Here is a 144,179-nt window from a genome sequence, read left to right as displayed (position 1 = left end):
AAAACCCTGACTGCTTTTTACGTAAGATTTCCTGTGCAAATGCCATTACACATCACAAGTCCCCAAAACACCGTTGCATCTTAATTGATCTTTCCAAAATACCTTTTCTTAGAAAACCCACTGCACAATGGCAGGAAAAAACCCAAAACATACACACCTCTCCTAGTGATCTGCGAACCTCTGTCATTACACTTTGTATATCCTCCTTTGTGCTGCAATATTCTCCAAGGATCCATAATGCTCCTCGATAAATCCTAAGACAAGAACAGTAATTTAAATCATGCTTTCGTGACATGCTCAAACTGGCACTAAGAAAAGTGATTTATCAGGTAATAAAGGCCAGTCTTGACAAATTCAAAAGGACACAACTGACAAAAGCAGGTTAAATCAAAAGCAATTATCCTTTAAGCCTCAGTAAACTCATGAACAAGTACATCAAAATACATCAAATTAGATATATTCTCTGCTACATATTTATTTCCATCTGTGTTAAACCTAACATACGTAAAATTAAATTTCATTGTGATCATAATGAAATACTCCACTGCATGCGAATAAAGTCAGCTCTAAATTCTCCATTTAACTGAGACAAACTAATTTTTCCATTATGCAGGAGAAAATGAAAAAACAGAACAAGAATGAAGATTAGGAAAAGAATAGCAAAGCTTCGGAGGGATTTTTTGCCCCCACTTAATGAGATTACAATGGAGATGGGATTCAGAGTTTTCTGCGTATTAGGAGAATGACAGAGTGCTCTTCTGATACAGAGAAGTTCTCATATGACTTAACCTTTACATATCCATCAGCAAGCAAGGTTTTTAGAGCCCTAAAAGGTACTAAAATAGCTCTATAGTTTGTAAAGCTCAGTCTATGTTAGATTAGGTTTTCTAATAAATGTACAGTATTTCCACTTGCCTACAAGTGCAAATTCCTTAGGAATTCTGTTTTAATAAATATATTACTTTATGTTTGGCCTTCATCAACAACAATATTTTCTAGCAAGTGGCATTACAATTATCAAGTGTATTACAGAAATTAAAATTGAACTTATTTCGTCTATTCAATGCAACAAACACCCAATTTATCTCTTGCACAAGCAGGCAAGGAGAAAGCTGTACATAGAAATCCTCTACTTAAAATATCTCAGCTCAGAGTCAGTCTGTGTAGGTAATGTGGATTTCGGTACATATTTAATGACAATATACATTCAATGCAAGTGAGGTGCTCCCAAGTCTGTTTGATATCAGATTCTGGACTCACTTGACAGATTTAATAGCATGAAAGACTTCAAGCATCTTCTCAACAATAAGAGGTCTGAGGTTTTCAAATCTCTGGATCGCTTCCCGCACAAACTCCAGGACATCGGCGGCTGCCGCTTCGTTGTTATCACTAAGGAACTCCATCAGCTGCCACAAAAGATTGAACATCAGCACAAACAGCAGCACAGAGAAGTTTGTACAATAATACTTCCCTTCTATGTTCAGAAAAATAAAACTCCTTATATATCTCCAGTGAAAAAAACCTGAAGTCAAACTATCTTAAGTACATTCCAAACAAGTAGCAATTGTAACATTTCCAAACTGTTTTTCTAGTGATACAAATTATTGCACTTTTAAAGGTTCTCTTCAGCTCATGTTCTTCAAAAATACAATAATAGTCTCAGAAGACAAATAATTACAGCATCAAAAGTCCTATGTTTCTTTAAGAATTAAAATCAGCATTGGTTCTTGTGAGGTTCATTATGAGGCCACTATTAGGAACACCTGAGCTTCAGCAATTCTGCAGGTGCTGCGTATAGGTGTAACACATGTAATGAGAATATAATGAAATATTTGCATACCACTGGAATAACATTTGCAGCCATGTCTGGGAAGCGAACACTACAGGAATGCAGGGTCCGAACCAGGAGCTGTCTGTACTTGTCTGTATCTTCATGTTCTGTCACATTATTAGTTTTAATCACTTCCTTCTTCAGAACAATCACAAGCTGCAAAGAAGATCAAATCAATTTTTTTTTAAAATGACATTTTTCAAAAGAAAGAAAATACTGTAATGAATCAAAAGCACATATAATTTACCTCCTCCACATTTCTTGAAGACACAAGATCCAGAGCCAGCTGAAGGGTTTTTTTGCGTACTTCTAGATCCGGGGTGCTCAACACTCTGAGGATGTCCATAACTAGATCCTGAAACAATAACAAAGTATTTTGCCATTTTAAATTACTTCCTTTTCATACAATTCTGATTTTCAGTCCTCAATGATTTTCAAAGCCTTTCTGGATACATAATATATGATCTACTGACAAGCAAGCAACAGGCATTAAAACTTCTCAGTGTTCATTTGATACATTCTACATTTACATAGAAGTCTCCTGTGCAGCTACACCATTAAACCTTACAACCAGGAAAGCATTTGTCATTGTTAATTCTCATGCAGACAATAAAAGCAGCCAAGTCATAAACACAGAAGTCCATTCAATATGTTTTTACCAAAAACATAACAGGAAATTGAAACTTCAGAAGTTCTTCTCTCCATACACTGCAAAAAGCTGGGAGCTTTGTTACTGAAGGCTTTTCCTTCCAAAAGCTTACAGGAAAAGAGACAGCCCACATACCTGCAACACTCGTTCGTGGGAGGGATGCTCCTTCAGCTCAATCAACCGATCCAAAACAATCAGTTTCACATTATTATCACTTTCTTTAATAATCAAATCTATGTAGCATTGGGCAGCAGCCTAAAATTAAAAGAATCAAAACTCGTTTTTTTAGTCATGAATAGGATAAACTGGAAAACTTCTGAAATTGAGGAAAAGACTCCTTCTATTATTTTATTATTAAAGCAGCTAGTCAGAGTTGGCACAGAAATTAACCTGATAAACAGACTTTAAAATTTTTTGTCCACCATGTTATAAAAATCATACGTGAAGGCTCACAATGGCATCAACTTACAGTACACAGATTTGACTTCAAATTCAACGAAAGATATAAGATAGGTTATCTAACATGTTTTGGGTCAGCTGTGAAATATGTGACAGGGCATGAAAACCAACTTAGAAGAGTTGGCAGTGTTAGCCTACCTAGATTAGGTTTTAATGACAGCTTCTATTTACAGTGTGTCTGCTTAACAAAAATGAGCATGGCAAACCAAGAATGCTAGAATTCATACTCTGTCCTGACCTTTGGAAACTACTATTTACAATGCTCTAAATCTATGTATAACCTATCTTTTAAATTTCCATACAAATTCAAAATTTCAAAGTGATCCTCAATAATCAGCTATAGAAATATAAAACTAAGAATCCCAAGTCAATCAGTAATCAACACAAATCTTCACTGCTTTATGCTTCTACCCTGGTCTGAAATGAGTCATTCATGAGCAAAAATTTTCATCCAATCTCTGAAACCTTCAGCTGTAGTCTGCTTTGCTAACTAGGTCAAGTAGATCATAGGTTGGTCCAACAGTCTGCACAGTATTCAAGCTTGTCCCCTACCAAAGTGATATGAAATCCACTAGTTCCAGGTCTGCTCAGTCTTTTTTTGTAACCAGTTCTAAGAGATACTTTAAGACAGTGTTTCACATGAGAAGCGTTACTAAAACCTTCCCTCCTAAGTATCAACACGCAGCACACAGTGCTCACTTCAGCGCACTAGAAGCTATTGAAGAGCTGAAATCATCACTTTCATACCTTGATTGCTGTGGGTGCACTGGAGAGTGTAACCAGAGTACCTGCAGCCTCATACTTCACTGCAGGACTCGAGGACTGCAGCAGGTTGTAGATGCAGCGAATGAACCGAGCTCTCTCCGATGGATTCGCGTGACAGACCTCGATAAAAGAATAATCCACAGTTGGCACACAAAGAAAAGAGCAATCCTACAGCTCACCTGCTCCACTATCTTACAGAGAGGAGAAAATTAACCAAAAGGAGACAACCTTTTCTGGTAACAGGAAGTGTCATTCGTGGCTGTAAAAATCTAATTGCAAAAGCTCTTCAAAAGCTGTTCTCAACAACTCTGAGCAATGCTACACGGTCTTAAAATCTCCCAAAAGGAAGGGCAGAGCCTCTAACAGCTTCTGTAAGAGATGCCCTGCTCATGCCCACAAAGACCACTCTGATAATATTGTCCCCACTACAGCAAATCTGGTGAGACTTATTGCTCTGTACAGTGCACACTTGAGATGTTTATCATTTCAAGAGACAAATCTTATTCAGCACTATTAAGCAATGACATATTCCTGACATGGACAAGAAGCCAGCTAAATCCCCTTTCCAGTAACATTCTATCCTTTTTAAAAAACAGTCTAATATAATTCTGTAAATTAACATGTGCATTTATCTTAAATGTGCCACAAGATTTCCCTTTTACCTTGTAAATTAGTTCAACAATAACCAACTGCAGTATGTCACCAAAGGTCTGCACTTGGTCAATACAGGTACTCAAATAATCCAAAGCTCGATCCTACACAGAAGATAAAATATTTTATGTTATTCAGCATTTTCTCACTCAGTTGAATTTTAAATCAAAACCCATTCTAAAAATCAAAATACCAAACAGCCTTTATACAATGCTTCACCCATTTAGGAAAACACTGTAGACCTAAACAGAAAAATAATCCATCCTGTCTATAGAGGGCAAAAAGAGAGACAAACTCATGGTAGTTAGGAACAAAAGGCAATTGCCTGTAGAACAAGTAATCCAAAACATTAAACAGAAATTGCCATGCAACTACAAAAGCTTTAGAACAGCAGATAATGGAGTGCTTCTCAGTGTGGTTATGCTCACATTTTTCAGCACCTTCATCATATAGAGTAGTTCTCCTTTAGAATAAAGAGAGCACTAAAGACCTACATTATCAGTACCAAATATCCCACAAAAGCATTAACACTATCATACATGGGTTTTTTTATGAATACAAGTAGTTTATACTACCAACAAACTACTGGCTAGTTACCCAGCATATTTACAATTATTAAACCAAATTACTTTGAGGGCAGGTATCCTTACCTGATCTGCATGAATCAGCATCATAAATGCGTTTCTTTTGCAGCTTGCATCTTTCTCATTCACCAAGAAATCATGGATCAGTTCAGGAGCATCAGGTATAAGATGTTCAAAGTTCCTTTACAAGAAAATAAACATAATTAAGAGCTACTGGCACAGAGCAGAACCCAAGGATGCCCATTAAATAGAGGAGAAAAGGCAAACAAACCTAAAAATTCCTAACACCACACTAGGGAGTGATAAATATTTGAGTTTTCAAAACCTAAGGGCAGTGCTGGTGTTGTGCATGCAGGACTGTGCCCTGTTTGTGCACGTACCTGTAGATGGTGTAAATGGCCAGCACGGCATTCCGGCGCACGTAGCTGTGCCGGTGCTCCAGGCACGCGCGGATGGCCGGCATCAAGGGCTCCAGCAGCTCTGCTTCCTTCAGCTTGCAGAGAAAGCGCAGAGTGGAGCCTCGGATAAACTCATTTGGGTGCTGGAGATCCTAAAAGAAACAGGAAACATATCTGAAATGCCAGACTCTCCAGATGAATGCACTTACCACCTTCTCCCATGCTCAGCTCTCCCATGGTACAAGTTCCCAACATCCCCAACAACATCTCACTGTTTTCTCAAGAAATGCTTTCCTAAAGCACTCCTGTCCCAGAATATTTAAAAATATGTATTTATGTGCAATAAAACTTAGAAAGCCTGTAGGATTTTTTTTCTGCATTATATTTTTCCAACCCATTCCCAAAGTTGAAGCTCCTTAATATCTTTAAGGTGTTTCCCAAATATACCACGATGGTGTACTTTTATGACCCACGGCTTGTCCCAAGATGCTTGGAAGATGGTAACCATGTTACCCCTCACTTTTAATGTTCACAGACAAGGAAACAGAGCACTAACTTTTTTTTAAGTTGTACCAGTAAAAGAATACAAAACTCCTTGGTAGTAGGTCTGCTGCTTATCTGCAGTTACCAGCTCTGAAGCACTGAGACACAACTGACAGGAAGGAAATGCTGAGCATAAACAATGTTTATATTTATTCAGTAACACAAAATGCTACCCCTTCTACAAAGATCCAGCAGAGGAACATAACCAATGAAATAAACAAGAGGCTACCTTTCTGTATGCATCACACACGAGGATCATTTCCTGCAGGAGCCTGCCATCTGGAGTGGTCTTTGGCACGATCTCCCAAAAGACGAGCAGCAGCTTTTTGATGGTATGGTCTTGGAGAGGCAGTACAAAACGTATGATGGTCATCAGGAGCCCAGGCAGTTTCTCACCATTCAGAATCATAATGATTACTTTCTTCAAGGCCTCTGTCTTCAACTTGACATCTCCTTTTTCTGCAGGGGGAAATGAAGTGAGGAAGGCTGACATGTCACAGCTACTTTAATAGAAATATTGATCCTCAGTGTCAGAAGAAACAAACTCCTCTGAAGGAGTGAAATACAGCATATCAATAAAATCTATACCTTTACTTCTATTAAAGGATAAAGAAGAAGCAAGAGATATTTAAAAATAAGCATGGAATTCATGGAATAATCAGAAGATCAATACATTGGAATTGAAAGAGTTCAAATTCCAAGGCTGTTTTAATGCTTAAATTTGTACCAGAATACTACAATGTGCTCTAGTGTCACACATATATCAGATACCAACACTGCTGTTTTGGCCAGCACATTCCACAGTGCATTGAACAAGTGACAGCACAATTTGTTTCTTATTCCAAAAAAATCTGCTCAAATCTGCCTTAGCCCAAGCAGGCATTACTTAAAACTCTCTCTCAAAAAAAAAAAAAATTCAGATTTTGCACAGACTGTGGAGTACACTAAAGCACATAAAATAATATCATTGAGTTTCTCAAAACACAGCAAACAGAGGAACATACATCTTCCAGAACTCAACAGAAAATAAACATGAAACTGACTTGTTTTAGCTTACCAAATGTAAACAAAACTCTAGGAAAGGCACAATGAGAGAACAGGTAAGATGGAGTATCCTTCAAACGCTGTCAATACTTGCCTAGGTCATTTTTTAAGCTGATTTCCGAAGGTGGCTCTGAATCCATGGGAACGTTGATCAACGTGTAACACACATTCTCTGCAGCAGTCATGGCTCTTGGTTACAGGAGTTCTCTCAAGGGAAGAATTCTTTTCACACAAATGTCAGACAACCTAAAAACCAAGCAAACAAAATCATCCCAAAGTTAAAAAATTGCATTAAGAAACACAAAAGCATTATTATAACTGACTTAATGACTTGAAGGGATTGCTGGGTTTCTTGAGAAGGCACATGCAAAAGCCTTCTTGCCTTGCTGTTACCCTAAAATATTCCTGTGAGCACCACAAAGATGAAGAGCATAACATTTTTCAGAGACAACAGAAAAAAACCAAAATCTTTCCAATATTTTGGGCACAGTCAGGGATAACAGACTGAAGGCAAATAAATGCAGCAGCTTCTCCCTCCTTGAGTCATTCCCAGCTGTATATTCCCACTACCTTCTCTGCACTCCAGTGCCCCTCCAGGTGAATGACCCAAACTGCATAATCAGCTGAAAAACTTGACAGAAAAAAGAGAAAATGAAAAGATAAAGTTCTGGGCTCAATTAACAAGTTGAATCAGTCTATGCAGGAAGCTTTGAAGATGAGTACGAGATCCAAGAGAGCAGAAACCAAGGATGGGAGAGAAGACTAAGTGATAGAGAGAGAAGCATTTTACCTGCCAGAGATCATCAGATCAGCTCAACTCTACTGTCTCCACTAGACACTAATGAGGAAACCAAGTCTTTTCATGGTGAAAAAGGACAAGAAGGCTACATATCTATCAAAGCTGCTGTGTGCCTGGCAGTCCAGGTAATGAAATCTGCTATTAAGCTCAATTCTCATTCTCGGGTTTGTTTTTTCTTTATGTAATAGATATCGAGGACCAAATCAACCCTTTTGTTGTATCAATCCTCATTCTCATGTTTGTTTATTCTTTATATAATAGACATTTAGGATCAAATCAACCTTTTTATTCTATTTCTTAAGTAATGAAAAATGCTCAAGCTTGAGCTTGCTTGGCTAATGCTGTGATACAAACCACAGCAAAGAAAACTGTTACTGTTTATTACATGAGCAATTTTGTACTTTCTACAGAAATTGTGTCAAAAATAAATCAGCTTTTATTGATATTGGTTGTCTCAAAGTCTGAGAGTCTTTCTCATCAAATGGGCACCCAGAGAACGTCACCCTGAACAGGGAGTAGGGAACTTGTGCTGAGCTGAGCTGCTGGCCCTTTCTCCACACAAGAAAACAACTCACATCGATCAGCACCACAACAACCACCCCAAAAAATACTTGCAATACAGATTTTTTAGGGAAACATTCCTCTTTCTGTTATGAATTCTGCATTTTAAGGCCTAGATCCCTCAATCTTGTTGCTTACAAATATTTACATAAACCACTCGTTCATGAAATGACTAGATGTGGCACTTAGGGCCATGCTCCAGTTGACAAAGGTGGTGATCAAAGGTTGGATTTGATCATCTCAGAGGGCTTTCCCAACTGTTTTCTTGCCTCAGCAGCAGCTTTTTTGCTTACATTTCCTATGCTGTTATCCAGAATTCCTGCCTCAAAGCCCTGCAGCCAGCACCTTCACCTACAAGAAGGACTCACACAGACCATAAAGTAGATCCTTGTGAAAGCAGGGCAGGTATCTTTACTCACGCAAAGATGTCAGCTGCAGAAATTTCCAAAATTACAGTCAAACATATCTCTGAAGTGTGATAAATGAGTGCACTTTGGGCACTGAAAACCAGCAATGAAAAAAAACTCTCCTAAAACACAGAGCTGGGAGATTTGGCAGGGAGAACCACCACCCAGTTTTCCTCCTTGCAAGGCACAAAGACTTGAAATCAGAGAAATTGAGAGCCCACACGGACACAGACGTAGGTGCTGCTTTAACTCTCCAGCAGTAACATCTCTGTCACCTGTGGTGAGTCACTGAATGGCTGGGGTCCGAAGGGACTTTAAAGATTAATTCATTCCAAGCCCCCGCCCATCACCAGACCAGGTTGCTCAGAGCCCCATCCAACCTGGCCTCGAACACTTGCAGGGATGGGGCACCCACAACCAGACCTCGAGACCCAAGGAAATCGAAAGTTGCAGAGTTTACAGAGGCCAGAGAGACAAAAAGCCACGCCTGCTCGCCACCTACATCCCCAGGGAGCCTTAGGAACGCGGACACCTAATGAACTAAAACCCTGAGAATGCACCGCTCTACTGACGCACAACTATAACACAGAGTGTTCAAAATGTTTACTAAAAAATCCCGACAAATTTCCAGCTGGCTGAGGGATATTTCTCCCTTAATGTCCCAGTTCCTACTTCCACTCCAAACCCGGGTATTTTAAGCTATGAGGAAAAACTTCCCTCAATGCCCGCGTCCGCCTGCCATTCCCCTGAACAAACCCCGAGATCCGCAGTTCTCTCCGCGCCACAAACCCTCCCACAGCCGCCCCGCGCCCCCGGGGCCCGGCCGGGAGCCACCGGGAAGATGCCGGCGGGGCCCTGAGGCCTCGGGCCTTGCGGCGCCCAGCGGAGAAGCGGCGCCCGCCCCTTCCCCCCGGCCCCGCGAGGCCGCCGCGGGCCGGCCGTGCGGCTCCGTACTGGACGGTGGGGTCGGGCCGGTCCCGGTGCGGAGCTGAGCCCGCGGCGCTGCCGCTCCGGCGATGGCTGACGTGGAGGCGCGCCCGCCCCGGCCACATCGCGCGTACGGCGGCCGCGGCGGGACACGCCTCCCGCCAGCGCGAAAGGGGCGGCGCCGCCGCGCGAGGAAAGGGCGGCGCCGGGAGAGGCTGCGCCTGTGACGTCACGGACTCGAGCGGGCGGCGGGGTTTTCCCGCGCGGGGGGATCCGGGACCCTCGGGATACGGGAAAACAGCGGGAAACAGCGGCCGAAACCACGATTAAAAACCCCGCACGGATAGATACAGATTTAGATATTAGATAGATATAATCTATCTATCTATCTATCTATCTATCTATCTAGATAGATAGATATAAATATAGATATATCTAGATAGATATAGAGATAGATATTAGATAGATATAGATATTAGGTATAGATAGCTATTAGATATAGATGATAGATACAGATTTACATATTAGATAGATATAGATATAGCTATTAGATATAGATGATGATAGAGATAGATTAGATATATACATATAGATATAGATGGAAAGCAATTAATAAATAACAAAACAAAAAAAAAGAGTAAAAGGAAGGTAGGAAATGGTAAAGTGAAAAATAAATAAGAAAACAAATAAATGGGTGGGGGAAAAAAGTAATTGGGGGAAATTAGTAATGAACTGGACAATAGATTATGGGAAATGAATAAAGAAGAGGGTATATAAATAAATAAGGGAAAAGCAAAGGGAGGGAAAATGGGGGGGTAAGCAAGGGGAGAGAAAAAAACAATGGGGGAGAAGCAAAGGGAAAGAATAAAACAATGGGAGGTGGAAAAATGAGCAGGAAGCAAGCGAAAGGAAAAGAAGGAAAAAAACAATGGGAAAAATAAATAAAGGGGAAAATATAAATAACGGTGAAAAAGTAATTTAGGGGAAAATGAAAATTAGTAAGTGAAATGAAACGAAAATGAGTAAAGGGGGAAATAAATAAGGGAGGAAATAAATAGAAAAATAATAGGGGAAAGATGAAAATAAATTTAGGAAAAATAAAAGCAGCTTTTTCTAGTGCTTAAAAACCAAATATGCAGCCTTGGCACTGCTGTTTTGCTATTTTCATGACTGAACTATTTGTATGGATTCAAGACATTATTTAAAGCCTGTTTAAAACAGTACCATGATTTATTAATTTTTGTTTAATTAATAAATATTAATAAATGATTAGTCTGCAAGTTCCAGGCCTTTTTTTTTTTAAGTACACCGAACAGGCTATCAGGTCCTATGTGGGTCCACTCCAGAAGACTGTTCCTTGCTATTTTCAATGCAATCACTGGGGAGAATAATTATACTGAACTCATTGTTGCTTACAATACAGCATCCCACCCAGGAAGCAGCAATTCACTGGGCTTCCCTGGCAGATGACCCTGAGGAAGGCACTGCTAGTCCCAAATTTTGTGGCATTCAGCTTAAATCCAAAGAGCACCAGGTGCAGACCAAGCTGAAGAGACAAAGCCCTGGAGACCTCTAAATGGAACTTCTGGTGGTTTTTTGTTACTCCAATTCAGCCCCCAGTGAGCTAAAAGCCCTGTTCTGCCCCAAGGCTGACTGATGGCTCTAAAGAAACACCGACAGTTCTAAAAGAGCTGGGGTTGAGTAAATCCCCCCAAAAAACCTGACCACAAGCTGGTTGTCAGCTTCATGCTTTTTCAGCCTCATAACCACAAATGCCTTTTCAGCTGGGACAAGCTGACACAGGGAAATGATGTTCCCTGTTTGCTCCATGACTATTTTATGGTTTCATAGGCATTTTAAGATCCTCTCAGTTCTACATGGTAAGCAAACGCTCTAACAAATGATCAAACACAGAATGGCAGCTTGATATGACACTACTATTTGTAAACAGCTGTTTTTTCAGACTGAAAAAAAATCAAACTCACAGCAGAATCCGAGGAAGTGATTTATTTCCACTTGTCTTTATGAGTTAAAGACAGTATCTTTTCTTTATAAAACAGTATCATGTATTATTTAGAAAATGATTACACCTTTCTTGTCCAAGTTACACCCAGATATGTCCTCCTGTCTATCTTTTAAGGATAGGTGGGTGGGTTGGTTTCTTTCTTTATGAGCAATCCTCAGAATGTAGCGTCAGAAAACATATATAGGTGAGGATAAAGTTACCAGCAAATGGATAAATGTTCCTGGATAATTATTCATTAACAGAGGAACTCATCCACCAACTAGTGCTCCATCGGCTCCTCTGCCTTCTCCACTGTTTCTTCAACGGGCGTAACCGGCTTAGAGAGAGGAAAAAGAAGTATTTTAGGAAGGCAGAAGACAACACTTGACAAATCAGCTTTATCCCCATTGGAGTACCATGAGTGGTAAATGCAGCTTGTGTAAGCCAACAGCTCATGAATTACTGTTATCCGAATTAAACACAAGCAGGACACAGTTGGTAATTAGGAGACTATGGAGGCGTCTTGCAAAGGGCATGAGAAACATATGCAACCACTTCTGCTGTAAAACAGTGGAAACTTGTACTTGATCAGAGATGAGGAAAGAAGATGATATTGGAACAGCCTGGCATAAATCCAGAACAAACTGATTTAATAAGCATCTGAGTTACCAGTTAAGATTAGAGAGTGTTCCTATAGTAATTATGTATTTTAAAAATCGCCTTCCTAATACTCTGTTACAGTAGTAGAATTAAATTTATGTTAAACACAGTAGATCATATCTAATTATTGTCTTTCAACTAAGCCTATTTATTCACATCTGAACCACTCACCTTTCTCTGTGGTCTCTCCTCAAGACCTTCTAGGAATGGTGCTACATCATCATCATCATAGATAGTAAACTCCATGTCTTTGCCCACAATTCCAATTGAAACATTCTGTCAAGCAAAGGGTTGGAAGTAGTGAGAAGCATTTTCCTGCAATTAACTTTGGCTTTACAGCTTTCATTTACAAAAGCTATCATATTTCAAAATCTTCTAAGTAAAGGCATTCAAGGGTTTCAATTTCTTTAATTTTGTTTTCTTTTTCATAACACACAATTTCTCAAAACCGCCTATTTTCATCTCATTTTGATTTTCAGTTATTTTAAGACCTCTAAAAAAACATGGCGAGCTAAGAATAAAAATACATGAAAAATGGTAGATAATTGGATATCCTTAGAATTTTCTTCTTCAACGGGTCCTCAATTCATTGTCAAAAGTTTTTGTAGCTTTGTGATGCTGGATGCTCTAGAAGCTGTTGGTGCATTACCTTCACTCACTGCCCAGGTGAATTACTGACTGTGCTTACAATGCAAAGCTGGGATTCTACAGCTGCAGATAATGCAACTTAACCACTGATCAAAGCTTAAGATAGAGTGAAGCCACCAAAGAAATAATGTTTTATTTAGTGAAAGCATCATTTTTGTGAAGAAACTTAAATCTGAGATGAACACAGAACAGTAGATAAACTGGTGACATGAAATGAAGATATTATCTACCAGTATTCAGCTTCAAAGCTTCAGTACCAGCCATACTTCCAAGAATTTTGTCACAGTTACTTCCAAGTAACAATAGCAAAGGAAACCTAGTCCTTACCTTGGTGGTTAGATCCTGTTCAGCAGGAAGAGTCTCTCTCAGGGCTCGCAGTCCATGTTTAACTAGCTCATTAAGATTACCTTAAAATAGAATCAGAAAGACATTGACAAACTATACATTATTACCTCTAGACACTCATTCCCCTTCTTCCTAATCCTAGTTGACAGCTCCAAGATCAGCTTGGGTCAACTTGACTCCCAGACTTCCTCTCCTTTCTGAGCAGAGCTAGTTATAAAAGTTTTCCTTGAGAAACCAGCCTTCCCCTATATTTGAGGCCAAGTGCATCCATTTTTGACCCCTGCCTTGATTTAAGTTTTTTTCCCCCCAAGCAGGTATTCAATGGTTCCTCATCATCATCCCATACAAAAATAAATTCACCACTTTAAATGCAGCACCTAAATACTTGCCCTGACATACTAACCCTGCTCTGCTATGGAAACACTTTTCCTGAGTTAAAAAGGGCAGAGGCTTTTAATGTTTTTCACAGCTTTTCTTTCCATTAGATGAAATAAACACCCACGTGTTAAGACATGAAAATCTCAGCCATATTCTCTAAAATTTTGTCTTCATGCAGATTTACAGTTATGCCAAACTCGGCTCACAATACTTCATCTCACTCAGTGCAAAAGGATGGAGTGGCAGCAGGAGATAAATTGCAGAATTGATGAATACCAGTGGGTAGAGAGAGCTCCATTACTCACAGTCAATGAACTCAGTCATGTGCCTCTCCAAGTAAGTTCGTGCTGACTGTGAACGAGCACCAATGGACATTGCTTTGCAGTCAAAATAGTTTGCAGAGGGACAAGTCTGGAAGATGTGAGGGCCCATGTCCTACAAAGAGAGAAGAAAAACCCCACAGAATGTTAAACAAATATATAAATTCACACCAAGTCTGCTGCTAGAGCACAAAATTTTCTAAAAGAGTTTTGCTTCGTGGTACATCACACCTACATGTGTGCACAGAAACATGTTTTATATATATTTTATAGTGCTGATCATATCACTGATCTTATGCAATTCCTTCAAAACTGTTGTTTAAAAAACCACAACAACGATTTTTAAAAAAAACTCAAAAACCTCTTTTTCTCTACTTCTCTCATCTGCAGCTTTTAGATGGACAGGATGGCTGGCACAAAAAAGTTTCTTTCTCTGTTTTACAAATTGCACTGTGCTTAAGTATGCTCCCACTTTATGGCTTGCAGCAGGTATTTTACACACATTCTGTCTTACCTACAAAAAAGTAAAAACTTGCTGTAGACTAAACCACACCATCTAAAATTTCAGGCAATATCAAAATTTCCTCCAACCATCCTCATGTCAACAATCTTGAGGACAGAGATTCTCTGTGTGCTGCATTAAGCAAAATGTTGTTGCTAAACAAGTGAGAGAGAGGCCAGTGGTGATTTCCACATCCATTTTTTTTTACTGGAAGTTTTAAAAATAATAGTTTGTAAACATCCAAAATCAATTGCAAAATATTTAGATAAAAAAATCTCATCTTTGCACCTTAAAATACTCAGTAAGTGTAGGAAGGATTAGCTATTAATTAAAACTTCTGAACTATTTTAGGGTAAGATACAGAAAATTATTTCCTTATTCAGAGAATTTTGACCAGTCTGCCTCTTCCATCTTTCCCTCTCAACATTTATTTGTTGCATAAAGTTTCCCTAAGCACATTTTCCTGCAGATCAATAGCAGCCAGAGCAGCTTACTCACATCATAGCCTGCGATGAGCAGTCCTACTCCATAGGGCCTCCTGCCGTAGCGCTGAGTTGGAATCTGGGTTTCTTAGGAAAGCTAAGGAAACAATCTCAAAATTATATGATAATTACCCAAGAGTTTTCCTAAACCAAGCAGAGATGGACCAAAATGCAGCCTTATGGGATGTTCTCCAAAAGTATACACAAGCAGCATGAACAAAGAATTGTCCAAAAAACTTTTTCAACTCTTAAGCTGTGACAGATTAAAGTCATTTTATGAAGGAGTAAAAAGCTATAAAAGTGTAACAAGTGTATAAAAAAAGGATACTGCTTCCAATTAGTGACACTAGACGAGAAACTGGAAGAGGTCTATCAAACACAAATCTAGAATCCAAACACTCTTGACGCATGAAATTGCTAGGGAGCAAAAATACAAAAAAAAAAAAAAAATTAAAAATTCAAATCAGTGCATGGATCAAAGACACAATGAGGTTTTGTCTCAAGGCTTGTCTGTTAAGGTAAGCATTTTTGTTTCAATTCTGTTCATGAGAAAAAGGGTCAAAGGCTTTCCATTATTTCATTTCTACATGACCTATCATTGTTATTGAGAAAGTTGACCACAGGTTTGATAAAGTATAAACTGGGCATTTCAGCCATACAAATGCAAAGAAAGTAGAAGTTCATGCAGGCAACAGAAGAATCCTCTGGATAAATGGCAAGGTTAAATGGTAACTTAAAACTTATTTCAGAAATCCTTTGCAGCCCTTCTGATCCAAGTTGCTAAAAGCAAGCCCCCCTGAAGCCTACACAAACAGCACTGTATGTGTTTAATAACTTTCACGAATGTGTGTACACAGAAGCAGCTGCCAGAGGAAAAGATGTGATAGAGTTTCTCAGACTGCTTGGAAACTCTCTCACGCTGAGGAAAGCAGACAGGACTGTTTTACTTGTAACAAAACCAAAGAGCAAAATTTTAGGCCAAACAAATGAGATTTCTGCCAACTAGTTAAAAACTTGCCAGAATTTTATGCTGAGGTCTTTGGCATAATACAACATTAAGCTGCAACTCAAGACTAATCCTTAGCAAAGCAGTAAATGTCATTTGCAATAGTCTGAATGAACTTTCCCTCATAATTGCAGCACTGTGTATGTCAACAAGCAGGATACTCACCACAAGAGTCTTGCATCGGCAGTAAGTCCAGCAATGGAGATACCAATATGGTTGTCAACGTACAGGATTTTTTTCTGATGAGCTGCCAGCTCAGACTGTGCTCTCTATGCATAAAAGAAGAAAGCTATGTGGCAAACTGAACAGTCTGCCAAGCACTGTGGAGAAATCTGCTAACATTTATAGCAAGAACTGAATATGTTCATGAAACAATAAAAAAAATTGAATTCATAAACTTGCAACAGGAGACAAGAAAAACCTAATTCCACTTCAGTTCTCTCAGAACAAAAGAAAGAACAGATTCAAGTTTTGGGAAAAGAAAGGAATAGATTTACTACTTAATAACAAATTAAAAGAAAACAAAAGGAAAGAACACATCTGTTAAAGGAAAAAAAAAATCTTCTCTTCATTTCCTTCACCATTTTGTGAAGATCTGCTTTGCATAGGTACTGGAAGTATTTCAGTCCTCAAGCAAAGGGAATCTGCAATTGCATTTACATTTCATGTCTAAGTACAGACTGCACAAAACTAATTTGCCAGACCAAAACTTTTCTATGAACATTATTGTCCCCACTGAGAGCAGAGTTCAGCAGTTACCTTGAGGGCCACCAGGACAGCGTGTGTTTTTGACTTCAGCCCCACAGTAGCTGAGCCTTGTTTCACTGCTTCCATGGCATATTCTATCTGATGAATTCGGCCCTGCAAAACCAAGTCAAAGGTCATCAATCACTCTCTAGTTAATCCTCTGAATCAGTTTCCAATTTTGCATTTTCAGACCTTTGATGTCCCACCCCAACGGGGACACTCACTGCACAACAGGTTAAATCAGAACGTGATTCAAAGACAGACAGAACTTCCAGCTGAAGTTGGACACTTAACTTTTAATCGGGTTTGCTGAAGAAATTAGTCTTACACAATTGTTGTGTCTCACCAGCCATTCCCCAATAACTTCTGAACAAGTTATTGGCCAACTGCACGTCTGAAACAGGAGTAGAGGTCTCAAACAGGAGTTGAGGTCCCTACAAGTTCTGCAGAGGTGGCCAGGAGCTTTAGCGTCCATGTAACAGAACCACTAAGGGTTTTCCCATTTTCAGCACTCCAGCCCATGTCAGACAGCCAACACGGGCACTCCTATCCTGCAAGCACAGACACCATGGAGATGCATCCCATCAGTTGGGAAGGAGTGGAACACAGTAGCTGTTATGGTGAACGTGCAAGGGACGATCTACAGGATACTACCTTCCCATAGGTTGTTGGGGATTTTTTGCTTAAGGTCCTTTATTTAAGTCTACTAGAAAGACCCTAATGCTGAATTTCATCCCCTGTTGCAACTGGAATTTCAATAACATAAGATATTTCCTGCCCAAGAGCAGCACTGAATTGCTGTGACGTGTCCAACATGAATTTGTCAGCTGTCAGGAATGATATGCAAGACTGTAAAAATGTGAAACCACTTCAAGTTTTTAAATCTCCTATTTTCTTTTCTAACATATTAGAAAACATCTCCCAGTAAAGTATGATTTGCTCCTGCATTGACAGTGCCAAAAACTATTACAGCATCACATCAGTGCCTCAACTCCAAGAATGGATGGAGTAGCAATTGCATCACAGTAGCAATTTTAAAGGTCTTTTTTTAAGAACAAACCCAACACTATTAATATTTTCAAGGCAATTTAAGAAAAACATAGAAATTTGTGCTGTTGATATTTTGCAGTATCTGCTAAAAGTCTCAAGAGAATGTTATAGTTTTAAAAGTAACTTCTAAAGTAACAGATAAGACAAAAAAATTAAAGTTTGTGATACAGAACCTGCCAGAGAAACAGAATCATTAAGAAGGATGAAAACAGCTCAAAGACACCAACACCTTCAAAGGCACCTACACCTATCATAGTATTGAGTGAAAAAAAAGGGAAATATTCAAGATTGCCTTCATGGGGAGTGGAAAGGATAGAACACTCTCTGTTGCACTGTATGGAAAATGTATCTCACATGCAATAGTGCTACATGATGAAGAATTTCAGTAGCCATACAAACCCACAAACTAATGATACATTAGCTTTATACTAATGCAATTTGCTACTCATATTTTAAATAAATCTCCAGTTTTCCTGAATACATAAAAGAGTCTTCTTCCAAGGCTCTGGTCTTCTGTAAGCATCCTGTCTTAAAATATCCATAGTGAGAGAAGAGGCAATATTAAAAGCCTCAGCTGACAGTGGCTTTTAAAATTCCAGAATATTTACTTTCAACACAGCCTGTGTAAGTTTCAGAACACACAATCTATGCTTTCAGTACAAATACACAGTGTGAAACTGATTCAGAAGTAGTAAAATTTCAAATTCAAATGCAAATCTCACTTGAACCTCCCAATTATAAACTAAATAGCTCCTTTCCCATATTATCTAGTGGACAGAAGAGAGAAAGAGCCAGCAATGGCTTAACTTTGGGGAGACTGAAACTGTTTCATGCTTTGTGTACCTTACTTACCTACTTATTGTAGCTCTGTGAATGGATCATAGAGTCATGGAATGGTTTGGGTTGGAAGGGACCTTTACAAGATCATCTCGTCCAACCACCCAAAGATGACAGCATCTCTTTTGCACCTCACAAGTACATTCAGAGAGCAACTGCATTAAGCACCTGGAGGGAACAAGGCCCAGGTAAGCAGCACTTAGGTTCATACACCAGCAGACAGGGATGTGCTGAGAGCTTTCTGGACACCTACAGCCTACAAAGGGAGAGGGGAGCAGCCTGCAGGAAGCTTCAGGCACCTGAGCACAACATTTGTGACTGTAATACCACTGCTGTGAGGTGGAGAAAACCCAAAAATGAAGTTAAAACCCCAGTGAGCAAGTGTATAAAGGTTTTACCTGTGGGCTCCAAACTGTGACATCATTGTCGTACTGGTTGCGAAACTGGAATGAACAAAATAAAACTCATTAGTATCCCTAATAAGCTAACAGAGTGCTCCTGGAGGAAACCCTGGTTTTCACAGAATCCCAGCACTACAGAATCATTAAGGTTGGAAATATCTCTGATACATCGAGTCCAATCTGTGACTGAACACGACCCAGTTAACTAGGCCATGGCACTGAGTGCCACATCCAGCCTCCCTAAACACCTACAGGGATGGTGACTCCACCACCTTCCTGGGCAGCCCATTTCAATAACCACCCTTTCTGTGAATAAGTTCTTACTTTGTTAAATTCCTTTTGTCAAACTGTTAAGTGGAAGGGATCTCTAGAAATCATCCAGTCCAGCCCCCCCTGCCAAGGCAGGGCCGCAGGAGCAGTGACACAGGAACACATTCAGGTGGGTTTGAATGTCTCCAGAGGGAGACTCAATGGCCTCCCTAGGCAGCCCTTCCAGTGCTCTGACACCCTCAGTGTAAAGAACTTTTTCCTTATGTTGAGGTGAAACTTCTTTTGTTTCAGTTTATGGCCATTGCTCCTCATCATGTCACCGAGCATCACTGAAAAGTGTCCGGCGTCCGGCACCATCCTCTTCGCCCGCCTTTGAAATACCTGTATGCATTAATAAATCCCCTCGCAGCCTTCTCGCCCAGACTGAACAGGCCCAGCTCCCGCAGTCTCCTAACAACAGAGATGCTCCAGACCCCTGGAGAGATATCTACATGCATCCTCACAGGGCCTCGGAAGTCTCCGTCCCAGGGCCGAAGCAGGGCAAGCTCCCCGCTCCCATTTGTTTTCACGCCGGCAGCGAGGCCCAGTCCCGCCCGCGGCCCCGCGTGGCCCGGGAACTGCTTACTCACGGGCCCGCTCCCTGCCGCCCGCTCTCCCGGCTCCCCCGTGTCGGCTGGGCAGGCCGGGCAGGCGGCGGGGGTCCCCTATCCCGGGCCGTGTCCCCTGTCCCGCCCCGGCGGCCCTCACCATCGTCCTGCTTCCCGGCGGCGGCGGCGGCGGCTCCGGGCAGCGCGGGGCAGCGAGCGCTCCGGGTCGGGAGCGGGCAGGCGGCGCCAGTCGCGCCCCGAGTCATCGATGGGCCGCGCCTGCGCACTGCCTCTGAGGGGGAGGCGGCTCGTTGAAGGCCGATTTAAATTACCGAAATTGTTTTGTTATTTTTAAGCTTTCTGATAATAAAAAAAGTTTATTTGGTTCGGAAACGACTTCCTTTCCTCACCGTTTTTGTGTGGGAACAGGATGTATAAACATTTTATGAAGAGAGCTGAACAGCTTTCAGGTCTCCCAGAGGTTGCAGTAAATATTCCCGCAGCCGCTCCCCAGTGCCGCTCCCCAATAACTTCCTACGGCAATAAGGGACTCCCCAGTGGAACTTTGGACCCCCCAAAGCTCCATTCATTCCACCCACGGGAGCAGAACAACACGCAGACATTTCCCCTCATTTTGGCACAACCGCGTTAGTTTTGATAGAAGGCTAAACCACGCCAAGACTCCCCATTGTTCTGTATTTGTACAGCGAGGAATATCAGCAGCCACGGTTTTAGCGATAAAAAAGCAGGATTGTAAAACTTCGTGGAGAATATTGGTAATAGCTGCATAAATAAAGAACTTTTGGGAGCTCTATGAACTGTTGCAGGTTTATTAAATAACAACGGAAGTATTTTTCCCGAGTAATCTTTCCCCCTTTATTAGATGGATAGAAGAAGATGTAGCCAAACTCGAAGTCATCAGATGCCCAGCTATTAAAAATTTATTCTGAAGCGAAGGGGTTAGGGTCCCGTGGCAGCAGGAAGGGGGGCAGGGGACGGGGTTCCTGCTGCCGCAGGGCTGCAGGCAGCACAACTGCTCTGTATTCCCAGGGCAGCAGTGCAAGAGGATGCCGGAGACAGGAATAATCTCTAGAACGGGGAAATGCTTACGGTGGGAGGAAGTCATTCACTTCCTTCTGGATGCTCCTTCTTGCCCTTTAGGCTCAGGACGAGACCTCTACAGGCAGGGCTAAAGCCAGAGGGTTGAAGGTGTATTTGTGATTTCACCTCAGTGTGCTGGTGGTGTTAAAGAGCTCACAGCCTATTTCTCATTTAAACTGAGGGTGTAAGGTGTCGATCCAGAAGACGAGAAAGACAAAATCAACAAGGCAAAATCTCATAGCTCTTTCTCAGATAACAAAAGCATCACACCAGAAAAGAAGTATTTTGCATATATTAGAAATTTAATTGCAGAGTGAAAAATCGAATGATGAGCAGCAATCAATATATTACATCGGGACATCACAATATAAAAGAGTACAGGACTGAAAAGTAAAGATAAAACTATCCTCACATTTAAATGAACTACTTATTAAAATATCTAAGTTAAGAGAAAATAATATTTTCTCCCTTTTGATTTCACAGTTGACAACCTGATAACCAGGATGACTTCAGAGCAATGAATACACAATTGATAGCTGTATGAAAACAAGTTCAGTGCTCAGTAGTGTCCAAATTAAATGTAAGGAAGGAGAACAAAACATAAAGCATTGCTGTGCCACTATATAAATCCATACTGCATCTGATACTGTTGAACATTGGCCATGACTCGTTTCCCACCTTGAAAAGATGTGGCACTGGGAAAAGTAGAAAGAAGGAAATTATGGAATAGCTTCATATAAAGGATGACAGTAAGGAGTAGAAGTCCTCAGTGTAAATAGCAGATAAAGGAGGAAAGGCTTTGAACTCTTGCCAAATCACAGCTGGCACAGAGATGCTGAATAGATTCAACACTTCTCTCTGTCCTGCAGCTCTGGTGCAGGGTGTCTTTAAAAGCCAAGCCAAGGGGGTATTTCTGGGTCTTGTCATACCTGTGCTGTGGAAACCTCTGCACCTGAATACATCATGGGCTTTTGGTCACATACTGAGAGAGCAACTGGACAAATTCACAGACTAAACAACTGTCGGAGTCACCAATGCTGCTGCTACAATGTTTGAGCTAAGAGCAGCAGTGAAAGCATAGCTAACCTAAACCATGCATATACAGTCTCAAGAGAAACTAATGAGCCTGTTTTATTCTACGCTGTGTTTCCAGCAGAGTTATAAACAGCATCTGACATCTGAGCGATGACAGGCATTGCTCTGCAGAGATTAATGTACAGCAACTGAAAGGCAAGGCCATTATGCCTCTGCTTCTGCTGATTCACAAGAGGAAACAACATTCCTGCAAGTTCCTTTTTGGGATACCACTCACCATCAGCCCACATTAACCCCTGTGTGCTATGCTCCTAGTTAGATGGAGTATTTTGACAAAAGACTGGCTCCTCTGAGGTCAGTGGTGAAACTCTGGGAGCACTCCCAGGGGGTGCACGTTGTGCTGCTTAGGCACAGCAGACTGCCAAAGGAGGAAGGAAGAAAACTGCTGTGCCAGAGTAAGAGACAGACTGAATGAAGGCAGTGCCTCCATCCCCTTGGAGAAGAGGAAGGATAGATCCCAGAGAGATCACAGAGCCACTCCTGTCAGATGGACAAGTGGTTGCCCACAAATAGCAGTGCTGTCATAATGTGCTCAGGACTGAGCATTTTGACTAAGTTATTTTGAGAACTGTCTTACTGCCTTGACAATGTGAACAATCCATATTTGGATTTAATACAGGTAAGAGATTTGCTTCATTAATAGATATATGGTGACAAGACTACTTAATTAATTAATTAGAAGCCTTGGTGTATGAAATACGTAGTATTTGATGACATTTTCATCAAGTAGGTTAAGACTAAAAATAAAAATTTGGCAGCAACTATGAATGTACATACTTGTTTTTAGAATCATTGAAAGACAATCTTGGAAGTTCTTACAAAGAAAAAAATCTATCATTTTGTATTAATACTGTAAATAGGAAAAAATAACCTCTCTATATAAATTATACCAGATTTCTTTCCTATTCTTGTGCTGGCACATTAGTAGAGATGCAGACATTTCAGTCTCTATGACAAACTTGTATTCATGTTGCCAAAGGCATTTTTTTCCATTTTTAAACTACTGACCAATTTAAATCACTGGAATGTTTTGTCAGGAGAAGTGTTAACTACATGCATTTTAAAGTCCACTCCTTACTTTTTTTAATCCATAGCTTTTGTGGACTGACATCAGTTGACCTTTTCAAGACAGGCCTGCAGGGCAACTAACTTTGCTTGATCATCAAAGCTGGCTAGGAAAGACGAGGCAATGCTGAAAGCAGGTTTAAATAATCCCTGTGGAAAGAGAGCTGCAGGAAAGAGTCTGGCTTGTTCTGTCCAGTTCTGGAACAAACACGGGCACAAGGTTCAACACAGCAGAGCTGTTGTAGCATATCCTGGTCATGGAAATAGCTTTTATTTGCAGGTTCTTGTTTGAATAGGCCAAAAATATATTTAAATTTAGATGGATATTATTGCTAGTTATTTCTTGGACCTGAAATTTGTTTCTTCACTATGAGTGAAGAAGAGTTTCTGTATAATATGCTTTTATTGTACAAGAAAAATGTACTTTGAACTGTAAATTGCTTGCTAGCCTAGAAGTTATGCTTTAAACAGCATACGTAGAATTGTCTGAGTCATCAAAATACAACTGAAGAATTATTATCATAATTTATGGAGAATTGTGAAAGAAATTGTTGTAGTTATCAGAAAATCTGCTAAGCTTTTCATTTCAATGAAAAAGAATGGCAGTTACTAAGTTTCTGTGGATAAAAGATCCATTTCAGTGGGCATATAGCTGCATAAGCTCTTTCAAATATATTAACTGCTCTATTGATTCATATTGTTGGAGCTATTTTTGAGTATACCTGAATCAAAACCAAAGCATCATCAAACCTTCAGCAGTGGATATATAACACTTTGAGAGAGAATGGTGAACAGATTCACGAATAAAGACTATATCAGGTTGAAAATTTCTCCCTATGAAAGAATCATCACAGATAGGAAATAACAGCATGGCACAGAAATGAAGCCATAAGACCACTAATGGATCCCATTTCCTTACCACTGACATTGTTGTCATATTAAATTAATGACTAGACAAAGTATTACCTTCTTACTTATGCATTTATATGCCATAAATATTTTACAATGAGTGCTTATATGTAGATCACACAATAAAATGTTCACAATATTTTTGCTGCATCTGCTGGTGCCAAAAATTTCTGCTTTAAAAATGGAAAGACACTTACATACAGAAACAAATTTTCTGGAGGATATTAAACTAAAAAAAAAAAAAAAAAGAAAAAAGAAAAAAGAGACAGAGAAAAAGCCCTAGGAATGACATACTATCCATGGCAAAGCATTAAGGATTTATGTGACACTTCTCTTTATTTGAGGCATTTTCAAGTTCTGTGGGAGAGATAAACATTGTAATAATTGCTGTTTAGGCAATGGTTCTGGTATTTGTAGACCACATTTTTTTAAAAGTGATTCAGCCTATTCTTACTGTGGATTCAATTTTTGATTAGGAAAGACATCAATAGAGAATTAATATGCAGGAAAAATAAATGTTTGAGTAGGCTTTAGTCTTAAAAATCGAGCTGTCATCAGCCAGGTTTATTTTACTTTTTGCCAAGCTCCTAATTTTGCTACATGGATTTTAACAGCTTTGCTGTCATGCATATCCCAATTTTCGTAGAACAAATTTTGTTTGGCACTGTCATCCTTATTGCATGTATTCCTAAACTAACAACAATGCAAGCAGAAATTTAAGCCTGTCCTGACAAATGTGAGAGAGCTTCTGGCACAGTTGTGTCCATTGTGATAATTCTGACAGATCATGGAACTCAGACACTGCACCACACATGCTTAAATTCTAAAGAAATTCCATTGATGTAAGGATAATTCTAAATCCAGAGTATTTGGCACAACCCTTGGCTTCTATGCCTGGTCCCTGGAAGGATTCAGTCATGGGCCAAAAGGGCTCTAAATTAATTCCAGACCACCTTGATGTAAGCCTGCCTTGAATGTAGTGAGTGAATATCTAAAAAACTCTGCATTTGTTATTAACATATCAGCACAGAGTCACATATCTGCATGTCTGGTTTTGATTTTAAGAAGTATGTATCAAATAAATTTGTGACTACAGATGTCTCATTCACAACAGATTCCATGGCACGAAAATATTTTTTAAGCTGTGTTTATCACATCATTAAGCGAATGGGAATAATGATTATTCAGACAAAAGTTCTTACCAAATGAAAGGTTTCATACTTGGAGCACGGAAATTAAAAAAAAAAAAAGAACAGATTGTGAAATCAGAAGACTATTCCTGCATTTATATAGACCCTTTCAACTGTGTTATGATACTTAATAAACACAGGAAGATATTTTCCAGGTTGGAAATTGAATGCATGCCTTAGAATTTTGAAGGGACCAGTGATAGAGGCTATCAATTTTTTGTTATGCAATTCAAAATGCATTACATCAATACAATTACCAGAAAGCCCTGGACACCTTCTTGCCTCACAGTGAGCATTGAATATGAATGGATTTGTATTTCTTTCTGTATTGCAGAAAATCACATGGGTGAAAGTTACAAAATAATCTCCTCTCAAACAGAACACTCCTTTTGTCAAATTCTGCATTCTCACTATTACCTTTACACAATACTCAGCACATTATTTAGATTCGTTTCAGGCAAAAATACTCTTCTTACCACTAAAGCTAAATATTAAGTTAATTTGTTTAGGATCTTATCCAAAAAAATCACATATACAATGTAATTTGAAGTATTCCCTGGGGCTGCTTCCCTATCAATAATAACCAAGTTTCACCCGTGTATGTAGCTTGGCCTTTCATAATGTAACTTTCTTCTAAAGTGACACCAGTATATGTTTCTAATACAAATCAGACTCATTAATCATTTCTTCAGCATATATTCAACCTGGATTTTAAAATCCAGTTTCGGGGTTACACTCTTTAGAGCATTACCAATGGGGTTTTTTTGACTGACTTACATCAGTTTTACTTAGATCTTGAACATGTAGTTGGTACTGCCAAATTTAAAACAAATTAGGAAGGCATTTAAAATACATTTAATTTCTGCTTTTATTGAAATATATTTTATTTCTGGTTTTATTTAAAGCTGACAGTTACCTGATTAAATCTCCAAATTCTGTGTCATACCATCTGCCTAGTGAGTTTAAAGGATTAATCTAGATACTGAGTATCACCCTCCAGCAACACATTTGGAATGGTCTTTTGGGTTTTGGCCTAAATCTGATTAGCCACAAAGAAGGAAAGAAACTGAAAAGTAAGTCAGGAATTGACATATAACAACTTCATTATGCATATTTGTATTTTAACAAAGTTTTTAGTAACACAGCATTGTGCAACTGTAGTATACCAGTAAAACAACAGCAATGCTTCATTCTTGGGAGGGGTTTACCTCTCCTTTAGCGGACTTTTGAGCATTGATTAGAAACTGACCAACTTTCTCTGGTTTCCAGCCAGGGATGAACTCATTATACACTCACTTCTGCAAAGTGAAGTGAATGTGAATTTCAGAGAATGTTTCTCAGCTCATGAAATGCCATTTCTTAATCTGCACTGCTGCATAAGCATTATCACCGTTTTGAAGTCTTTTCTTGAAATAGTTGGTAACTTTTCAAACATATATCTGCCTTTGCATGTGTTCTTCTATACTTTGTCTTCCTTAATGCCTACTGTTCTAGGATTAGGCTGGGTTATGAAGGATCTGTGATGAGCATTCACAAGTACTTCAAAGTTCAAGTGACATTTCTCCACTCCAAAGTGCTGAGAAGCATAAGAAACAACTATAATACTCAAAACCTACTTGAAAACTAGCAGATAATTGTTATTAAGAAAACCTTTCAAGATACAATTACTATTGTAGCATAAAAAAACCCAAGGAGGGTACTAGCCTGGAAGTGCAGTGCTAAAAGAGCAGTCAAATAGATTGAGCTGCTAGAGGAATCTAGCACCATCCAGGAAATAGAGCTGAATTCCTGACAAGGAGGACAAGGAAAAAAAAGTAGTCTTTTCTGTGTGTCACATGGAAAATTAAGTTTACTTGGCCAAATACATTTGCCTTTACTTGTTCTTCTATTAATTATGGTATTTCTCTGAAGAGAAAAAAATCACTCTGGGCAGTAAAAAAAAAAAAAAAAAAGACATGAATGCATTTGTCTCCTTTAACAATTGACTACAAAAGAGTCTGGAATCCACTCTGGAGTAAAAAGACTGGCATTTCCTATTCGCACCCATGGGAAGAGTAGGTCTTGGTGGTTAACCATATTCCTTGTAGAAAAGTCTTGAGAACATTGGCATGGACTTCCTGCATATGATATGGATGCTTGACTGACCTAATCTGTTTCCCAGCTCATTCAAGAACCCGGGCAGATTGCTAGCAAATGTGTCTGATACCTGATATATTTACTTCTGGAGAGGACAGCATACCTCCTTCCCATCTCAAGTCTCTCAGTCACAACTTCTAGCCAAAGAAGCAAAAGTCTGCTACTAGTACCTGGGAGAATGGTTTTCAAGTTAGAAGAACATTCAAATAATAAAGTTCCTCAGACTCATCCAAAAGTCTATACTTAAAAAAAAGACAAAACTTGACTAAACAACCAGTAGAGGAGTAAGTAATTTCCTATCACTTCTGCTTACTTCTGGTATGATGTTCCAGCTCACCCCACTTTGTGGACTGCAATGATCCTTTGGAAAAGATGCTCAAGAATCTCTTTCTTTATAATGGCTTTATTCTTCCTGGAAATACAGAAGCCAAGAAAATTGCCTAAGAAATAAGGGGACAGTGAAAGCACAGACTGCTGTCCCTGCTGTGTCATGTGAGGCTTGCAGGATTGTTCTAGATGATATATGACCCTCAATAATTGGAGTGTCAAACTTCTGGCAAAAATCTTTAGGCAGTAATCTGATAAAGGTCACCAGATGGTCAAAGATCGTGTGGATATAGTTTGAGAAGCACACAAGGTAGTTCCATATGTGGAACTGAAATGAGGCTGAAGAGTCCAGTCTTTTATGGAGCACAAGTAACTCCTGAGTTTTTAGAGAAGTAGCCTTGGAAACTACTTGTGGTACACTATGGGGAGCTGAAGATGTTGGTCAGAGGGACATCTTAAACTATATGATAACAGGCAATAGCCTATTATAGGGCTCTCTGGAAAACACATAATGTGATGTTGAAGGTCTGAAAAGCTTCTCCAGTTGCCACAGTGGAGCTGACACACTACTAAGGTCTCATTCAGGAATCAGAGTCCCAGGTATGGGGTTTTGTCTTTGGAATACTGCTTGTTCCCAATCTGATTGAAGCAGAATGCTCAGAAGCAATTCTCTAGTTGTGTTGGTGGGATAATAAGGTGTTTTGATATTTGGTCCTGAAGAAACCCAAAACTCCTGACAGTAGTGCTAATGATCTCAGTGGGTATAAAGAGAAAATTGCCAAGGAATATTGGCTATCAGTGTAAAGGGAATGATCATCTGAGATTAGGAAACAATTGTCAAGATCAATGCACCTCTCAAGACCCTGGAGCAGAACCCCAAAAAAATAGACTAAAATGCCAGCAGTAGCCAAAACCCTCTTAGCTGTAAGAAAACTGAAAAAGTTTCCAGGTTGGGAGCCATCATTCCACAATGTATGAAATAAGGAATAATTTTGATTCAGTGGACATTTCAACTCAATTGGCAGAAATAGATTTTTGGTTATTGTCCCATTGTCATCAGGGGGCTGATACTTATGCCCTCCCCTGCTGCCATCAGTAAGATTATCTGGCCTGGAGCACTGGTACAGATAAGGCCCTCAGGGTGAACAGAAACAGATCAGCTGATAAAGAGAGTGTGGAACCTTTGCCTCATTCAAACAACATGTCTTTAGGTTACTCCTAATCATCAAGAAAGCTTTTGAAGAGGTGAGCCCTGCAAGTCCTATAGCCTGTCTGTATGGAAAAATGAAGTTAAAAGCAGGGGGAAAAAAATGGTGGGGAAGGAAGAAAAACAGATGGCAGGTTTCTTATTGGAAGAAAGAGCTTTTGACTCTTGGAACATATTGTCTGCATTCCATATCTAAAAATTTTAGATTTGCATGTGTGAACTATTCCTGGTGATTAAGCAATTAAAAATTCATGGTAAGTACTCCATTCTACTGGTTAAGGTTCACATAAGTTAAACTTCTGCAGGTCCTTTTGTCACTTAATACAAACTTTTCAAGTAACTTGAAAAGCTTAGCCTGACTTCACAAACGTCTTCTAAACCATCATGTCCATTTATAAAAATAGTTTATCTATGTTTCAGGTTAATACAAACTTAACCAAATGGCTTGTGGATACTGCTGTGGCAACTGGAACCTTATTACCTTTCCCACAGTAATCAATTATATACTCATTTCACTTACGTCCCAGGTCAATATATTCCTTTATCTACTATAAAAACAAAGGCTTTTAGCTAGACCTCTGAGAAGCATGTTTATAGATAATTGTTGTCCAAAGCCTGAGTATAAAATAGATATATATTAAAGCAGTAGTCCTGCCTATCCTCTCAAAGGCCTTTTTACTTTGTTAGGCAGTAAAGAATCAGGCCTCTCAACTGAAAAGCTGAAAATTACCTAATTATCTTAACTTACATGCCAGATTAATATATTTTACAGCAATTCGAGGTTTTTCTGTTCAGAAATATGCTAATTTCACCATTAGATTTGGTACAGACCTGTTTGTGGAGGAGGCCTGACTAAGGAGGGTAACTGGATAGGATACATCTCAGGCTTCCAATTAACACCACACCTGTCTCATGTATCTTTTAACAACTAAACTATTGAGTCTGGAAAAATATCTTCTTCTAATATATCAGAAAGCACTGAAAATTTAACTAAACTTTTCCTTAAAACTAGAATGCTGTTTTCTTTTTCCCTCCAATCCTTTCAGAACTCACATAAAAAAATACATCAATCATGGGAAGGGGACATGGTAATAAATAAAAGCAAAACTTAATTTATGTGTAGCTGATGTATTCCTCACTTTCAGCATTAAAGAAAGCAAATATGCCAAGTATGTAATATTTTAATGATCAGGACTACTTAAACAACTTCACAGTAAGAAATCAAGGCCAATACTGAAGATCATAAAATCTTGTTTAGACCTGAACGTTAACAGTACCACCTGACATGTAATGATCACTTTTTAATTTAAAAGTGCCTCAGAATTAACAGCAGCAATTTGAATATATGATGAAAAGAACTTTGGCTAAAGTGTATCACTCAGCTGCTTTGGTATCTGGGTAACCTCCTGGTACATAGCTTTTTTGTAATTTTCAGATATCAAATCATTAAAGTAGTGTGTAGTAGTTTAAATCCCAAAGATTACATACATCTAGGAGACCTACATTTAGGGAACTGCTACTTTGCAATAAGCCTACAATAATTAAGTACTAAATACCAAAGTGGCCAGGAATCACAAACTTTCAAACGGTTATCAAGCACACACTGCTACTAGGCAGTAATTATTATGAATTTTAGAGTCTTTGTAATTAGCAGCAGTCACAGAGAAACAGATTACAAACAAGCAATTTTTATAAATCAGTAAGTAAACAATAATAAGGGGTAATACAGGTTCATGTTCACTTCATTTACTAATTGTATTGTTTGTTCACTATGCTTTTCTCTCTAACAATATATTGGCATAATACAGTATTCATGTTTAATAAACATTCTAATTGTAGTAAATATAACATTTTTAATGTAGCAGTAAAAATAAATAAACATAGCACTGCAGTTGGTTGTGGGTTAGTACTAGTCAATACTATAGCAGTGTAATTTACTATGTGATGTCTATTGCTCTGGAAAAAATACTTGAATGTTGACTAAATAAAGACGTCTGTAACTCATTTCATGGTCAGTGTTATGCTAGTAGTTATAAGAAAATAAGATATATGTGTTTCATATCACTTGCAATTGATATAGTATTTTTTCCGAATGTAAATAAAATTCCATCAAGTTTGAAGTAGGCAGATTTTCAGGTTACAAAAAACCCTTGAGACCGTTTTTCCCATGCTTTTATAAAATCTTACATAGTCACAGACTCATTTTTATTGGAAAGGACCTCTGAGACCTTGAAGTCCAGCCTTTGACTTATCACCATTGTGTCCACTAGACCATGGCACTGAGTGCCACATGCAGTCATTTCTTGAACACCTCCAGGGATGGTGACTCCACCATCTCCCTGGACAGCCCGTTGCAATGTTTGACAGCCCTTTCAGTGAAGAAATTTTTCCAGATTCAGGTCCAACCTGAGCCTCCCCTAGCACAGCTTAAGACTGTGTCCTCTTATCCTGTCACTGGTTGCCTGGGAGAAGAGGTCGACCCCCACCTGGCTACAACCTATTTTCAGGGAGTTGTAGAGAGCTTTTAGATGACACATAATTTAACAATCACAACAGGAAACATTATGGAATGGCATAAATGATATTGATAGGAACTCAGTTAATGATGTAAACTGAAACACAGTTCTTGGCTCATACAGTGTTTGAGTTTCTTATATTAAGCATCAGTCATTGCTAGCTCGTTACTACTAATTGAGCATAAGTGCAAAGATATCATAATGTCAACTTCTGGGTTTCCCTAATCAGCTTGGGTAAAAACCTATTGCTGTGTCCAGTTTGCTTCCTTTCAACCTTTCCTTAAAGGTTGTTGTAAATTCAAATACAAAAAACAAAAAACTCCAAAGCAACGGAAGAACCCTTCTAAATGTGTTGCTTTTGCTATTGCAGGTCAACTGTTATTCTTTCATTGCAAGGTCCAGCAGGTGCACATGGCTGATTGTTTCTACACCATTACTTTGTATACCAGTATGCTCGACTCATTTTAGCTATAAATAAGCACAATAAAATTTAATCAACAGAAGTTAATAACTTGCATTATCTTGATTTAGAATTATACAATTTCTGTAGCATACCCTTATTTTTACTTGTGTAGTCAGTTCTGACATGCTGTCAACAATTTTCTAAAAGATCCTACTTATTAAAAATATCAACTAACAAAAATACACATCTTGGAAATATTTAAACACATTTCCACATCCAACTCTTCCTCCTCTTACTGTAACATCGTACATTAGGATGATAAGCACTAGTTTTGAGTACAAAAATAGTCGAGTTAAATGATCCAGTCACTTATGCGTTACTTGATCTTGTGACACTGCTTTACCTCCATTTGTTTGCCTTTGACAACTAAATACATTTGGATTATTTACAAATATTGAGGGTTGTGTCATTGTGCTGTACAGAGGTGACAAAAGCAGCAACCCCATCAGAATGACAAAAACATTTCACTCAGTGTGCAGCTACTTATGTGGTAAATTCTGAGCTGTCTTAATGAGTGCTTCTTTCAATAAACTGTGGTTCACAGAATTGGAAAGGACCCACAAGGATCAAGGTTCAGCTCCTGGCCCTGCACAGGACACCCCAGGAGTCACACCCTGTGCCTGAGAGCATTGTCCAAAAGCTTCTTGAGCTCTGCCAGGCTGGTGCTGTGACCACTTTCCTGGGGGGCTCTTCCAGTGCCCAAGCACCCTCTGGGTAAGGAACCTTTTCCATATATCCCCTGGCACAACTTCATGAATGAATGGCCAGCAGGATCTTCAGCTAAGATGCTAAGAGCTGGCTGATAAATTACTGCACTTTTACACAGTATTGATTATAAATGCTAAGCAATCATATTGTATTATATGAGGAACAAAAGGGACTTTTAGCTACAAAAGTAGACTTAAATAAGAAAGATTATTGAGCCAAGTTGTTTGAAACTGGAACACTTTCACTGCCTGTGATGTCTTCCTGAACATCATAGAAGGCTCAGGTTATGTGTGATGAGCAACTTGCTCTTAACAAGTTATAAAAATAACATTAACCTAAGAAATGCAGGTGCTTAGGTTTTAGAAGACAGACATAAACCACATCAATGTATAATTTTAAAACGAGACATTTTCTGTCTCCTACCACAATTTATTCCTGTCTGCTTTTTTACTCAGATGAATTCCTTCTGTGATTAGAATGACAAAATACTTCCACATTAATGAGCTAATTAGCTTAATTGCATAATTTTGCTGTATTTTTAATCTCATGTGGAATCTCTAGCAGATATAATTACTAAGTCACAATTACAGGATTCTGTTACATTTTTTCCTTCTTTGGAACATGTTTTTGTTCTAGAGATTGGCTTACACAGACTGTCTTATTAGTCCTTTGTTGCTTTGAATGCTAAAACATAAATAGAGAAGACCAGAAGGCTTAAAAGTCCAGATTTTTTTATTCAAGAGGTAGGATACTGTACGTATTTCCACTATTTGTCAGACATCTGCAGCCTGATACTTCAAGTTGAAGGTTTCAGTATTATTGAACTATGAGCAAAACAATTAGTCACTCTGTTTATGCTGTTTTCTTCAAGGTCCAAACTTGTCCAATACTTAGCATAAGAAAACATAATCAGAAAAGTCTGATGATTTTCTAAATACATTAAGGTCTATAAGATTTTCATGCACAAAACTGAATGGAATAATACAGTCAAACAAAACAGTTGAGATTATATTCAAGCATGTGCTGAAACAGGCCAGACCCTGAAGAGGTATAATTCAGCAAATTTCTTTACTGGGTTATTCTATGACTCCTGACAGTATAATGCAATTTTAGCAATTTAACAGAATTTAAAAGAATGTTAATTAACAAGTACCTGTCTTACTGATTAAAGGTCAATAAAATGGGTATCTGAAAGACCTGGAAATGAGGGAAGCTCACTGAAAGACTCAGCTCATTTTTTCCTTCCCTCTCCCTCCCAATAAATGACCTGATGCAGACTGATTTTAATCTTACTCAGAATATATTTATGTATCTGATGCTCAAGTATTAAGTCAGACTTCTCTGAAAAAGCAAACCAGCTCCCTAGTTAGGTTTAATTTTTAACTCTATTAATAAGCAGAGTCCATAAAATGCTTCTATTTCAATTCAAGACAGAAATTTCAATTAGCAAGTTAAGGACTGAATTGGCATTGAAATATTAATATGTATTCTTAAGTTTAATGCTATTTTACTGAAGGTGGAGATTTTATAATAAAAGTCGATTCAGCATAAAATAAACTTTTTATAGAAATGCTACATATAAAGAAAGTCACCTTCTGTTTTGTTATTAACCACCAATTTAACTTATAATATGGGATGACAAATTGTACTTGAATAATTGGGTGAAAAAGTGAATTTTGGTAATGCTTGATGAATTCCTACATTTTTATTATTAACCCCCCCTGCCAAACTATACCACTATTCTCTAAATAAACTCATGTAAAAAAAAAATTAGTACCATATATAATTACATAGTTCTCAAGTTCTTAAAGCCAGAACTTTGACAGCTATTTGTTGAATGTGAATTATCTTTATTTTTGCTAGGATGTGGACATCCAAAATCATGGTGCCTTGGAAAAAACAATTGCCAAAGACATCTGAGTTTATTTAAATGTGTATTTTCTGATCAACTTCTCAATATTTTTTTAGTTTATACTTTATATATAGCATAAAAATGTTGTTTTAAAAAGTTATGCAATTCCATGAAAATTTTCTGTAAAACTAATATAAAGTGTTAGATAATTAATTGTATTTGAAGGGATGTGTAGATTATACATGGCCTAACTGTTGAAATAACATCAGCATCAATATATTCTGTTTGTAAAACACTAAAAATAATTGTTGAAGTTTTTACCCTCTAAGTGAGAGCCTGGGCACGATTGAAACATATTTCAGCTGTAAAAGTGCACCTCACTATGTTCTTACCTGGGGTTGCACATATTGGTCCATTTCCAAAGAGTCACAGTTTGTTCAGATGAGGAGGATGATTGTCGCCCTGATTTTTAAGAGTTTTCTAAAGCCTTCTGAGTTTACATTCTTGTAGAGAACTTTCTCACACAACTTTCTGTAAACAACCTATTGTTTTGCATTCTTTCATAGAGGCGGAGAAATTTGATGTACAGGTAGTTTGTCCAGTGTCGTTGGAGAGGTGGCACGTTCACCCTCCAATCCACTGGCACCTTTTAAGAACTATAAATGATTGGAGTCAGAGGAAATAAATTAGTCTCTTCATCGTGACCATAGCTGTGGTGCGTAGTTTTTCCTTGTGTCATCTGGTGACAGATGATCCCTTAGATTTAAAAAATAAAATAGTGGAAGCATCGGATATAGTACCAAAAGCCAACATGCTGCTGCTTCTTCTCATAAAAATAAAAATATGGGCATAGGAAAGATTTTTGTCCTTGTAGTTTCTAAGAGAGTTCATGTTAAATTAACTTGATACAATATTTCTGATATTCACTGATAGTTTGTCAAAGATCATCTCATGGATATTTTCCTTCACTAGAAATGGGAAATCTCATCTAACAATGGCCTTCCACAGCATCTCCAACTTTCCAGGGCTTTCCAGTGCATTGCCCATGCTTTTTAAACTGACAAGCACAACAACCATTAAAGACACCTTATCATACAAGAAACAAATTACTTTTTATTACTCTTTTCCAGTTTTCTTTCCCATGGGCCTGTTTTTTGAGAAATTCAACCAGAAGATGTAATTTTTAGTAACTCGGTCTTTGCTGCCACATGATGAAGATCAGTGTTGTAACTTACTTTGAAAATGACTGCTTTGCTTTATGTGGAATGCAACTGAATCTCTCTTTGTCACCCTTAGACATGACAGATTAACACCTAATTGCAAGAATACTGACACCATGCTTAGTGAATACATTTGCACAAGAAGCCTCTTTCACCAGTATATTTTGAATTCCTCCAATAACTGCATTTTGCCGTCTCCTTCAGGAGCTTGATCCCATAATGTCTGGTGGTCTACAAACCACCACAGCTCTCTCTCAGTCTTCAGCACTGCAGATGAACAAACACCTTAGCAGCTGATACAGGCTGCACTTAAGAGAGAACACATAGCACATGGAAAACCAGGAGATGATCCAGGCAGCTCCAGTTGCTGGCTGAAGCACATGTTTCTACAGAGTAACTGCAGTGATTGCCACCACATGAACTTAGAAAGGTAAGGCACAATGCTGGTTTTTCTCCCAGCATTGAAGTTGGTCAAAACTTTTGATTTCCCTTAAGTGAGCCACACTTTAATGGATTTTCTGGAGGCAAAATGTTTCTTTAGTTTGTTGTTTGCTTGGGTTTTCAGGTTTTTTTTTTTGCTAATTGGTTATGTTGTAGTAATGCTGTTTCCCTGTTCATTCAAGCACTGATGTACAACTGATAAAAAAGTTGAGGCAGACAAAATTACTGCCTATGTAATCTTGTCTTTAAATTAATTGAAAAATTAACTCTAGTATTCAAAGACAAGTCATTTTAAAACATGGTATTTGGCCATCAAATTCCTGAGGGATATAAATGAAAGAAAAGCAGCAAAAGCAGTAACAAATCAGAACTTGCACACAAAGTTCCCACCTTCCACACTTCCCACTTTTTCTTTCCTATGCTCTACATCTCACCAGTAGTCAGGTAGTAGAACATTATTCCCTGAACATGGCATCAATTTACTGATTTTTTGATCATACACAAGACCTTCTACACAAATGATCCCAGATTATGATGAGAAAACCAAAAAGGAGGCTCTAGAAAGCACTGATGTGTCTCATAATTTCCTGGAGTAGTACTCTGTTAAAGTTTCCGAATTAGATGCCAAACTGATAATTCCTTTCCCCATGAAAAAAAAGGGCAAGGACTACAGTCAGGGCAGGTTTATATGCAATAACAATCAGATCTGATTGCTATTGATTTGATGCTTAACAGTATGAAATGCTTGAAAAAAAACTTTAAAGTGGACTTCCTAGAATTTACCTAACATTTCTTTGCTGATTCAAAAGAAAGCACAGAAAGGTTTTATGAAGAGAAGAGCTGGTCAACTATATCCAATGTTATTAATCAGGTGCAAAAGCCGTCCACACAGTGAGAAACTAATAGGAATGGCAGCACTACATTAGGAAGGAATAATCAAATATCTGTATTTCATGTGTCTGAAGAACACAAGAAAAAGGTGCTTTAAGGGGAAAACAATAGCAATTCTCAACAGAGCTGATCTCTGTGCATATCAAGATTACAGGGCAATGGCAAAAAAAAAAAAAAAAAAAAGGGCAGTAAAACCAGAAGGCAATTATTAAAACTAAGAAATATTAAAATGGATGTGGTAAGATTTAAAAAAGTTCTGGATGTGTGGGTCAAAAGCAATATGCTGAAGAAGATGCCAAGATTACAGCCTTGAGTAAAAAGAGTCATTGTTATTAGCTCTTTCTAGTTATTCTACACTTGAACAGAGAACAGACAATGCAAAAATAAACCAGTATTTTGAAATATAAATAAATCTCCATTTAGAAATTACAAAATAGAAAATTAAGATATTTGTTTGTGTAGAGGTCATAATATCACTAACTACTGTTGCACAGGTGCAGGTATTCTATCATATGGTGCCTTAAGTATCAAGCAATTCCAGAGAGGCAGGAGGTCCAAGAGGACCAAGGGCTGAATCCTGCCCTTCCACCACAAGAACCACCTGCAGGTCCAGGCATCTCCATCCTTCCTGCAGGTCTCTGTGTGAGGCTCCAGCTCCCTCCTGTGCCAGGGACACTTATTCCAGCTGGTGCAGCAGCCACCAAGGCCTGGGGCACATCCCTGGCATTGCTGGACAGCCTCAAGCAGGGCCGCCCTTCACTGAGCACCATTGCTGTCTCTGGGCCTGCATTGCGCCCCAACTCCCAAGATCCCAAAGACATCAAAGAATAAGAATAAGCAGCTCCTTGGGATGGCCAGAAATTTGAGCAGCAATCATGGGCCAAGCCTCTTCTCCTGCCTAAAGGCAACTTTCTGATGAGGCAGTGCCAGCATTCTCAGAGATGGGAAGGACATGAGATGCGGGCTGCCCTGGACCGTGTCCTGTAGGGTGACCCGTGGGGTTGGCGATGTTACCGTCCCAGGCCCCACAAACCAATCCCCCAGCCAACCAGTCAACGGTGCCCAGATGAAGTAATCTTCCACACCAGGAACAAACAGGAGCGCACTCCGTGTAGAATTCCAACTGGCTTTTATTTGAGGGTTGAGTAGAGGGTCCACAGGGGTAGGATGAAGGTAGGCTGGGATGGAGGCAGGTGAAGCAGGAGGGAGACAAACTGAAGGAGGAGGGATCCAGGGATGGAGCACAGGCTGACAGAAGAAGCCGAAGCTGGAGCCGAGAGCCCCGGCAGAGGGTGGATACAAAGTATATAAACCAGAGGAAAGTAGGAGGGGATAGGGTACAATAAACCAATGGGGACAGGGGTAGAAGGAGGAGTTGAGGTGGGGTGATATACATTTAACCAATGGTGTAACATGAGGGGAGTGACTGTCACACAGGAGCCAATGGGGGAACGGGGAGAATAGAACTTTCTGGGCTTTGGGAGTCAGTCCCAGGTGACTGGCAGGTAGCCAGGTAGCCACATATTACTATGCGGGAGCAGGGAGCCTCGGGAAATTGACACAGTTACTCACTCTAAGTTAACAAAAGTATCCTCCCAAGGCATCCCAGGCCTGCTGCCCTCAACACCGACTCCCACAATGAGAGAGCAAATGCCAACAAGGATTTTAAGCTGTGCCGAGGGACGTTTGGGTTGGACATTCAGAAGAACATGCGCCCAGAGAGGGGCATAATGCATTGGAATGGGCTGACTGGGGCAGTGGTGGACACCCCGGTGTGGGAGGAGTTCAAGGAAAGAGTGGACATGGCCCTCAGTGTTCTGCTGGAGTTGCCATGTTGGGGATGGGTCCCCAGCTGGGCTCAATCATCTCACAGGGCTCTCCCAAGCCAATTGATTCCACGGTTCTGTGACAACACAGCCTCTGGGGCCAGTGGGGTGCCTGGGAACTGTCCCCAACCTGTCACTGTGTCCAGAGCGTGAGCAGAAGTTGGCACAGAGACACGGCCAGAGTTTGTGCTGAGCTGGCAGCTCAACCTACAGCAGCACCATGGCTGGCCATGGCTCCCAGTGGCTTCTGAGACTCTACATGCTCCTGATGCTGATCCAGCCCCTCAGCCCTTCCAGCCATCCTGAGGGGGACATGGGCACCTTGGGTAAGCTTCCTGAGGACATGGAGCCATAGGCCACGGGCCCTGAGACAACCACCTTGGGGGTCATGGTGGCAGGTTCTTTGGTGGACTTAGTCCTGGAGCTGCTGCTGACGGGAATTGTCCTCAGATGCTGCCTTGGCACAAGGCTCTGGAGATGCTGGGGAGAGTGGCTGTGCGTTACTTTTCCCGGACCCGGTTGGCTCCCGAGCTCGTGGCTTGGGCGCCACGACTTCTCGTTGGGGTCAGTGCTGGCCACTACTTCCGGGCACTTCTGCGGCTGCGCCCCTGGGGTGGGCTGGCTGTGCGTTGCCGTCAGCACGAGGGAAGGAAACAAAGAGGCAGGAAATTCGTCCAAATCTGTCCACGTGGCAGCTGGATGCTTTATTGGTCGCGGAAGCCATGATGGAGAAACCGTGGCTGGTCCCAACCTCGCATGGACGAATCTGGCGCCAAGGCTGGGGAGCTGCAGAAGGATATAGAGGTGCGACAAGGGAGGACGGGAGCTCTCCGCCCAATGAATACAGACGCCATGGCAGTGACGTGTGCCACAACGGCCAATGGGAACACAACAGGGGCAGACACGGGGCTCCCAGAGACGGATGGGGGAGTGGTCACAGGAGTGGCAGGGGGGAAAACCCAATGGCAGGCAGCCTTGGGCTAACTTCCATGGGGGGGGCGGGGGGAAACATGGGGGATACAAGCTTGACATCACTTGCTAAACTACATTTTAAATTTAGTTTAAGGTCTCTAGGTGCAAGTTTGAGTGTGTAAATGGGGACATTCACACAGAAGCACTACCAGGTGGTAGGTTTGGCCTTTTCAGTGAGTTTCCTTTTGATTTTTTCTTTCACCAAATTAAGGAAAAACCAAACAAAAGTGACTTTTTAGGTAGAGAAAAGACATGGTCGGTTTTTAAGAAAGCATTTTATTCTGCCTGTACAATAAGCTATTGGGGAAAATGTGAGCTTTTAGTAGAATGTCACTGTGCTGTTGCAGTTGTTCTACCACTGTGATGAATAACAGGCAGGTCTGTAAGACTCCTGTAGCTCATCCTATGTGAGGGTCATTGACCACTTATCACTGAAGGGATCACTGGGAATAATGACAATGGAAAATGTGAAGATAGCTGGATAAATAAATACTTGCAATTTCCTTAGCCAGAAAAAAAAACCAACCTTCAAAACAATGCTATAAAAATAGTTATCCTCTGAATTAGAAGAATTTAAATTAACTGTTTTATGACTGCTTTTGGTTCATATTCTTATGTTAAATATTATAATTTCTATCTGAAATATTCATCATTATTATGCTTTTCTAAAGTGAATTACAAAATAATATACACCCATCTTCCCAAATAAGTGTTTACAAGTTTAATCACTTAGGAAGCAAAAGGAACTCCACATATCTCAGGATCAACAGAAACTAACAAACACAACTTGACAGCGTATATTAGATTGTCAATAAAGTCAGTAAGTATTTTCCACTGTAGAGATAGATACCACCAGTTTATGAATTTTGCTAGTATAGATTTAGTGAAGAAAAAATAAGTTTTTACTGCCAAATCAGTTTTGAGTTGTTCTGTTCTACTGCCAGTAAGTTGTGGGTATAAACACCATATTTTAATGTCTCATCCACGAAGAATTCCACTTTAAAATTAGGTCTGGTTTTGAGTTTGACCAAACAAATGAAAATTCTCTATTAAAACACAGTGATGGCAGCAGGGTCAGTCTTTGCAATGAAAATCAAAGATTTAACAGTATTTTCCTGATCAGATCTCCCGGGCTGAGTATACATGGTTATTGTATACTTGTATACAATATATAAGTATGTATGGCCTTTGCTGGCAGCCAAACTTCCACCCAGACATTGGCTCATTCCCTCCTCTCAGGAGGAAAAGAAGAAAATAAGAAAAGCAGGAATAAGAAAACTGCCTCAGCATACAGACAGGGAGGTCACTGATGAAACAGACTTAACTTGGAAAATCTTATTTATCACAATTTAAAATGAATATTTAATTACATTACTGTTTATTATTATTAGATAGAAACAGCCAACTTGACTCAAATCACTAAGCCACCCATCTTGTTTTGGTACTGAAACTGGAGGATGACAAAAACAAATATTACATTCCCCTGACATGAATGTCTTCAATTTTAATAAAAAGATGTTTTTCTGTACTTGTTTAAGAAAAGCTAATAAAAAAGTTATTTCCTTATTCTAAAAATTATTCTGTTACAAGGAGCAATTTAGTTAATGCTCTTCTAATTTACAACAGACACTGAAGTACTCAAACCAAGTTTTCTTTATACTGAAATTCATTATTAGATTGGAAACTCCTTAAGACAGCGTCCTGTAATGTGGTAGGAAGAGTGTTGTTAGGCAACAGAAACATTACTAAAGAACAACTATATTCCTATTATATTTTGGAATGTATATATTTCTTCAGCACACATATCACTGAAATTAAAGCTAATTAATTAAGGATAAATGATCTGAAAAAAGATGGGAAGGTGGTAAAGTATACTGTTAATACAAAGTTACTGACTGAGAGAATGTGCTTACAGCCTCACAGCGCTGATTTCATAGGCAGGTGAAATTTACTGTAGATAACTGTAATGTAAACACAGAAAAAACCCTAATCTTACCTATAAAATTATCTAGTGGATGTAGATGTTAACAATCAGAACACAGAGCCTGGGATCTATATACTTAACACTGTGAAAACAGCGTTCAATGTTCAACAGAACCACTTTCAACAATGCTTGGTTTATCTGCTGTCTCACTTCCCTAGCAAAGCAAAACAAATGAGAGACAGGAATTATAAAGAAAGCAAGCAGTATTTGGACTATGCTTCTGGCTTGAATACTGGGTATAACTCCTGGTCTCTGCTCCAAAAGCATATAGTGGTGCTCAAAAAAAGAAAAAAAAAGTAGTAACATGAATCTGAAAAAATATGCCCAAACTCCTCAGCTTAGAAAATAAATGCAAGACTGAGGAAAGATATAAAATCATGAATTCAAGAGACAAGGTGACTAGAGAGCAACTGTCCATTGTTTCTATCAAAATGAGAAGAATATAAATTAAGACAGGTAGGAAACTTTGAAAAAAACAGCCATATTTCACTCTTGCATAGTCAAGTTGCATTGAGTAAGGACCTTTTCTTGTACTACTCTGCAGATGCTAAAAACCTATGTGGATTAAAAACCTACTAAGAACTGTCAAGAATAAGACGCCACTTGTGATTCAGAAAGTGCTGAAGCCACAGATGGTTGCATCCATGGTGTTTAGGGATCATGTGATCTCCTGTCTCTGTAGTCTTCCTTAGGCACTTCCCAGTCTCCACTGCTACAAATATACTCAAAGGTGTTTAAATGAAGATTACACCAGTGAATTATTTCTGGAATGCATTTATTTATAGCTGAATTCAAGGGAATAAAAAAAAATATATGCATAAAAGCAAGGTATTTCACAGCCTTAAAAGCATTTACAAGTATACTTGATTGTGGTCCGATTTATATCACTAACATATGAATACAAGAAAATGTAAGAATATAATCCCAAAGGAACTGCAGATTCTCCTTTTTTGAAAACTTTTTAGAACCAATATGATGGCACAGAATCTTTGTTAATTGTACCAAGTCAGTAGAGAACTTTTTTCTTTCTTTCTTTTTTTTTTTTTTTTGAAAAAAGAGTGTAGGGGTATTTCTAACAGAAGAAGATACACTATGGTATTAAAATTCCACCAGATTGATCTGCCTTTTAAAAAAATAAATCATTACTTATTTCCCTCCCATATACAGGAGTTACTCTATTTGCCATTGCATACTGCATTTGCTGTCAGGAATCACACTTGACAATTTCTGTTCATGGCCAACTTTCAGGCCCGTGTCCTGCAGCAGCCCTTCCTGCCACCCCACAGCTTCCACAAACCAGTTGCTACTCGGGGGCTGTTCAAAGGGAGGGAATTACAAGCAAGGGCACCAAATAATTTCAAGAGTTCCTTGTTTCAATAAAAAAAAAGCAAAATGTGCAACCACTGACTTACCTGAACTGATTTCTGAACCAATTTAAGTAAAGCAGTACAATATTATGTGGAAACATGGCTCAAAGGACCTTTGTTCTAAGTAACAAGGTAAACATGCAGAATTATAATAAATTTAGAAGTGTTTAGCAGTTACTTTTCCAGAAAAAAACAAACAGAATAAATGAGCAAAGGCATTACTCAAAATCCCATTAGCTGCCTGTTTTCCCTCACAGCAGTTTAAACACTTCCAACGATCCGTTCCAAAATTATTATTTTGATCCATTCCAAAGGTATTAGCTGTGCAAATAAACCTGGTCGTGCAACGAGGTCTAGTCTGTAACTTAGTTAAAAAAAAAAAAAAAAGTAGATAATTACTCTAATCCATACTTACTTCTCGGGTGCTAAAAAAAAAAAAAAAAAAAAGGAATAAAAAGGAAAAAGTGATGCTTCTCAGAGGGAATACACTTCGTTACTCTGTGTGTGCTTTACAGCCCGTACGAACAACTTTTCCGCGGCATCTCGAAGCTAGATGACAAGATAAAGCACAAAGTCGCGCCAGTTCAGCGTTCCTGCCCCTCCATCGCTTCCTCATCGTCCCTTGCTGCGGCGCCTGGCGGGGGCCGGCCCGAGCCCCGCACGCTGTCCCGGGGGGCGGCTGGGCAGACACAGATATACAGATTTATATTTTAAAAAAGATCGCGGGAAGTGCGGCTCCCGGGGCCCGGGGAGGAGGGAAGGCGGGGAGGCGGGCGGCAGGGAGGGAAGGGAGGGGAGGGGAGGGGAGAAAGGAATTGGGGCGGGCGAGGGGGCTGCTCCCCGCCTCACCCCCACCCCCGCTGGCTCCGCCGCGGCCGCTGCCGCTGCTGGGCGCTGGGAGGCGGCAGCGAGTGCCCGCCGCCGGAGCCGTTTGAGGAACGCGAGCGGACGAGACAGACTTTTACCTTTTCTCTCTTTTTCCTGTCCTCACCCACCATGCCGCGGACGCCGCTGCCCGCGGGGGACGAGCGGCGGCTCAGCCCGGCGCCCTTCTCTTGAGGGGATGCTGGAGACGCGGCCGGGACGCAGCTAGCGCGACCCGCGCCTCTCCGCCGTCCTCCCCCTGCCGCGTCCCCGACCACCATGAGGGAAGAGCGAGAAGCTGCGGAGGCGGCCGCCTCCCCCGCCGGGGCCAGCAGAGCCCCGCAGCGCTGCCCGCAGCCGGACGGCGGCGGAGCGGCCACCCCCGCGGCGCTGCCCGGCAGCGCGGAGAGCCTGCGGAACGGATACGTGAAGAGCTGCGCGACCCCGCTGCGGCAGGACCCCCCGAAGAGCTTCCTCTCCTTGCTGCTCTTTCCTACCGCCTCCTCCTCCCGGGCTCGGCTCGCCCTGGGCGTCCTGGCCGCCGCTGTCCTCTCGCTACTGGCCTTTCCCGGCCGGGGCAGCGCCCGAGACCAGCAGGACGAGAGCAGCTGGCGGAGCCCGCGGCCGCTGCACGCCTTGCTGTGCCTGACCCGCTTCCTCAGCCCCCTCTTCAGCATCGCCTGTGCCTTCTTCCTCACCTGCTACCTGGTCGGCGGCCGGCGCGGGGAGCACGGCGGCGGCACGACCCGCTGGTGGCTGCTGGCGCTGCCCCTGTGCTGCTACTCGGGGGACTTCGTGGCGCTGCAGTGGCTGCTACCCGCGGAGGGGCATGAAGAGGAGCCGCAGATGTTCCTAGGAAGGCTCCTGACGGTGCTGGTCTCGGTGGCGGCGCTAACCCTGCCGCAGAGCTCCCTGAAGTTGTGCCGGAGCCTTCTCGTCCTGGTGTTCTGCAGCCTGGTATGGCTGGTGTCGCTCAGCAGCCTCCAGGCGCTTCCCCCAGCGCTCGGCCCGCTGCTGGCCGGCACGGTCGGGGTGGCAGGCTGCCTCCTGGCTCTCTGTGGCGGGGAGCACGGCATCTTCTCGGCGCAGAGCCGAGGAGCGCACCACCAGCATCACCGCCACCCGCGGCTCCCCAGCGTGGAGGAAAAAGTGCCTGTGATCAGACCTAGGAGGAGATCTAGCTGCGTGTCCCTAGGGGAAACTTCGGTCAGCTACTACGGCAGCTGCAAAATGTTTAGGAGACCCTCGTTGCCTTGCATTTCCAGAGAGCAGGTAGGTTTCTCCGAAACTTGAAGGAGAAACTTTCGGAGGAATGAGCGCCCCTCCATAGCTTTTCCTGACTGCTGTATGTGTCTGTGCTGGATGTCTGTTCACTAACAAACTCCTGCTAGAGGAATGGAGGAGAATGTTAGTCCCTTAGCGGGTTTCTCAGCTCGGTTCTGCAGAATCGATATAACCCTTTATTTCTGCGTGGGTGCTAAATCATAACGTATTTGCTGTAGAACAGAAGGCTCGCTCAATTTTTGTGCAATCTCAATTATTAAACAGCCGTTCTTATTGATTAGAGCAAAACCTCAAACCAGTCAACTTCAGCTATCAGTTACTGTGTAATTTTTTTTTTTTTTTTCCGAAGCCCCCCACTTCCTCGGCGTCTGGCAGCCTTTCCGAGAGAAAGAAACCACAGCTTTCTAAGCTGCCCGGCACTTCTGGTTCTTCCCGCTTTCTATCGACAAAACCATTACCAAGTGCTAAAACCAGGTTTTGAGGGATATTATTTATCGAGTGCTGGCGTTGTTTGAGTGGCAACTGTCCTTCTGCCCTGCAGATTACTGTCGTTTGTTCCCCCCTCTCCCTCTCTCTCACCCCCTGCTCCTCGCTCCACCTAAGTTAACGTTAGTTTTTGGTTGATGGGTTTTAAGAAACTTCTTTTTACTGAAGAGAGAGCTGTTCAGTAGGGGTTGGAGGGATGCCCGAAACTCTCAGTTTTCTTGAATGGAACTCTGTTGGTTTCTACCTCCCGGAAAACTTTTCAATGAGTCTTGTTTTTTGTAGCGTAAAGCCCCGTGTGTGGGGGGGAGTTTGTTTTTATTTGGGTACTTGCACGTCAACTGCAGGAACATCGAGTTGTGTTGGAACTGGCCCGAGGCTGCTGCAAGTGGATTATCAGCCCGTTGTAGGAGGCAGAATGAGGGGAGTGTATTTAATAAACGCGCAAGTGAGCAGTTTCTGCGAAGTGATTGTTGCTGCAGAATCCCCCGTCAGTTAATGTCGTGGCTGAAACTCATCGGTGCCAAATGAAATTTTCTAGTTTTTCCTTGACATTTGTTCTATAATGCAGGTCTTGTGATTGACTGCGAATTAGGTCTGAGGAAATACGAAGTGAATCTGAAACGGTGGAATAGTTTTCGAGCATTTCCCCCCTGAGTTTGCCCAACAAAATTAATACAGTAATTGTTTACGGTGATTAATCCAGTAATTGTTTCTGCATAAAAGGTTAAAATGCAAGTATGCTGTGACAGTCTTCAGAAATAACTCATTCAGTACGTTGCAGATTATCTAATGCATACAATGAAAGAAACATTAAAATATTTTACTAGCAGTTAAGATATGTAGGGACTATCATACAATAATTTACTTTCTCTGTTCCCATCTGGATAGTAAATGCTCTCCTTTGCTGTCACATTTGTCTGTAGCACAGAAATCTCAGAAAATGTGATTTCATTAACCTTTCTAGATGATAGAAGATATTTGTTCATACGCAAGTTACTAAAAGCTTCCTTTGACGTTCAGCTCACTTCTTAAAGGCATGTGCATATTTCAAGTTAGGGCATTCATTATTATTCAAGTAACATCATAAATGTCAACTATAACTAAATACGTAGGATTTATTGGCAATGCTTAAATCATATGTGTTCATAATAAAATGTAACTTTTTGGTAGACTTCCAGAATTTGATATCTTTGTTATCATTAGATGTGAACAACAAAGAGATATGAAGTTCTTAATTTTCCTAATAATCTATTATGCTTTACAATAAATATTTGTGCTTTGTTACGCAGAGTTTAAATGAGATCCACAGATACATGTTCTCTGCTGTATTTTTATATGCAATTTTACAAGGATAACACAGGTTAAATCCTCTGATCTCCTGTCTGACTTGGAGAGAGATCAGACATTGCAGAACTAATAAGACATCAGTTGTTTGGGCAGGGGTAAGGAAGAAGTAAACCCATAATGTGTGACTTTATTTGAATAAAACAGTACAAGGTTTTTATATTGCTTCCTTGAAACTGAAGGAATGTGTGTACTTAATGCTTTTCAGAGAGCATCTATTGTGTGGCTTTTCTTTAAGGGCTGATTACACATTTTGCAAATCTTTATAAAGCAGTACAGTGGTTCTTTTCCAATATTAATATTTCGACGAGTTGAGGATGAACATTGTTAGGAAGATGCTGATGGTCCACCATGACAGAAATACCTTAATGAATGAGAGATATGTTATTATTGTGATTCTATTAGATGTATTTTGTGTGATTGTCACAAACCTCTTATATGTAGAAGAAGTTTATGTCAAATATAGAATAGCAGGTCAATGGGATACCCCAAGGGGCATCTGGTCCTACCTTTGTTGGCAAAATCATTGCCTTGACAAGTTGGCCCAGCACCCTGTCCAGCTAAATCTTAAACTTGTCCAATGCTGGGGGAATCCATTACTACTCTGGGGAGATTATTTCAGTGGCTGATTGTTATTATTTTTAAAAAAATCTCATTTTGTGTAGATTTTAGTTATTATTTGATGAAAATAGAGAATGTTAGTATTGACCTTAAATTTTCAGTAACATGTGGATTTGAGGTTATATGTACTCTCTATCTAGCTTAAGTATACAAGAAAAGAATTATATTTATTTGATTGGGTTGTTGGTTTTTTTTTAGCCAACAATTCCAAGGGGTCTGTGTCCATGGAGGGGGTGGGAACAGGATGGAACACTAACACGCAGGGGAATGTACAACCAGCAGCACATGCACACAGAAATTGGATGGAACAATCATTTTATTTTTTCTGTAGTACAAGTGGAAAGAGGCCCTGTAAGCATGATCCTGTAAAAGCTTGCAAATTTGAGTAATCCTCATGACAAATACTTAGATATTGCTTTCTGGACTTCAACAGGTATGGTAGCCATAAGGCTGGAAAGTTGGTAAAATAAGATTATTCTTACAATTTCTATGAGTATCTATATCTACTTTAGCAATCAAAGTGTCTAAATTAATGTTGTGTGTGACTCTTCTGCAGTACATATGTCTAGCAACTTAGTTTGAGGTGGGAGGAAAGAAACTTGAACAGATGATGTCTTTATGTTTTTATGTAAGTATATTTAAATGCCAATATCAAAATATATAAATACACATTGTGGGAAACAATATGACTCAAATTACAGCTAAAAATTTTGCAAAGGCAATGCCTATTCTGAACTCTACTACATTAACACTTTTGCCAATAGAAATTGATATGATTTTAGCAGTAGACAGGCTGTTTGTATTCTTACTTCAATATTCATCTCTGACACGGAGAGGAATTGCAGTAAGACTGCAGTATTAGTTGGTATTTCAAACTTTGTGTAGGTCATATTTAGACTGCAAGTATTAATTGGATGGTAATCTGTTAGCTCTACCTATTGCTACTGATATCAAAGGGTTTATCTTTATTGACTCTTGCACATTTAGCGCTTAATTTTATATATATTTTTTTTGTCTGAAAGCCAAATCAAGGAATCTAAAAAGTGCTCATCAGTACTGCAGATCTTGTAAACATTATGTCCTGAAAAATATGGTAGTAAGACTTTTTTTTTCTTTAACTTGATAGTGGACATGTATATGAGAGCAAACACCTATGTGTAGAAAATCTTACACAGGAGCTTCAGAACCCAGAAAGAATATTCATATTTTTCCTTGAGTAAAGAATAGGCCTCCTAATTAAATACACATGATACGTGTCCAAAACAGTCTGCAAACAGAGCTGACACACACTTTTTCTGGTTATCTGACTAGGTTTAAACATGTAGGAAAGCTGGGATATTTAATGGACAAAGACTGCTTTCATGTTGTACTCTGTTAATTACAGGAAGAATTGTCTTGTGGTTAGAGTTGGATTGACCACCACCTCTCCCCAGTTTCTGTTCCAAGCTATCTCATATCTTTGATGTATTACCTTAGAACATCAGGACTTGATTTCAGGAGTTTGAAATATTTGTGTAACTTGAAATTAATGCAATTCCTTATTTTCTCATGAAATTTACATCTGTGTCTGTTCCCTATTTGTGAAACAAATTACACTTTGTCCTTAAGTTTTCAGGGCATAAACTTCCTAGTGCAGAAACTGTCTGTTAATGTGTATTTTATAATCTGATACTGAAACAGATTTTTAGTATCTGTTACACTCAGATGCTGTTTGCAACCCAGAAACAGGTGAACTTTTATCTGTTGAGTGCAGCCAGTAACAAAATATAATTCTCCTTTCTTTGTGTTTTGACAAAGCTCTTTGCTGTTTGAAGTTTCCCACTCATGATTCCAATGACTGTTACCTCAGCTGTACCTACATAGCAAGATGTGTTTCTATTGTTCACCAAATCTTCCTGTCTCTGGATTTGTCTTATGGGGAAAAATCAAGGTAGCAGTGTGTGTTGAGCTGTGAATGGAATAATTTCCAATGGGATGCTGCAGCTGAGTGTGAGGAATATGCAAAGAGGAGGATTGCATGGTGAAAGAAAACAGACTTGGAAAACTGTTTCTGCAACCATATTTTGGGATGAGTGGGATTCTCTTGTTTCTGTCCAGTTCTCTCTGATGTTGGCAAAATATATTGAGCTAGATGAAAGGTGAAATGAGAAGTAAAAGTTGGTAAAACTTTCTCTTTCTCTCTTCTCTCTCTCTTCTCCTCCTCTTTCTCTCTCTCTCTTTCTCTCTCTCTTTCTCTCTCTCTTTCTCTCTCTCTTTCTCTCTCTTTCTCTCTCTCTTTCTCTCTCTCTTCTCTCTTCTCTCTCTCTTCTCTCTCTCTTTCTTCTCTTCTCTCTTTCTCTCTCTTTCTCTTCTCTCTCCTCTCTTCTCTCTCTCTTTCTCTCTTTCTCCCTTGTAGTATTATACCACAAAGAAAGGATGACTGAATCATGGTTTGCCTGTAGAGAGGTCAGAGTTTAAGATGTTATCCTCTGGCACCGTTTCACCTGGGACCACTGAGAATGACAAGAAGGGTTTTAGGAAGACTGAGTGCCCTTAAGAACTCTGTTGGCTGAGTTTAGCTTAAGCTGGCTTTCAGATATCCAAGACTTGGTGGCAGTTTATATTCTGCCTAAGTCAAAGCAGGCAAGAAGAGTGTCTCTGAGCTGTCTGTGTAGCAAAGCAGTTTGACTGTTGCTTCAGGTGTGTTTTCCTGGAAAGAAAATATAACTGGAGAAAGGAAGGAGATCAAAGACCACTGCTGTGGAAATGCTGGAGAAATTTGTTGGAAGGTGAGGGAAGCATGTTACAGAGCACTAGTAGGAAAGAAATGAAAGAAGCTGTGAGACAGTTCCAACAACTGCATGATTGACTGTGTTGAATTAAAGTAGCAGAATAAATTGCGTAAAGTACTAATATTCAGCTTGGACCAGGAAGATGTTTTAAATTTATGAAAGAAACTTGAGAGATGAAAAACAAAAGGTGCCCAGAAGAGTGTCTAGAATGAAAAAGAGGAGCAGCTTCCATGCTGGGGTTTGTGCACAGTGTATTCTGGGAGATTAAATATGAAAGGGAAGAGAATGGCAAGAAATTTGGTATATTTTCCTGAGAAAAAACTCATATTTCGACACTATGTATGTCTGTGCATGTATATGCCTGATAGTACTATTCTAATAATTGAACTTGAGCAATGGAATTGATTGTAGTAAATTTGCCTTACAAGATCAAATCCAAGCAAATTTTATGAAGAGAACATTAATGGGAAGTGAAGAAACCCTACAGAATATGCAGGGCAAGTCTGCAGTGTGAGCTGAACTCTCAGAATCCCCATGACAGTATCTCATGTCATGAGTGGACACCAGAATGATGCAGGTGGGGTGGGGAGTCTGTCACAGCCTGAGCCCTATGTGACATTTGGTTGGAAACTTATATTTCTTAAAAAAGTTTTTTTATTCCTGTTTTGCTTTTCTGATACTTTAAAATGAAGACTTCATGCAGCCTTAACACCCTCTAAAGTAATCACTGAACAAAGCCAAATATAACTCTTAGATACCAGTTGCTGAAGATGGGAAAGAGTAAATCTTGTACTTTTGTGCGAAGATTGAGGATTACAGGCAGGGAAATTGGGGGATGTAGTCTGTTCTATTGTTGATGTAAAAAGTTCTGTCTGCCAAATGAGAAAAGAGAGGACAGACCACAGGAGGGTACAGACATAGAATATTTTGCTGGAATCTCACTGGTTTTTTAGGATAAAACTATGTGGAGAGCAAGCTCCACATAGTAAAGAATAGTTGAAGATGAGAATAAAAGAGAGTGAAAGGAAATGTTGAATTTCAACATGCCCTTTCCAGTGGCTGAAAAAAAAACAATGCTCAACAAGATGCAACAACACTGCAGAATAAATTTTAATGGTGAAAAAAAAAAAAGGGGACTTTCCTGCAACTCAATAGCAGAAATGAAAATTTAAGGTTAAAACTAGGGCTTGGATTGGTCAGTGCAGACTGTGCAATGTCTGAGTGATTGTTATTGAAGCATAAAAAGGATCAATAACTTTAAGAATCCAGTGGCAGTAAAATTGTGCTAGAGCCTTCAAAACAGACAGGAGCCATGAATGTTACTAAATGAGAGTTCACAGGGTAACAAGTAAACTGGCAGATGATGATATTTGGGGAAGGGAAATGTTACCGATATTTGTGAAAGAAATAGGTCAGGGAACTCTGTGCTTAAGGAAGACCAGAGAAGTGAATGGCCTTATTGATGAGTGTGGCAAAATAAACTGTTCTAGGAACTGGAAGGGCCATAACAAGGCATGACTGCTGAAACAAAATGTCAGCTTCCAAAGCAGTTTTGTATTTGAAAATGGATCATTCAGCTGGAGAAGGACATCATTTATATCAATACGGGCAGCTGGTAAGGAGTAAGTTTTGATGTGTTGGGCCATCCTCACTTTTTCACACAGAGCTTTTTTATGTAGCAAATTCCTTTGAAACAAGTGCAAATTTACTGGGAGAGGGCCAGTCCAGGGCACTGATACTCAAGTAGTTTTTTATATCCCTCTATTTGTTTGATAGTTCAATATTTATGAAAAACAGTGCTGTTATGCAGAACATTCGTGACAACCAGTGTTCACTTCAGTTTGTACAGGGGTGTGTGAAAAAAACCTGGCATATTTCCAATTCAATGCCTGATAAAATGGTAATGTTGACAATTTTGTTACCAAGTATTGAGTTGCCAACCTTAGTGTCCCTTTATGCAAACCGAAATACCGTCACTAAGTTAAAGGCATGTTTGCAGCAAATGTTCCATTTGTTGCTCATTTGAGAAATAAAAGTTTGTTTTATGGAATATGAAAATGATATTTTCCCTCTATAATTTCCTATTTTTAAGTTATTCAAGATACTGTAGAAAGGGTACCATATGAGACTGGATTTGAGTGCTTTGGATTTGGTTTTATGAGGAAAATCACAGGCTTTTTGGTGTGAAATAGCATTACAGGTATGTTGGTTTAGCTGTATCCATGCTGATGATGGTCACAGAAATAGGAATGGAGTTTAATTTGGGGTGAGTTCATTCATTATGCCCAAAGCAGCCAGTGCTGCTCCCTCACACTAGGAGAACTGTATCTCTCAGAGGTGGTGATACAGCAAGCCTGTGTCACACCTGCCTGTTAATATCTACTGTCAGGATGCTTTTGTCAGCAAAGCTCATGAAATAGAACGAGCTTTTCTGAAAGTGTGTGAAAGCTTAAGTTAACAGAGGGAAATTCCTTCAGTTTTATGGAAATAACAGCTTTATTATGACTCCCTGCATAGGCACTATGGTATTAGCATGTCTCTTTAACCTTCATTACTGGTCTTGTTTCATTTGTTTTTGATTACTTAATGCCCTTTAAGAAGATAGGAGCTAAATTAAAGGGTAAAAAAGACATTCTTTTACTGGGTTTACTGTCTGCATGGCTTTTTTTTTTCTACTATAACTTAAAGCTAAAGTCTTGTGTTTCCATTTAGCGTATTTTTATTTTTCTTAGAGTCAGTTGATATCGCATGTTCAATCACAACATATTTATTTTTTCCTCCTAAGTATTGTTGTGTGATACCTGTTTGCCACTTCAAGAATATAATTTTGTTTGTTCTGCCTAGTAGATTCTTTAAAAAGAATTCTAAAATTGAGTACTCTAAAGTTACTGATTTGAGAAGTACAGAGTTTTTAAAGCAGTTTTTTTCTAGTACCCTCTGGTTGTCCAGCAGATTTTCCACCCTTTCACAGGAGGTGTTGATACACCTGTTTTTCAATATGTGATGACTGCTCAACAGTGGCCCTCAGAAACCTCATTATCTTCTGTGTGAAGGCTGTGGGGTGGCCAAGGAACCTCACACCGTGTGTGCCCTACAAGCAGAGATGGCCTCTCAGCTGGGCTTGTACCTCTAAAAGTGACCTGACTCTTTGTGAGCTTTCTCCTAGGCAAGGATAGATCTCTGTGTTCATAGGATGTCGTTAGTAGTTAATAAAACCCAGTGTCCGGTTAATGATACTAACTTAAAAAAAAAAAAGAAAAAAAGGAATGTGTTTTGAGAGAACTCTTAAGTGATTATTATGTTGATTACTGTTCACAGTGGTCTTAATTTCATTTGATTTGTCACCTAGACAGTGTAATATGCAAATACACTCACAGGCTCTTCCATACCTGCTCTTGCAATTCCCTAGTTTCCTATACATTCTCCCTCCCTCATTACATAGTATGAAATTAAATTTCAGTTTATTTCAGTTTATTTAAACTACATTTCTGCAGATACAAGCAGTTATGTTCCGATGTGTGAGTAGAAAGGCAGGGAAGTTCGTGTTGAAACCTGAAAGTGTGATTAGCAGGCTGGAGAAGTTTAGATCCTGCTGTGCCTGTGAAAGACCATCTGCTCTGGCAGCGAGTGCACTGAAGGAATTGGAAGGAGTAAAGGCAGCTAGCACAGCTTTCCTCTTGGCCAGTCGGATCTGCAAGAAGCAGACTTTATTTTGCTCAGGGAAAGATGAATATTGGACCAGGTTTTACTGTTTCCACTGAGATTGTCCATACAAAAGGGCACTGAGACACAGATGTAAAGAAATCATTAATGATGACATGATTATTCCTAACATGTTAGTATAGAATAGAGCAGTATATTTCATATCGTAAATAAAAAATGCAAACAAGCTTGTCTTATCCACCTTGCATGCGTCCTCATTCTGTCCTTGTTTCAGCTAACTGCATTTTTGGGGCAGCAGAGTATCCTTTGGAGATCACTTTTGGGGAAAATGCTCACAAAGCAGATTTCCAATGAACCTTGCAGTGAGAGAATTTCTATAGATTATTTGCACAGATGTTTAGGCATCTTCTAGGTTTTTTTAGGTTTTTTTTTTCTTTTTTTTTTTTTCTAGTAAAAAAGCTGTGGAATGTTACTTAGGATCTTTCTAATGATTAAAGAACTGTAATATGTCTGTCTGAAGTTAAAATGAGTTATTACCATTATGTAAATGACAGCTTTTTGCTGCTATGGCAAAGCACAATTGAAAGTATTTTAAGTATCTGTTAGCTTATTTTTAGGCAGTTGTAGAAGACATTAATTAGAATTTTTATCAGCATTTCTTGCTAGTTTTTATTCAGCACAGCAGAATATTTCCATGCCCTCATAATACACAAAGTCTAATTTTTCCTTCTATTTGGAGTCTCTGCTTGAACAAGTTGGATTGAGAAGGAAGAGTTTGGAACAGCTTTTGTGTTAATGACCAGTCTTTTTCTTTGTCATTGCTGTTACTTCATTTATTTTTCATAACTGGCAGCCTGTTCATTATATGCCAGAGAATTTCAAAGAAGTTTGAGAATAATAAGTTTGCAAATGATTTTTCTATGATGTCAAGATGAAAATAAGAAAATGGGAGTAGATGAGCAGAGGCAGATGTGATGCTGGCTATAGCTTTTAAGTGTGGTCTGTGTTTTCAAATCCTCTGAGGCAATGACTGTCAGAGACATCTGCAGAATGGCCTGATGAAAAAAACAGTACTTTATCCTGCATGTGATGGATAAGAATTTTTTATGAAGAGCAAAAATCAAAACTAGATAAGAGACCCTAAGCTTCAAACAGTCTTATTAAAACCAAGTAAAACTCAGTGCTTACATGTAAAATTTGCATAACTCATTATTAGGCATAACCTTTCAGAACAAATTAAGTTAGAAACTGATATTACACCTGTAAACATGAAATTGATATCTTTTTTAGGAAAGTGTCTCACAACATTGGAAAATATTTAAAGTGTGTTACATGTAATAAAGAGATGCTATTTCTGGTATCTGCAAAAGTCAGTGCAGCTTCAGTAATGTACCTCTAAAGGTACATTTAGTCCTATGTAATTTGTCTTTTATGAGAGTAGTTGCTGTCAAAATCTCCTTTCTAAAGATTTGTAAGTCTTCCATGCTTGCCTTAACACTTGTTCTTGTAGGAAGCTCCCTAGAGTCAGCAGAGCACTTAAGCTTTCAAGTGGAAAAGAACATGTGTTTTGCAGTGTTTAAGGATTGAGATTATAGTCCTTACTTGTTTAAAAATTCACAGAGCTTAATGTAATTTGTAACTTTAACAAGTGTTAACAGTCTTGAATGCACTCCTAGAGCTATGTTTCTTTCACCTGTCTGGTGATGGATAGGTTTGGTGTGCCTTTAGAAGCCACATTTTTATTTTCAGTTATTTGGGCCTTGAAAGTACAAGGAAAATAATTTTCCAGGAGATTAACATTCAAAAGTAAATTGCTTATTTGCTTGTCTTTTTTTAAAATATAATTTTTCTTTCTTTGTCCTTGTTTTTACCTTTTCTTCATTTACAGTAATTTGAACACCTCTTCCTACCAGTGTGTTCTTTGTTATAAGATCAGTACCACAATTTGGTACAAAATCACAAGTGTCTGTTTCAGCAGAAATAGGAAAGTGTTCTGACTCAAAATACTTTACTTTTAGAAACCTAGCAATCAAATTATTGTTTAAAAAATTATAGAACATTTTGTAACGTATAAGTTTTAACACAGCGGAATGAAATATTTATTTGCAGTTACAGCATTAAAATGTTTCTAGAATCTGTTACTTGTAACTGTCCATTATTGAAAACTTATACACAATTCAACTACATTCAAGATGCTGCATATATTTATTTTTTACAGTCATGTATACCTTCTCTTTTACCTTGATACTGTATTTTATTGTGGAGTTCTTTGTTCATTTTACTCTTTTAGTTCTGCAGGTTAGATGCAAGGCACTCACTGATCTGCTTCCTTCTCCGTAAGTGCAACTGCAAATTTGTCAGATCTGAGCTCTTTAGATGTGAGCTTTGGTGGCTGGGAGCTTATTCTTTGCTGTCCAAAGAGTATCTGCATGTGTTCAGTAGTTTCAAAACTCAAAACAATCCCCTGTTTGTTTATTTCCTGGATGGAGGGGACAAAGATTTTCTAGGTTGGTTTGGGGTTTGGTGTCTTTGGGTGGCTTTTTTTTTTTTTTTTTTTTTTTTTTTTTTTTTTTTTTTTTTTTTTAAAGAAGACTAAACCAAACATCTTGTTTATGTTTTGCCTTGCTTTCTCCTATTGTAAGCAAGTGAGGAGGGAGAAATAGGAATAGTATTGACTCAAGGGCTGCAGTTGTAGCAAGAAGAGCTGGCTGATAAATGATACTATGGAATGAGCTGTGCCTCAAAAAATAAATACTGAACATCTTCCTCCCTTCACGTCACCGTTGAAAATGGAGATGAAGACTCAGAGGATTTGTATTTTTATCATTGTACTTTCCTGCAGTGTTTGAGAGCTACAGGAAAGCTTTACCTGATCTGTATAGTACTGACAATGAATTGGTTGAGGTGTTTCGTTCTAGTTAAGCTTGGGCTGTAACAGGATCAGTAGGAGCAGAGGAATATTTTTTGTCCTTGATCTTTATTTGCCTCCATTAGTTTTGCACATTTAAGTGAATTTTCACAGAACTTTTCTTTCTTTTAAAAGAAATTTTGGACTTTATCTCCAATATCTGAGTAATACTTTGGTTCAACCTATCTGTTAGATTCTTAGCTGTGTTCCAAGTCTGTCTTGTTCTTCCCATCAGCTCTGATTCGCTCTCTGAGATGTTCCGCAGTGGTACCCTGCAGATTTCAGTAAGAGGACTAAGCCAAGAAAAAATCAGAATTAAAAAGGACAGCTAGACCCTGCCTTGCTCTTGTCATGAGCATCATTGGGGATGTCACCTAGCTCGGTGACCAGAGCTGTATTTTTCTTCTTGTGTCCCAGAGTGTAGCAGGAGACAGTGCTGGAGAAAACTACACTGTGATGGTAGATTCCGTAGTCAGTGGATTGTTATAAGGCAGCCAATAATTCCGAGGATTGTAAAAGTGCTAAATCAGTAGTATTTGGATAGATTTCCAACCCTTGCAGAGGCTTTTGTTCATATTTGTATATAAATATCTTTTAGTGACCTCTGACAGAACTTGTATGTCGGTGTTCTTCCACCTGGTTCTAATCCACTCACTTAAAAACTCATTTTATCAAAGATATCCTTGGCAACCATTTTATGGTTTAGTTTTGGAGAACTTGTCTGAACCATAAGCTAGAGTCATGTGGCTCATCATTTTCCTCAGGGCTCCCTAATCCACTGAATACAGTTAGGGTGGGAATATTCTGTGTCTTGCTAGACTGTGCTGGTTTGCTTCCCTCCCCTATAGGTACATTAGGGTTTCTCAACATGCCCTATGCCATCCCAGGTTTTCTGCTCCTCATCCCTGAAACTGGTTGATTTCATTCTGGAATTTCCATAATTACATACTAGACTACTTCCTTTATTTTTCTTCTGAGCTGGCTTTCCATTCAATTGAGGAAAATTATCTATGGGTGAAGAAAACATTTATTTCTGTTTTTCTTCTGCCTTCCTACAAACTATGTGGGTACTGTAGCACACAGGAATAACATAAAAAGGAATGCAAGTGAATGGGAAGAAGCTAAGAAGTGATGCAGAGAAAAAGCTATACTAATAGAGTAGAAAAGCCTACTGATGGAAATACAGTGGTGTATTTTGAGAAATACACCACTGAGATGCTAGCAAATAATTAATTGCTAACTAACCCAGAGCACTGATACTGTTGTGTTAACTTCTTGGTTTCTTCTTTTTCACAGAAGTACAGGTGACAGTGCATAACTGTTCTCCGGAGTTTTATTTCAGGCTGCTCCTTTCTCTATACCCCTGGGTTTTTTAGCATAAAAATTGTTCTTTTATGCTTTGGAATATTGTTACAATATGATGCTAGATTGGAGCAGGAGGGCTTCCCAAGAAAAAGGAGAAACACAGTATATTAGAATGAAAAATATTATTAGTGGAAAAATATTATTAGTGGAAAATCAGGATGTTTTCTTGCAGAGCAGTTCTGGCGTGATGCAGACTGGCCCCTGAGTGAGTAAGCTTTGAGAAAGGAATTCTGAAAAGTCCCTACCACTGCCTCCTGCCTACACCTTCACATTTTCAGTACCCAATTCTCTTTGGTGGTCAGGAAGCTGCTGTGACAGGTTGTTCTGGCTGACTGTCACCCATTTCAGGCTCGAGGGGGATTTCCCATTTGAAAGTGCACTCAGGAGACCACTCTGTGAAGAGAGGAGCCTTTTTCACCAGTAAATTTTATGTGCATTTTTCCTTGGTGAAGAATTGTCCAGAATTTTTAACAACAGCAACAACAAATAATTACTTTTATCTCACCTTTTTGCTTTCTTTGTGGCACACAACCATTCCCATAGTACAGAAAAACAGTCGTGTTTTACACCGGATAAGCACTGATGTCAGCACAGAAAAGCTCTGTGCTGAAAATAGTTTGTTTCATGTTTATTCATGTCCTGAAGTGACCAAATTCAAATTCACATATAAGAAGTAAACTGTAAAATAATCTATTTTTTGTGTGTTCAGTATATTGCCAGAAAGGCTTGCATTTGTTGTTTTTTATAATTTTTTTCCTCCAGGATCTGGAGGAATTCACATATAAGAAGTAAACTGTAAAATAATCTATTTTTTGTGTGTTCAGTATATTGCCAGAAAGGCTTGCATTTGTTGTTTTTTATATTTTTTTTCCTCCAGGATCTGCAGTTTCCCTGCACATTGATGAGATCCATGCTCTCTACATTTTTTAGATCAAAATGTGATTTTGTTTTATTATGTTTTTGTATGTACTGTTTTTTGATACATTTAAAAAATGTTTGCTACTTATGAATAAGTCTACAGCTACTTATAAATGACTCTACATCTATTTGAATTGAATGAGAAGCAGTTTGATAGATAATTTTGATATTTGTATTTAATTTATTTTAAGTATAGTATAAAACAAGGAAAATTCTGTAGCTCTAAAGTTATGATCAGAAATACGTATAACTCATTGTTTTATGTAAAGTCTGCAGGCGACTAATTTTTTAAAATTTAATTTGCGGCCAAAACTTTCAATAGTGCAAATACAAATTAAAATATACTTTAAAAAAAAAATTAAATTGTTTTCTTTCTCATCTTTTCCTTCTCAATTAAAAGTAGAAAAGGCAGCTGCTGCCAGGTTGTGAGAAAATGCAAACGCCTGCGCAAAGCCTGGCTGTAAAAAGTTCCTTTGAGCTGGGCTAAGTGGAAAGCTGTAACTCAAGGGTTAAGCTGAGCGTTTCTCTGGCTGCTGAGTGAAACAGGATGCAGTGACTACATTGTCAGACTGCTGGTGTGAGTGCAAACAGATGAGGAAATGCTGGATCAGGCACTTCAGCAACTTGGGCTGTTCCCTAGGAAACCGCTTGCGTCATACTTGCCAGCAATTAGCTTACAGTTCTTTTATTTTTGATAGTGTTGCAAGCTGAACTCGCCTGTTACAAAGGCAAAGACTGGCTCCATCTCAAGCCCTCTGCTTGTGACTGCGGCCACGGCGCTCAAGAGAATTTGCGAAGCGCTGCTTGGGAAAAAAATTCAATTTATTTAAACTTTCCGTGCTGCTTCTGTGAAGAGCCTTGTAGCTGTGCTTGGTTCTCAAAAATGTACAGTCACATTTTTGTGATCTGTATGAAAATGGCTTTCCCTAGTTACCAAAATTAAATTTCACCAGCATTTTGGATATCACCACCTATTCCAGTAATTAATCTGAAATCTTTTTGTGTGCTACATATTAAAACATATTTTTCAAAATTAATGTTACCTGAGGCTTAACCGCTAAAGCAAGGGATTTTTTTCTAAATCCTTTTTTATTTTGTTAATTAAAATTCAATTATTTCCTGTGGTTACCTAGCCACTAATATAAACCAGTTAGTGTTGAAAGCAGTATGTGTTTTATCTCAGAAAATCATCATATCTCCTGTATTTCACTTAAACACTGTAAACAAATTTACACTAACTGGCTAACTGGCTTAATATTCATGTATATTGTTAGTATGGATATTGTCTCATGGCTAGCTATGGTTGGGTTTTTAGGGAAAAATCACACAGTGACCAACAGATTAAACCAGAATTGTTTGGTTTTTTATTTTTCCATGGATTTGTTACATAGGCAAACACATGAATAAACTTAGGTTTTAATAAGCTAGAATTATAGTACATAGCTGAAGGCCAGAGTTGTTAAAACATCAAGGTTAATAGAGAATACACGTTACTCAGTTTGTGCAATGCTTAAAAAGTCAGTATAATTTAAATGCTTGAATACTTGGGTTTTCAAATAATTTAATTCCTATTAAAAGCATAAAGGAAAAAAGACAACCAAACAAATCATCAAACCTTTCCAGTTTCAAACGCTACTTTCCCCTCTGTTTCTCCCCAAACCCTTGGATACAAGGCTTAGAAAGCTTGAGTACCCTCATTTCTGCACACTTATGATAAATTGCCTTGGCTGTAGGCATCTGGCAGCCCATATTCTTAGAGCATTTTTTGGACTGCAGGCCAGTGTCATTTATGGTTAGCTGGTCACTGGGGTTGCATTCCAAATGGTGATCACTCTCTGTGTGGCCTGGGACCTTTGTGCAGGTTTCTCTCCAACTGTATTTTACTTTAATTAAAAAAAAAAAAAAAAAAAGTGTGGAGGTGGCTAAAACACCAGGGGTTTATTGGCCATTAAAAAGGAAGAGCACCAGGTTTTGCTGATATTTCAGAGTAATTTGGCTGCCTTGCCCAGCCTCACTAAGACATTGCATGTGGCCACTGCTTGGTAAGGGCTGTATTTGGTGTGGATTTGTGTTGGCTCAGCTGCAAGATATGAAGTTTTACTGTTGAAGTCAATGGGTATTGGGACTTAAATCTGGGTGATCAATAAAGAGCTAGTGTAGATGTTAACAAAGCAAGATGTGGAAATCACAATTTTGAATTTTGTCCTTCTTTTTCTTTACTCCTTCCATTCTTGAAAGTAAAATGGAGGCCGTGGTGTCATCAGGTCCATGTTGGGTTTGGTTATGTCCTGTAATTCTGCCAATTTTTCGGGCAATTCCTGCAAATTATGTAGTATATCAGGCATATTGGATATTTTGTTTTATCCTTGTTTAGTATTTTAGCCCTGTAAGCCTTGTCAGTTTTCTTTTGATGAAGGAAATGGGAGTTACATGATCACATATTTATGTTTCTGCAGAACTTCTAATATTATTTAATTATCTGTATTTGGTCTTCATTTTGGTACTTGTTAGCTATTTTCAAAGTGCTTTTATGAGCTGACAATACTCAGTTGTTGTTTTGTGGATTCTCAGCCAGACTGTTTGGTATATATGCATGTTTCAAAAGATAAGTCTGTAATAACAGATGGAACTGGATGCTAGTTGGCTATTTCATCTTTCAGGCATTACAGTAAGGGACTGTGTGTTTTTCAGCAGAATCAGTGATGTTTTGTCCAATTCCTGGGGAAACATTTGGTTTATATCTGTCAGTGTCATGACAAGTCAACTTGTCTCATACTCTTTGTTCTGTAACAGAACCAGTCAAATAGGTGGGTGCTATGAAAGAAAAGGGATTATGGTCTCTACCATCTCCTTCTGATTGTGATTTTTACAAATCAGCAAAATGTTTTTGCAACTCTTATGAACTGTTTTGTAGAAAATTCCACAGAAAACATGAAGAAAGTGACTGACAATGTGTTTTATTTTTGTTTTTTTTTTTTTAAAGTGTGCGAAGCTAGCATGGCCAGCAGTCAGACCACCTTGCATGGAAAGTTTTGTACATCAGGAATGTTTCCATGCTTTTCTGAGCAGCACAAAGGGGTGTTTTCTTTGTTTTGTGTCTTTATCATATTCCTAAATGACAACTAGAATCCCTTAAATGGCCAGCCTCTTAGAAATTATTATTATTATTCTCATTGTCTAATTTGAGTAACTTTCTTCCAGGTCTTTTTATTTTCAAACTATCTTTGCTGGGAATGTTTTTTATTTCCCTGTAATCATTAAGATCAACAGAGGAAATTATGTAGATATATTTCTGTTCTCCAGCCCCTTTCTCCTGATAATAAAATCTTCCTCTTTCTTATGAATAGGAAGTTTCTCTACATCTCCACCCTAGAACATCACAACTTCAGCCTGTGGTAAACCTGTCATTGGGCTTCTTTGTTTATTTTGGATTTTCAGAGGATAAAAGCTAGGGAGAATAACAGAGAAGCATGCCATAGCCATCTCTAAATTTTCCTGGCATGTCACAAGTTTTCCTTTATTATTTTGTGATTTTCATAGTTTATTTATTTGCTGTGTCCAAGTAACTAACTTGTTCCCAGTTTCTTCAGTGTTAGGCTCTCTCCCAATGTATTTGGTGTCCACACAGAATTTGAGTCTTTAACAAATCAATAGAACGTAACAGTTTGCTAAAATCCTGTGGAACAGAGAGCTCGTTTCTCCTCTTTGCTTTAGATTACAGTTGCAGATGATTTTTCTCAGTCTTCATATTCCATTACAGTTTCCTTCTGGGATAGTAATTTCATAAGCATTTTTTGACTTAAAGTGTTATCCTCTGTATACTGTACCTATTTAGAGGAAATGTTTTTGTTAAGATGCACACTGGACTGCAATGACCCTTAAAATCAAGTGATTTAATGCTATCAGTAACTTTTCTATACCTCCTTCCTTTCTTCCCACCCTCCTTTATTTATTTACTTTTAAAAAATTGGAATGCTGACCTCTTGTATTTGTCTCTGCTATATTCTCTTCTCCCCCCCCCCCCCACTCTTCCTCATTGTTCCTTCACATAGTGGTGAATTTTTTCTTTAGGTGTTTTTTTTTTTTTTACCTCTTTTTTTTTTTTGCTTATAATAGCAGCAACAGAACCAAGTAAAATGTAGGGTGCAACAGCAGGTTTTATTGGCTGGGAGGTACAATTGCAGTGCAAGTCTTGATTAAAATTATGAGTTCTGAGGTCAGAGCATAATTTTTTGATGCTAAGAATTATGTCAAATTTAGATTAGTTTTTATATGGTCACAAAAAGGGATTTTTTTTTTTATATTGGCCTTTGGGCATAAAGTTACTAATCTGAACGCCTCTACTCAAATATTCCAGTCCCCTGAATGCTTTATGGCACTAACACTGAGAGGAGTGGTCCTTCCCAGCCCTGTCTGCTCATTCCTGCCCTGGCACCATCCCCCGTTGTGCTGACACAAGCATTCATGAGACTACACAGTGAACTAAATTGGGGAACTAATCCGTGTTAAAAGTAATCAGTTCTTTTTTGTAGCTCCTTGTCGCGTGTCTGCATAAAGGCTTGCTGCAGAAGGGGGGAGTCACCCAGGGGTGGGAATGAGCAGCAGAGGGAGGGCAGGGCTACAGCTTTATTGTGGCCATGCCAAGTTGTGCTGCTTTAAGAGAACTAATGGCACCGCTGTGTAAAGAATGGATGTGTTTAGATCTTCCCAATAAATCAGTCAAAAGAGCATCCCCTCATGCCCAAAAGCCTCTATATTTTTTTTTCCATGTCTTGAGTGAGCCATATATTCTGCATTGTCTTTTTGATGTAAAGGAACAAAACGCTTTGGCATTGGATGGCTGAAATATGGCAAACAGGTAGTTAAAATTAAACAGTTGCAGGCAAATATGGTATCATGCTTGCAACATGCAATGTTTTACACAAGGTTTTCACAAAGGCTTTGAATGGAAAGGTGCAATTTAGATATTTAAGTGAGACTTGTACAAAAATGGAGCAGAGGGTTTGTTTGAAGAACAATTCGAGACTGTGTGGTCACAGACAGAATCATACTGCATTGATATGTCAGTACAGAATGAACAGGTAAAGGGCACATGTGAATTAGCCTCTTCCAAACACCAGAATATTTGGCACTCTTTTAAACAGTGCTTTAATACTGTTCTGTTTATGTGAAAATTCTTCATAATTCTTGGAGCAAAATAAAATGAAAACTCTATGAAACTGTGACAACACTTCTGTGAGTCACCTTCTGAGTCTTGGACTCTCATCAATTCATCATGCTTCCATCTACAGGACTGAATGTGTAATGTGGTAGTGAAGAAAAGCTATTACCTGGGAGTGCAGAAGTGGCAATCCTCTCATACTGAGTCAGCAGGTGTCTGTCCCTCTGATGCTTCTATGTGATGATTTTTCTGACTTTTGTGGTTACCTAAGCTCCAGATAAGTAAGTTGCTACAGTCAGGAAGCTTCTATTCAGCTCGTTGTAGTAATCTTCTTTGGCTCTTAATTTTCACATTGCCAAAAATTTGCACATGTGGCAGCAATAAATAGGAAAATATGATGAAAAATGTCAGTTTCTCATTAATATTTCAAGCCCAGGCTGAATTTTGTGGGACTTTGTATGACTTTGTTCCTGCCAGTTCCTTTGTTCCATCCAGTTTGCAATTTTCTATAGTGTGGAACTGAGCAATCCAACTGTGTATTGCTTACTGCTTTTATAATAACTCCTAGTGTGTGGTATGTTCATTTTGGAAAGTTATCTGCTTAGCTATTCTGTCTGTCATCCCTTCAGTGGAATCACCACTGTAAGTCACATTAAGCCACCAAGGCAATTTTTTGCAGAAGGGATTGGGAATGGAGACAGAAGCAGGAGCACCATGTGTGTCATTTCAGCATTTGAACAAATTCAGCTTCTGAGGAATAGACAGAAATGACTTTAGGTATCTGTTTCTTTTGTGAACTTCTTGTGTTTTCTTCTACTGTCTGTTCAAGGTTTGTGATCAAAGAGAAAACTGTGTGAAAACATCTGTGGCCCTGCTGTTTGGAGTTGTTAGCTCTATTCCTTTATGAAATCTGAAATACTTAATCTTACATTGTGCAACTAATGATGCGTTCCTAACACAAGGACCATTACTTATCACTTAATTATTATTATTATCTTTTAAAATAATGTTCAGGAAGATAAGGAGGAAATTTGCTCTTGATTAAGTTCACATTTTTTAAACTAAAACATTAACAAAAATGTTGGTTACATAGATGAAGACAAAGATCAAACTCAAACCTGGGAGAACTGAGAGGGAAACGAAAAGTAAACTGGAGAGAAAGCTTTAATCACATTAAGAGGAAACTTTAGAAGCCTGAAGTTTGTAGGTAAAGCCTAACGTCAAGCTGAATTCACTCAATCATTTTTGATGTTCCCATAAATTATTCCTAAGCAGAAGATGAAGTTAGAACACTTTAATTTTATAATGTCAAATGAGCAATTTTTAGGGCTTTATCTATTTGGTAGTGATTGTACATGGTAATGTGTTCTAGACAATGTGGTGTGAAGTATGAAGGATGTGCAGGGTCCTCTGTCAGTGGAATTCCCAGAATATCAGAGAATCATGGAATGGAATGGAAGATCATCTCCTTCTATCTTCCCATCATGGGCAGGGACATCTTCCACTAGACCAGGGTATTCAGAGCGCCATCCAACCTGGCCTTGAACACTGCCAAGGATGTGCTCTGTAAGGTCTTCAGTAAGTATTGCTTGTTGATAGAAATACACTGAGGAGCTGAAATAGGACAAAGACTTTTCAATTGAAAACATGATTAGAAATATTTTGTAAGAAATAGTTGAGGAGAATTATTCATTGACTGAGTCAGTTTGGCAAGCACTCTGAGGAGTGTGCCTCTTAGCAGTCATCCACTATAACAGCTATAAATGACCCTATAATATCTCAAGCAAAGGGGCACAGTGACTCCTCTTTGTGGTGGCCCTAAACCAGCTGTATGTAATGCTGCTAATGGTACAGAATACTGTGAAATCTCCTCAGGAAGTTGGGTGGGCATGGGTGGATATTTTCTGCTGAATTCCATTCTGCCATAAATCTTTCTGATAAATCAAATATTTGGAAAAGTTGCCCACAAGACTTTAAATATTTTGCCAGATCTCCTTGTTGTGGCTGACAAACTGTCAAAAGTCAAATGCTCTGTGAATTTAGCCAATGTTTCCTGTAAATGCTCAGTGCCATCAGGGATAAAACCCCAGGCCAGACCAGGCAATTCTAATCTGATTTCCCTACTTTATTTTTTAAACCTCACTGTCTGGCGGCCTCCAGTCAAAAATCTGTCTTTCTTATATATTACAGTCTTGGTTCTCAATGCAAATGACCTGTGTGTAGATTTTAATTAAGGAAATAGCTTGGTTACAGCCCTGTGTGAGTAGAGGAAAAGTAAAGGTCACCTTTTTATCTATTGCTCAGAAACACGCATCAAACAGAAGCAACTTCAGAATCTCTTAAGTGTTTGCTTTGGTATTTAATATATAGCTTGATTCATGATAAACTTACAGATTTTTGTTGCTTTGTTAAAATGCTAAAAAAAAGCTATCATTGATTTGTATTTTTTAGGTTTCATTATGTAAAAGAGAATTTTAGTTTCTCTTTTCTTGGAACACTTGTAAAGGGTTCTTATTTTGACAAAACTCTTAAAGACAATACTTTCAGAAGACAATATTTTGTCAGAAAATTTCAACCAAGTATTCAAAATGTTTCAAATTTTCAATATGAAAATTAGGAATAGTGACATGATAATTAATACCATTCATTCTGCAGCTTCTTGTAAGTTCTTTGTGTAGCTTTATTGGTTTTAGTTGACTGAAGAATTGCTGCATTCTGCTGTGCTGGTTACTTGGTAATGATTGTTAGAACATTTACATTGAAGCTTGAATTACAAAAAACTCTTTATGCCCCAAAATTTAAGTTTTGTAAAAGGAAAAAAAAAATTGGAGTGTCCAGCATTCACAGAAGATACCTGCCTTCCCCATCCCATTTTCAGATCTGTTTATTTAATGACTGAACCATATTGATGACTAAATATAGTAAAGTTTCCTTTATTTTCACACTGAAGTATCATAATGTCAAGAGAGCTACACAAGCTTTTATATTATTAAAATTGCCAATGTCAAAAATAGAATCCAAAATTATTGAAATTAAATAACAGCTTTTGCATTTTGACATTTAAACCATACTGCTTACTATTCTGACTAGTTTGATAACCGATGTGAACTGTACAGAATGTTTTTGTTTAAGCAGTTGTAATAATTTTTAATAACCATTTATACACACTGGGAAACTGCATTTTCTAGTTTGCAAAGTAGTAGCTCATTTTCTGTGGCCTGAGGCAATTAATTAAAATGGTTTCAGTGTGAAAGTGGGAGTCAACATTGTTTAAACATGGCAATGTGACTCAGTCTTATGGTGTTAGTAAGTTTGAAGTTTCTACATCAGCATTTTCAAGTATAGATTTTCTTCACTGAAGAGAAATTAATTGAACTGTTTGATTCAGCATTTTTTTATAAGTAGCTTTTTCTAGTCTAACCAGCTTGTTTTTGTGAACTCTCAAGTTGAGTTTCCTCTGAACATCTTTCATGACTGAAGCTTTAGTTCTGAATTTGTACTGATTCTTGAAATCATAGCCCTTTCAAGAAGCTAAACCATAAATATATCCTTCAAGTTTATGATACAAGACAAAAAGTCTTGAAAAAAATAATTTCCTGTTTCCTATTTTATTTTCCTGATAAATTCTAAGACATTGTCCTGTCAGGTCACAACAACCCTCTGCAGCACTACAGGCTATGGGAAGAATGGCTGGAAAAGTGTCTGTCAGAAAAGGACCTGGAAGTGCTGGTTGACAGCAGCTGGACATGAGCCAGCAGTGCCCAGGTAGCCAAGAAGGCCAAGGGCATCGTGGCCTGGATCAGCAATACTGTGGCCAGCAGGACCAGGCTGTGATTGTCCCTCTGCACTGGGCACTGGTGAGGCCACATCTTGAGTATTGTGTCCAGTTCTGGACCTCTTTGTTTGGGAAAGACATTGAAGGCTGGAGCAAGTCCAGAGAACAAAGCTGGGGAAAGGTCTGGAGCACAAGTCCTGTGAGGAGCAGCTGAGGGAGCTGGGGTTGTTTAGCCTGGAGAAAACAAAGGTCAGGAGACACCTTATTACTCTCTACATCTGCCTAAAAGGAGGTGGTAGCCAGGTGGGGGTCCACCTCTTCTTCCCAGCAGCTAGCAGTAAGATGAGAGGAGATGGCCTCAAGCTGCCCCAGGAGAGGTTTAGTTTGGATATTAGGAAAAATATTGTCATGGAGAGGGTTGTAAAGCATTGGAACAGGCTGCCCAGGGGAGCATTGTAGTCATCATCCCTGGAAGTGTTCAAAAGTGATTAGGGTACTTGAGGACATGGTATAAATGGTGAACATGGTGGTAGTGCTAAACCTAGTTGGACTTGATCTTGAAGTTTTTTCCCAACCTTAAAATTTCTGTGATTCTATAAATGTATCTGAATTTTTGTTCCCTTAAGAGATATCTGTTTTCCAGGTTGTCTCTGAAGTGGCTGTTCTGACCTTCTTTTCTGATATACTTCTCTAGGGTAAATTATTTGGGATATAACCCTCTATTTAATGTAGACCTTAATGTAAATGTAGAGAAATTTATATATCAACACATAGTGTATGTGTGCATGCATTGTGATTTAATTCCAATACCTTTCTGTCATGCAATAATTCGTAAAATCATAGAATGGTTTGGGTTGGAAGGGACCTTAATGTTCTAATTCCACCCCCCTGCCATGGGCAGGGACATCTTCCACTAGACCAGGTTGTTCAGGGCCCCATCCAGTGTGGCCTTGAACACTTCCAGCTTCTCTGGGTAATCTGTTCCAGTGCCTCATCACCCTCACAGTAAAGGATTTCTTCCAAATATCTAATCTAAACCTGCTCTCTCTCAGTTTGAAGCCATTTTTCCCTGTCCTGTCACTACATGGATATGGTAGTGTCCTAAGCCTGATGGAGTCCCTCCCTAGTTTTCCTGTAGGCCCCTTTCAGATACTGGAAGGTTGCTCTGAGGTTTCCATGCAGTCTGTTCTTCTCCAGGTTGATCAGCCTCAGCTTTGTCAGCCTGAAGTGTTCATCCTTAGTATCTTTGAAGTCATTGCTTATTTCAGTGAAATTTGACACAGGATAAACATCCAACTCCAAGCTGCCAGGTAATCCAGTCATAAGACGAAATTTCTAAGGATTTCATAATTTGTGCTCCTCACAGAGGCACTTACCCTTTTACTGAAAAAGTGTGTTTATTGTCCTTGTACTCCTTGTTGAGATGGTTATTCAAATTCTGGGAAGATGCTCTTCTATGTAGTGAAACATGACAGTATATTTATTTCCAGCGATGTTATAAGGACTTAAATTGTTGCTCCTCAGTCTTTACCAGTTATGGAAATGAGCTGTCTAGCAATGACAGCACCAATATAAATGAAATACTGACTTAGTTATTGGCTGATTTTTTTTTTTTTTTTGGGCTCTGTGCCTTTGTTGTGGTCTACAACTTCTTTTTCAGTGTAGTAGGCTACTAGATAGAAATGGCAATGGCCATTCTTTGGAAGATGGGCTTGACCAAGTTTTGATCTGGCATGATTCACTGCTGCTGCTGGGATGTAAAAGAAAGTTGTCTCTCACTGGTATTTTATTCTGTGTTGTATCTATTCAGAAATAAAAGGAGAGGTCACAGTCTATTCTTGTGGAGCCCTGAGTAGTAAAATGTAAGCAGATAAAAGGATGAAGCAAAGAAGCTTGCTTTTCAAGCAAAAGAGGAATTTTCATAGAATTTCTCTTCACTAAATGACCAGAAAGCATGAAGGTTTATTAACATTGCTTACCACTCATTTTGTTCAGTCTTTTCTGATGCTCAGAATTACTTTTGCCCCACTCTAAGAAATGGAACTTTTGTTGGTGAAGAATGTTTCTCATTGTATCTCCAAGTTCACGTTTTGTTTGCAGATAAGATGGTTTTTATGTTTATACTTTATTACATTGCTCATAGGCATGTGTCATCTGTTTAGGCAGTGAGGTGATGTTTTTGTTTGTTTTAAAATTAACTAGCTAACATTTGCGAAGGAGAGGGTGAATAAGGGAAAATACACTTGCTTAAAACTTGGCCACTTCCAAAACCAGTTATTAGAACAACAAAATAATTCCCCCAGTAAGTCTTACCTCTTTGTGGGTCACAAAGCTGTCATTGTGGGAGTATAATTCTGACTAGAATTCTGTGTGGTGTGTGCTTAGTGCACAGGCACAGTTATGTTTTGGTAACAACTGGACATTTGTTTCTCACTCTTTCCTTCCTATCCCAAATCATATTGAAAAGATTATCCAGGTGGCTTCTGGAAGTCTCTGTTCAGGAGGTTTACCAGCAATGGGACATGGGAGAACAGAATCTCCTGCAGCTGCTGTCCATGGAAGCACAGTTGAACTGTGCTCTAGCCCCTCAAAATTCTCAATTTGAACAGCAAGTTGTTCCCTTCAGCACCTTGATTGGTTCCAGATACAGCGGCAGAAAAGCAATGCTTTGTTTTCCAAGGGTGGTAGAAGATTGACAACTCAATTTTCAGCTGTCGTGATGGGAGGTGTGATGGGAAGTAAATTGAGAATTGTGGAAAAGTTGACTTAGAGCCCAGGTACAGGCGTATAAATCAGAAAGCAAGCTGAGGCGATTTCAGAACTCCATCTGGATCAGTAAGTAAGGCCTTGCTGAGTTTAGAGAGCCATTTTTTTCTTCAGATCTCTTTGCTTTACTTCCAGATAAACTAAGACCTTTGGGTGGTGTTGAAATGTTTCAGTTTGGGATTGTGTAGCTATTCTTGGCCCAAATTACCTCTGGGCTTTATCCAGAGATAATATTCTTTAGGGGTGCATTGGAATCACCCCTAACTTGGAATCAGAGCTTTCTCCCACTCCTGATGGAAGACCAAAAAATACTGAGATTAATAAAATCAGTCATTATCTGCTTGAGATCAAGTTGGTTTTACTTGCTCCTTTTGCTTGTTTTGGTTTTAGAGAATTGGTAAAATTCTTTGTTTGTCAGGAACTAGGTATTTAAAAAGAGAGGTTTACCCCTGTGTACTGCTTTTTCTATAGTTTTTCCACTTTGCATATAGATGGTGAGGTTTTTTTGGTGAAGGGTGGGGGAATGTTCCTAATTTTGATCACTTCCATTTGATGTAACATATATTCCAGTTAGCCTTCCTAAATTTATGATAATGGTTATATTAGGCAGGCAGACTGTGTTCTCTTTCTGTGCAGTTTTTTCTGTTTGTTTGTTTGTTTTTTTGGTTTTGGTGGTTTTTTTGTTTGTTTGGTTGTTTTTTCTGTTGTTTTTTATTTTGTTTTTTGATTGGAGATGTGTGCAGCAAAAAACTGATAAATGCACAAACCACCTCTCAGGTCTGAGTAAATAATTACAGTTCAGGGCTTGAGAGGGACTGTTGAATATGGGGTTTGATATCGGATATCTGTCAAAAGAATATGAAAATAAGCATTCTGGGTTTTGTAATATTGACTCAAATTGTTCCATGTTCTTCTCTGCAGTGTCCTTTTTTTGGCCACTTGAGTTTTAGCTTCTTTCTTCGTGTTTTCTCAGAGCCAGCAGGAGGAATGTGAGCACACAGGATACAGACTCCCTCTGTTATGATGTCTAACATTACAGTGCATTCCTATTAGGGCCAGCTCTGATGAGAAAACTGCTTCATTTCCACAGACTGGAACTAAGAGTGCTTACTAGAGGTATAAGACTTGTATCTAGCACTTTAAATGCCTGTTCTTAAACTTGTATAGGTTATGCAATTTGTTTTTTTCTCATTCAATAGATTTCCAGAAGTGGTTAGAAACTTTATAGAATGGAAGGTATCAGGCTACTTTGAATTTGAGCTTTACTTGTAAATTACACTGGACTAATAAGAAAGCCTGTTCATAGAGTTTCCACACCCATTTTTTCAAAATTAACATTCTGTAATTGTAAATTCAGGTTATTTGGGAAGTTGTCTCAAACAGCTTTGCATCTGTGTAGTTTTGTGTTGTTTATTCTTCAGGATCTTCTAAATAATTTTTCTACTGAGTTATTTAAAATACAGCACTTCTATGTTCCTTAAATACTAAACTTCTTAAACAGTTGACTACTTAGAAAATAGTGATGGGGTGATTATTTCTATTGGTGCAGGTTGTTTTGTGGCATCTTTTGTTTTCTCGCTGTGGGAACAAGAGGGCTTTGTCCCTGTAAACAGTTACCCAATAAAGTTGTTACTGGATTTGAATTTTCATTTACAGATTATACAGAAGTGAAAGAAGCTCAAAGCTTGCATTCCAAACTGACGAAACTGACAACTACTTTTTTTTTTTTTTTCTGGGCAGAGTGAAAATTTTACCATTGAAAATATAAAAAATAAATCTATTGCTCTAGGTATTCACCAAACGGTATTTAAGCAGATAAAATGTCTCTGAAAGCCCCGTGAATTTTTCAAGGAGCTCTTTTGTAGTTTACATTTATAAATTTGTGTCTCTTTTCCCAAGGCTCTGGTGAGCCCTGCATACTTCATTCTTTTCCAATTGTAAACATAGTTTCGGTACTACCACTTTTGCACCAAACGCGGTTCCTAAGCGACTGCTGACGTCAGTCGGTGCAGCACAAGAAGGTTTGTGTGTTTATCTGCTGTGGGCAGACTCTTAGAAAAGACGAAAGTATGTAACTAGATTAGACCAAAGAGATTACTGCTTTAAATAAGCATACGTACTGTTTGCAATGCCTTGCTCCTTTTTTTTTTTTTTAATATATTTTATTTTGATTAGCAGTTGTATCTTCTGTTGCATATGCCACAGTATCTCGTTTGCAGGGGATGATAAGGAGGGGGTATATATTCTCTTTGCTCTTGCTTTAAAAGGGCAGCTGCTTTGCTTCTTTTCTGCAGCACAGTTAGAATAAGAATTTAAAAGAAGCATGTGTCATAGCATGAAGCTTTCACATACCTGATCTCAAGGTTAGAAATAGAACTGTTAGAAACAAAAGCAGGCTTACAATTTCCAGTTTAAGTGAAACATATTTCCTTAGAGATTTTTGGCCAGAGTATATACGTTTGGAAAACCTGGAATGATACTCTTGGAATATTTTACTGCATGCCTTTGTGTCAAATAGAGTTGGAGTGGGGCTGGCTAAAATACCATTGCGAATTTTTTTTTTTTTTTGTACTTAAATGTACTTGCAGCACACCCACAATGAATAGAAATTACCTGTAGCAAAATCTCTTTGTATAAAAATCTTTTTATTAAAGTAGTGGGACTGCAGTCATGGTAGGCTAAAAAGTGAAGCTTTTGTAGTAGTAGTACTGAATGGCATAATAGGACAGGGAGAAAAACAGCAAGCACAGAATCTCCTCTTCTTCAGGCTGAAGAATAGAAGCAGCAACTTTCAGAACTAAATAAAAGCCAAGAGCAAGTGCTCCAAATAAATCAGATTAAATAAAAAAAAAAGTGCCTGTGGGACAGAGTAGGATATTAGCAAATATAAAGGTGAAAAGGTCAAGCTAAATAAGGTCCAGTTTGAATGTGGCTGTGGTGGTGGTCTTGCCAATCTTGAAGTCCCCATCCACCTTTCACATATCCTGTACTGTTATATTGTGCCATCCACTCTTTCCTTGAGGACCTCCATGGCTGGAGACTGCACAGCATCTCTGGGCATTCTGCTTCACCTTGTCTCCCTGCCTGTGTGCCCTCATAGTGAGACATTTTTTCCTTGCCTCTAGACTGAACTCCTTGTTTCAACATTGCCTCACATCTTCACACTCTGCACCACAGAGTACAGCCTGGCTTTGTTGTTGTGATGGCCTCCTCTTAGACACTAGCAGGACTTTTGCCCCCAAAGCCAAAAATCCATTGCTTCTCCAGCCTGGATGAGCCCAGCTCCCCAGCCTCTCCTTTTCACAGGGTAGCTTCTCCACTCCCTTTAACCACATTCTTACTACAAGATATTTTTTCAGCTTTCAATAGGAATGGCAGACTTAGGAAATGACATTTAATTCAGTAAACCGCTCTTAAAGAAATGGTGAAGTTACTTCTGAATTTTATTAGTATTAAAACATAAAAATACCTCAGATTAAGAGTTCATTTATCTTGATATTCTGTCTCTAATCTCTGATCTTTGTCTAAGGTCAAGTTTAACATCTGTTCATAACAGTAAAATAACTTCTACCTCCTTGGCTTGAAGATGTCATATGAAAGACCTTTGGGGCCAAAGGGCGTGTTAGAACTTTTTCTGTCTGTCCAATGCCTCTGCCTGCTACTGCAGCGTCTCTAGAAGCAGCACACCAAGGGGAAAATCAATAAAAACTATAATCACAAGTTGCTGCTTATCATCTTCCCGTCCATTGCAAGGGCTAATGTGCAATTAAGTGCATTAAAGGTCACAAAGGTAAAGAAAGTAGCTGTAATCAGAAGCCAATGGAAGGATAAAAATATGATCACATGATACTCTTTCTTTTCTCCCATACCACCTTCCCACACTCTCCCAACTTCCACCTGTTTTCACCTTGGGGGACTTTCTGATGTGGTTTAGTTAGTTAGTTGTGAGTGCTGTTCTGTCTCCTTTTCAATGTACGGACCTTTCCTCCTTTGTCCAGTTTCCCCTTGAACATCCTTGAACTCCTTGCATCCTTTGATAAAGCAGGTTACTTTCTACTTGTTGGGGAAGAACTATCTCTTTCTGGTTTGGACTGGCTCGTCCTTAGCCCATGCTAATGGCATCTGGTTCTTGTGCTGTAAAAAAGAACTCTAATGTGTTTAACTTTCTGCTAACCAGTTCCTTGGGCAGAATTTGCAACAATCATGAGTTCACTGTAGCCATGTGCATGACATCTAGCAATGATAATAAATGAGTGATTTAAAAATTATTTTAAGGTGCTTCAGAAACCCTCTTGGCACAGCAAACTTCATGAGATTTTATATTCTGAACATATTGCAGTAATACACAGGTTTTTCTGTTTCCTGATGGTTGATAACTATTTACCGTTAGGATTTTTTGTTGCAGTCTGATGCAACTCAAGGTTCTGCCCAATGATAGCAGATGTTCCTGTGGAAAAACTCTGGAGACAAAAGAAAAGCAGAAAAATCCACCCACTGAGCTAAGATACCATGCTATTACATTGGTTACCTTTTGCAGGGGAATGATGTTGATTTGGTGTTGGGAGATCAGTTGGATTTACCTTAAGTGTCTTTACATAATTCCAGAGAAATGCATGCACCTTGGACACACAGTTTGTTTTTTTGCAAGTATTTGTTCTGCTGTTGTTCACAGAGAACAAATTTTCAAAGATTTTGTGAGGAAATGTATTATTCAAAAAGTTATTCTTTCATTGTCACTGAGTTCAAAAAGCAGTCGCAGCAGATCCCAAAATACAGGTATATAGACAGAAAAGCTCACTGTTTCCTTGTTCATTTTTTATGACTTGTGATCTTATAACAGTCCAATTTCAAAATGCTGCTCTGGGACATTGTACAAAATAAATTTAAATTCTATAATGATTTTTTTAAATGAAGCCCTTTAATTTGTTAGACATTTTAGGCAGTTACTGTAACTTCTGGAATTAATGGTATAAAATAGAAAAATAAAATTTTTAAGAACACTTGTGACTTAACCATAATTATTTTAAATAAAGACAAAGAAACAGGCTTTTATTATATTTCTTAATAACAGTACAGCCTATAACAACCATTCTGGTCTCAGGTTTCTTAGTTACCATACTCTATGTTCTATTAGTTTGTGAAACTGTAACCGGGCTCCAATCCATCACCTGCTCTCTGTAGATTTATAATAGACAAACTGAGAAGTATTTGTCTCTAGATTTGCAAGAATACCCATGCTGACTTTTTGATGACTTATTTGCTGGATTTTTAAAAATAAGGAAATATAAAAATTTGTGAAGATGTGTATGTTAGTATGAGATGCTGGAACTTAAATAATCTCCCACTGATAATTGGCTATCAGTGAGATTTTATTTTTGTTTATACAAAGATTAGGAAAATATATATTTGATCTTTGATCCTGTAAATGGCTTCTTCCTAGATTTCATATGGCTTTTGCTTTTATTCTAGATAAAAAGTTGGGCAGTTACAAAGATTTTGTCTTCAGAAACACCTTGAAAGGCCAGGAGACTTCAAGAGATACACCTTGGGTTTGGTTATCATATGTTAGACAATTAACAGAAAAGTTGGCTAATAGCGTGCATTTATAAAGTTATAAATCAAATATATTTGTAAATAAGTGCTGAAGATGATTTTTGTCTCTGTAGCCCAGAATAAACACTTCTGTGAGGGATAGTTGACATATGGGTGCCAAAAATAGGGAAAGGTTTGTATCTAAGCTAGGTATGGCTGAAAGAATTAGTTTCAGCTCAGTATGTTAGTGCCTAGGGTAGTCTTTGGAGGCAATCTGGACATGTAGGCTTTATTTTGTGATTTCCTTTTGCTGTGTGCTTTTTTGGATCCAGCTGTTTTATGTGGTGTTTCTAGAGTGGATTCACAGCATATTTTCTGAAATATTAGTTATTCTCTCTCTGCTCTTAGTAGCTTTGCCTTGCTGCCTTATTCCAGAAACTGACTGTTCATCTTGGCCAAAAATTATTGCTTGTCTTATGTGGTGTACATCATTTGTTCCTGGACTACTTGGGATGACCAATGGTTGTCATCCTACTTAGGGTAACAGCAGTTGCAAAGGGAATTCCATCCCTGGTGTAAAAGCTTAACTGCTCATTAACATTTGGAGCTCTAACCCTGAGAGAAATGAGGCTTGAAATGTAACTTATCACAAGGGAAATAAAATTGGCAGCTTCTCCAAGGTGAGATGGGGATACAGGATAACGTTTATTCTTTCATAGAAAATGTCTGCTATTGACACACTATGACTCTGTGACCCCTCGAGGTTCCTTTCAAGCAGAATTATCCTGGAAGACTGTACCTGTTGGTGTGAAGTTTTGTGTAGACACAGCTAACTAGTGCAGGTACTGCTGAGGGCATGTTTGCAGTAGCACATAATTCTTCTCAGGCTGTGAATCCTGGGAAAGGAGCTGAGCAAATATTTAAGTATTGAGTCAATGTTGAACTCCAGCCACTCAGTGGCTACTGAGCTAGTACTGCCTGAGTTTTTTACCTTATAGTTCTCTAGTTTTCTCTCATGCTTCTTGCTAGCTTTATGAATGAACTGGAAACATCTCAGCACCTTTGATGACTGCTTGTAACTCTCCTGTCATTGTAGAAATAGGCCACATTTCATTACATATCCTATCTTTCTGTTCATGAGATTAAACTTGCAAAAACCCAGACTCTTATTGCTATAACCAGGAACCTGGAACAGTCTGTTAGCTCATTGTGTTAGTGTAAACTTATCAGCACATATTAAATCTGTGTTTCAGAAAGTGGTGGGTGTAGAATAAATGTTTAGTGTTCTGAGAGAGGCATTTAAGATGCCTTTAACATTTTCTTATTCTGTAGCTCAGCAGTCAGAGCAACTTTGTGTTCAAATCACATTGTGCCTTTAAATATCATTGATGCCTGAATACTTCTGATAACACAGCACAAACTTCTAGTTGCTCTGATGTTTACCTCAGCATCTTGATTAAATCTTGTGAATTTTGGAGGAAAATGTTCATATGCTGTAACTCTGTGTTGCAATACACTCTGACTGCAGTATTAGTTGCCCTTAATGTCAATGACTGAATTCTTCCAAAAATTAAACCTCTTGTGGATATTTTTAATTCAGTTCTTTTATCTCTATCCTGGTGTGAAACTTTTGTTGATTTTGGATGCTGCTGTTTAAGGTTGCTGAAGGAAGTTATGATAGAATGAGCTTTGAAGTATATTTTGCTGAACTGCATAAACCTGTGCCTTCCTTTAAATGTTCCATATAGAGCTATCACGAATTTGCACCTCTTAAACTGGAGAAAGAAGTGAGACAATGTGATTCTTGTCCTTCACTATAGAGTATCTAATATAGGATTAATAAACTGTACACATGCAGCTTTTCCCAGAAACCACCCCTGTCGCCCCCTGCTACCAAAACTTTGCCACACAAACAAAGGTCCTTGCTAGATGTCATTCTCCTCCATCAGAAGAGGGTATTGGCATCTCTTTTGAGGCTTGGATTTTTTGATGCTTGTTAATATCTTCATTATTATAAGGGTTGAAACAGCTGTTTGATGAACTGGACCACTAAGAGATCATTACTAAACACTCTGTAACAGAAAAATATGCTTCTAAGATCTTTAACAATTCCCCATTGCATCAGTAGTAACTAGATTTATGTTATAAGATTTAAGAAGTTGGATAGTCCCTTATACCAGGCTTTATTCAGAAAGTTAGAAATTAAGAGTGATATTATGGGTAAAAATAACACACTAGCATAGTTTGAGTCTGAACAAAATAAAGAACACCATTGCTGTTTTTTACAAGGTGGCTTTCATGATTAATTAAGAATAGTGAAAATCTCACAAATCAAAAGAATCCAGGTAATTATAAATTGTTGGAGGTTGAATGAGTTGGAGGTAATATGAATATTAATTTGAACAGATTTTTCTCCCCTCTGAGGTCTTGCATTTTGTGGTACCTTAAAAGTTTTAAAGCTACATGAATTAAAACATATCTTTATGTAGATAGTGCAGATTTTGCATGAAGGTGGGGAGCTGGGATGAAATGTTTAGATAACATCAGTGATTGCTTATTGGAGCAGCCAACTGGAAAAGGAAACAAGTGTTAACTTCTTCCTGAGGAAGATATTTAGGATCTCCTTCAAAATATGAATCAGAGAACATTTGTATAATAACGATGGCAGCGTCAATGATCATTCAGAATTCATGTTGGAGCAGTGGAAGACAAAATATATGTTGCACCTGGACTCAGAAAAACTTTTAAAATAAAAAGGGAAAGTAAATGAAGTAGAATCCCTGCAGGCAAGATCGGGACTGTTCCCAGGCATCACACTGGAAACTTGAGGGAAATGCATGCCATTTATCAGAACAAGATGTAAAGATAAAAAGAAAAATGCCATGACTAAAGAGGATGCTAAAAGGGGCTCATACAAAAAGTAAGTATTCTTAAAATAATTGTATTTAAAACAGAATAAATGTAATAATTCAAGGCAGATCAAAAATAATATATCAACTTGTAGAAAAGATACTAAAAAATTAATAGTATTTGTACAAATTAGAAGCTTGAAGCCTCCTAGAATGCCTATAGGACTAGCATGGTCTCAGAAAAAGGAGGAACTATCTATACAAGATGAGGCCACAGCAGGTGAAGAAAATATTTTTTTTTGAGGAAGTTCATTATGGGAGAATCTGGAGAAAATGCCTATGCTGGAAGTTTACAGGCAATGCTTCAGAGGCTTTAAACATTTGCTAGCAGAAGAACAGGAAACTCTCAGGACCAGATATGCATGCCCAAGGTTCTCAAGACACTTGAGGAAAAACCACCCAAACTGATGAATGTAGTGTTCAGCTTTTTACTTAAATTTGATTAGGTCCCTGCTGACTGCAAGTTGGCCAATGCAAGTCATTTAATGATAGTTTCCAAGAAAGCTCTAAAGAACTGTTGGTCAATAATTACGACTTTCATAGCAGGCAAATTGGTAGAAATAATAACAAACTACTCACTTCAGAGAAACATGCTTTGGGGAAGAATCAACACTCCTACTTTGTGAGTCTTACATCCAGCCAGCTTGTGAGAATTTTTTGAAAGAACTGCAGGTTTGTTTTGATCCATCTTCTACAGTCTGCTTGGATTTCTGAAAGATTGTGCACCCTCCACTTTGTCACCTGAATTACCAGTTACTAGGAATTTGAGGAGCTGGAAGAATGTGGTTTAATTAAAATGCCAAAGACAGGGGCAGCTGGTGTGTGACAGCAAGAATTATAGGATATACAGTAGGTTCATGAGTTGCTTTTACTTCATGTATTTTTTTTAGTATGAATGCATGGAGTCCCTCTTGAGCAACTCAAAATACAAGCATGTAAAGCTCATTTTTACATAATGCCATGGATCATGAAAATGTAAAACCTGGGCTGAACGCAGATGTATGTGAGTAAATGTTTGTATGGTTTGTTTTTAAACTCTGCACATAGGACATCACATTTGTTAGGTTATATAAAGGATTCTGAAGTGAAGTCAAACTTCTGTTAAGCCTGTCTAGCCAAAATTGATTAGTAAATTGATTTCTAAATTATAATCTAATTTGTCTTTGCCTCCCTTTTCCAAACTGAAAGCTACTAAATTGACACAGAGACTAAACTTACCTTTTTATTTCTTTCTTTTTCCTTCATTGGTTTGAATATTGTCTCCAAGTTCTCTGTTGTAGGACAAAAGTGGAAGAGAAATGGCCTTTATGGCAAGGATGTGTGGTGTGTTATCTGTCTGAAGTTCTGCTTTCAGAGTAGCTGTATTTTTAATTTTTTTTTTTTTTTTTTGCATATGCTCTGTTTTCTTTTATCTTTGTAACAGAGTACTTGGGGACTTAATCACAATGTGTGTGATCTGATCTGAAGTGGACTTGGCCTGTAGTTTCTTCTCTGAGCTTGGGCTGTGCCCCAGAACTGAACAGGAGAACAGTTTCCTCTGTGCTTTGTCTCTCCCTTGCCTTGTCTTGCCTGATTTGATTGCAGTAGGGATAAGAATGGGATGTGGGTGTGGAGAAGAAAATAAGTCCAACGTTTCGGCAAGCAGAGGAGAAGAAGTTGGGACTGAAGGAGAGGAGGCTCAAATGGTAGTTTGAGCTTGAATGAAGGTGGGATAATTTTATGTCTGGAGTAATGAGATTGACATGCTAGACAAGGAGGTTTTGGTGAGAAGGTCGGGAAGTAAACATAGCTGGAGATACCTGAAGAATGAAACTGGAATAAGGAGGGATGGGGTTGTCTGAATTAATGCTGAATGGATGAGGTTGTAAATCTTATATTTGAGAGAACATGCTGAAATTTGAGACTCTTGAGGAACATCAGGAACCTGGATGACACCATCTCCCTCTGCTGCAAGAGCTCCTGAGAAAGGCTCTTGGTGCTATCTAATACTCACCAGAAAAAGAAACCCTAACCTGACTTCTGCCATTCCCTGCTCCTATGGGACAGATCTGTTGGCTTGTCACTCCATCAGTGTGATGACAAATGGTGGCATTTGAGAGTTTTGGTGTGCCTTGAGAACAATTAGGAAGTAGCAGCAAGAAAGCTAAAATGGGCTGTGTTTCTGAAAGATTTAAAAAATTAAATAATATTGGAAATAAAAGTGCCTATGATTTTGCCACTTCTAAATATATAATTCCATACAACTCTTCTGTCCCCCTTTTCCCTCCAAATCCTGAAATCTGTACAGCACAGCGAGCAATGAGAGATTTGTTTTATTTTGTTTCCTTGCTGTAGTTCCCAGTTCTGTGACCACAAGTGTAAACTATTGAGTTGGAGATCAGAAAAAAAAAAAAAAAAAAAAAAAAGAAGAGATGGATTTAAGCTTGAGACAGTTAAACATTACATTGGAGAACTGAATTTTATTCTTTGTCACCAAAATTTCTTTGTGTGTGTGAGATCCTTGGTGTTTTACTAAAATCTTGTTATTCTCAAGTGGTTCCTAATTGCCTGTGTGTGTTTCAGTTTTGTTATTTGTTAGCTTTGTGTTTTGTGAATGTGGATCTGTTTTGCAGTAACAGGAACCATCAGCTGTAACTGAAGTCCATCAATCCTACTTTGAGTGGCTGAAGTCTAAGTTGTGGTGAAAGAAACTGAACATTCAGTTAGGCATCCAAATTTAGAAAGATAATTTTTTTTTCTTTAATCCGAGGTACTGATCAGTAAAGTACTGCAATATTTTGCAAGCATTTTGTTACTAATTTTGTAAGAATGTGTGTGAATATTCAGGTGTTATCATGGGAGGCACTATACCAAAAGCAGAGGAAGTGAAAAGAAAAATGGTTGAGCAGTTTTCAACTGTAGTCAGCAATTTCAAGGCTGTACCCTGAACAATAAAGCAGCAGAGTACTCTGCTCTTTCTGTGGGCCTGATCTGTTGTTTTTCAAGTGTGACAACTCACACTTCCTCTAATCCTTGCTGGCAGACAAAATTTCTACCTCATTTGCCCATCTGCAAAAGTCCCTCACAACTAAGTCTTAGTGTTTTGACTCTGGGAGTGTTTGTTTCTTTTTCTATTTAGACACACACTTTAGCATGATGTTTCCCAAACATAATCATTGCATCAAACTCGAGGCTACCTTATGTGACTGAAAACTTCAGAGATACATTTTCTCCATGGAATTTTGACAAACGCTTTCCGGTTGCTGGAGTGAGTGATGACGAACTACTCGAACACATCACCAAAAAGGAATGTGACAGCTCATCAATTGTCCTGCTGCAATAGAACCAGTTCTGCCAGTCATGAATCAAAATCTTTGTTAATAACACAGCAGCACGTGGCAGTGGTACTGTGATTCTAAAACACTGATTGGAATATTTTTAGTGTCTAGAACAATATGAGTGCTGCTTATATAGTATAGAACTTTATTAAATATACATATATACATACACGCATATATATATATGTATTTTATACAATCTAAATTATACTGTATAGAGGAATTTTATATATTTCAATTCAAATATTGGAGTTCTAAGTGCAGTAAAGCTTGTCATGCGTTTGAGAAACCTGCATTTATGCTTTGCAGCTTTTCCTGAAATGTTGCCATACAAATAGGCCTCAGATCTCTTCCATTGCATAGGATTATTATAAAACCGTTCCTTTTCCAGCTATCATTTTTCTCTTTTCCAGGTACAACTTGGATGTGTTCAGTGAAAATAATCAGTGTTGGTAGTTAGAGATCTGCAATAAATTCTAGAGTTGATGAAATTTAAGAGCTATGCCTTGTTTTGACTTGAAAATATGGTGACAGAGGGTCATTTTGTGGTTGTAAAAAGTGAATGACAAAGAATCTTTGCCTGATACAGTATTGTTATGCTGATAACCAGTCTATTTCAATTGTCTTTCTGTCTTTATCTTTAAAGTATTTATCATAATGCTTTCATGTGTCTTGGAGAAGATGTTATTTTAAACATCATCATAAAAAACACATTTGAAAATTAATCTGCATCACAGTTTGGAAGGTTTACAGTAAAGAATGTATGAGGTCACACTAAAAGTGTGGAATAGAAAGAAATACTAAATTGTTTCCTTACTCTAAAATGGTCTAAGTTAACCTTTTATCCCGTGGTGGTGCAGTTGGGTGGGTGGGTGTGTTGCCATGGCTTGGCTGGTTTAAGGTACATCAGCTGTTCTGCAGTAATTGCCCGTGGATTTGCTTTTATTTCCTGTGCAGTTAGACATTCCCTGAGTATTATCTCTGAGGGGTGATAATGTGAAGTATTTTGGTTTTTAAAAAGACTAAGATGCTTCTGTTGGAGCATTTGTAAAGTAGCAGCTCGAGCCACTCTAATTGCCTAATGGTTGTGTCTGAGGGGCCCCGATGCTTAGGAAAATGTCCCAGAGAGCTGGGGCAGAGTCACCTCCATGTGAAACTGCAGCAACTGAGTCAGGCACTAGCACCCTGCTTCTGCCATTTGAGAAACCTGGTGACTGACATTTCCTAGAATTACGAGGGGTATTTATTGAGAGTTTGGGATTCATCCTGTTGCTTCAAGAGTTTATTTTAGTTTCAGGGCTTTTATTACTTTACTCATAACTTCCAAGTGTTTACTTTGTACTTTCTTTACAATACTCCAAAAAAAATTGGACTACTGCTTGCACAGCACATGCAAGAAAGTTAAATGTGTTGATTGAATTTATTACAACATTAATGTGAGGAATCTCAGCATTTCTGTTTGGTTTGATTAAAGGGTGAGTTAACAATTTCTATCTAATAGTTTCACAGTGTCACAGGTGACTGACATAGTTTTACATAGATGATAAAAATCTCTTTGAGATATGTATTTTTTTTTAAGATTTCATCATTTGGCATATATTCTGAAGATTTAGGTTTAAACCAATGAAGTCCAATTAATATCTAGTTGAAAAGCTGTCTCTACTTCTGTGGCAGGCAATTTCTGTCATTTACTCCACTGTCCTCTTAAATTTTTTTAAACTGTGAGAAGCCATCTCACAGCTTTTCCTGCCTACATCAGTGCAAACTCTGCTCTTCAGAATGACAGCTTGTGTCTGCTCACTATATAAGATGCTGATTTCTCAGCAGTTTGACTTCTTTTCCTTTTTTACCAGCCTGTAGCATTTTGGTTCAACATTTGTGTGTTAATAATATCAGAAAAGTCAAATTTGCATCTTTTACCCTCAGTAATCGTTTTGTATACAGACTGAGGATGCAGTGGTGAACCAGTTCTGAGAGGGCAACTCATGAATATAAATAGTCCCATTTTACAAGTATTTTGCCAAGGTCACTGGGAGAGAGGAGGGGGGGTCAGAAGTAGCTCCTTAGTCACAATCACATCTGGAGCTGAAACAGACTCTTTCTTTGTAGAAATTTGGCAATGTCTTAGGGCTGCCAGAGTTAAGATGCTAAAATCTGGGACGATGTCAGAGAACTAAAGTGTGCCTACATAGATTAGCTGTGCATGGAAAGTACAATTTATCTGCATAATGATCACTTCTTCTGGATGCCTTGATTTCTGTGTGTTTGGAAAAACGACAGTTACTTCAGAAATGCAGGAAAAGACATCTCATAAAGGCTTTTCATAAGGCTATAGGTTTGGCCACTAGAACATAGCTTCTTAATTATAGAGGACATCTGGCAATCCTGTGAGGTTCAGTCTGCGTTTTTCCTTCATCACAGAAGAAATATTAATGCAGCAGCAAAGGCATTCTTTGGACACAGTGATTATTGTTCAAGATAGCAATACTGGCACTAGGTTTTGACCTCTAAACTTGTTTCTGCTTGGCAGAGGCTTTTGGTATTGTCCAAGTGCAGACTGGTGTCTTCTCAAAGGAAAAATATTTTTGTTTTCTCTTATCTGTCAATCTGTCCACTTAAGTAGCCTTTGCTATCATAATACTATAAAATGCAACTCACAAGTTGTCTCTGAGTGGAAAAAAAAAAAAAGCCTGTCTGAAAGTTCCAAAAAGGATGGTGCTTATGTGATTCTGTTTACACTTTCTCAGTTTAATCCTGGATTTTAAGGAAGATGTTTTGGGAATTTAAACTCTTCAGGGAAAGAAGGCACAAGCTGTCTTTAAAAAAAAAAAAATTAGCAAACCAAGATGACCATGAGTTTGTATTATTGCCACAAAAACCACCACAGTCAAGGGTGGCACTTCACAGAAGGCATCTTCCAGACAAAATAGTCTCCTTTTAAAAGAATTAACTTCCATATGCAATGTGCCAAACTGATGGAGTGCATAAACATTTTCTGTAATTATTGACCAATCTTGTAGTTGCACTGAGCACATATTTTGTGTTTGACAGTCATTGTACATAATCAGCCCGGAGTGATGCCATAAAGAGGAATCACTGAACACGTGCTTGAGGAGCAAGATCATCAGCCCTTGGTTACGAGGTGCTCAATAATCCAAGCATGTTGTCCTCCTGTTGTCATACCCCCTGAAACATTTCCACAGGTTGTGTGAATATGGGGCTTACTGCTTTCCAAATTCAGGGCCTTTTATGCTACAGCTCAGCACAAAACCATGGTGCCGTGTAGATTTGGGCAGCTTGAAGCTCTCTGAAATTCCCTAATGGCCATGATGACGTGTGTCTAGAATGACAGAGCTGTGGTAAAAGGTTTTAAATGAGTTTAGCTCTCTCTGAGCAGCAGGGCTGCTACCTGAGCTGACTGAAGGCAGGAGCTGCTTTAGCATCCTCTGGCCAGTGCCTCAGCACCCTGCTGGGGAGCTCAGAGAGAGCATTAAGCCTCTTGAGTTATTTGATTTATGGTGTCTGATGTAGTTTGTCAGAGTGGTAACTTGAAAATAGGCTGCATCCTTAAACCTTTCAAAGTTTCAAATGACATTGTTTGAATTCACAGTAGTTGTGTATAAAATTATGACCAGCAGGGTGTTATCTTTGGTCTTATCAGAAGCTCTGACTGTTTTGAAATAAGAAAGTTTTTCAGGAGCTTTTTTGGAAAAGACATTTATTAGCCTGCTTCTAGAAAGGTTCATTCAAGGGTAAAAAAGCCATAGTGTGAGCCATGTAGATCTAATAACTATAAGCCATCAAGTAGTTTTTTAAATCCCTCCTACTTTATATCAATGCCACAGAGGAAGAGGAATGGTGGCCAGAGGTATTGGAATTTTTAACTAAAATTAGGAAATTGATGATGCAGAATCCAGCCTGTAGGAATTTTCTGTTTACTTTCATACCCCTGGAAATATCTACTGATTGTATTTGGTTTGTGTTTTGACAGTGAGTATTTATATACTCTCATTTTTTGTTTCAAAATGTAATAACTAGTATAGAAAAGCAAACAAGGCAAGAAGCTCCAATTTAAGCATAATTAAGAAATCAACTTCTATCCCAATTCTAAAGTTATTCAGCGTATCAAGATATGAGCATACAAGCAAATTTTTATGTTTTCTTTCACAAAGTGATATGATGATGGGAAAAAATATTAGAATTTTCTTGACATGTTAAAAATATGATTGACCTCATTTGGGACTCTAGACTTGCTGTGTGCTCATCACAGTGGTTGAGGTTGAAGAGGACCCTGGAGGTCTGTAGATTTTTAAAAACTATCAGATATTACACTGAAAAACTAGCTGGTAAAATATATTCAATTGGTGTGTTGAAATGTGATAGTGAGGTGTAAAAGGTGTCATTGTAGAGTAAAGTTCAGTTCTGACGTCACACTTTTGACCTTCCTCGGTTTGTAGCACTTTGATTTTCCTGCAAATGTCTTTGTCATTGTTTTAACTTCTTTAAACACACAAGTGCTTATGGAGGAGGAGAGGGAATAAAGAGAAAAAATATAAATAAGAAAAAAAGAGTTTGGTATTATTATGCATAAAAAAATAAAGGAAACAATTCTTTAGCCATTTTACACATTTTACTCTTATTGTTATGTGGGAATCATGTAACTTTTGTTTCACTTTTCAAGTTAAACTCGGTCCTTGCTCAAACAGACTGCATTACAAAAACTGAAATCTTAGTCTTTTTACAGATGACACAAACCACATTTATATTGCATAAAGATTAATTTTCTTTTCTTTACTTATTCTGCAAAATGATTGTTTATGGGTTTAAACTTCCCATAAAATCAGGAGTATTATGAAGTGGAATGGAAAATTTCACAACTATGCCCTGGTATGGCTGATCAGAGATGCTCCTCAGGCCCTTGGAGCACTTGCAGGATGTTGGTGTGTGGCAGATGCCTCCTGGTTTTTAGAAATGGTCAATCCTTGGCTTGTACCTCATGCCATGACTTTATTAAGTAAATGGCAGGCCCCAGATAGGCATTTCTGTCCTGTCAGTTTTATCCTCTGTGTATAAATACTGAGGTAATAGGAAGCCTTTTTTTCTAGAGCCAGTTATTGGTTGGGTAAATGCTGTGTCATAAAAGTTTGTGGAGTTATTATCTAGCTAAATATTTTTGTAAAGGTTTTGATTGTTTCACTCCTTAAAGGCGACAAAGGCATTTGTAAGTATTGACAGTGCACTTTGCAATGAGGCTTACAAAGCTAAATTTAGGGTGGTGCAAGTAACAAAACTGTGCCAGGGCTGAGGTCAGAGATAAATATTGACCTTATCTGAGTCTGAGGGGCAACCCCATGGCCTCAGCATTTCTGTGTGATGTGGGAATGGAGAGATTGTGCAGTGGCAGGAGAGACACAGGTCCTTTGCATCCCTTCAGTGTTCTGGGGAGGTTGCCTGGCACTTTTTCATGTCCTTCACAATTTTGTCATTCTAGATTCATGCAACCGATAGATTTGAACTATTGTATTTCCTTTTTTAGAAGTTAGTAGAGCAGAAAGAACAATTCCTTTGGAGATAGAGGTATGTTTATTCAATAAATAGTATTGGGGATATAATATGTATTTTAGCTCAGTTTCCAAAGGAAGTGAAGCTCATGTGATTCTGCCTTGCAGGCAGAAGGGTGCAGGACAGTTTCTGTGCTGTCTGTATTTACCTGTACACCTGTTCCCTCTTGCTTGCTAGCTTTTGCATCATTTAAAGAAACTGATGAAGGAGTAGATATTTGATGATCCAGTTCCTGTAAGTTTTGGGATTTGTATTAATGATTTCATGGCAAGCTCCTGTCTGTGCTCTACCAGATAGAGATTATTGTGAGAGAAAGACCTCACGAACATTGTGAATGCATGGCAATCTTAAATTCAATTCAATATTTTGGTGTATTGTTTTTTACTGTCCCCTTTTGCTCTTTTTCCATGCAATATTTCATTACATGAATTTTGAGACATCAGTCTTGAATTTTTGATTCTTGATTTTGTCCCATGAAGTGAGACCTTTCCAAGAGATTTGCTAAAATTACAAGGAACAGAGTTCCTTTTCTGTAAATCTTTAACTGTATTGCGGTGTCAGATAATCAAGCAGGAGTTTCCCTGTTGCCTCGTTATCCTGAGGTTTCTAAAGAGATGAAGTTCTTTATGGTTCTGTCTTCCTCCTGCTGCTCCCTGTCTACTCTAAAAGTGTCTTGTTGAACCAAGTAGCTTGGTTGAGTAAGCATGTGACTGTTATGTACCTCTTAGAAGATGTTTACGATTTTGGAGTTAAAATTTGCCAAATTGATTTTGATCTTATGATTTCTAATGTTCTACTTAATTGAACATGATGGATAATTTTTGATTTTTGCACAAGTGTGAAGAAATTGCTACGTTTTATGATTAATTTGACACGTTTTTCAGGGGGGAGAGAGAAAGTAATAGAGATGGCTGATTTAGGCATCTTCTCAGTTTGTCTACATTTCAAACTAATATACTTTATACTTTTATTTGGGGAAGTAATGTTGGGATAGGGCTTGTAGCAGAGGTATAGTTGCATTCTTCATTTTAGCCTATCTCCTTTTATAGTGATGGTAGCCAAGCAGTGGAACTGTAATAATATTTTGACAAACAAGTATCCCTGCTATGTCAGGAAACAAAACAGGAAACTGCTACCAAACAAGGCATATTTAAATGTTTAATCACGTTTCTGGCTTGATTCTTATATTATGCATATGGATCAATCTTTGTTCTTTTTAATAAACCTGGAGATGGTCTCATAATACACAGCTCCTCCAGTTAATCTGACAAAACATAAAATGTTTTTCAGCTCTGACATAGCCTGACTTCTTCCTGATGAAGGCCTCCAGATACTGAAACATGTGTAGACCTTAATTTTCCTATATTATTACAATAAGTGAAACTTGCTGTGAACAAAAGAGCATTGAAAAATTAATTTGAAATGACACAACTGTCAAAACTTACTCAGATGTGCTCAGCTTGCATCTTGCTTTCTATCTGCCAAAAAATAACCCTGGCTGCATTTCAGTTCGTGTCTGGAGAGGATTTGTTTATTAAATTTTAAATTATTAATTATTTTAAAAAACAAAATATACAAAACTTAGATGGTGATATTTGGAAGAAGACAGTTGAAATAATGGTCTAATTTGCTCGCAGAAGTATGGTAAAATAACGTCACTTGTGTAAATCATTATTGACTCATTTTTCATGAATAAGTACCCTGTGCTTTTTGAATGAAAAGTAGCATTATGTGAGTCTTGGGGCTTAAGCAATTATTTAAGATATTTCCTGCAATTTAAATATTGGCATCTGGGTTCATTTTTTTGAAGAAAGCTACTAGGAAGGGAAGATCAGGTGGTGCTGGAGCATCCATACAGTGGAGTTGAATGCTGAGGGTTCTTTCAGGCTGTCTCATGCTCTCTCAGCCCTGTTCTGAGCCCCAAGATTCAGAAATTCTTGCATAATTGGGCACTGTTTTGTGACTTATTAATTGCTCTATTGGGTATATAGTTGCACGTGAGCCAGGTTGGCCACTTTCCCAGCTTGCATCACTGGCAGCTGTTTTGCTTGAGGCACATGGCTTGTGAGAGAAACACCCATAAATTAGGGCACTGCTACTTTTTTCAAACTATTCTGTGAGAGTAAACCTGATGAGATGATGTTTCAAAGTGGGTTTTGCACACCCTGCTAAATTTCTTTGGAAGTGTCTAAATAGCACCTTTTACAGTTATCTCTTTTTTAAAAAGAATTGTAGGATACAGCAGGCACTACACTGTAAGCAGCATGAAAATGTTAAATTATATTTAAAAAAATTGGTGATGCTGTCTATATGAATGAAGGTGGTGAAAAAAAAGTTATATCAGAAAGAGGAAATGGCCTTTATATAATGAGAGTGAGAGCACTTTTAAGGGCTGTAGCAAGAGAAGAAATGGAATAGTATACAATAGTAAAACCTCACTGGTTTACTCAAGAGTTTTAGACATTTTTCTAACATTTTTCTTCTGGAGTTCATGCTCACAGGTAGAATTTTAATAGCCAGAATCCTAGAAAACTCTCTTCTAAAGAGTAGGATGAGACTTGTGCAGCTTTCTTCTAGTTAAGAATTCTGTTATCGTGCTTCTTCATCCATAGTTAAATTCCACAGGTGTACACATGCTACTGCTTTGGAGACTGGAGAAATTCTTCCCTATCAGGACCCATGGACACTCACACAAACCTTGCCTTTCTATGTGTCTTCTCACTGGCATAAACCATGCTAATCCTAAAAATTTAATCCTAGAATTACCATTTCTTAAAACTGCACACCATTTTTAAGCCCAAGCAACTCACTACTTTTGCTGTCTGATTAATCTTTTGTTCCCATACTGTAACATCTGTTTAAACAAATTGGTTTTGGTCTTTTCTAGTTTGTGCCTCAAAGATTCTCATTTACCCTTAACCATGCCTTAGAACGACATTTATTATGGAGGCTGCTTCAGAGTTGGATGTCTCTGTGTACACATTTGCAGTTAGGCTTGTATTTGAGAAATGTTGATATTTGATCTGGACTCGTCCCCAGGAATTAAAGGATTTTTTTGGGAAACACCAATAATTTCCTCTAGTGAAGTCCTAAACTTTCATACTCTGGTGGCAGGTTGGAAAGGTTTCTAAATCTACTTCAGGCTCAGTTAGGACCTGCTATAAATGAGGGGGAAATATATTCTGAGAAAGAATTGCTCTCTAACCAAATTCATCTTGGAGAACATAGTTCTTGCTTCTTCCTTGAGGAAGCAATTCTTTTAAGTTGAGCTGTGTCAGAGCTTTCGATCTGAAATATTGGTCCAGTCTGCCTTTGTACATGGACTGCTGTCAAATCTGTGCTTTACTACCTGACTGTGAAGCACTTGGGAGCAGTTCTGATTACAAACTGCCCATAGAACCAAATTCTGTCTGTCTTTATCCTGATGTGTTTTATAAATGGCTTTTTAGTTGTTAAAGCATTTAAATAGTTTAGCTTTTGTGGTTGTGGCAGATGTTGATCCCTCAGCCCCCCCATTTGTGATGGTCTTGAAATGCAAGATTTGTTTATTTTACTCCTGAGAGGAAAAGCTGAAGTGTAACAATGACCTTCCTGCTCTGCGGAGCTTGTCATAGGACTCCTCCTTGTACATGCAAAAGATACTGTAGGAGGTTGGAATCTGAAGAGAGATATAAACTCTCTCTTGCTGTAATTGTTCAACACAGAATTAGTTTTTAAAATAGCATTAATTTTTGGACGATGAGTTTTCTGTGCTCCCATGTAATCTGGAGAGGTGAGGTGATTTAGTGCTATAATGCTGCATATGACATAATCTAGAGTAAATATTTAAAGCATTCATTCACACATAGTCTCTTTCAACTAAAATTAATTTCTGTGATAAGACCCAGACGTTACCATTAAAAATAGGTTCTAGAGCAAGCCAGTTGGTAGTTATGGGATGGGTGCAGAAATTGCTATGTTCTGCTCTGTTATATGTAATTAAAGAATAAAATTAGTCCCTCTGGGCTTAATATTTCATAAGTGTTTGTGTATCCTGCTTTGTCATATGCTGTTAAAGCTACTGTGGCTGCTTTTCCTCAGTGTTAAAAGATACTTTCAGCAATCAATGGCATAATTGAAGCACAAGGGAGCAGAGGCAACTGCCAGCACAGAGTTCCAAAGGAAGAAGAGTGTCCTCCCTGTCCAATTTAACCTGGAATTAGTAATGGGTCTTTAATGAGCATTTCTGACTGATAACTGCATAACAGAGAAGAGGAGACAGGGCAGACCTTGTTGAAATCTGCAACTTATTCACGAGGGCAAGCGCAGGAGTGGGCACTGATCTGTTCTCTGTGGTGACCAGTGATGGGACCCGAGGGAATGGCTTGAAACTCTGCCAGGGGACATTTAGGCTGGATATTGGAGAAGGTTTGGATTTCACCCAGAGTGTGGTTGGGCACAGGAACAACTCCCCAGGGCAGTGGTCACAGCACCAGGCTGACAGAGCTCAAGAAGCTTTTGGAGAATGCTCTGAGGCACAGGGTGTGACTCCTGGGGTGTCCTGTGCAGGACCAGGAACTGAACTTTGATCCTTGCGGGTCCCTTCCAATTTAGAGTGTTCTGTGATTCCATGGTAACTGTCTTCTCTGACCAGGAAAGAACCACTGCCCATGTGGGCCTGGAAGGATTGAAATCTTAATGGCCTGATGGAGAGAAGGGGTTGAAATAAGGGCAAACTCTAATGGGGTTTTATTGTAAAACTATGAAAGCAGGGAAAAAAAAAAGAAGCAGCAAATGCAATGGGTAATTTTTAGGTGAATTGGATTTTGTTGTTTTTTTTTGTTTGTTTGTTTTGGTGTTTTTTTTGTTTTTGTTTTTGTTTTTTTTTTTGTTTGGTTTTTTTTTTTTTTTTTTTGGTTAGGGTTTTTTTTTGTTTCTTTTTTATGAAGTCTGTCTTCCTTAAAATTTTTGTTTGAGAGATTTTTGTTTGGTTGGTTTGTTTTTTGTTTTTTTTTCCCCATCAACTTCCTCCTGACTGATATTTGGGTCAAAATCCCAGGCAATATGCATGGCAATTATGTGATGTCTTGCTGATCTAATTGCCCTTATTGGCCAGCTGACTGTCCTTGGCAGAAACAAATACAAAAAGGCAGCATAAAAAGGCAGATTGAAAATAAAGGATTAAGGAAAAAAAAAGAAGGAACGGTGTTGTAGAAAGGGGAAAAGGTACCATAGACTAAATAATTCTGTGTTTCCATATATTTCAGACAAGGTTTTGTCCATCTGTTTTTACATTTCTGAGTTTATGGCTGCCTAATTTTAACCTTTTTTCTGCAAAGTATCTTTATTTACAATGGTATCTATGGTGTATAAAATTACATGTCAGTGATTGTTTTTGATTTTTCTTTCCAATTTCATTAGCATAAATAGAACCTTTTCTATATACAGTTTGTTTATTTTTCTCTTGTTTCTTATAGATCATGTGGTCATCAGCCATCACCATCAAATTAAAAAATAATCACTTGTGTAGATAGAGCAGCTCATGGACCTTTGTATGACAGTCTGAGAAGTCTGTAAAATGCTACTAAAATATTAAGTAATCCTTTTGAAAGAAAATAGCAAGTTAAGCAATAGTAATTTAGGATCTCACAAAAATATTTTCCTTCCTTATTTCTCTTTTGTCCTCCTTTTCTCTGTTTGCTGCTGCTCATCTAATTTCTTTCCAAGCAGTAATAGTAAAATTATTAGAGGATAAAGAATGGGGAAAGAACTGAACTTGTTCTGATTTAGAAATGTAATTATAATGAACACATTCAAATTTCAAATGCAGCTTCTGAAGGTCTCTAGCTAGTTTTAAGAAAAGTGCTAATCTCCTCAAGAATTCTTACACGTATTTTCTCAATTTAGGTCCTTTTAAGCTGTTCAGTGATGATGTTCAGAGATGATGTTCAGAGATGTGTACCCTGTGCCTTTTAACAGCAGTTATAGTTACAGTGCCTGTCATCTTCGGATTAGACTTGCAATTTCCTCTGATCTCCAAAAAGTAGATTCTAATTGTATGTGTGAAAACAGATTAATCGATGTATTTGATTAGTTCAGTATCATTGTAAGCAAGTTCTCAACTCTATTCCCTTACTGTCTGCACTTGATTCAGTTTTGCGTTTAATATTTGGTGCTGCATTTTCTTCCCTAAGATCTCTGCTGCTGCAAGTGCTGCTCTTCCCCCTATTTGTCTCTATTGAACCTTCCTGATAATTTTTAGTTGCCTGCCAGATGTTCACATTTTGAAAATGTAATGAAAAATAAAAGAGATGAGATGCATTGCATGAAAAAGCAGAAGCTCTGTAGCTTACTTTCCCCATGCATTTTCTGACCATTGTGCAGAGTTATGTTTTAATGTTTCTTCATTTCATGTGTTACTGAGTTTGCTGATGCTCTAGCATGACAGAGGTGATAATACTGTTAGTGCAATGATATGTTTTAAAGAGCTTTTTAAATGTGATTAGATAATTAGTATACCCTTTTCTATAGAGTTTGTGTGCATATACATGTACATATACAGATGTATATGCATATGTGTATATAAAAATATAGACAGCCTGAAAAGGAAAGTAATTAGGCTTTCCCAAGCTGTTTGGTCTGTTTTGCATTTAAGTTTTGAAGAAGCCACATACTTAGTTATTGCTGGAGGAGGGCTAGATCATTAGTGTCACTTATTCTGCAAAAGGAACAAATGCTTTAAATAATATCTGAGCCATAATATAAATAAATCAGGTGGATAATACATATTTTATAAAACTATATTTCTTTTAAAGTGAATGACTGGGTCATGTGGAACTCTCTGGGTGGAGTAGGAGACTGCTACTGCCCTTGGCAGCATATTGGGTGGGGAGAAGGGAAGAATATTCCAAACTACAAGAGTGGAGGAATAGTGCTGTGCCTATTTAGTCAGGAGAAGAGAATACTGAGAGGGGATCACATCAATGCATACAAATATCTCCAAGGTGGATGTCAAGAGGATGGTGCCAGACCCTTTTAGTTGTGCTGAGTGACATGATGAGGAGCAGTGGCTATAAACTGAAACAAAAGAAGTTCCACCTCAAAATGAAGAACCTTACACTGAGGTTACAGAGCACTGGAAGGGCTGTCCAGGGAGATCACGGAGTCTCCCTCTCTGGAGACATTCAAACCCACCTGAATGTGTTCCTGTGTCACTGCTCCTGTGACCCTGCCTTGGTAGGGAGTTGGACTGGACATTCTCCAGAGGTCCCTTCCAACCTGAACAATTCTGTGATTCTGTGAGATTTACAGAAAGAGGCTGGAGACCTCTATTTCAGACAGAAATGGATGAGAGGAGCAATTCTATCAGCAGGCCTCGTTAGGAAACTTCCCAAGGATATAAAGAGCAGTACAGTTTCATGCAACTAGGAAGATTTCTAACATGGACCTATTTTTATAATTAATTTCTTTACATTAATTGGAGATAATAACAAACTGGCCTACTCAGCCCAGGCTTTTTATCTTTAGCAGTAGTCAGTAGTGGCATTTCTCTCAGAAGTGGCTCTTTCCCTTCTGGGATTCTCTGTCATGTTTTGTCAAATCACAGTTTGGGCCATCCTTAGCTAGAGGATACATCTGGGCTGTGGTGAGTAGCCATAGATTGATGAGTCTGCGTGAAGTTTTTTAACATCTTTGGTTACTTTTTTCTGTAAAAACCAGCAGCAATTACTCCAATAATTTATTTATTTATGTAGTGTGTGAGAAATACCTCCTTAGGCTTGTTTTAAGCCTGCTGCTAGATGGCCCCCATTCTAGTGCCTGTGAACAGCACAGACCAACCATTCCATGACACTGGTAACTACAGAGCATTGTAATAATCCCTGTTTTCCTCACGCTTGAGGGATCCCAGTCTCACAGTCTGTGCAGCTCCTCACAGTAGAAACTGTTCCATCCCTTTGATTTCTCTCATTAGCCTGCCCTTTTTTATTTCTTCAATACTTTTGTCTCTCTGCAGCTCAGACTGTGGGTGTTGCTCAGATCTATGCAGTGACGTTGTTTTGTCTGTATTGTCTGATGTTCCTTTTCTAATATTTCATTTAGCATCTTTGAGAACTGGGCTGAAGCAATTGACTCCAAGATCTCTTTTCTGGTTGTTATTGCTGTAATATAAGCTCAGCTTTCTATATAAATATTTTAAAATTAATTTTTGTTCTCAGCATTTACTCATTAGTGCAGCATTTCAGCAATGTTTTATTCCTATTTAATCACTATATTAAGGCCTATTGCTGTTTTTTTCACAATCAACTCTTATTTCTGAATATCCTCAGGAATTTTGTGTTGTCAATACATGCTGACATTTTAGACATCTGTTGCACTTTAAATTCATTTTGAGTGGGCTGATAGGATAGATCCCAGTTTGAATCTTGGAGGAAGTACCTATTGGGAAATTTTTTTTTTTGTGAACATTCTACTCTCATTCTTTATTTTTTATGTTTTAACAAATCACTCATCCTGAGGACAGCCATTCTTTTCTTCCCATATAAATGTAATTTCTTTAGGATCATTAAAGAAGACCATATCAAAGTTGTTCATTGTGGTTTTTTTGTGTTTGTTTTTTTAAATCAAAGCACACTGACTGGCTGGTCCACTTTTATTGGTGTGTGCAGTCTGCTTAAAAAAGTCCAGTAGATTTGTTTGGCAAGGTATTAATGTAGAAAACTGTACTGATTTTGTCAATATTACATTTACATGGTGTACCTATAAATTAATTTTGTAGGGTTCTGGCTTTGCAAGAGTATTTGATTAATATACATATTTGGGACATCATAAGTTAACTCATATGGTAAAAATGCTCAAATAGAGAAAAAAATCTAATTGCTTCATATCAGTTTAAATTTAGTAATGAAATGCTATAGAAGACTTTTTTATATGTATTACTTTGAGAGTATTGTATTATTTGAGAGTATATGTATTAATTTGAGAGTAAAATTATAATTCCTGAAATGGAAAAAACATTTGTTTATAAATCATGTAAATCATGAGGTGCATAGCTTTCTGTTAAAAAACCCCAAGCTACATAAATATTTGCCTTTTTGATAAAGATTATGAGGTTTGGGTGTTTTTTTGTTTGTTTGGTTTTTTTTGGGGGGGTTTTTTTTTTTGGGTTTTTTTTTTTTTTTGTGGAATGGCAAATTAAAATGGTCTGGTAAGTTTTGTCAAAGCTTTCCTGCTTTTCTCACTGGGACGGTATTTTTCTAGTCAGATATTGCTGGGAGTCTTGGCATCCCATTGTTTTTCTATGGTTATAGTTCTTGGTACTTGCCCCTTTTCTGCTTTAAAGAAAATAAATCAAAACATATGCAAGTTCTATGAGATACTGGTTGAGAGATGAATTTGTTGATAAGAACATAGAATTAGTCACAGATGAGTGTAGACTTTTTTTTTAGGTTCATCTTGTTAGTAACTATTTTGAAAACATGGTCTGAAAGAGATTTCAGAGCAAACTCATTAAACACTGTTTAAAAAAGGCTGAGAAACGAAAAAAATAGTGTTGTTCCCCAAGGAAAAGTTCCTTTGCATGCATTTATAAAATTTGATGGATTTATTGGGCATGCTACACTGCAACTTTATTGTAAGTAATACTTGTCCCAAATGGCAAATTATATTCTCACTGCCAATGTTGTTCTCTGTAGATGTTTATGTAACTTTCACTGTTGTGATGATTTTGTTGAGAATGTCTTGCAGTTTAAAAGAAGATTCCAATGCTTTTCTGTTTGTATAGAAAAACTGGCAAGCTATCCTTCTTATCTTACAGTCACTGGAAGACACTTGACCCATCTTGACCTCTTCATTTCATATTAGTTTCTCCATCTGAGTCATGCTACCAAAATGAAAGGGAAAAAAAAAAAGATTTTGTTGAGTCTGGGCATTTATAAGATATTTATTCTTTTGGAGGGGAGTGGGAGGTTTGGGTAATGATTTTACTTATTAAAATCCTAAGTAAGGTATGTTATAGAAACAAAAGTTTGATTTTTTAGAAAATCTTTTCTTTAAATGGAGAGCAGATTGGATTAGGATTTCACTAATCAAAATTGTGGGAAAACATAGAAACAAAACTAGGGAACAAGCCAGCATCACTTTTTGTGCTAGGCTTTGATTCAATGGTATTTAGAAACCTTTGCAATAAGAATACTGTAGGAACTGTAACTTGTGCTCTACAAATAGGGTAGCAAAGTAGCTTAGAGAGTAAATGAAAACAATGGAATGGAAATAGGCTTTTGGATGCAATTTTCCACTACCTTTGTGTTTAGTAGGTTACACAGTTGTGTTTTCAAGTGTGTGAGAATCCTGTGATAGTTGAGAGTCCTGTGATAGTTGAAACAGCAGAATGGAACATAATATGTAAAAAGCCAGTGAAGAAAAGAATGTCTGATTTAGGAAATTATGATTGTGGAAGTCACCTTTAGTTACCACATTAGCAGAATGTGAAATATAGTTTACACCTACGTAAAGGGGATTGCATTAAGAAGGATGTGCTACTACACTTTATTAAACCCACAGGATTTCACAATGACTTCTGGAGTTTGAGGCTGGTTGGGATACTTTTTCCCTCTTTTAGCTGAAATCTGAGCCCATTCATCTCTCAGTATTTTCACAGAGAACTCTTTCACCATGTTAAGTAAATGGTAACCACTACCAGAGCAGTCCAACTGTATATTTTCTTTGATGAATTGATCATGAGGCAAGGGGCAATGATGTCTGTGACCCTCCCATACTGCTGGTGGCAATTCCTTTGTTCACTTTGCACATGCAAGATAAACAAATATCTATGCAAGACTTGCATTTTGAGCACAGAGTGGATCTTCCCACTTAGCAGCAGTCATCAATGCTACAACAAGTGGGAAGGCATCATTGTTGTTTATTTTTCATTTAGAACAGCATCACAATGTTACTGTGTGGGGAAAAAATCTGCTTTCTTTCAAATCTGCTGTCATTTGATTCTTTTCTCAGCTGCTTATGAAGCTGCCATCTAAAGTACTACTTACTATGAACACATTAGAGAAAAGTAAATTGGCACTTTCTGTAGAATGCAGCAATTTGCATTCCCCTCTCTTTCAGAGAGCAATCTGTATTACATTCTTCAGATTTTCAATATTTTTCTCCCCCTAAAAGGTATCATCTTGTATTTCCTGGCACTTCAACCAGAAACTTGTCCATTAAGATAATTTTTCTTAATACTGATTTAACTTTCACTAAAGTATTTGCTCTTGTAATCAGCCTCATAATTATATTCTCATCTGGCTTTAAATTATTGCTTTTAAGTCTTTAGCTTCAGCAACTGAGGATGGAGTCAGTTCAGCTCCAGTGTATAACTTCTAACCAAAGCGCTGCAACAAGATTTGCTTTCCTTTATGACATAATATCTTCTTTGGCGTCTTGACCATCTTCTTTCAGCTTACTTCTCTAACTCCAGTCCCTGTAATATTTCTTTTTGGGTCACTCTCAAGTCATTGAAAGAAAACAACACTCATTTGTGTAAAGCCTGTACCCTGTGCAATTTTGCCAAGAAAACCTCCCTAAGATGGCAGTTAACACAATCGAATTAAAAGTGTTCAGTGATTTAGAGGTTTTTCTGCTGAAGGTGCTGTGTCTCTGAAGTAGCCTGAGGGATATGAAAATGCAGCCTCATAGTCTGACAAAATTTGTCTTGTGCTTGAGCTCAGCTGGAGAACAACTGAGAGCTTTTGCAAAAACGAATTGGCCAGTGGGTGAATTGCATGAAAGTGCTGCTGGTTGTTTGCTTCCTCACTGAATGAAATCCAGAATGAAAGGGAACTTTGCAAAATCTGTGTTTAACTTCTGAAATGCCTTTGTCTGTGGTGTTGGAACGTTATGTTAGGTCTGAGAAAGACAAAGGTGAAAAATCCAGTGACTTCTGCAATATACATGCAATATACGTTGTAATATATGGCTTCTTGGGCTGTGTTGCTGTTTACGTAAGAATATCCTTATCTTGAGGTGGCTGCCATTGCTTATGACAAGATACTGGACTAGGTGATCATTTGGTCTAATTCATTTGATGCTAACCATTCTCAGATTCATGGTAATTTTTGACTAAGAGAGTTGTACAGTTTGAGTTTATGCTTCTTATTTTAGAGAGGGAGAGAGGAAAATATAAGTATTTTTATACATATGTGTGAGATTTTAAAGAGAAAAGTTGTGAGAAAACTCTGGGTGAAAAATTCTGTATCCCCCTTTTCCAGCTCAATTCTGAAAAACCCACTGGTGTTCATATGGAATAGTTTCTCTTTGCTGATAGGAAAAAATCCATGATCCATACCTGTATTTCAGGGTAATAGGTGGAAAAACATTAATTGATTGAAAAACGTAAGTCATAAGAAGGAAAAATTGTATCATCTCTAAGTGTTTCTAGTTACTGCATTAAGAATACATCAGCATACAGTGAAATATTTCAGCATAAGATTTTTGCACATCCTTCTATTGAATGAAGATAAAATGTAAGGTTGTTCCCTCTGTCTGTTCCAACATGATGCATTAACAGTGTCAACACAGCAGTAAAGGCTTTTACTGTGTATAATTGTAAAATAATGCCAATAGGTAAGTGGTAAAAAGATGTTTGGGGAGCAATTTCTAGATCTTGCTTTCTGCAAAATAAACACCACTTAAAAAAAAAAAAAAAAAAGGGCTTTGGGTTTTGGATGACAGTAAAAGTGGTGCAGGATGCCAGAACACCAAAGCAACTGCACCGGAGCAGAGCAGTAATCCACCTAGCACTATTGCTTTCCTTTGATGGTGATTAGAACCACATGCTCCAAAGGAAAATGCTTATAATGGGCAATTAAAGGATCTGCACATAGCAGGCTTTTTTCCCCCCTTCTGCTTTCCCTCCCCCAGTTGTCATAAATTACTGGTTGGCCTTTACTCTGACGTGCAAGTCTGACAAAACCTAGAAGGAACAGGAAATGATCTAAGTGTGGTTTTAGACAGTTTTTTTTAATTACCTACATAATAAGAAAAAAACCCTCTACTTTCTACCTTTTAGAACCTTTTGGAAACATTTAAAGATCTTAGAAAATATATATTAAAAAAGCGGATCAGATTAAATAAAACAAGCAATAAGAACTGAGAACTTTCTCCAGCAGACAAAGTAGATGCTGTCCTGCTGATACTCCTGGGTACAAAAGCAGAAGTAGCATGTCTTTTTAAAAACAACCAAATGAAACAAACATGTAAAAAAAGAAACAAAACCCCAGCCAAACAAAAATTATATTTTTTTCTGCTTGCAGGGAGTAGTATTAACTGTAAGAATGAGCTTGCTGCAGGCTTCTTTGAAACTTTAGCATACACTAGAGCATTTTTGCTCTGTTTTTATATCTGTGCTGAGGGAAAAGTAACTGAAAATAGCAACTAAGCTTGTGAAGACTCTAAAGTGACTTATTAAAGCTTACTTAGGTGCAGCTCTTGTCAAAGATTTGTATTTGCAGGGGAGATCAGGATACTTGCAGTCTGCTGGAAATGTTACGGTGGTGAGACACCTGCATGATCCAGTGTTGTTCTTACGTGTCCAGCCAAATACATTGCAGGTACTACTTAGTGAATAGAAAAGTGTTAATTAAAGCAATTAAGAAGAAATTAATTTCTTTTCATTGAAGGAAGATTTTAAGGCTCTTAAAAAACCAAAAGTAGTGTCTTTCATAAAAGAGTGCAGCAGAGTCAACAAGTGAGTCGTTGGATAGGGGATGTGACTGTTTCCGTCAGGATATGTGTCCAAACCTCAGAACCATGAAAGCACACACAGCTTCTGTTCAAAGATTGTGGCTATCTGCAGACTTCACAACCCATTGGCCATTTTGGTGGATTTATCCACCCTTGGATAAATAAATTGTGCATAGAGTCAGGAAGTGATAAGTATTAGGGTTCCAAAAATACCGTAGTTTTATTTCCCCTCTTCCGTTTATTTTCATGGGAAGGTTTAGGGAGTGGAGAAATACCATGATGATTCTAAATGCCCAGGGAATGGTACTGAGGGCTGTATTTTGTCTTGATCACAACAAACTACACAAGTGGCTGCTGTTTTGGCCTGCAAGATTTCACAACAGAACATTGTCTTTTTTATCTAAATAATGTTGCCTCTACTTTGAGAGTCATTATTCAGTTGCATCACCTTTAGTTTGTACTGAATAAAATTTAACTACTTAATAACATACTATTTTTCAACATCTACCTTTTCTACAGAGAGTGAAAAGACCTCTAATAATAAATAAGATCCCTAAGTCTTCAAGATCATATAGTGCTCTAGGTTTTTTGGTTTTTTTTTGTGTTTTTAAATTACATGGAGAAAAAATAGTAATTGATTGTAAGCTGCTACAAAAGACTAATCTAGAAATAAAAATAATGGATCAATCTTGTTTGAAAGGCAGCCATGAAAAGAAATGGGTATGTAACGCAACCTTTTTCATATTTTACAATAAATTTATTTCTCATTTAGTTGTAGAATTTGGCTTTTGAATGAGGTGATTTTTCGCAGAGTTGATTTCTGACTCAAGTTGCTGTGGTGTTGGTTTCATTGTTTAGTTAATTCTATGCTTGGTTGCTATGGAAATACTTATTTACGGAGCTAATGCCTAATGGTGTCAAACAGATGCTACTGGCAACTAGGAATCCTTTCTATTTGATCAATGAAAGATTCAGTCAGAAGTAGAAACTCAATTTTGTGCTCATTTTTCTCCATTAAAATTTTGGAGCATTGAATGGAATGGATGTTCTCAAATAGGACAAGTTTTCTTTTCTTTATAAGCATTAAAGAACACATGAATCTCCTAAAAAGTATCATCAGTGAAACGAAATCCTATTTTAGGTTTAGGGAATTATATAGCAATGAAACAAATTTTAACATTGTGTGTGGCCTTAGACAGTGTGCACGTTTCAGATTGGGAAAAGGAGAATAGGTTTTATTCAGCTTTTAAAATTGATTTTTAGATTTCTAAAGCTTTGAAACACTTTTTTTTTTTTTTTTGTAGCTGTATATTTTAAATCTCTGCATAAGCATTAGTATTGTTCTTACTATAACTTTTCACAAACAAATAATTCCAGAGTAACTAAACTGATATGATTTTGTATTTTATAAGTTAAATTATTAAGATCATTGTACAATTGTCTAGTCAAAAATATTTTAAGATCAAATTTTTTTAGAAAGGGTTTAAAAATGCTAGTGTACTTTTATAGCAATTTCAGTAGTTTATAGCTTGACAAAAGTAAAATCCATACTCTTTTATCATGCTTAAGCCTTTGGAAATAGAAAATACTCCTCAAACAGGTCTGTAGACGAATGGAGTTGTGCTATTTGTACAAAGAAGATCTAAAAAGCCTCCACCCTCCGTGGCATCAACTATTCTGACAGACACATCTATTCCTGGCCCTTGAACCACTGGGTGCACTGCCACAGGAAAGATAACCTTTCCTATGGAAAAGGAATTAAAAACCAAACAAAACCCCTGAAGCCCTGCTGGTTTGCCTGGATTGTCTTCTCCCATTTCTCATCTGTTTTTAGTTTATTTAGAATATAAACTTCTCAGAGGAGCACTTATTGCCTTTTATTTTGTGAAAACCAGCGTTGCCTTGCTGCTGCTGTTGGAGCTCGAAGCTGGTTTAGGGAAGGCCTCTGTTGCCATTACTTTGTTATTTTTTTAGCATGCTTCTGATGTTGCTAACAACGTGTGCTTTGCCAAAGTGCTGTCCTTAAACTTTGGTGATGGTTATGTTGATATCCTTGTGTTCAACTAACATGGGATCTCTTCTGAAGTACATGGAAATGTTGTTTTTATTGTTTGAGACAACATAGGCCTGATGCCTACTGTCAATTTTTTCTGCATATATACAGTGTTCATTGTTCAGAACAGCAACTTTGGGGAGAATTTGTTGAGCTTTAACAACTTTTTTTAGCCTTTAAAAACTTATTTTCAGAGATGCAAATTTATTCTCTTGAGGCTCTTAGCCTGTTTTGAGTGACAAGTTTCAGTTTGACGTACACTGGCTGATGATGGCCAAATAGGGAAAAGTCACTTGTTCTTAAAGTAAGGGTTCTGTAAGCTGGTTTGTCTTCTTTTAACCACATTGAAATTTATTTCAGATACTAAATAGATTCAATTATTATAGTTCAAAGTAATACAGACCCTGACTGTTACAGAACAAGGCATGGCGTATGTGTGGGTTTTGGTTTGGTTGTTTTTTTTTTTTTTTTTCTATTTGAAGCTATTTTTATTGAAGCTGTCAGGCAATTATACAAAACCAGGAAAGAGTGTTCATGGCTCTCTGGATGAACTGGGAAGACTCTGGGCTTGGAGTCAGGCTGATAGGAGAACTTCTCCTCCAATCTGACTGGTAATATCCTATACACATTTCTGGTGGGAATGGCTGTAGATTTGCTACTTTTCAGATGTTCATCTGCAATATCAGAACCCACTGGAGTTGGACAGGAGCTCTGATACGTGTGATTGCTGTGATGTTGCCACTGACCATGGACACTCAGAGCCAAAGTGTGTGGGTTACTAAGCAGAGGTCTAAGTTGCAGCTTGGAACTTCTATGACTCAAGTCCATCCTAGATAAGGTGTTTCTTGATGGAGGAGGTGAGGGAAGAACGTTATGTGCAATGGATTACAAAATCTTAGTATTACAGAGTACAGATCTTTCTGCAACAAGTCTCATAGTTGCAAAATCAGAAATTGCTGAGGCTCTGCCTAAGACCTATTTTAAGGTCTCTTGGTCTGTTCACAGTAGGTCAAAATAAACGGTGTTTTTTCACTCCTGTTGTAAGATTAGTGTGACTCTGGGAATACTTTGTAAGTTTTGTTGATGTGTATTAATGAAATAAAATTTTGACTGCTAAGCTCTCAACAAAAAATAATGCCGGAAATGCTGCTTGTTTAGTATTCCAAGACAAGGACGCTACTTAAACTAAGTCTGGTAGGTAGTGAGAGAAAGAGTAACATTTTCTTGGTCAAAGGAGAAAATTCTTCTTTAAACGGAGAAATAGAATTTATCAGCTGTTAACCTTTAAAATCATCACCCTGCTTGTCTTTCAAACCCTGGCAATTCTGCAGAAGGTGTGTTAAGGAATATCCTGCTGCTTTCTGTTACTTTGTCCAGAAACTGTTTTTGTAGGGAAATCTTTCTGGATTTTGAGTGCCATCTTGTGGTGCGTTCTAAGCACCTAAGGAAAGGTAACCCCCCTTTCACGACTAACCTGCAAGGATTTGCTTTGTGCAGAGATATACCAAGTCAGATTTACCATGGAAAAATAATCACTGTTTATAGAGATCTGCATTTTTTTCCAGTCGTGCTTAGCAGCACAGATTGCTACTTTGTACCTCATCTTCTCATCAGTTCATTGTAATTACTTCGGTGTGTGGCATGAGGAATGACCCCTGAAAAATGTGGCAGACTGTGGTAGCTTGCTGGCTGTGTTAATATACTGCCTTGTGTTCTCTCAGGAGATATGGCTTCTAATTCATGGTGATATATAATGAATTAAAGAAAAATCTGATAGCAAAGTACATGTAAACTGAAATTCTATTCATTTCAAAACTGGTTTAGTTTCATTGCTGTAAAATTGATATCAGTGGAGAGGCTTAAATCTTCTGGTTTAAATGACAACAGAAAATTTTCAGTGACAAATCCAAGCTGTGAAATTTTTCATTTAAATAAAACTCTGCATAAAATGATGCCCCACCATTTAGAATATCAAACAATTATTTCCATTGAAAGTAGGTTGGAAGATTTTTCTGCCTTGTGTTTACTGGGCGAGGATGGGTCACTAGAAGCTATTTACCATAGCAGGGCTAAAACCAAAAGGAAGGTTTTGAACCTTTTCAAAGATTGACCCCCAAAATTATAGCTTATGTGAGCATGTGGCTTAAAGGATGAATAAAGAAGTTGTAGTAAATGGTTTGGTTCAGAAATTTTCTGGAGTAAGCAAGACGTTTATGGGTTTGATATTTTGTTTGTTAGTTGCGTGGTTTTTTTAAATTATTATTGTGAGCTCATTTGTAACAAATAAATAAAATCAGCTAACATACCACATATTCAAAAGAAAAATAAAATACTCTGAGAGGAAAACCTCTTTTATGTCCCCTAATGGAGGCTGCAAGACTGTGAGCGAGCTGACGCAACTCTGTGGCCCATTAGTATCAAAGGTTACTAATACAACTAACAAAACCCATGTGGACAGCTGATCTTTGCTGCTGATTGAGGCAAAAGTTAATGAAGCAGATTAATTCAGTCTCTGTGTGCGGGGACAGAATGAAACCAAAAGATTTACTGATGTTCAATACAGTAAGGAAACATCAATCTAGAAAGAGACACTTCACAATGAAGAAAATTTAATAAAACCACTCAAACAAACAAACAAATGAAAAGAAACAGCCCAGTCAGGCAAGATGTTGCTAAAACCAAATGCATCATGGCAAAATGGATATGGGCACAGAATGTTGGTCATTATCTTACTGTTTGTCAGTGATAGACAGTTAAAAAAAAAAAAAAAAAGACATGGTAGCTAGATTACTCACTTTAAAAAATCCCCCAAACTCTCAAATACCTAAATTCTTAATTCTTGATTTAGATCTGCTTGCTTTACCCGGTATTACCCAGTACGATTTTCTGATAGAGCACAACTTACTCCCAGTTCAAGCACATGCTTCATGGTAGATCTCTTCAGTTTTCCTAGCAAGTAGATGTCATAACTATTTACTTTAAACAGGATTTAGTGGCATCTATGTGAAGACAACTGAAGAGAAAAAGAGCCTTTAAGTCCTCCCTTGCCTGGGCACTGCTGACACGTCCCCACCTGTGGTGGTTTTTTTTCGACATTTCTGCACCTTCCTCTGGATAAGCACCAGACTGGAACATTGTGTTTTCTCGATGGAAGTGCTGTTAGTCCCAGAGGAACAAAAACATACCTAGTTCTCACCTAAAAAATAAGAAGAGCAGCTCCCAGGATGGCAAAATATTAATTGCCAAGTGGGGTATTGGCATGTTATTTGTGCTCTGTAGTGATACAAGAGTGAAAAGCTATGTTTAATTTGTGAATACACAGTTTGCAAATGGATTAATTTATCAGAGAATAATTGGAATCTGTTGAGAACTCATGAAGACTGAAAGCTTTTAAAACAGAACAGACATCTGAATTTCATTTCTTGTATGTTGTTTTCATTTTTTGTCAGTATAGAAGACAAATTAAGTGAGTGCTGTTGACGTACTTGAAGCTGATAGCATCTTCAGATTGTGTTGCTGACGTTCTTTTGTGGGTTTGGTGGGTTTAGTGAGGTTATTCAGAATGTGGGGCTTTGTAGCCATGTTCAAGCAAAGCCTAACAAAATCTCCTGCAAGAAAATCTTTTTAAAAATACCAATTTTTAACCTCTCTTTGGAGAGATTTTTGCCCCCTTTAAAAGTACACGATTTAATGTAATGCTTTCTTCACTGTATTTATAAAAATTGCTTCTGTTTGAACGATTCTGAAAGAAAAAAATATTTTGGAGGTTTTAGGCTAGGTTTGCTTTTGTATGTTGAAGTGAATAGGAGAAGGAAAGCAGCGTTGAAAGTGCACGTTGAATGATTTATAAGCAATCCAAAAATATTGAAATAAGGCCACATTATTCTGTCATCATGATATCTCTGTTGCATGCAATTTCTTTAAAGTCTTCTTTAGGGCTCTTGCTGGGTAGCATTAACTGAGAATATGGCCCAAATTACATATGAAAAAATAAAGGGAGAAACATTTCTCATTGCATCACATAATCAAAATTTATGCCACTGCTGTTTTTCAACATGAACACATCACCTTTTATTAATTACTTTTAACCATTAATTACCATTAACACATTACCTTTTTACTAATATTTTCTTCTTTTTTTTTATCTTTACAGATGATACTTTGGGATTGGGATTTGAAGCAATGGTACAAGCCCTATTACCAAGTCAGTATATTATGAATTTGTCTTTTTTTTTTTTTTTTTTGTGAAATGTGATTGAGTACAGATTTCAAAACTGTTCAAACTGTCAAATTTCAGTTCTTCTGTTGACGCTGTGTTTGCCTATTTTTTCCCTGTGTCTCTTATATTGTAGTAAGCTCTTCTTGTTCTTGTTCAGAGAATTTTGCAAAATTAAAACTAATCACTTTTGTTTGGACATATTTTTTATAATTTCTTTCAGCAGAACAAGGGTTAATAAAAATTATGAGGTTGTGGAAATTGTACCTCTGTAAGGGGTTCTAACAATTTGACTGCCGAAATTTGTTGATATTGTTGGAAGAGAAAGAATAGTAAGTTTAATGCTGAGACAAAAATAATAAAAATAGAGATTTAAAAATTGCCGACAGATTTCAAATAGAGAAAAAAACTGGAAGCTAATCTTGAATTGTGAATTACTTTTTATTGCGTGACAAAAACCTGCAGCCACTGCTGTCTGAATGTCTATATATATTTTCTTTAAAAGAAATTATGTTGCATTGATTTTTTTTAAATTTATTAAATTTGCAATGCATAAGGTACTTACTTGAAACAGAGAATACCATGAAGTGTTTTGACAAGTTAATAGTTTGCAACATTTCCATCTATTCCAGAGTGCTGGCAGTGGGAGTGGAGCTGATCTCTCAGTGCTGAATGAGGCTCGGAACATGCTCTCAGAGCTCCTGAGTGACCCATGTCTCCCACCACATGTGATCTCTTCCCTTCGAAGCATTAACAGCCTCCTTGGTGCTTTCTCAGGAGCATGCAGGCCAAAGGCCAGCCCATTCACATCCTTTCCTGGTTTCTTCCCCTGTCCTGAAATAGAAGATCCTGCTGAAAAAGACAGGAAGCTGCTCAAGGTCTAACGGCTTTTATTTGCATTCATGTGTGTGTTGCAATGAAAAAAAAGAAATAGATAAAGGGAAATTCTTCTAGAAGGAATGCTCCTGTATGCATAGCAGGTTCTCTTGTGAGTACCTGTGGACAATGTTTAAGGTAAAAAGGGAGCAGCTGTGAAAACACATTGAATGAAATGGAGATAGGTACTAAAATGCAAATTCAAGTGGTTGATGGATAGACAGGTACAAGTACTGGTCTGCACCCTGACCACAACATTCCTCAAAATAACAGCAAATATAAACTTAAGGTGTTATAGTCTCATGATATGGGACAAACAGGGCTGTTCTTGATTCTTCTACATTCTTTATCTAGCTATTACTGTCAGTGTGGCTTTTTCATTGACCTTTTTTCCCCATGAAATTTACTCTTGTGGACAGCAAACCAGCTGTCCACAAACCAGCAACACAGAAGCAAATCAGCTATGTAAAAGGAAAAATATCCCTTCTTTTTCTTCAGCAAATCACTTTATGAGACCAGTTATCACTTCTCCATTACTCAGGGTTAATAGGTGAAAGGAAGAGTATAGTTACTATATGAAATGCTAAGGAATATGCTGGGGAAAAAAAAATACAGTATAGAAACTCAACTGCACCAGAGCCAATAATCCCAGCCCAGTATTGACAGCTTGAGGCTGCTTATTGTGGAGGCTACTCTGGAACATGCCCTATAGGTGTTTGCATTTCCAGGAAGTGTGCAACTTGGCCCAAACTGATCATCTGGTTAGCTTAGTATTTTGCAACCTGATTCAACCTGTGAAATCTCTGTTGGGAACCATATTTTTTGGGGAAAAAAAGTCTACAGGTTACTCCATAGATGATCCTGCAGAACCATTGTAGGATGAAATTCCTTGTAATGTCACAATGGATACCTGCAGAATTCAGTTGGGCAGGGATCACAGTCATTTAGCATGCTTTTCTTTGTGGATTTCTTTAAAAGCTGCTAAGGATTGGCATGCCTTTGGATTTTTAAAATTTCTTTATAGGTAATCAAAATAGTGGGAAATGAAAAATATTCATTGCTGGAGACCAGTTATAAAGAGTATGTGGGATTGAAATATTATGGTTTTTCACAGCTGCTCTCTTTTTCTCCTTCCTAAAAAGTAACTTTTTTCCTCAGGTTTTGGGCATTTTCTGTGTAGAAATTTACTTAGTGCTTGCCACAATCATTCAATAATTCTTTGGCTTTGGTATGTTTAAGAATAAGCCCAAATATTTTCCCCCATGTATGTTACTGCAAGAGAAAGATTTCTTTTGCTTTTAAAAACCAGGTAAGTGAGCAAAAATTCCAGGTTATAACACAGCAAAGAAAATATTATGAAAGTATTTCTTCAAAATGGATTATTTTGAAAGGTTACCACTCTCTCTTTCCCTGACTTGGAATATAAAAGGTCTCCTCTGTAGTTTTTTGCTGTGGATTATGTGCATTTTTATTTCTCTTCCCTGACTGGCTTCCAAAGTGTGTTCAGTTATAATTTTCAAGTTGATTAGGGGGTCATCAAGTTGATTAGAGGTTGAAGCACCTCTCCTACAGCAATTGTTCTGCCTGGAGGAGAGAAAGCCTTGGCGTTACCTAATTGTGGTCTTCCAGTACCTGAAGGGAGCCTGTAGGAAAGGTGGAGAGGGATTATTTACACAAGCATGTGGTGACAGGATGGGGGGAATGGCTTCAAACTGAATGAGGGTTAGATTGGGTATTAGGCCAGGTTGGATGAGGCTGTGACCAATCTGGTCTAGGGAAAGGTGTCCCTGTCCACGGCAGGGTGGGTTGGAACTAGAGGATCTTTAAGGTCCCTTCCAACCCAGACCATTCCATGATTCAGTGGTGAACTGCCTGCTCTCCTCTATAGGAAAGGAGTTAAAAACAGGGAAAAGAATGAAACTAGGCTTCATACCTTGGGCTGGTCATAACTGCCTTTCTAATGCTAGCCCTTCCCCCTGGGTTTCTTGGAAGTGTGAACTTCCCCAGTATTCAGGAAAAAAAATTAAATATGAGACAAAAAGCATTGCAAGGCTACTCTGCAACAGAAACTTTCCACTTCCATCAGGACTGTCCCTAGAACTGTCCCCAGATCTCCCAGTGTATGACAGTAGAATGTTTGCCAGATGGGTGGATTTCTGCTGTTATTAACAGTCATGATTTTAAAAGATTTCACAGTTGAGGCAAGTAAAAGTTGTTTAGGCAAACCCCTGAGTGTGCACATCTCTTATCTCCTGGCCTTGTTGCTCTTGGGAGAACTCCACTTGAAGAAAGAGACCATACCTGTGGTAAGGTACCACATCAACTGTTTATCTATAAAGATTAGTAACAAATAGCCCTTAAAAACCATAAATAAAATTTTAACATCTGCTTTTACTTCCATGGACTTTAACCATGGTCAAATTACTCAACAGGGATTAAGTAGCAGGAGCGGCCTGCCAACCCCACAGCTGAGACGATCCTCAGGAGTTTCTGGCTTGTCACCTGTGGAATCAACATCGTCTAGATGGGAAAGGAGTAGCATTAGCAAGAGATCCCATCAGGAACATAACACAGCAAGGTAAGCATTGAACAGAGTTTTAAGGACAATAATAATGCTGGAACTTGGCAGTAGAAGTATTGGATGCAAAGTCTTGTGAATTAACTCTCCAAATTCTGCCAGCATAAACTGGAAAAGTTAATTATGTACTATGCTGTGTAACTCAGGTTGATGTTAAGTAGAAATCAGGTCATTCTGAGGTTAAGTAGTGTGCTCTGTCATAGTAAGTAGGCCTCGATATAAGCTTGAGTAGGAAATGAAAAAAAAGTCCAGCATACATGATTGCAAAACAAATTAGTTTAGTCTCTAGGCTTGTACTGCCTGCCTCCTTCTTTTTGTTTAATATATGCATCACTTGCCAATTTCCATATACCCATGCATAATTAAAAACGTGAGACAATTTTCTTGTGGTTGGTAGCTGCTGTTGTGGGTATTATAATGTTTATTATTCCTCCAGTTATCAAGGAAGTTTTAAGTTACATTAAGGTAGTAATCTGTTCTCTACTTGTTAGTAAATATGGTGCAAATAGAGCTTTTATTTCCAGAATTAAGATAACATTCTGAATTAGGATTAAAATGAATTTTTTTCCTTTTTGTATAATGTTGTATATTAGTGAAAATTCACACATTTAATTTTATTTAAATGTATAAATGAATATTCCTTTGCTTCTGAAATCTGTAAAAATGTGTGTAATTTTGATTTTCTTGTTTTGTTGGGTTTGTTTGGGTTTTTTTGTTTGGTGGTTTGTTTGGTTTTTTGTTTGTTTTTTTCTTTAAGTGGTTCTACATAGGTCATAAGGAAAGTATAACAGATGCATTCTTAAAAAAGAGAACGTGATTTATGCTGATAACTGGTAATTATTAATAGTAGATGGAAATTTATATACACATGTCCAAGAATTTACTTATAAGTATTATATTTACTTATCAGTATTATATTTAATATTAAAGTGAACTACTTGAATAATTTGGCCCTTTCAGTGGTTTTCCCCCCTTGGATAAAATATGATCTTTAAGCTTTTACATTGCAAAACTTAATTGTGGTTTGTGTATGAATTACAATTGAAGATTCTAATATGAGCAGTAGTAGTCATTAAAAGATTATATTTTCATGCTGACCTGGTTGCTGGTGTCCAGATGAACCTCCCCAGTTGTATCCACTGGAAATAACCAGGGACCAGAGAAATTGCTTTAACCTTAGCAACCGTGGGATTTCAATTTGAGGCTCAGCCCTCCTGCTGCAGTCTCAGTGTACATTTACAGAGGGTTTCCTCACTTTGCTTACTATTCAAAAGCAGCTCTGGGGAACTCCTGTTTTAGTTGTATGCAGATTTTTGATTTGGTTTCTCATTCAAATACTAGCTCAAAACGCAAAGTTCTTCCTCATGTTGAGGTGAAGTTTCTCATGTTTTCATTTATGGCCATTACTCCTCCTCCTCTTGCTGGGCACCACTGAAAAGGTGCCACCATCCTCTTAGCCTACCTTTGAGATATTTATATACATTGATGAGATCCCCTCTCAGCCTTCTCTCAACTAACCAGGCCCAGCTCCTGCAGCCTCTCCTTATATGGGAGATGCTCCAGATCCCTCATCCCCTTTGTGGCCTCCACTGTACCCTTTCCAGCAGCTGGAGATACACAGAAATAAATCCATGTTTATTCTTGAACTCATTTTTCATATTCATGTATTTAAACTAGTGATGGGAGATCAAGTATTATTTCTGTATTGGACTTTTCTTGCCATCAGCTTAAGATGTTTTGGTAAATACTATTTTCCCCTCCTGAAGCAAAATAGTTTTACATTAACTATTTTCACTTTGAAGTAAATGCATACAGCTATTTTTAATTGTATATTCCATTTTTGTTCCCTGAAGGAAATATAATTTTAAATCATGGAGTGAAATTTTGTCCCTGGAACAGCAGATGGCAGGATTGAGCAATTGAGTTTAAGGACTTGGCCGCTGAAGCAAAACACACTTTGATGTCAATACCAGCTTTAGTTTTAAGTTTATCATAAATAAAATATTTATAAATAATTGAATAATAAAACAATATTCTATATGTTTATATTAAAAAGTGTAAATATGTAAAATTTATGTGGCTGTGTAAGGTTTTCATTGTATTTTAATTAATTGTATTTCCAAAGTAATCAATCCTCAGATCTGTTAAGAAACAGCCTGCTTCAAATGTTCAAGGAAAGTAGCATGTTAAAAAGTAAACCTATCATACATGTTCTGAGTATATTTACTGCATCATTTTAGGACTGTGTTAAGTATTTTGTTGCTTTCAATCAGTACACAGCAGTTTTTATTTCATATAATTGACATATATTTTTTAGCTGGTTTTGAATTCGACAGGTTTGTAGTATTTTTCTTGAATGGTGGTGGACCTGTCACAGGGCAGTGTAGCTATTTTAAAAGCATTTTATTTAACAGAAGTGGAAGACAAAGTAGGAAACTAAGAAAAAGAAATCCTTACTGTTTTCTTTTCAGCCAAGGATCTCACTCAAATGGGTCTTTTGGTGCAAACTTGCTGACAATATCAAAGCAAAGATCATCCTCTGTGACCTTGACTCATCACATGGCTCCCAGACGAGCAGGTAGGATCATGCAATTTTTACAGTAACAGGATGGCACATCACAGGTTTTTTCATGTAAACATAGCACTAAAATAATATCAGCATGTCCCTCGTTGTTTAAATCCTCTTTGTTAACAGCAAGGCCTTTATTGTCATCTGAACCCCCATGTCATGCTTGTTTTGGAAGGTGCTTCTCCTGGCCTGAGTCCCGTGGGTTCACCAAGCCATGGATCTGTCTCCAGCGGGGCTTTCAGCAACTGGTCGCCTGTAGAGTTCCCTGACACTGCTGATTTCCTCACAAAACCAAGCATTAATATACACAAGCCTCCAGGACACACATCTAGCTCTCCAGATTTTCAGCAGCCAGTTAAAACACCTGTAGGTTATATGTGTAGCAGGTACTGTAAACTCTGTTATAATTTCAGTCACTTCATATGGGTTAAAAAGAATGCAATTAAAAAAAAAAACAAAAAACAAAAAACAAAAAAAAAACCCAAAAAATCAAGACCTGTGCCCCTACTAGGATGGAAAAAGGGCATAAATCTCATCATAATCTGTAACTGTGTTATTCAGGGGAGAATAAAGAATGCTGAATGTATGTCACTGCTTTGACATGGTGCATCTTTCTCAGCAGCTGTTACTGTAGAGGAACAGTATTCTGTGGAATTTTAGAAAAGGAGGGTTTCTTACTTGGGAATTGGATTCTGTGTTTCTGAATACGTTCTTAGCTATGAGCCCTACTTTAATAATTCAGAGGTCTAACTTTGGGGGAAGTGATGGTTGATTATTATCTAGGGATGGACTAAATCTATGTGTGCCAAATTTAGGAGAAAATACTCAGGTCAGTTGTTGAAGGAACCTTTACAAGCCTTTTTAAAAAAAGTAATCTACAGATATTTTTCAGTAGAAGACAGCAGTAGCAAAAGAAGAAAGTTACTGAATGTTGTAAATATTTTTCATGTATTCTGTAAGCTGTGGACGTCAGATACTCAAGCCTGTTCCAATACCAGAACCAGACTTTGCAGAATACAGAGACAGAAAATCAGGTGGGATTTCAAAATAGACAAGTACTTGATATCAACTTACTGCTTTTTTTTTTTTCAAGCCAGTTAAATGAAAATTTCACTATTTCTACATATTTTCTCCTAGATTTTAACCTGTGTATGTATTTTACTTTGTTTTGTGTTTTAGAATAATCAAAATAAGATGAAATATTGCCTGCTTCATAGTAAGGATTTTAAAATAGGCTTCCACTAATACCTTTATAGTTCTGTACTCCATGTATCAAATAAGTGCTCTACCAACTAAGCTAAACTAATCACTGAAGCATTTTTTCCAATAAAAGCTATGCTTTTAGCTTCTCTTAATCTTCAAATAGGTCTTCTCTAACAAATTTTGTCCTCTATGAATTTTTTTCATATTTCTTAAATAAAATGGGTTAGAAACAAGCTGTTACTTGTATTTCTGTGACAAATACATATGATCACTTAAAAACTTATTAGACAGTAGTAATTTACAAATCAGTTACTGATATAATATTTCTCTGTGTGTTTTCTTTAAGGTGAAATTGCAAGCGGTAATGTCTCCAAAGAATCTTTCCACCATACAGAGAAGAGGAAAGATGAAAAGAAAGAAATGATCAATCAAACACAAAATACACTGCTTGTAAGCATGTAATTGCAAAAAAAAACCAAAACCAAAAACAAACAAACAAAAAAAACACAACAAAAAAAACCCCTGCAATAACTTTTCTCAATTCAATATTTCTTTATAATTTCTAACTTGCTGTGAAGAGGCCTTTATGTTGCTAAAATAGTCATTTCTAAAGGGTTATGGTGCATGGTTGGAATTCAATTTTTCGTTTAACAATTCTTTATCTTGCATAAATGTCACTAGCAAATGACAGGAAATATTGTGGTTGTATTGATTTTGTTGATCAATATTGATTAGTGTAGATTTAATGTTGAGAGGGTATGCTCAAACACTGGCTAATATTTTCTTTCGGAACTTCATGAAAGATGCAACAGTGGCAGTGAGAGAGATCAATGAATGTTCAATCAGTGCTATTAACATTTTGGGTGTATACATCAGGTGTTTTTAAAGCTTGTCCAATAAACCTATTCTTAAAGCTCAGTAAATCTTTGGTTTTAGCCTATGCATATTTTTGCTTTGTTTTATTAACTCATCTTGTCTAAAAATAAATAAGAAGGAAAATTTAGCACCATCTCAGACAGCCCTGGAATCTGCTGCCCAAAACAGGAAAACTCAAGCCTTTAAGTGTGCTATTTGTGATATTGATTTATGATTTTCTCATAGTCATAGTTGCAGCACCATTCAATAAATTCACTAATGATTTATCATTTTCAAGGCTTTTTTTGCCAACACAATTGATAAATTAATTTTCATTGTTATTTTAGAGATTATAAAGTATCTTAATCTCATACAGGTGGAACAGAGTTCTAGATTAGAAACAATGTTATTAGACCATGATTCACTAATGGAGAAGATGAACAATTGGAATTTCCAAGTTTTTGACCTTGTAAAAGAAATGGGAGATCAGTCTGGAAGAATTCTCAGCCAGGTTTGTTGTCCTTTATTATATGAGGGAGGGTAGGTAAAGCTGTCCCTTATTTAAACCATTAAGAAATTTTGCAGTCAACATTCATGTGAATACTTGAAATTACATTTATGTGAATATTTTCAAAAGCAGAAATATGACTTCTCATGTACTCCATGTCACTGTAAACCATAAAAAATGGTTTATCTATAGAGAGCATGCTCCAGTTTTTCTGAATTTTATTCTCAATATAAATAGGTTAGACTCACACTGACTAACTCGGTTTTGCTATAATGATTTGCAGAATAATCTCCTGCTTTCAGAATTACTACTCTGACAACCATTGCTTTTTTCTTTATTTCCGTACAATATTTCTGCCCCACCTGTGAGGGAAGAGAAGTGATCTTTTAGGCAGCCTTTTGCCTCTTAAGCCTACAAACAGTGGGATTTTTTTCCATGCTGCTTTCTGCACGTAGTATCCCTTTTATTTCTTTCTGACTTATTCCCATGCAGTTTCATGTTTGCTGAAGCCAAACCTGCTGGCAGGTGCAAGAGCAGGATTCTGTTTGCTCTTTCCCAGCTTCTCCCATTCATCAAGGTCATCTGGAAGCTTCTGCCTCCTTCTTTAGAGTGGATTTAGCAATCATGGAGCTTCTGATCTGACCGCTATACAGTTTTATTTCTAGTATCTTAGTTTTACACCCTGGAGTGATGTCCCCTAATTTTGCAGCTCCTGTTCCTCTGAGCACCTTCCATGCTTCAGAACTTCTTGTTCCTCTCCTGTGTCTAGGAAAAAAAGTTATAAAAATGCCTAGCAGTGACTTGGTTTACATTTTTTTTTAAATATTTGAAGCCTTGGGTGGGGGGGATTAGGCTTTGAAGTACACTACATGTAAAACGTAATATATGGTTTATATACATATATGGAAGTTTTGAGTATCTTTTTGAAATACTTCTTCATTTATCAGCTCGTTTTGTTAAAAACACTCAAGAGAAATCATAATAAATACTAGACATAGCATCTCTTTGCCAAAGCCTCAGAAACAACTTGAGAGGCTGGTGTTGTTTGTTTCTCTTTGTCTTATTTTGTTATTAATGGCTTTGCTGTTATAAGTAAATAATTTGAAGTTTTGAATAATAAGTCTGAAAATAAATTTCTACTTTTTAGGTCACTAATGGAATAAATGGCTTATTTAGCCTTATAAAATATTTTGGTGTACATTACTAAAAATCAGTTGCATAGAATTATCTGTAATGAAATAAAAGCTTTTGTTATTCTTTATTGAGAGGATCATAAAAATCCACATTTTTGTGCTAAAAATTTATTAAATATATCTCTATGACAATAGCATTCCGCTAATTCTTTAGTGGAATTTCAGTGATTTCCATGTCTGTCAGCAAGTAAAATTTTAAAAACAAGAATATTTTTAAAGTTGAAAAAGCAGAACATGCAACAGTATGTCTTTCAGATTTAAATTAATTTTAATCTTTGTTTAGGTTACTTATACCTTGTTTCAAGACACTGGCTTGTTTGAAATTTTCAAAATCCCCACTCAAGAATTCATGAATTACTTCCGTGCGCTAGAAAATGGCTACCGGGATATTCCCTGTAAGTGCTCCCTGGTTACACATGGAATTTTGATATCAGTGGCTCTCCTTTGGTGTGGGCTTTTGTATTTGTGGGCAGCTTAGCGTGTTTTTAGTGAATGCACTTGACAGAGCTTAGAACAGGTCTGATGAATTGCAGGAGAAAGTGGGTGGACTTGAAGACTAAATTTGTTAATTTGGAGTTTGAAGATAATCTTAGAGAATTTGAATTAGTGGTTGAATGAAATGCACTGAAGTCAATGGGAGAGTAGTTGTTGATTTAACAGAATTTTGGGTCAGTTCCTTAACAAAATGAGAAGAAAATTCACCTTGCTGTGCAGGGTAGCCAAATTTATTGGAAAACAAAACAAAAACCACACTTCCCCACTCCACAGCTGTTTGCCCAGCCCGGGTGCTTGTAGGCATCAGATTGCAGGCCATGCTTATTTCTCACCATTATTGATTTAAAAGGCCATTTAATCCCTTCCTGAGCCCCAGGTAGGATGAAGTGTACATGGACACTGTTTGATGTTTATCTAACTGCCTTCTTAAAAATGTTCAGTGATACATATACCTACCACTAACATTTTAAATTCTATTTTTCCTTTTAGATTTAATCAAAATCTCACTTATAATACATTTTGTACTTTTGTTGTTGTTGTTGTTGTTGTTGTTTTTATTATTCCTTTTGATGCCATTTCAGGTAACATTTTTTTTCTTGTGTCTTGCTGATTTTCAGATCACAATCGTATCCATGCCACAGATGTTCTCCATGCAGTGTGGTACCTGACCACACGCCCTGTTCCTGGATTTCAGCAAATCCGTAATGAGCACCTAATGGAGAGTGATATAGGTGTGTATTCAGAGAGGTTATTTTTGTTTTGCTGAAGAATGTTATAATAAACCTACAGCAGGTAAACTAAATTACTCTGGAAGAAAATATCTAATTATTCTTATGACTCACTTTTTTTTTTTACTTTAATAAAAGGCAGTACAGAAATATCACAAAGCACACACCGTTCAGATATATAATGCAATTGACTTTTAGAAAAATTAGTAGATGAGTAATGGTTAGTTTGTTAGCCAAGAAAACTGGTTCACTTAATAAATTTTCTATGCTGAATAAAACCTCTGTATTCTGCCATAGTCAGGGTATTTTTAGCATTTGAAATACATTAGGCTAATATTTCTTAACTTTATTGGAAAGTTAAATAGACCAAAAAAAAAAAAAAAATACCAAAGTATTTAACTTAATTGAAGTTCTCCTTAATGGCTTTAGTATAAAAATTAATATTTTAGAATTTTCAGTTAGATATCACATGCAGACTTTCAAACACTGAAGTGACCACCCCAACAATAACTGCATAAGACCATCCCTGAAAAGGAAATAATACCTCCAAATTAATTATACCTCCTGTGTGAAGCTCCTTCCAATGAAGCTTGCTCTTGTGTTGTCTGTGACTTCATAGAACTAACTTGTACATTTATAATTTGTAAGTTTTACCAAATTGTATCCTGCAAGTAAAGGATTAAAAAAAAAAGATTGTAAACATAGACTTTGCTGCTTAGTGGTTTGTATTTCAGAAATATGAAAAGGGGGAGTCAAGGACTCTCCAAGAACTCTGTTTTATATGTGTAGCACAAAAAGACAAGACACAAGTCATGTGGCTTTTAAAGGGCTTGAATTTTCTCTTTTTTCCAAGTTTGTCCCTATCTATTGATTGCACCCTATTGCCTTTTCTTTCTCCAAGTACTAAATAAATAAAAAAAAAAAAAAAAAAAAAAAAAAAAAAATATATATATATATATATATATATATATATATATATATAAGAAATTATAATCTTATTGCTTGGAAACTCTTCCAGTATAAATATTTTCAGGCTTTTAATCCTTGCTTATTCTATTAAGGCAAAGGAGTTCCTTTTATATTATGCAATGATGAAATAAGTGCTATTTCTTTTCCATTTTTTTGAAGTAGTGACTTTGTCCATGGAAAAGAGGATAATAAACTGTGAATCTTATCATGCAAATATTTCTAAATTAATGGAGTTAATTACTTTTGCAGTAGTTTCCACTTCCCCCCTCCAGGTTTTGCTATAGGTTTGCAAGTTTAAGAAGTGGGCAAATTATGGAAATACTAAGGAAGGTGCTGATTAATCTTTTCTTGGATAAATTCAGGTTGGAGACAAACAGTAGAATGCTCTGTTAGTGCTACAAATTTGCAACTCAATATCACTTCAACTTTTCTTCAAAATCTATAAAAATTATCATTAATTTGTCTTTTTAAAAGTATAAGTCCTTGAAAATTATTCAGCTTCATGAGAGCAAGGATAACTATACTGTGTTTGCAACAGAGTCTGGCTGTTTATACACATTTATATTACATTACAAATATTAATAAAATGCTGTTCTAAAAAATATTCTGGTTTTGTACTTTGAATTTTTTTTTAGATGAAGCCAGTGGTATTGCCCCAGTTCAAGTCAGCTACACCTCTTCAAAAAGCTGTCCTATTACAGGTGACAGTTATGGTTGTCTGGCATCAAACATTCCTGCTTTGGAATTGATGGCTTTGTATGTAGCAGCTGCCATGCACGACTATGATCATCCTGGACGTACAAATGCTTTTCTAGTGGCCACAAATGCACCTCAGGTACAAACCTCTTCACACAGAAAAATCACTTATTTCTGTCTGAAATCAGTATAAAGAATTTTTTTCTGTTCTATATCCCTAAAGTAAGTTGTTCAGGACTGAAGTATTTAAGGTCTGATTTAAGAAATGGGGAAATTACTGTGTACTATACATGTGTAATATTCTTATTTTTTTCTTTCCTATTAAATTCTGATGTGTTTTGTATGTACTGATTGTGTATGCATGCAGAAACAACTTCCAATTTGCAAAACTAAAAGCAACAACATTAACCAGTGCAGGATAGAGTAAGGATTATTTCATAGAGAGCTGGCCCTAGGTCTGTCTAATCAACTATGATGGCCGTTTGGATATCTTAGTAAGTTACAGAAAAGAAAAATAATAAAAACAACATTGACAACAACAACAACTGGTACAGCTTGTTAGGAGATAAAGACTTTGAAAATTGACTTTCTAATCAGTTTTTAACAACTCCTTATTACAAAGGGAGTTTAGTATGTAGGCACTTATGTATTTCTGCTGAAAACAGCATACAAGTAGGAAGAAAACCAAACTACACAGACATCCAACACTAAGTTTCAAAAATACAGCCATTCTTTGAAAAACTACAAAAAGCATTGGCAAAATTAACTTTTTTCAGGTTCTGTTTAATCTATATTGGATTAATTATTTTCTAGGGTGTTTTTTTATAAACATGGAAGCTGTGAGTAAAATCTGCTACTGTTTTTATATTTAGTTAGCTCATTTACAGTTAAAATTTCTGCATCAGCATTAAACATAGCCCTTTGAAAACCAGCAATAATTTGCACGATTAACCATTATAACAGTTCTTACTTTGTTTTGGAGTCCTTTTTGTAGTGGGGCTTTTTATTGTTATGGTTTTTTTTTGTTTATTTCTTTGTTTTTGTTGGGTTGGGGTTTTTATTGTTTTTGTTTTTCCAACACAACTAAGAGGAATTAAAAACATAGATTTATATTATTTCTTATTTTCTTTTTTATGTCACTGTGTGACATAAAACACACACTGTGCGAAGTCTTAAGTGGTTTTTGTGTGTGTGCCTACAGTCTGAATGGAGCTGTCACTAAGACATCATTAAGGACTTTTAAAGAAAAAAAGAACATTGCTAATTGTTAAGTTTGGGGGGGATTTCCTTCATCTGTAATTTTTGTGTAACTTTAACCCCAAATTTAGAAGACAAAACTTTTTTTTATTTTTACCTAGTCTTGTTTCTGACTAGGCCTTAAACTTCAGATTATTTAATGATAACTTTAAAACTTCCCTGTGTCATTTACGATTCTTTGCTTGTTTTTTTTTTTTTTTTTTGTTTTTTTTTCTTTTTTTTTTGTTTTTTTTTTCTTTTTTTTTCTTTTTTTCCCTGTAGGCTGTTCTCTACAATGACAGATCAGTCCTAGAAAATCACCATGCTGCATCTGCCTGGAATCTTTTCTTATCACGACCAGAATACAACTTTTTATCGAACCTTGATCATGTGGAATTCAAGCGCTTTCGTTTCTTAGTGATTGAAGCAATCCTTGCCACGGACCTCAAGAAGCATTTCGATTTCCTTGCAGAATTTAATGCCAAGGTTTGTTCCAGTTTAATGTCTGATATACCAATTTTATCATTGCTTCTCAGTAATTGTTAGTTTTAATTACTTGCGTTTAAAGTTTTATATTATTTAAATTTAAGCTATTAAAAATGCAAATAGAGTATTTCCTTTGTACAAACCAGCTGTAGATGGTTTGTAGGTTGCCTAATAAACCCATGGCTGAAGAGTTTGAACTGGATGTCTGTGCCTACCCCAGGTCAATGACATGAACAGCAATGGCATAGAATGGAGCAATGAGAACGATCGCCTGCTGGCCTGTCAAATATGCATCAAACTGGCTGATATCAATGGCCCAGCCAAAGCCAGAGACCTGCATCTGAAATGGACTGAAGGCATTGTCAACGAATTTTATGAACAGGTGGGTATGGAAAGAGCAATTTTCTTTTTTTAATGATGGGCAGATGACTGATTCTTAGTTTTGCCAGTGGTTTAACTAAATTAAGCTTTATTCCTTGTTTTAAATCTTCTGGTAAGGTATTTCCATCTTCTCATTCTGAATATTGAAATTTATTTTCACAGGTAGCTTATTAGCATGATCTTTTAGTTTATAATAATTGTGTTAGAAAACAAACTCCCAGCCAGTATATTTTTCAGATATCAAGGCATTTTTGATGGGGAGAACTTCTTTCTTTAGGATGATGCTGACAAATCAAAATAACTTCTTTCACTTTCAGAAGTTGAGTTCACAGATGTGTCTCTAGATGAAAGAATATGTACAAAATCCACAAGACTGAAAGTGTATGTTCAGCTCTAAAGCTGTCAGGTCCATGGAAGTGCTGAGATAAATAATTACAGCTCAGATTTTTTCAATGAGCAACTGTTCAGTGTTTTTCTTCTCCAGTTTATAAAATGGTGGGGGAAAAAACCCAAAACAGCAAAAGAAACCACTTTACTCTGGATGTTATAGCTCATTTCATTCTCCTGTGGCCTTGCAGGGGATGCCATTACCAGCATGCCTTGCTATGACTGATTACTCTGACACTTTCTCTGTTCATCAACTTAGCAATTGAAGTTGAGTCTCTGCCTGCTCTGAAGCCATCCTGTAAAGGCAGAGGAATAGCAGCTCCAGCAGAACTAGTTCTCCATCCAGACACAAGCAAAGCTGGAGGGAGGATTATGGACTGTGCAAGTCTGAGCCATAATGTGTCTTTATTTTAAATTGGCCTAATTACATTTTCATTCACTTAGTCCGTACAATTATTCTCCCCAGTAAGAAGATACAATCCATGTGGTGGTTCATGGAATCACAGAATATCCTGAGTTGGAAGGGACCATAGGGCTCATCAAAGCCTAATGCCTAGCCCTTCACAGGACACCCCAAAAATCACATCATGTGCCTCAGAGCATTGTCCAAAAGCTTCTTGTGCTCTGTCAGGCTGGTGCTGTGACCACTGCCCTGGGGAGCTGTTCCAGTGCCCAAGCACCCTCTGGGTGAGGAACCTTTTCCTGATATCCAGCCTAAACCTCCCCTGAGTTTTATGCCATTCCATTGGGTCCTGTCACTGCTCACTGGAGAGAAGAGATCAGTGCCTTTACGTGTGCTTCCCCTCGTGAGGAAGCTGAAGGTTACTGGGTTCATTAAAAGTAATTCTAAAAATAAGAATTTAAAGTTAATTTTGTGAGAAATTCTGATAAGTTTTTCCATTTCTTTTTCAGGGTGATGAGGAAGCAAGTCTTGGATTACCTATAAGCCCCTTCATGGATCGTTCTTCTCCCCAGCTTGCAAAACTGCAGGAATCTTTCATCACTCACATAGTTGGCCCCCTTTGTAATTCCTACAACGCAGCTGGGTTGCTTCCAGGGCAGTGGGTTGATGAAGAGGAGGAGGATGCAGAAAGCACTGAAGATGATGATGGTGCACAGTTAGAGAGTGATGATGAAGAAATGGAAGATGATCTTATTTTAAGTAAGTTTCTGTGTTTCAATTGGTGCTTAGTTGTGCTTCAGTAGCTTCAGATGTAGCAGTGACAGTTGAAATTGTGCAGTACAAATCTTGCAGATTTTGCTATTATGCTGCTTCATAAATTTTCCTCTTTTAACAAAAATTTTGCTACTACCAGAAAACTTGCAATTTAAAAGAGAAACTTGTTGATATCCTCTGCCATGCCACTGTTTAAATATTCAGAATAATAATCCATGTGCCTTGCTGAAATTTACATCTCACTTGCAGTGTGCCATTGGTTTTGTATGTGTAAAATACAATTATTTGGAATGTCAAACAATCCAATGTGCTTATAATTTCACAGAAACTCAAAGAAAAAAAGGTAGACGAATATTTTGCCAGCTAATACACCACCTCAGTGAAAATCACAAAATATGGAAGAAAGTTATTGAAGAGGAAGAGAAAAACAAAACAGAAGGAGCCAAACTGCTGACTGAAATCTCATCTTTACCTCAAGCAGATGACATTCAGGTTATTGAGGAAGCTGATGAAGATGACGAACGACAACTGGGAGAAGAGAAGACGTGCTAAGGGAACTCCAGTGGTGTCCAGTGTGATGACAGCCTGTGTTTTTTCCACTGTGCTGACTTCAGCTCACATAAAATCGAAAGGCCTTAATACTGTGAGAGGATTCTTTTTGCTCTGGTGGAATCCCACTCCTATGCACTTTCGCCACACAGAATACGGAACTTTATTCAGATATTGAGTATTGTATACCCTGATGCAAAGTTCTTTATGCCTTAGTTGGTATAAAATATCCTGATATAATGCTGCCTTGCTGAATATGGAACTCTTCTTTTCCTTGAGGTACCTGCAGTTTTTAAAAAACATTCAGTGACTTTGATTACCAAAGTGGCAAGAACTTTTCGCTAACAAGGAAATGCGGGATGAATCCTAATGTTGTCTTGAGTTGCTTATTTCATGTTGTTTTTGAACATGAATGAGAAAAAAGTCTGTGCCTACATGAAAACTATGTTACTGCTGCAGTGCAAGCCTGTTGTGGGGTGTCTACTTAGTGCAGTAGTGTGCTTCATGTAGTCATCTCAGAGCAACTGTTCAAGGACTGTGACATAAATGCTGAATTCTGATATTTGTGGTTTAAAAAGAGGAAAGAAAATCCAGGTGCATCTATTTCTGATGCTTTTTATTATTGTGCATAATCTGATGTTTTATTTTTGCAAAAAATATTCAGGTTTGCAGTGGATGTTCATGATAATTCATTGAATACAAGGCCACTCTCATCTGTTGCCTTGCTGTTTTGTGGTAGAACATTAAAAACCTGTTCAGCTACTTAAATTATGAAGGAATTTTATTCTTTTAGTCATAAGTAATGTTGTATTTCCTGCCCTTACTCAGGTTCACTTTAAAAACAAGTCAACCACATCATAGATTTTTATCTTGCACCCATTTCCCATATTAAATTTTAAGGAAATAAGATCGTATCTCATTTATTGTTTGTATGTAAATCTTTAGGAGAATTAAAGATTTTTTTTAAAGACATAAACTACTGTTGCAAAATGGCTATTTTAATTTGCCCCACACATTTTTTCCATCACAGACAGAGCTTTTATTGCCCTCAAGTTTGATGTACATCCTGAAATACACATATGGAAACCAGAAGGTAGAAACTTTGTGTAAAGCCTGATACAAGATAAAAATCACTGTACTGTACCACATTTTAGATTGTTGAGTTTTAAAATAACAAACTTAAACATTCCACCCCAATTTTAGAAAATTAGTATTTTTAGAAACACTACCATTGTAGGTCTAATTTGCAAACAAACAAACAAAAAAGTTGTAAATTAGGCTACAGGTAAGCAAGCCACAGATAAGTCTAGTTTTAAAAGTGCTCCTTTTAGTACTGAACCTTTAAGTGCTGTATAGTTGAACTGAATAAAACCCAAATGTGCGTGCGCTATTTCTAAATGTGTCTCAGCATATTTGTGTTTGCATCAATTGACTTGGAAAAAAAAAGATAATCTTGTGTAAACTGCATTACACAATTTTACACAGGTTTTCATTCTGCTATTTCATTGGCCAGTTTAAATAACTGAAAGGTTTGGGGTTTTTTTTTTTTTTTCTTTTTTCACTAGTAAGCCTTTTGTTGATGCACTTAAAAGACCACTGAAATGTGCTTTTGCTATATCTTAAGTAACAAATTCCCCTTTGCTGCCATTATCACTGTCACTGCAGTTTTTTTGTAACATGAGCAGTGTTAAACCAGATATTTCTGTCATTAATAAAATGTTGCACTATTGAAGCTGGCACTTACTGATCATACACCTGTATTTGACATTTCTTTGGTCATACATTCTTCTTATAGATAATGTGAAGACTAGAAAAAATTCTGATTCTTTCAGCTTGCTGTATTCTCAGCATTTTGTGTTTAGATAGTGTGTTTGTGTACATAAAATATAATTTTAATATTGTTTAATATAATTTTGCTTTGTCTGAAAAATGATACTAATTAGTTTGTCTAAAGTTACTGTTCTGTTATTTTACAAGTTTCCATTTTTAGTTTCCCTTAAAATGTCATTATTTAAAAAATAACTAATATATAACAAGGTAAAAATTAAGATTTTATCTTTTACTAGAGCACTGTCAGGATTTATATGTGGTGACATCTTTGCCAGCAACTTTCTTATCTCAGGTTTGTCTTAAACTCTTTAGGAATACTAAAGCAATTTCAAAATCCAGTAACAAGCAGAAAACCTCAGTGTTTAATAAACTGTAATGTTAAGATGTATTTCCAATTAGATATTTCCAAGTTACAATAGCTTGCTTCAAAGATATATTTCATTATGAATGTGTTCTAAATCCACTTAAAAGTGCCTTTTTTAAAATGTGTGCACAGTATTTGACTAATTGTTACTCTAACAATTAGTATGTAACTAATTGTTACTCTAAGAGAAAGGGAAAAGACTGGAAAAAAGTTAACAAAGGCTGGTTCAGGGAATATTTGCAGAAGTGGATGTGGCTGTAACTGAAGGTGTCTTAAATCTTTCAAAAATGGTAATGGAGGGTCCTCTGAATGTTGATTGAGCTGTTGTGCAAAATAACATCCTTCCATATAAGGCATATCACTCTTAAATCTGTGATCACACTTCAGTAATTCACAGCTACCAAGAGTTGCTAAGTAGTTCTGAAAACCACACAAAGGAACATATTTAAAACACTTTTTAATGCAACACTACCTATTTTTTCTTTTTTTTTTTTTTTTTCCCCAAGAAGTGGACAAAATTAGTCTGCACTGAAGTTTATGCCATGCAGAAATACAACTTTTATGTATAATATTCTCAGGTTTAAGTTGAGTTTCCCATCTTCTCATTGCCTTCTTTTCCAACATGTGCTGAATTACTTCCACCCATACACACAGAACTAGACCTACCAAGTTTTCTATAAGAACAAATCTCTGTGCTTTCTGGAGTCCTCTGGATATGAAGGAGGTGCTAAACCAATCAAAATTAATAACTTGGAATCTCTTCCTGGGAGTTCTTCCTCCATGACGAAGTTGAATGGTGAGTGTAAGGTTCAAAATTAAAAGAATGGTGTAGCATTGCTTAAGGTAAGTCCAGACTAACAAAGTTTGTGTAAAACTTCATTTCCTCTGTGCATAGAACCATTTCTTGGTATTTTCATCCAGTTTTAACCACAACCAGGGACAGGTGAATCAGCAAAAGGAGTTAGCAGAATTCAAGAGCTCAAAGTTTTATCTTTGGTGTTTGCTCCTGGTGTAGATGTAGTTGAATCTTGGCTTCTGGATCCTTTGAAAGCACAGGATTTGAGGTAATCCAGAGCGTATTATTGCCCATAGAGGGTCCCTCTCACTGGAGATATTCCAGAACCATCTGGACACAATCCTGTGCCATGTGCTCTGGGATGGCCCTTCTGGAGCAGAGCAGATGACCCCTGTGGTCCCTCCCAGCCTGACCCATCCTGTGATTCCCTGTGGCAGCTACACTCACATGGCAGCACTTCCCCTTTTGTCCAAAAAAACACTTGAGATGTGCACAATTTTAAGTGTCTCATCCACTGGTGAGTGTGAGAGCAGGAATTCCATCCTGAGAGATGTTTTAGACTAAAAGGATGGAATTAGCTTGGATGATGAGAACTAGAAAGAAGAGGTAAGGATGACACAGACATACAAATATACTAAAGATATTCAGAAGAGAGACACTGTTAATTGTCTCAGGCCAGTTTGCGTTCAAAATATTATAGAAACAGTATGTCTTTATCAAGTCAGAATACTTGGATTTTTAGAAATGAAATGAAAATGGTAATGGAAATAATGATGCAATTATCACAACTGAAGCTGTGATACAAGTTTTAGGAAATTGATCCTTCAGTGGCCAATAAAGATTAGATGAGAGAAAACAAGTATACAAAGTTGATTAAATGAGGCACAAGAAATATGATCAAGACAGTATTTATTTTGCCTTTTTTCTTTCTGCTCTCTTCAGAATTTTGTCTCTGGACAATGTGCTACTTCAGACATGTCTATGTTAAGGCAAATGAGGTAATTACTTTCACTTTTCCAATGAGGAATTTTCCTTTCCATATTTTCTGAAGTCTTTAACTTGCTATAAAATTATACTGTGGATTCTCAGGAATGAAGCTGAGAAAAGGACACAATTTTTAACTGCTCTCTATCTGATCTTAGTTTAATAGGGCTATAAGCAATCAGTTTATTTATCCTCTGCTTAATGAGAAGGAATAACACATCTTTAGAGGAAAGAGGAAAGAAAGCTGATGGACTAAGCTGCTACAGGATAAGCATTGCATTGCACTTGGCTTTAGGTATGTAAGTGACTGACACTTACTTGGTTCTGTGTGACACTTCAGACACCCTTTAAAAAGGGCACAGCACAACCAGAAATGTTTGACACGAAGGTTTCTTTTGGAATCTGTACACCATGAGTCATCTTCTGATTTCTGGACTTCAGGAGATCACAGGTGGTAGCTACTGGTGTGTGTGGTAGGTTCTGCTACACAGGCTGCGCTATGTGGCAGAATGTTGCCATCTGTCGAATCTCATAGAGTAAAAGTCTAGTGAGGTGAAACCTTCTGTCTGCTGGTTTATCTGTGAGGTTTCAGAAGGAAAAAATAAAGGTAGTATTTAACCAAACCAGCCTTTAAGTACTAGTGAAAGACCACAGTGTTTCAAATGATCCCTACCATTCACCTTGTGATTTGTCCATGTTCTAAGCATCCTGCCAGAAAACAGGTGATGAGTCACTTCTGACTCATCTCTCTGGATCAGCAGAACCCTTTGCACCTTGAGTGAGATCAAAATATCTTCATTTTATTTGCATATAAAACAAAAGGTAATGCTTAATTTAAAATGCAGGTATCATACCAAAAATACTGAGGATAGGGTTGATATTAATTATTGCACATGAGGAGCAGAGTGCAGATTTTGTCCCCTGTGCCAGTCAGATGTGAAAACTTGCTCCTATATATAGTCATTCAAATGAGCTTAGCATGCCCCTTTCTTTTTTCATGACATTCATCCTAGTAGAATTTATTAATCTGTAGTATTGCCAGTTTATCTGACTCATATGAACTAAGCTTTCTTTCAGTCAAAAAAAGCAGATAAGTAAGCCCCTCTATCCTTGAGAATGAATTTGTAATCATTCAATTCAATTCATCATAACTAAGTCATTACCAAAATACTGTTTCTAATTTCAGATACCACACCCCAGGAAAAACACCTGTCCTTTAGACAGATTTACAGAATTACAGTACAGACCAGTGAGGCTGATAACGTGGCCTGAAGAGAAGGAGAAAGATAAAATTAATTTAAAAGATTTTTTCCTAGTCTAGAGAAAATGAGACTCGAGTGAGATATTCTCAGGTTACCTTATGAGACTGTTTCAAAGAGTAATCAGAATAATGCTTTCAGTGTTTATAGTGTTTAGGACAAAAAGTAACACCTTTAGGTGGCAAGGCTCAAACATGACCGATTGTCTAAGGATTGAGAGGGCTCTGACTCACTGAAATATATTGTCTTGGGCTATTAAGAAAGTCTCTGCACAAAAAAAAAAGAAGTCTGAAAACCAACTTTTAGTAAAACTATTAGTGGACCAGATGAGTGAACTGCAGAACTTACTGAGATCCTTTCTGAACCTATTTTTTAAATGCTAGGAATAAAGTAGAAGTATGATATGGAAACTTTAAATACCAAGAAGAAAATGTGCACAGTTATAGAAATAATAGAAATAATAACATTCAAACAATAAGAACTGGAGGCATCAACTCATTTATTTCAGTAAATATTAAAACCTTTTTATTTTAAATGTGTTTGACCCATAATTCATCTCCCACCAGAAAGAGTCTTTTTATTTGCTGAGAGAGATAGAATCCTCTTGAAAAAATTGACAAGATTTGAACCTCAGCCAGAGATAAGATTCTGTCTAATTGTCAGATGGTGAATAAATGGAGAGGCAGTAGCCAAAAGGTTTTTTAGAAATATGATTATCTTAAGTTAGTTTGCTAAAGCTAATAGTATTTTAAATATTTTTCAAGCTATGTGGGCCTTTCTAGATCTTAAGAATATGCATACTTGAGACATTGGGAGGTGTTGGATACTTCAGAAGATGATGTAATTAATATACTTAGCAAAAGAATTAGTATAAGTGAGTAGGGATTTTTAGACAAATTTTAGCTGTTAGCACTAAATTTTATTCCCATCAACAATGAATTATTCTTACTGTCTCTATATAATCATGAAGTTCATTATGGCACAAAGAGCTTGAGCATTTTATAGATTACACTTACAATTTGTGAAGTAAATGCAATATTAAGCTATGTTGCATTTCTCTCTATAGTGTGGCAGTTTAGGCTGTACATTCCTTGAGAGAGAAATGGTATGTCTTTACAGAATGTAAAATAAAATGGAAGAAGATCTGAAAATACCCTGAAGTGGCTTTATAAAGCAATTTTTATACTTCCAAAAAAAAGAAGAAATTAAATTAACTTCCTAATCTATATCAGATAAAGAGGGGTTTTACGTACCAATGTTTTTCCTGGAAAAATTAGGCTTATAAAATTCTGCTGTGGTGCATGTTCAGCACTATAATTATTATTATTGTTATTGTTATTATTATTATTATTTTGAATTGAGCTTATTGTGTAAGTTGAAGAGAACCAAAGGGGCATTTTGACTCCTTAAACGGGGATGCCTGTGGAAAAAGGAAACTTAATTACCTGAGAATAACTGGAATCCTTTCAGAAGTTTTATCCATATTGATTCTGTTCCCTAACTTTCATTCCTTGTTGGTATGAAGCTATACCTGTATTACCTATATTAGTAAGGGACCTGAACAATGAGGCATCCTTTATCCCCTTGTTTTGGTGAGGGTATAAATGTCCATGACACATGGATGGGTGGATCCTGTTGTCTGGACACTGATGTGCCTAATGTGGATAAGCATCTGAACGAATTATCTGTAATGTAAAAAGCTTTTTAATACACAGTATTTTTTCATGCTTCTGATAAATCGTAGTTTGCACAAATTAAAAATATTTCCTTTATATATATATATATTTTTTTTTTTTTGTATTAGTGTAGAAAAGGAAGTCATCACTTGAAAACAGCAGAAGAATGAACAGTAAGTTTCATTACTTTTATATTACTTTATTTTCTGGAATATTGCTATAGGCCAGTCTACATCACATGTAAAATTTTTGGCAAGCAGCCATCTGCTGCAGTAATAGCAAGATATTGGATTAGATTGCACATTCCTGATATGCTCCCATTATTTTAATGGTTTAATCTATTTGGAATGTTACTTATTCTGAAGAATGTAACAAATGTAGCATCTCCTGAAGCCTGGCAGTCTTCCTAAGGAATAACCACTTCAACTATGGGTTCTGCCTAATTCCAATGACATGGACAGAGCTGACAGCCTTCAAAAATGCCTGAAGGGATAATCTAGAATGGGGAGAATCTGCTGATTCCCAACTTACATTGTTGTAAAAGGACAGAAGAAGGCAGAAGATTTCCAGAGCTGTACTTTAATTTAACAGAATTATCAGTATATTAATTATTAGAATTATCAGGCCCAGCGCCAAAAAAAAACACCTGAGACAACTCATTGGTATGAAAACATATACCAACCTTCTGTGTGTACCTCCACAGAGTAATTTATACTGGGAATATTGAGTTCCTTTCAAACACTTACTGATCCTCTGATCTTGGCCATGTTATCTTGTGTTTTCATCAGTCCACCACTCTCAACCAAAGGCAGATTCTGATCTGGCATCTTCCCCATTATGATTTTTTCCCCCTCGTTTATCCTGAATCTTTATGTTTTCATATCCAATGCATTATTATGAAATTTACACAATCTAATTTTCACTCATTTTTCAAAGTGATTTTGCTGTTTTTTATTGTGTTTTTCTCTGAGCTTGCTACTTTTCTCATGAACTTGCTCTCTTTATGATTACATAATCTGCCTCATCTACTCTCTAGTGCTTGCACAAACCCTTAAGCTCAATTCAAGCTAAACACATTCTGGATACATATAAAAATATATCACAGAAAGTTCATACTATTTACTTTCAGAGAAGCAGTAACGTTCCTTGAACTTTGATGAAATCTTCCTTTGTATAGTTAATCTCTGAATTAATTAATTAATGAACCTTCCTGCATTTATTAGGTTCATACTAAGGATGTGTTCATCAGTACTGGTGAAACTGCTAGAAGTTCAGGAAATTAAGTGCTAATGAGTGAGATTTTTTTCTCAGCACTTTTTCAGTGTCATATATGACATGCTTGTACTGTTCCCTTTTCAGTCTCTGGGGATGCTGATATGGCCAAAAACAACTCAAAAACTTAAATGTAAGGATAGAGATTGGGAAAGGAGAATTTAAGACACTATGGTGCTGCAGCTCTTGCAGCAGTGTTATGAAGTTACACTGGTTAATATATCAACCTTTAATCCCCAAACAATGTTAAATAGCAGCCAGCTGCTATCTGTCCTAGATATTTTGTCTGGAATTATCTGAACATCCCACCAGGAAATTCTGAACATCTGGCTGGCTACTGTAATCCATGTTGATACAGTGGAGGAATTCTGGAGGACTAGAAAAAACTACTATTATGTCAATATTTCAAATTATTAAATTGGATCATTAGAATAATTCTAAGTCAGAGGGAAAATAATAAAAAAGTTGATAGAGAATGAAACATGTAAATATGACTAATACTGATACAGATTTAGAGAAAAGACAGTTTGTCAAACGTATTTGATTGCTTAAATGAGACCATAAGTTGGCAGGTAATGGTAAAAGTTTGGATTGATATTCTGAAGCTTTTAGAAGGCATTTTGATTTAGAAACCAGAATGACATATAATCAATATGGTTCTCATTAAATGGATTAAAGACTAGCCAGGAGTTAGATCTCAAAATACCTCAGCAAAAGGGAATTATAACTGGTTAGCTGCATTTTGAGCACGGGTCCCTGCAGGAACTGGTTCTTGACGGTTTTTAATCTTCCCCCCACTTCAATTAGCATTATTTGAGCCATGTTGTAACCAAAGGATGACCTGGAGTTCTTGCAACCCAGAAAGCAAGACTAGGTACTAAACAAACTCTGGCTGTCTGATCTGAGAGCACAGGCAGGGCTGGGAACAGGAAGAATTGCCATGAGTCCAAAACTAGAGCTGAACTCCTCAGGGCTGCCTCATGCTGAAGGCTCCCAAGTTCAGTGGATTCCACAATTTCTCCTTAGGTATTCCACAAGCACACAACATCTACTTGGTATCCACAAAACCTTGATCATGACTCCTAACCCCACTGCTTACCAGTGCCTTAGGAGTGGTTCATTCATGGTGTGCCCAATGCACAGCAATCAGCTTTGCCTCCTTCCTCTCTTTTTTTGAGTTTTAAATCTTCTCTACAAAAGGCACTTTTTCAGGAAGTGGGGTAGCCTGTCCAGCCTCTTCAGAGAAACAGGAACTTATGTTAGAGCTGCTCTCCGTTGCAGCGTTAGCTTTTGTTCTCCCCGGCTTGAGTGGGCGGTGCCTGCACCCACCGGGAAGCAGGAGGGGGTGGGGTCATAGAGAATGAAGGGAAGAAAGGGATTGTGGGAAGGGGAAGCCTTGCCATGTGGCCACCCTCCATCTTGGGAAGACAAAGAGATCGACCATGAGACTTCGGTCTCCTCAGGGGAAAGGGAGGGGTTCAAAGAAACAGAACTGCGCGGGGGTAGCGCCAAAACTGGGATTTTCAGCTGAGAAAAAGGGATAGGAAAAGGGGTTTAGGGTCGTGGCCTCAGCAAATCTACCAATCTCACTAAGGCGGGGACGCTAGGATGGCCTGGGGGAACCAAGAGCAGGGTCCACGTTTGTGGAGCTGCCCTGCGTCTCAGATTGACGGGGTGCCCCCCCCCGCCCACCCGGGTTAGGGGAAGAAGGGGTAGGAGAAGCGGATGGGGAAACGGATTCAGGGGGAGTAACAGATTTTCTGGATGGTTCTTTCCTTTCCCCAACCGAGTTTCGCGCAGGGTGTGATTTCACTACATCTGAGATCAACATATGGAATTTAGGGAAGCAGTTGTCTATGGAGGGATCCCTACCGATCCCCTCTGCTAGCCTTTTTCCCACTTGCTCCCAAAATTCTGTTTTGCGTGTGTCCTCAGTAGACAGACGGGGGAAAGCAAAGAACAACCACCGGACAAATTTTTTAACTAAACTTTTCAGGTAGGGGCCCTTCACCGAAAGGATTTCCTTAACTTGGGAATAAAATTCCTTTTGTTGGGCAGATAACACGGTCCCCATGCTTCTTCCACCCAACCCACCTCACCCCATGGGCAGTAAAAAAGAAAAAATAGCAAAAAAACGCAGGCGACTCCAGCGGCTGCCATTCGTGCTGTGCGCTGCACGTCCCAACCTCGGGAACACAGCAAGCCCTCCCCGTATTAGCTGGACACATTTCCACAACTAATACTTACCAGACTGAAGTCTCTGCAAAGAAAAGCTGCCACCAGGGTCTGGGAGTCCCAGGAAGTATCCTTTCTGCTGCCCTCTTGGCTGAGAAAGTTTGCACTTCCTGTCCCACACAGGGTATACTGTCTGGTCCCCTGTGGGCGGCGGAGACTTCACTGACGTACTTTGGAGAGCCCCTGCTCTCGGTTTCTGTCTGGCACGGAGCGGTGATCCGATGCGAACCGCTGCCCGCTCTGGCTTGGCGGCAGCGCCCCCCCTTGGCAGCGGCGCGGCCCCAGGCCGGCGCCGGCGGCTCCTAGCGCTGTTTCTGGAGCTCTGCGGTGAACCTCCGTCCATGCAATCAGCTGAGCGCTGGCTTCGGCCCCACATTGGGCGCCAATTGCGGCATTAGCTTTTGTTCTTCCCAGCTGCACGCAGCTCTTGGGAGCCCGGCTGTGGCGTAGCTTCCACGTGCTGCCGGGGTTTTCTGCCGCGGGTTCCTGGACACGGCTCCGTGTCTCGGGCGCGTGGGCTGGCCAGGCACTGTTACTGTGCGCTAGGGATCCGGTAAAGAGGTAAGGAATTTGTCCGTTTACTCCGTGCTTGGCAGGAATGGTTTATTGGTCACATGGCGCGGTTCAATGGAAAGACGCAACCGCTCCTGGCACTCGCATGTGAGAAAATGGCGCCTGGGTTCCGGCAGGGTAGGATTTTATGGAGGGGCGGGGCAAGAGGATCCACGGCCTGCCATCTAATAGGGGCGGCTGCCGTGGTGGTGACGCCAGCAACACCGACCAACCAGAGAACCCCGCAGGGGCGGGCACTGAGCCTTGGGCTGAGTGGGATCGTGTGGATGGGGGTGGCAGGCACGGGGTTTCCTGGGGCTGGACGTGGGGGTGGTGACAGGAGCGGCAGAGGGGGAAGATCCGGCGGCAGGCAGCATGGGGCCAGAAACCGCGGGGTGGGGGAAACGACACGGGGGGTGCGCGGGATTACAGAACTTGACTTATTTTAACATAAATTAGAAACCCTAATCTAAACCCGAACTCCAGGATGCAACACTCTGTGGGTAAAATAATCTGGACCTGCTGCACCTGAAGTCAATAGGCTGTTATGTGAGTGGACTGGCATTAGCTCTTTGCTTTTTCTCTTTTGCTCTTTCAAAAGAAAGGAAGTATTTCTCCTCAGCATAAGCTGAAAACATCAGGTCAGCAGACAAACACCAATTCTTGCCCTTCAGCTTTCCTGTAGCTCCAAGTAGCAGCACTATCTGTGTAAAAAGCCAGGTCAAACACTCAGCCCTGGCCTTCAACAGCTGCTTGCTTGTTTTGTTCTGAACCCTGTTCTGAGGCCCTCTCTCCCCATACAGAGGGAGCTAAATATTGTGGAGTTTCAGCTGCTCCTGCAAGGTCTGCAGACACAAATCTTTATCTACCAATAACTACAAAGCAAGAGCTGGCAAGAATAATAAATGAAGCTGCCAGAAGTCAAGTGTAGCCCTTACACCTAAAATTTGTGCTTAAAATTAATTTAAAATCACTTTCCCCCCTCTTATTGCACTTGCCCTCCCCAGAAGGTCTCTCCTCTGGTCAGAAGGATGGGTGGTTTATTTTCTTTACTCATAGTATAGTTGCATGTGGCTCTGGTAACACAAATACTGGCTTTTTCAGACTATTTAAGCAGAGATTAATCATTACATAGTACTTTGTATTGGGAGGCAGTGGAGGACAGGGGTCTGGAAATGCAATATACTGGAGAAAAAAAGCCCTGTGATAGTCAGGAGTATGGCAATAATTGAATGCTTTGTGTATGATGCTAAGTGAGAAGCAAGCCATAAAAGGTCCTAAAAGTGAATTCATGGTTATCTGATTCACTGGAAAATTATGACCAACTGGGAAGATAGGGCAAGGGGAAAGAAGGATAAAATGCTTTAAAAGACAATCTATTTTTCAAGGCTAGAAAATATAGTTTATTCTTGCTTAGAGATACCTTTTAGAGCCCTTTTAGCTATGAAAATTTAGTGAATAATTATAAAGAATGGGTTAGCTGGAATAATGCAAATGATATTTCCATGGATGAATTCAAGCATAAACATTTTGAACCATATTCTCCATGCTTATGAAAATATCCTCTCAAAGTAAAACGGCTCGCAAAGTAATTAAATATTTAAAAACTGTATCAGAAGTTAGAGTCAATACAGTCTTCTGGAGTGAAAACATCAGGATGTGTTCCACACCTTTGGTTCTGGGTTTTTTTTTTCTGTGAAAATCAAGTAGAAAGAAACTATTTGTCCTTTAAATTGTTGTTATTCTGGCTTGAACACGTTTAGGAATAGAAGGCAAAGTGGCTGCTGAGCTGCAGCTTGGAGCACTGTGCCCCACCTGCCCAGCTCAGCCCTGCCCTTCACCGCCTTTCGGTGCAGACGAGGTACGGCTGTGGCTGTAGGGTCATCCCTAATCTTGGCTTCAGCTCTGGGATCACTCCATGAGGGAAATGCAGGTGAAATCGTTGTAGCAATGAGGTGAAAAACAAAAACATTTCCATTCGAGCCAGCTGCTCTCCAAGGCAATGTCTTCTTCCTGAATTGAAAAAAAAAAGATTTTAAAAAGGTTTAAGATATCTTCAGTCACATTTCCGCTCTTATGAATAGGAACGGTCATTTCTGTGTTCTAGGAGTGCTGTGTGAAGCTCTTGGCAGTATTTTGTAAGAAGGATAGGTGATAACTTACCCTAAGAAACTGATTTTAGAGAATTTGTTGCTCACAAATGCCATTCAAACCAATTCTGTCAAATTGCTTTAGATACACTTGTTACTTACGGTATCTTGTCTTGAAGTGTCAATCTAGATGGAAAATGCTTTAAAAAATGACATTGTGAATTTTAGCCTTTTCCCCCCTACTATTTTCTTAATTACATCTACTGCCAGTCATTATTAACTGGCAATTATTAGAATTTTGTAAGGAGGATTTTTATTAGTTCATATATAAAACTGAGCTCATCTATATAAAAGATGTTATGATAAAATTTGTTCTCTCCAGAGCACATTATATTGAATATCTTTAAATTGAATTATATTGGATATCTTTAAATCAGAACTGAGGATATCATTCTGTCCATTTACTGCCATCACTTACACTTTACACATCTCTGGACTTGTGAGAACGAAGAGTGGAAGGAATTGCTCTTACCTAGGGAAAAAGGAATAAATGCATCTTTCTTGACAAACTGTCCATTACTGTCCAAAAACCTCTCAGGAAAAAACACTTCTGGATTGCTCCAGTATTTTTCATCAAAGTGAACAGAGTAAAGGTTTGTAATGACTGTGGTGCCTGCAGGAATTGTGTAACCACGCACAACAGTGTCTTTGGAAGTGGCATGGAAAATCCCCAGTGGGACAATGTTGCAGAACCTCAGCACCTCGTGCAGAACAGCCTCAGTGTAGGGCATCTTGCACTTCTCTTCCAAGGTGGGCATTTTGTTTGGGCCAATGACAAGATCGATTTCTTTCTGAACTTGCCCTGTTAGGAATAAAAGGTGAGATTTATTTTGTAATTGCCTTTACATTTTAATTTATGCTAATGTGTATTTGTATATAAATACATTTTAAAAGACTACTGAAACATGGCATACCTTATATAAAAAACAGTAGCTTTCAAGCTTTTAAACTTAGACTCTGTATTCCTATCCATGGTTACTGCTATTATCCCCATTCTGAAGCAATGGTGAAATTGATATTAGAGTGATATTTTTTGGTCCAAGTACCAGCAGTAGCTTTCTAAGTTATCTGGGCCTCTCTTCCTCCAAATCCTGGAAGCCCCAAGCACTGAACCAAGCACTGCCAAGGTTTTGGCAGGAAAAGTGAAGTGGAAGCAGTGAAACCAGAAACGTGACTCTTCACTACCAGAATCCAAACTTCTCACAGTGTCTGGGCTAACACTCAGACATCTATTGCTGTCTTACTTCACAATGACTGTAACACATCTTTTTATTTTTAAATGCCATTTCTGTTCTTCCAAAAGTATAAGTATTCCTGTCTATCATATGTAAAACTGGGGCACTTAAGATAAAAAGAATTGTACCTAAATTGTTAACCACAATGTGATTTACATTTTTGCTGGCACTTGTACATTTTTAATTTAGTTTATTACTTTCGTATTTAATTACATTTTCTTATTATTTGTTAACTGCATAGATTAGTACATCTGCCAACAACAGATCATGCATCACAGTGCTAAACCTAAATATATTAGAAATACTTAAAAGTATTAAAGCTTCATAAAAGTGTATTCACAAAATAATATGTTAAAATTTTAGCATTACACTTGACTTTTGATATCCTCTTTGTCTACATTTAAAAGAAGTTTTCCACCTCTGTCCATATATATTTAGTAAATGACACAACAGAATAATATATACAAAGCTTTTCTTGGTGCATCACTTTGCACCACTTTGAAAAAGTATTTTAAATTTGCAATAGGAAAGTGAATCAGTTCCTCAAAATGTCAAAATTCTTACCTTGAATGTTTGGATAAAGAGCCATAAATAACACTGCCCATCTTAAAACATTTGTTGTGGTTTCTGTCCCAGCTATGATGAGTTCTCCAACGGAGAAAATTAAATTTTCTCTTGAATATGTAGATTCTGGGTCGTTTCCATTGCAATCCATCTCATCTAAATATGCATCTACGAAATGTCGAGGTGACTGAGGCTTCCTATTTTCAGAGACACGTTCAATAAGCTCATGAAGAAACTCATAGACTTCAGCTGCATTTTTAAACAGCTGCTGGTGTTTCCCAAATGGCAAGATACCAATCCAAGGAAAAGCATTATATAAAAATACAGAAGCACTAGCAGCTAATTCAATGTTTTCACTAAAAATCTCAATCATGTGCTGAAATTCTGTATCTTCGTATGTGAAACGTTCTCCAAAAATAATCAAATTAGTAATGTTTGAAACAGCATTTGTTATCAAGTGCTTAAGATCAAAGGGTCTGCCTTTGTATGTATCAATGGCATCAAGAAAAAACAGAGATTCTTCTGAAATTTTGTGTTCAAAGGACTTTTGACCATATCCGAAAACTCGAAAGGTATTTACAGCTAATTTGCGGTGTTCTGTCCATCCTCTGCCATATTTACTGTTCAGTAAGCCTGAAAAAATATTTTGACACAGTGTTTTATGCAATGCTTTATTTTTCTTTCCCCATAAGATAATAAAATTATTCAACAAGACAAAAAATGAGACAAAACATTTTGGACCTCTTGCTATGGAACACAGTCCATGAGTGACATTCCTTTCCAAATAGTATCTTTAAGGAAGCATCAAGTATTTTAAGAAAGGACATCAAGTAGATAAAATGGCTAAAGCAGATGCTTCATGTGATTTGTTCATCTATGGGATAAAAATTATGTTTTTATACAAAAGACATTAGCACTCACCTCCCATGTTTGTCAGCTTCTTGAACAAGGGAAGAGATGGCCTGTCTGCAAAAATTTCACTTTGGTGGACAAGGCATTCCTTCACTGCATCGTAGCCATTCAGCACAACGGCAGATATACCCCCGAGATCAAGGCTGAAGATCTTTGTGAGGGGAAAAAGGAATAAAAAGTGTCAAATGCTATTACACCCCAGTCTGGAGAACAAGGAATGAAAAAGTGAAACTACACTAAACATCAATGTGAAATGCAGAGCTGAATAATCTTCAGCAGGGCACACAGGTGACCAGAGGTGGGACAGCTGTGCCATTATACAGGAGTCTGTGGTACGTTCATTTGCTTTGTTAAATGATAAAATTAATTAGCCCACACTACATTCTGTGCTTTGCTGTATACCTAAAGAAACCAGCCCTCCAAATTAAGGACTGGGAACACCTTCATGTAGTAACTAGAGAGGAGTGAGAGCCAAGGTGACAGCCAACAACTGAGAGCAGAGCCCAGCTAGGCCCAGCTTCCTTTTCCAGAAGTGGTTAGCACAAGGTGCTTTGGAGAAAGGCACAGCCTGCAGAAGACACATACAGGATAAAAAAATTAAATCTGGATCTACATTTTAAAAATTAAAACTGAGCCTAAAGTTAATATTGAAACCTTAGATTCCTTTCCATACATTCCCTTGGCGTTAGAAATCTGTATTTTTACCATTACAAATCTTTAGATTTTTTTCCATGTCAAAGCTGGTGACCTCCACCATATGAAATTGTGTTAGCCTAATTATACATTCTGTGACAACTGGGTTGTCACCCAATGGGTTGTCAGGCACTGGAACAGGCTGCCCAGGGAAGTGGTGGAGTCATTATCCCTGGAGGCATTTAAAAGCTGTGTAGATGTGGCATGTGGGGACAGGGTTTAGTGGCAGACTTGGCAATGCTGGGTTAACAGTTGGACTCGATCTTAAGGGCCTTTTCTAACCTAAATGATTCTATGAGTCTATTTTATTTTAGAAAACTTGGTATTTTCACTGTTATAATAGCTCTTCTTTTTTATGTGTCAAAAAGACACACCCAGTATATTTCTGCAAACCATCTGTGAGTTTTGTATACTTTGGTCTAACTTATTGATCTTTATTCCTATATCATATATGATTAAAAAAAAAAAAAAACAAAAACCTTTGATTATATTTTTCCAGAGTCCCCCAAGTTCTAATATGCTGTTTCCCTCAAATTCTACAGGATTCTTTCTGACAGCAGATGACTGAAACTCCATACAGAATTCCAGACAAGTAGAAAGCTTGCTTCGTTCGACAGCATATTTTCCTTCCTATTTCCATTCTACTTGCCCTAGTACTTTGCTTAAAGAACATTCGTTTTTATATAGTTACGCTAAAAGGCTGTAAGTATCTCAAATATCGCGCTGATGGTACTTTGAGGCGCAGTTCCGCCAGAGTCCTGCGCTCCCGCTCCCGGCGGGGCGCTCCGCCCGCCGCATCCGCCGCGGGGCCGCGCCGGGCAGGGCGGCAGCTCCGGGGCTTCCCCGTGTCCAGCTGCCCGGGCCGGCCCTCCCCGCTCCCGCGGGACCCGGGGCGGCGGTACCTGCCCGTGGATCTGGCTCTGCCGCCGCAGATAGACGTGCGGCTGCTCGGCGCCCAGCGCGGGGATGTTGCCGAGCAGCGGCAGCCCCGCGGGGCCGGGCGGGAAGCCGGGCGGCCGCCGCTGCTTCAGCAGCTGCCGCACCACCAGCGAGAGCAGCAGCGCCAGCACCGCCGCGAGCGCCAGCAGCCAGGTGCCGCTGCCCGCTGTCGCTGTCGCCGCGCCCGGGCGCGCCCCCGGTTCCGCCGCCACCCGCATCGGCCCCGCCACCGCCGTCGCTTCCTCCTCTCGTCCCCCGTCCCGCCGCCGAGCATTGGCCCGCGGAGGCTCCGCCCGCCGCGTCAGGAGCGCTTCTTTTTTTTTTTTTTTTCTTTTTTTTTCTTTTTTTTTTTTTTTTTCGAATGGAATAATACAGAACTGGTCGCTCGGAGTTTATGCAGTGTCGGAACGCACCGCTGGCTGCGCCCTCCGCACGCCGACCATGGCAGCTGAGGGGCGAAAGGAACCAGCAGTCCTTTGCTCCTTGTTAAGTCTGTAGAATCTCAGAAGCAGAGTTTCCAGATGTCTTTCCCAGACACACTTCGGGTTTGGGGCCGCTGAAGCCCGCCGTGATTCCCCCTGGCAGATGTGTACCGGACGGGCTTGTGGCAGCAGCTGGCTGGGCGACCGCTCCCGGCGCGGTGCCCGTGGCTCCCTGTGCTGCGCATCCTGGTCTGGGCTCTCTGACCCGGCCACGGCCCGGCCGGACAGCAGCAGGAAAAGGTCCCTGCCCTCGCAGGCAGCACGGCGGGATGTGTGAATGTCCCCGGCCCTTGTGACCAAGCAGCACGGAGATCACACATATAACGTGCAAAGGTTGTTGTTACCTAGTGGGATGATGGCTCAGGAACCAGGGCTTGAGCTGCAGAAGAGGCCAAGATCGGTAAGGCAGAGGTCAGAGAGCAATGTTGCTGTGCCATGTGATAATCTTGGCAAAACACTTCATAAACAAACCCAGATTTGTTTCCATTCACGCTGGGTTTGTTATTATGTTACTACTATTTTACAGGCAATTTTAGGAATAACAGGAGCATTCCTGGCCCATTACAATTTTCTGTGCCGTGTGTTTCTAACCTCAGATGTCTTTCTTGTTGAATTCATCTTAATAGCTGTACATAGATTTTTAAGAACATTGATAAGATCTAAACAGATGAGGAATTTATGCTGATGGAGCTCATTAATAACCTGTGTCAATGCCAGCATCCTGTGTTAAAATCTTACCAAGTTTGTCAGAATACAAAGTGGCTTCAGCCCTGCTGGAGTTTCTTTTTTTCATTCTTCTTCCAAGTTATTTCTTCATCCTTTACTTTAGTGTGATACTGCCTGGTGTCTTTGTAATGGTGATATTTGGGTCATATCTGCAGAAAATACCAGTATTTTCAACGTCAGTGCCTAAAGAATTCTCACCCAAGATTCAGGAATTCAGCTTGGCTCCAGTCAGAGCAAGAATGAAGAGAAATTGCCAAGGAGTTAAGT

General features: G+C 38.2%; 4 protein-coding genes across 6 annotated transcripts in view; 1 reads left to right on the top strand and 3 right to left on the bottom strand.

Annotated features, from left to right (window-relative positions):
* The window catches only part of COPB1 (COPI coat complex subunit beta 1), an 18,574-nt gene extending 8,842 nt beyond the window's left edge, over nucleotides 1–9,732 (bottom strand). The window contains exons 1-12 of one of the 2 annotated variants that reach the window (XM_053980213.1): nucleotides 9,646–9,732; nucleotides 7,019–7,170; nucleotides 6,110–6,339; nucleotides 5,320–5,489; nucleotides 5,006–5,120; nucleotides 4,367–4,459; nucleotides 3,687–3,824; nucleotides 2,616–2,735; nucleotides 2,079–2,186; nucleotides 1,841–1,987; nucleotides 1,261–1,406; nucleotides 158–254 (exon numbers count right to left, since the gene is read on the bottom strand). In XM_053980213.1, the coding sequence (XP_053836188.1) occupies nucleotides 158–254; nucleotides 1,261–1,406; nucleotides 1,841–1,987; nucleotides 2,079–2,186; nucleotides 2,616–2,735; nucleotides 3,687–3,824; nucleotides 4,367–4,459; nucleotides 5,006–5,120; nucleotides 5,320–5,489; nucleotides 6,110–6,339; nucleotides 7,019–7,109 (1,455 nt within the window). In that variant the 5' untranslated portion in view covers nucleotides 7,110–7,170; nucleotides 9,646–9,732. Of the gene's footprint in view, nucleotides 1–157; nucleotides 255–1,260; nucleotides 1,407–1,840; nucleotides 1,988–2,078; nucleotides 2,187–2,615; nucleotides 2,736–3,686; nucleotides 3,825–4,366; nucleotides 4,460–5,005; nucleotides 5,121–5,319; nucleotides 5,490–6,109; nucleotides 6,340–7,018; nucleotides 7,171–9,447; nucleotides 9,573–9,645 lie in introns of those variants that run through there. The other variant, XM_053980214.1, reaches the window with a different exon arrangement.
* A 1,878-nt stretch (nucleotides 9,733–11,610) lies between these two features.
* PSMA1 (proteasome 20S subunit alpha 1) lies at nucleotides 11,611–20,122 on the bottom strand. Its single transcript, XM_053981143.1, is given in 12 exon segments — nucleotides 11,611–11,960; nucleotides 12,455–12,559; nucleotides 13,259–13,338; nucleotides 13,960–14,089; nucleotides 14,975–15,045; nucleotides 15,287–15,375; nucleotides 16,130–16,233; nucleotides 16,724–16,825; nucleotides 18,997–19,041; nucleotides 20,017–20,031; nucleotides 20,034–20,089; nucleotides 20,092–20,122. Coding segments are annotated over 12 exon segments (885 nt in total). The 3' UTR covers nucleotides 11,611–11,903.
* Nucleotides 20,123–44,054: 23,932 nt separating this feature from the next.
* PDE3B (phosphodiesterase 3B) lies at nucleotides 44,055–126,975 on the top strand. The gene is made up of 16 exons (XM_053979622.1): nucleotides 44,055–45,262; nucleotides 108,295–108,345; nucleotides 108,990–109,235; nucleotides 111,666–111,811; nucleotides 114,283–114,389; nucleotides 114,556–114,766; nucleotides 115,341–115,414; nucleotides 115,930–116,033; nucleotides 116,815–116,949; nucleotides 118,423–118,534; nucleotides 119,252–119,365; nucleotides 120,967–121,166; nucleotides 122,546–122,749; nucleotides 122,970–123,131; nucleotides 124,430–124,679; nucleotides 125,020–126,975. Exons 1-16 carry the CDS (start codon nucleotides 44,270–44,272, stop codon nucleotides 125,244–125,246), a joined length of 3,336 nt encoding a protein of 1,111 aa, XP_053835597.1. The 5' UTR covers nucleotides 44,055–44,269; the 3' UTR covers nucleotides 125,247–126,975.
* A 10,615-nt stretch (nucleotides 126,976–137,590) lies between these two features.
* Nucleotides 137,591–142,922, bottom strand: LOC128808729 (vitamin D 25-hydroxylase). Of its 2 annotated transcripts, XM_053980190.1 has the most exons (5): nucleotides 142,668–142,922; nucleotides 141,082–141,223; nucleotides 140,161–140,793; nucleotides 138,834–139,163; nucleotides 137,591–138,224 (listed from the first exon to the last, which is right to left on the bottom strand). In XM_053980190.1, the coding sequence occupies exons 1-5, from the start codon at nucleotides 142,920–142,922 to the stop codon at nucleotides 138,049–138,051; spliced, it is 1,536 nt and encodes a 511-aa protein (XP_053836165.1). In that variant the 3' UTR covers nucleotides 137,591–138,048. The 2 variants fall into 2 exon arrangements, with proteins under 2 accessions (XP_053836165.1, XP_053836166.1); XM_053980191.1 differs by lacking the exon at nucleotides 142,668–142,922 and having other exon boundaries at nucleotides 140,161–140,357; nucleotides 141,082–141,165.
* Nucleotides 142,923–144,179: the final 1,257 nt, after the last annotated feature.

This window comes from Vidua macroura, chromosome 6 (assembly GCF_024509145.1).
Source record: "Vidua macroura isolate BioBank_ID:100142 chromosome 6, ASM2450914v1, whole genome shotgun sequence".
Taxonomy (NCBI): domain Eukaryota; kingdom Metazoa; phylum Chordata; class Aves; order Passeriformes; family Viduidae; genus Vidua; species Vidua macroura.
This window is presented reverse-complemented; position numbering and strand designations above follow the sequence as displayed.

Excerpts from the sequence above, each read along its gene's own strand:
- PDE3B (XM_053979622.1), top strand. The coding sequence starts at position 44,270 with ATGAGGGAAGAGCGAGAAGCTGCGGAGGCGGCCGCCTCCCCCGCCGGG. Across the intron at positions 114,390-114,555 it reads CATGGCTCCCAGACGAGCAG|GTGCTTCTCCTGGCCTGAGT; the intron begins GTAGGATCATGC and ends TTGTTTTGGAAG. Across the intron at positions 123,132-124,429 it reads TCAACGAATTTTATGAACAG|GGTGATGAGGAAGCAAGTCT; the intron begins GTGGGTATGGAA and ends TTTCTTTTTCAG.
- LOC128808729 (XM_053980190.1), bottom strand. The coding sequence starts at position 142,922 with ATGCGGGTGGCGGCGGAACCGGGGGCGCGCCCGGGCGCGGCGACAGCG. Across the intron at positions 141,224-142,667 it reads AGAGCCAGATCCACGGGCAG|ATCTTCAGCCTTGATCTCGG; the intron begins GTACCGCCGCCC and ends CCCCTCACAAAG. Across the intron at positions 138,225-138,833 it reads ATTTATTCCTTTTTCCCTAG|GAAGAAGACATTGCCTTGGA; the intron begins GTAAGAGCAATT and ends TTTTCAATTCAG.